The sequence below is a fragment of the Protomyctophum bolini genome (assembly GCF_963924005.1).
Source record: "Protomyctophum bolini genome assembly, chromosome: 22".
In the NCBI taxonomy this organism is placed as follows: domain Eukaryota; kingdom Metazoa; phylum Chordata; class Actinopteri; order Myctophiformes; family Myctophidae; genus Protomyctophum; species Protomyctophum bolini.
Genome location: NC_137883.1, coordinates 12,608,122 through 12,728,121, shown reverse-complemented (window position 1 = coordinate 12,728,121; position 120,000 = coordinate 12,608,122). Strand labels below are relative to the sequence as shown.

General features: G+C 44.0%; 2 protein-coding genes and 1 long non-coding RNA gene across 7 annotated transcripts; 1 reads left to right on the top strand and 2 right to left on the bottom strand.

The window, feature by feature from the left end:
- The first annotated feature begins 13,077 nt into the window (after window positions 1–13,077).
- Window positions 13,078–18,896, top strand: LOC308310134. The gene is made up of 2 exons (XR_013963463.1): window positions 13,078–18,026; window positions 18,060–18,896. It is a non-coding gene; the product is annotated as an uncharacterized lncRNA (long non-coding RNA).
- ctif (CBP80/20-dependent translation initiation factor) lies at window positions 16,607–78,321 on the bottom strand. Of its 5 annotated transcripts, none has more exons than XM_080756262.1 (15): window positions 78,178–78,321; window positions 63,278–63,465; window positions 60,368–60,439; window positions 59,834–59,962; window positions 59,489–59,571; window positions 57,684–57,788; window positions 56,446–56,524; window positions 40,079–40,155; window positions 35,229–35,309; window positions 31,788–32,361; window positions 30,424–30,588; window positions 30,054–30,188; window positions 27,785–27,940; window positions 21,671–21,724; window positions 16,607–20,249 (listed from the first exon to the last, which is right to left on the bottom strand). In XM_080756262.1, exons 2-15 carry the CDS (start codon window positions 63,452–63,454, stop codon window positions 20,025–20,027), a joined length of 2,112 nt encoding a protein of 703 aa, XP_080612388.1. In that variant the 5' UTR covers window positions 63,455–63,465; window positions 78,178–78,321; the 3' UTR covers window positions 16,607–20,024. The 5 variants fall into 5 exon arrangements, with proteins under 5 accessions (XP_080612388.1, XP_080612390.1, XP_080612389.1 ...); XM_080756264.1 differs by having other exon boundaries at window positions 30,424–30,585; XM_080756263.1 differs by having other exon boundaries at window positions 31,788–32,358.
- A 4,884-nt stretch (window positions 78,322–83,205) lies between these two features.
- LOC308309626 (actin-histidine N-methyltransferase-like) lies at window positions 83,206–85,074 on the bottom strand (the record flags this gene model as incomplete). Its single annotated transcript, XM_080755536.1, has 1 exon — window positions 83,206–85,074. The coding sequence occupies one exon, from the start codon at window positions 85,072–85,074 to the stop codon at window positions 83,206–83,208; it is 1,869 nt and encodes a 622-aa protein (XP_080611662.1).
- Between the last annotated feature and the right edge of the window lie 34,926 nt (window positions 85,075–120,000).

The following is a 120,000-nucleotide window of genomic DNA, read 5'->3' as shown; positions in this document are numbered from 1 at the left end:
GAGAAGGCTGCCCGTGGCTACAGTAGAATCAGTGAGCTGAGACACGGACGCTCACATCACAGCAGGAAAAGGCCCACTGGGTGGCGTCCACGGCAGTGGCTCATGGGGTAGAGTGGCCGGTGGCACGGTCGGATGGGAAAACCGTGTGGTTGTCAGTTCGATCCCGGGCTATCCCGCCGTGGATAAAAGCACTTTATAAATATGTGGCAATATGCGGCCCACATCAGTGACGTGGAACATGCAGTAACTGCGACTATTACTGGTAAAATGTTTAAAAGTGTTTCAATTAGTCAGCCAAATGGGCTATCGGCATATATAGGTATTACACTAATCGTATGTGTTCTTGAGGCATTTATTTATCCCCATAAATCGTCAGTTTGTCCAAAAATGTAGTTACTGCACTTTTTTTTGCGAGGAAGTACAGAGACCTATACTGTACTGCAGTTCACGGACAAGGTCAGAGAGAGAAGGATGCGTCAGACACCCAGAACTGACGTGAGCGAACGCAAGGCACGGCTATGAGGGGAGAGAGGGGTGGCACCTATACATACGCACAGCGTTAATAACACCGCAGAGCTCCGGGACCTAATGCTGGATAGGAGGGAGTTGGAGAGCCAGCGATACAGGAGTCCAGAGTTGGGACTCTGGTTGTCTTCCTGATCTCTATAACTGAATGTAGAAACCTTTGCTTTTTGTCGTCTGTGCTTTCTCTCCCTCTCTCGGTTCTTGTGTCTCCACTTCACCTAACATAGCATCTTTCACTCAGCTCTAAATCCAGTCTTCACCACCCCCACCCCCCCCTCTCCTATTCGCCTTTGTTTTCCCCACTAACCTCATAACTGCGTGAAACCCGACCTCTGCCAAGAAGCATCTCTAAACTCATCAGCAACTTTCTAACACGAGCAAAATACTCCCAAAGCTGTCCGAGTATCATTCTCCTAAATTCTCCTATGATGGCGCCGGCACCAATTAAGACAGGATTACGCACCACCCGGGCGCCTGTTATTACATTGGGTTCGCATCTGATACAGCAATCAGAAGGTTAACATTATTCTGAGAAACATTTCTATCGTTGGCAAAACCCTAAATCAGTCTAGCATGTTTTTTGTTTTTTTGTCTTTTTTCTTCATTAGGATGTACGATTCAATTCGAGGTGGCAGTGCTGCAGAGATCTCAGATTTGATTATCCGATTTTAAACTAAAGTGTTGGATAAGATGTGACGCTATTGCATCCTAGACGTGCTATTATTTTCTAACAAGCACTATAGGCTAGTCATTGGCGTCATGCATATTAGACCTGAAGCTTTAAAACACAAAGGAGACTCTTTGTGTCTCCTATAGAGAGAGATATGGGCAAGGTAGGGCGGAGCATGGCTAAGAAAGACTTGTTCAGGGCGCCATGTTGTTTAAGACAGTAGAGTAAAAGTACAGTACAGTTAGCCGTCTGATCATTGAATTTACACTTGTGTGTGCCGTCATACTCATGTGAGCACAGGACAGGTAAAGAGCCTAGCCTACATGTGTTTGGGGATGTTGTTAAGTTATTTCGTCAGCTGACACCCAAGCCATACAGCGTGTATTTGATATCTCCGACACACAGACGCACTGCCCTCTCGGCACAACAGCTATAACAACAAACTAGAAAGATGCACAGATCTGCATCAAAGAGGTCAAAGATAGTAGAGATGGAAGATCGTGTTACACAGTCCGAGTTAGTTGCTTGATTGACATGAAGCATTGGACTAAACAACATGACACCGAACGTGGGCTCTACGACTACATCACTATGTCTCGTTCTCTATACCGGACACACAGCAGGTCATCAAATGATTGGCTTAGGAATCTGCCTCCATGAATTCAAGTCTTCATAGGTTGTGTTAATTGATGGAAAATAAAGTCATTTTTTGGGCGGGCTATTCCATTAATGCTCTGTCATGTGACAAATAACCGTTCTACATGCAAGCTTGTAGATCGGTTATTTTTGGCACGGGACACGTCCTATGACAGAATGTAAATCAAAGGTGATCTGTCAGTCAGTTTACTAACAGTCTGAATGAGTGAACATGTTGCCTTGCAGCAGGTACATTACAGTAGTGTATACTGTATGTGGTCGCTGTTGGGTGGAAAACCTTGTATGTCCAGACACCTTAACTTACTGTGTTCCAAATCCATCAGATACAGTTATTAACCTATTACGTCTACAAATGCCTTCTAAACCGGTAGTTCTTTGAAGCTTTTTCAAAAATGTTCAAAAATGGCAGAAGTACAAGCTTGGTAGCACGTAACTTCACCGACGTTCTACATCTGCTACTTTTGAAAATTGTTCACGTTTTATTTTTATTCATTTTTCAAAAATGTTCAGAAATAGAAGTTTGTGGCCCACTGTCGAGCTTACATGTGCAAAAATCTCAAATAACAGATGCTTTCTCGGTTTTAATTAGTCACAATTAATTAGTCACAACAAGCTCTGTGAATACTTTCATTGGTATTCATTCATCAAAGCCAAAGACACACTTAACCACTTCCCGCTAAACAAAACGAAACAACAAAAAAGCTATGTTTCCTACTGTTGCACGACGCCATGTTACGGGCATTACTTTACAAAATAAAAACATAAAAAGTAGACATTCCGAGATACGAGTTTTCTGCCCGACAACAACAGCGACGATGCTGGCATGGATGTGTCGGCTGATCCCCTGGCCCTGCTGTAACAACACAGGCACTAGCGGGCAGGTTCTGACACCTGCATGTTAATTCTAACACCTTGCTGTTTCCTTTGGCTTTGAGTCGGGGTGCTAAGACAAACTGTAGAGGTATTAAGCCTGGCAATCACTCCTCACACCCTCACCTTATGCTCTGAGTGAGCTCACACTAGCGCAGGTCGCTAAAGCAAAAGGCTATACGAGTTGGTTTCCAGTGGAAGTCAGTCAGCCGCGACGTGAAGCTACAAAAGTGCTGACACACCTGTCGCCACACATGGGCGACTGTAAAGTAACTAAGTAAATGTACTCAATACATTTGCTTGCAGATCTACTATTTTAACTACTTTTGCATGATACTGGTGTAACAAAGTGTAAACTAACGCTTCACTGTATGTGGTTAATCAATTTACTGATACATGAAAAGATCATTTGAAAAAATACTGTACATGCTTCTCGATTATTCAATGGAATAATCCCAAAGCACACAATAATCTAAACTCCCCATCTCAATGGATCCATTGTCACCTCTCCTCACCTCTGACTCTCCTGTATCAGCCTCCTCTCCTCCTGTATCAGCCTCCTCTCCTCCTGTATCAGCCTCCTCTCCTCCTGTATCAGCCTCCTCTCCTCCTGACTCTCCTGTATCAGCCTCCTCTCCTCCTGTATCAGCCTCCTCTCCTCCTGACTCTCCTGTATCAGCCTCTTCTCCTCCTGTATCAGCCTCCTCTCCTCCTGTATCAGCCTCCTCTCCTCCTGTATCAGCCTCCTCTCCTCCTGTATCAGCCTCCTCTCCTCCTGTATCAGCCTCCTCTCCTCCTGTATCAGCCTCCTCTCCTCCTGACTCTCTAGTATCCTCTCGCACTCATCACGACCCCCCCCCCCACAAACACACACACACACACACACACACACACACACACACACACACACACACACACACTTTCATATATCTGCCTGTATATCTCACATCCAGAATACCCTCGCTAGATCAATCAATAGCATAAAAGCATTAGAAGCAGGCAGAATGCATGACAGAGGAGATGGGAGCCATCATGGTCATGTTCCACATGCAATCAATCAATAACTCTAATCAATTTGTCTGGGATGATGATGAGGATTCTAGTCTGATCCCTTGTTGACACAACTATAGCACAGCATAAATGTCAATAATGCACACATCAATTCAGAATTCCGGCACGCAATCAATTATGATATTCCTTATGTTGATTTGTTTGTCGATTGGTTTCCCAGTCCTATATTGACAAAAGGTGATGGACAACGTATATCTACTCAAGTCAGTACTCAAGTATTCAAAAGTACAAATTACGATGGTATATTTTCAGGAGGCGCCATGTTATATTCAGTTCCACTTTCTATATAGCCGATCTACAAGATCACAACGCGCCGGGGGTCATTGAGGTTGGATAGGCCCAGGACACAATATTATACTGCAGCTCTCCTCACAAGCACCACATAATCATAATGTCACCATTGTGACGTGTGCTGTTGTTTGTCCCCAGTGTCTCTGAAGGAGAGAGAGAGAGAGAGAGAGACGAGCAGACAGAGACAGACGGAGAGAGACAGACGGAGAGAAAGGCCTTCTGAATGAATGCTTCTTTGTCCACATGCCTCGTGTCTGAAGTGCAGCCATAGAGCCACTCACACTCCTCCAACACACACACACACACACACACACACACACACACACACACACACACACACACACACACACACACACACACACACACACACACACACGATGCTGTCGGTGCATGGAAACCTTGTATGTCCAAAACCGTTACTTTATTATTATTCTTTTAAAAAACTATAAGCTATAAGCTTATAGATCTGCTATTTTTTCCACTACTCTTGTATGATGAAGAAGTAGGGCATTAAAGACATAAAACGGTGAAATAGGGACATACAAGGTTTCTGCGTGACACAGCAACGATGCATACTTTCCAAAACAAGGTCAAAGATTTTGTCTGTCTTGTTGCAAAAGCGTTGGAGAAGAAAATGAAATTTGGGGGTTTGTTAGCTTGCTTTGTGCTATTGAATGGCTATGAACACACAAACGCACAGAAATAAATAATCCCACTATGTCTGCTAGCCATATTTGCTAGAGAGAGAGACCTGGAAGGATTTCATGAATGTGAATATTAAGGAATTTAAGATAGGATGTATGCATGCTTCTGAATGGATGGATATACTCTTGGCCTTGCAGGTCGGTAATTGTTTTATTCAGTACGGCATCAACAATAGAGCCTTCAGCTTAGGAATGCAAACATCTGGGAAATGACGCCAAGAGCAACATCCCGTCACCCGTGGACAGACAGACAGACGGGGGGGGGGGGACTTACACCAACTTCACCAAGTGACTGCAAAAGCCTGACAATAATTGCCTCTATTTATTTAAAAGGGCTTTCTACAAAGCTACCCGCCCTATAAGCTTGCTTGCATTGTGTATACAGTATATGTAACTATTCACTAACAGCCCATTTCTGTGGTTTCGTAAGCCAATTATTTCAAGTTGCAATGTGACATAGCTCTGTTCACAGGGCTGATTCAAGCCATATTTTGCTGATTTCTCCTGGTAAAATCCACTCCAATTCCACTCCCAGGGGCAAAAACATCATCTCCCTGTCCCCCACAGCTAGATACGAAAAGAGAAGGAAATGTACTGTACCAGAAAGACCAAGTACAGACAGAGAGGGACAGATGGAAAATGTACACAGCCACTAGTATGAGGGACAGACAGTAAAGGCCTACACCACTGAGAGAGAGAGAGAGAGAGAGAGAGAGAGAGAGGAGGGGGTTACATGTCATATTGAAGGGAAAGAAAAACTTCCCACACATCTCTGCTTTCCTCTGTGTGAGAGTGTTTGTCAGATTTCACTTTCTTCCCATAAAAGACAAAAGCGTTCAGAGCAATTAAAGGTGTCAGAATTCTGCACAGAAACACACTTCACCATCATTCACACACACACACACACACACACAGAGACAGACAGACAGACAGACAGACAGACAGACAGACAGACAGACAGACAGACAGACAGACAGACAGACAGACAGACAGACAGACAGACAGACAGACAGACAGACAGACAGACAGACAGACAGACAGACAGACAGACAGACAGACAGACAGACAGACAGACAGACAGACAGACAGACAGACAGACAGACAGACAGACAGACAGACAGACAGACAGACAGACAGACAGACAGACAGACAGACAGACAGACAGACAGACAGACAGACAGACAGACAGACAGACAGACAGACAGACAGACAGACAGACAGACAGACAGACAGACAGACAGACAGACAGACAGACAGACAGACAGACAGACAGACAGACAGACAGACAGACAGACAGACAGACAGACAGACAGACAGACAGACAGACAGACAGACAGACAGACAGACAGACAGACAGACAGACAGACAGACAGACAGACAGACAGACAGACAGACAGACAGACAGACAGACAGACAGACAGACAGACAGACAGACAGACAGACAGACAGACAGACAGACAGACAGACAGACAGACAGACAGACAGACAGACAGACAGACAGACAGACAGACAGACAGACAGACAGACAGACAGACAGACAGACAGACAGACAGACAGACAGACAGACAGACAGACAGACAGACAGACAGACAGACAGACAGACAGACAGACAGACAGACAGACAGACAGACAGACAGACAGACAGACAGACAGACAGACAGACAGACAGACAGACAGACAGACAGACAGACAGACAGACAGACAGACAGACAGACAGACAGACAGACAGACAGACAGACAGACAGACAGACAGACAGACAGACAGACAGACAGACAGACAGACAGACAGACAGACAGACAGACAGACAGACAGACAGACAGACAGACAGACAGACAGACAGACAGACAGACAGACAGACAGACAGACAGAGCAATGTTGGCTCCTTTAATTTGGCTCTCTATCTTTGTTTGGGAAGAAGGAGACACTTGAAACTCCAGGTCAAAACCAAGACCCGGTGAGAAACAACCAAAACATGTTTTCTTTCCCATGTTTGTTATGACACGGCTCTGAGTGTGGCCACAACAAATAGGTGACACTCCAGGGTGCTGGAAGAATAATAACAAAGGGTTTAACTTTTAACATCATACAAGAGTGTTGCACAAAAGGTCATGAAAAAAGCAGATCACAACGCATCACATTATGCTGCGAGTGTGTAGATCAGCTATTTTCACTATTTTATAAACAGAAAACAATTTTCGTGGCATTCCTAAGACAATAGTGATGTGGCCGTCGCCGGTCATTAAACTATTTGCTTGGGAATGAGACAAAAAACGAAACATCTCCATGAATTCAAGACGTCATGGGTTGTGTTGATAGAAAATAAGTAATTTTTTGGGTGAACTATTCCTATAAGTGTTGGTCAACATGCTTCTTGACTTCACCAAGCAGTGTGTCCGCGTGTGAGTGTCGAGTGAGAAAAATGTGAAGGAGAATATCGTCCAAAACTTACTGCCCGCCAACAATGATGAATTAGAGAGAGAAAGGGTGCAGGGGAAACTGTGAAACAACAAAAACATGACTGATTGACGCTTCACTGCGTCATTGGAGGGCTGGAAAAAAAAGTTGAAGGCAGCTCGACTACTTTCTTTTTGTTGCTATTATTTGCTTCTACAGTATAGGCTACATAGATACAGTGCGTATGTAAGAGACTGTACATCCCTTTTCATCCTTTAAAAAAAGGGATGATTTGGTTAAAAGGATGATTTGGTATAAAGGATGATTTGGTATAAGGATGATTTGGAATAAGGATGATTTGGTAAAAAGGATGAAAAAAGGATGATTTGGTAAAAAGGATGATTTGGTATAAAGGATGATTTGGTAAAGGATGATTTGATAAAAAGGATGATTTGGTAAAAAGGATGATTTGGTAAAAAGGATGAAGAAATGATGATTTTGTATAAACTTAAGGGATAATGGTGGTACCCGGAGAGCCAGATATTTTCTGAGGTGGTACTTTGTGAAAAAAGGTTGAAAACACACACACACACACACACACACACACCAGACAATTGGACTCGAGTCATAGTGACTCGCATATTTGACGACTTGCGACTCGACTCGGACTTTGAATGTAAAGACTTGCGACTCGACTCGGACTTGGAAGGTAAAAGACCAACGAGACTTGACTCGAGACAAGATGACTTGTGACTTGTTTTGTTTCCGAGCATAGGCTACGGTATTTGAATACAGCGTCGGTGTGCAGCGCAACTCCACTCGCACACTAAGGCAAAACCTTTATTTTCACCACACGTGCTGCAGTAGATTGAAAAGTTGCTTCCTACCTTTGAGTTAGTGTTGCTGAAAGACACCCAGATCCAATTGTATATTCCATATTTCCATATGTACTAACTAAGTGTGAAGTTGTGTCTGTAAACTAGTGTCAACATGGAGGCACCCAGTGACAGTTGTGAGCATGCGCAGATTGCACTACCTCTGCTCCAGCTTACAGGGACAAAACGGCCATTAGGGGGAGCCATAGTACAGTGAAATACAGTGGGGAATATCTATTGATTCATTGATTGAATACTTTATTGGCAGAAATGTAATCGGTATAGGGTACAGTCAAACACTGATCAAAAAGGGATCACTGAAAAAAGTCCTTTCTGTCTTGTTTCCATTCGGTCCTGGGTAATCAATTCATAATCATGACAAGTCACATAACAAAATTCAAATTCTAGACTTGACACAATCTTGTGACTCGACTTGTGACTCGGCTTGACTTGCCCACAACAGAAAGACTTGGGACTCGACTTGGGACTCGACTTGGACTTGGGACCAAACGACTTGGGACTCGACTTGGACTCGGACCGGAGCGACTTGAACAATTGTCTGACACACACACACACACACACACAGTAACTTTCCAAAATAGAGGATTTCTAGGGAAAGTCAGACCCTGAGCTGCAGTCCGGGAGGAAACTAGAAAGTCCTATTCCTGCTTCCTGGACTGGCAGCGCAGGAAATGATGTCACGACCTGCTGACTTCCTGAATTAACTGTTTCACTGGTTGCTTTCTCCAGGTGCATGGTGGGTGTGGGGGGGGGGGGGTCGGGGGACGACGACGACGAGCTGAGTCAGGCCGCTCTACTACTGTAGAACGGTGAATTAACTGTAAATTAACTCAAGGATACATGTGACAAAACGACGGCAGAACAGAATTAATACTTGTATTAATTATTAAATTCAGTGAATAGCCCCGACTCACCAGCTAGCTCCCTTAGAGGATTGGTTCTCAAAGTGTGAAGGGGTTGTTTTTTAGGTGTGGGTGTGTGTGTGTGTGTGTGTGGGGGGGGGTGCTCCTGGGGTTTCATTATATTACTTCTCTTCTGGGGGTCCCCTGGCACATGACATATTCAGATGGCAGGCTGCGTCAAATACCATTTTGGGGGTCCTTGGTTTGTGAACTACAACTGATTTAAAAGGTCCAGATAGAACATGGGTGGGTAAACTGCAGGAACACACAGAGCTGTTGCAGTGCAGTATAGGGCCTGGCTGGCTGAGCAGCAGTGTGTGTGTGTGTGTGTGTGTGTGTGTGTGTGTGTGTGTGTGTGTGTGTGTGTGCGCACGCTCGCTGCAGTGTTCTCACCCCGTCAGTGCCAGCAGAAACACTCCCGCTGCCAACCACAACACACACACACACACACACGAAGAAAGGAGAGGAAAGGGCAGGTAGAGGAAAAACACAGACAGCGAGAGAGAGAGAGACTTGAGTGTTTGTGTTAGCATACAGAGTTGAATTGAAGCAAGAATCCGAATTTATTCCTGTGTAAAAAGACATTGTAGACGACATGTGTCACCTTGTGTACAGTATCTCCATACTTTTTCATGTCGTCGTCCCCAGTAAATTAATGGCCTACTTTGCTACAATCTCAGTGTGTCACATTGATACATTTCGACAAATCTTATCTTCTCCTATATAGAGGTCCCTGTCACAGAATCAAATTCAAATGCCGACCCGCAGCCAAATACAATCAATTTGGGAGTTCCTTGACATTAAAAGGTTTGAGAGCCACTGCCCTCTAGCTAGCCAACAGTTGTACCAACAGGAACCTCTCTGAGCAGCTCATCTTATCTCTAGACTGTGACGCAGGAGGATGAAACCAGACCAGCCAGCAGTGTGTCTGTCATTCACTGTAGTTGAAACACATGTACACAATCACACGCGCACGCAGCACGCACGCACTCACAACCATGCAACTGGTCGAGGATTTATTAAATATATTTTGATTACCATTTACAGTATAATATCTTAAACAATTTTAGTAATGAGGACAAATTACCATGTATGGCGCAGAGATTTGAGGAGAGAAAATGATCATGCATGGTGCCGAAATTGGCCGGCGCTGCGATTGGCTGCGCATCGCTGTGACGCCACAGGGTCACAGACGGGTATGGATCCTATCCCCAGACGGGTATGGATCATATCCCCAGACGGGTATGGATCATATCCCCAGACGGGTATGGATCATATCCCCAGACGGGTATGGATCATATCCCCAGACGGGTATGGATCATATCCCCAGACGGGTATGGATCATATCCCCAGACGGGTATGGATCATATCCCCAGACGGGTATGGATCATATCCCCAGACGGGTATGGATCATATCCCCAGACGGGTATGGATCATATCCCCAGACGGGTATGGATCATATCCCCAGACGGGTATGGATCATATCCCCAGACGGGTATGGATCATATCCCCAGACGGGTATGGATCATATCCCCAGACGGGTATGGATCATATCCCCAGACGGGTATGGATCATATCCCCAGACGGGTATGGACTACAGCAGATATTCAGCAGTGGCCCTGAAACAATTCCACTTTAATACGTCCAGTTTTCAAAGGATGTTGTGCCTTCAGTGTGACGCAGCAGACATAACATAACATAACACTGACTGCACATACACCCACGTCTGTCTCGTATACAGTATCTGACATGTTCTTCATGACAACTGTTACGTGTAAATGGATGACAAGAAATCACACCCGTGTGAAGTGAGGGGCGCTATTCTCATTACAACATCAAGGAGGGAATTCGGTGTAGCTTGGAGCAGTTATGTTACTTTATTCAATAATTAGGTGATGTAATGATGATGTAAAACAAACGGTGTCAAAATAAACATTAAATTCTCTTTATTGTTAATGGCATTTAATGTTTGTGTTAGGGACAAGATGACGTCAATTTTCCCTTCAGTGTCAATGGCGTTTTTAAAACAAACATTGAACTAAACACAAACATTAAACCTGTATATCAAAAATATGATAGGTCTCCACGACTAGCCGACTACCCTGTGTTAGCAGTAGCACACTAGCCTGGACGAGACAAATCTGCCACAGGAGTCTGGCACTCCTCAGTTTTCACTCACCCCAGAGTTGTGGGTGACCAATCAGAGCCCACTATTCAAAGGGAGACTTTGTTGCTGTGACGTTGGGATCCGTTTAGAACCGCCCGTTGGAAATAAAACTTCCACACCGAAGTTCCAGACTAATGTCTATGCAGTGATAGTAGTCTGGCCATGCCAGGCTAGCAGCACACGCACGCATCCACCGACACATGCACAACGCAGACACAATCGTAATTAAGCCTAATGTTTGCACTACGTCTACCGTTTGCAGTTTTAAGACCAGTGTACAAATGGAACCATTTATACGCTCTCAGACCCCTTTTCCCACCTATATTGAACCATATGGAACCAGTACAGTGTTTCCACTGAAAATTAACTGCAGGTTCTGAACCGTACAACAACTGGAACCAAAAAATGGCCCCCGGTTCTGTGAAAGCACCAAGGTTCCAAGAATCTAGAACGGAACCAGTTGTAGAAGCACACCAGACACCCACCAGTGCACCTGACGTCTTTAGTGTTGCTATAGGGTTGTGTGAGCTTCCACCTAACGGCCCGACCACGGTCGCCCAACGTCTTTAGTGTTGCTATAGGGTTGTGTGAGCTTCCCCTTAACGACCGACCACGGTCGCCTTTAGTGTTGCTATAGGGTTGTGTGAGCTTCCGCCTAACGACCGACCACGGTCGCCTTTAGTGTTGCTATAGGGTTGTGTGAGCTTCCACCTAACGACCGACCACGGTCTTTAGTGTAGCTATAGGGTTGTGTGAGCTTCCACCTAACGACCGACCACGGTCTTTAGTGTAGCTATAGGGTTGTGTGAGCTTCCACCTAACGACCGACCACGGTCTTTAGTGTAGCTATAGGGTTGTGTGAGCTTCCACCTAACGACCGACCACGGTCGTCTTTAGTGTAGCTATAGGGTTGTGTGAGCTTCCACCTAACGACCGACCACGGTCACCCAACGGGGCGAGTGTCACCGTGACGATGAGTGTGGCCCTAGTACTAGTAGTAGTTGCTAGGCAACCTCAACTTCGGTGACAAAATAGTCTGGAAGTTTGCGGAGAGAGGAAGAGATGGGAGAGATGGGAGAGGAGAGAGGGGGGCAGTAGACAAGAATGTGAATCAGTTTCCCCCTTGAGAAGCACCAAAAGAATACAAAATGAATACAAAGCCACACCACTCTCTCTCTCTCCTTCTCTCACTCTGTCCCCTGCTCTCTCTACCCCTCCCTCTCTCTCTCTCTCTACTTTTAACGGAGCGACCGAGCGAGACTCCCACGCGTGCCACGCAGCCTTTGATGTGTGCGGTTGGCGTGCTGCGCGAGGAGGCGCGGTCCCGGTGCGTGTGTAAACACACGGCACATAAAAGAGCTTTGCGGCACACGCACACACGCAGGGCGCGCTGCATGCACGTGCTTCCTGCTACAAGCTAGCCTACTGCCTTGTCTGTGCTCTGCTCCTCTCTACCTTATGTCAGTGGTTTACAAACGTTTCAGCCCATGACCCCAAAAAGAGAAACGCTAAACTAGTGAAAATAGCAGATCTACATCGGGTATTTTCACCACTTCTACTTGTTTTCGGATAAGATTTGTATAGTCGACTAAATCTAAAGTTGATTTTGTCAAAATGTATTTGGGCAGGCCTTGATGGCGTCGTGATGGCTGATTTTACACATGGCCGAGCTACTATTGTAGATCTGCTATTGTCTTCTCTTTTAGTTCTTCTGGATCTCTTCTCCACTAGTACCTCTAGTCTATAACAAATAGTCTAGTTTTTATTCATTAACTAAATTGAAAATATATTTTAGTCTTAGTCATCATAGCTTAGTATTTATTTAGTTTATCATCAGTGAAAAAAAGGTAGTCGGCGAACATTTTTCGTCATACGAAATGAACACTGGTGTGCAAGTGTAATTGTCTTTGTCCCCCACACTACCCCAGTCTGTGGGTTATCATCAAGGCCAGCTGAGCTGCAGTCTGCTTTTGTGTGACGCACACAATGGATAACACTGGCCTGATAGGTCAGGACACACACACACACACGCACACACACACGCACATGCATTTATTTATCACCTTTCAGAACTAGAGCTTTTAATCTTGCTGCACTTTTGTTTTATGCCGTTTCGCTGTAACTTACTTGAGATCAGTGAAAATAAGGGTCTTTCCTTCCCATCGCTGCAGTTGTTGAGGTTAAATAAAGGTTGAATGAATGAATAAATCCTTCTCCCTCTCTCCACGGTCCGTCTCTCTCTGTCTGCTCAAGTAGGCTAATCACACATGGGGGAAGATTGGACATGAAACAAAATCAGTGGTGGAAGAATTACTTACAGGTTTTACTTAAGTAAAGGTATTGACTGCAATGCAGAAGTACTCTGTAGTAAAAGTAGTAAAAGTCCGGAATTCAAAATGTAGCTAAGATTAGTTCTATATGTTCAGAGTAGAGATGGATTGAAGACAGTAGCAACAATGCAGTTTATGTCCTCGTTAATTTTAGTATACATGATATTAAAACCACAATCAACTGTCTGTATGTATTCATGAAAATAAAAACAAATGGAGAACACATCCACACATTTATCCGTCATTTTCTCCAACCCCCCGTTAGGATTATTTATTTTCCAATTGCTTAGAAAAACAAAGCAAAACAAGAGCTCACAGACAACCCACCTGCAAATCTACAGCTTGTCTTTGTGTGGACTGGATCCGCCTGGATTTCATATATTCATGAAAATATGCTAATGAAGGCGTGCCGCATTCAAACTTCGCACTTGACCCGGGCTACGGGGTCAGAGGTCACACTGGATGGGGGTCCAGTGTGGTACGAGTTAAGGGGGGGTCCTACACCCAAAGCAAGCCTCTCTTTGCATAATGGAATTGGCCAATAGATAGGCGTGTCTTTTCTGTGTGAACCAAAACATGGCAATACCCACACTCACAAGTCTACCGGCAAGCTAGGTATCACTAAAGTTTCAGTTGATTTTAAAAGGTGGTTTAAGTGTCATTTTGTTGGGTTAAAACCAAAAGTGCTTTGTTAAAAACACATAGCTCTATATAGTGATAGTAATCATTGCTATTGTGTTCAGCAACAGCTGTCTCTCTCCAGCTCTTTACTAAACATGATAAAATGCATTTTTATCAGGAGATGGTGCCTATTCATCAGCTCCCAAGTTCTACTGTTTCAGTTCCAATGTTGTCTGCTCTTTTCTTCCCATCATCAATTCCAATTTCAGAGCTGGCGACACCCTGCTACTTAAGAAACACCCAAGGATTACTATCAGAATATAGATCTATTAAACACTTATTTTAACCAAAACATATCAGGTACGACACCTTTAAATTGGTGAGTTTATATACTGTATATGCATATATGTCACCATTTGAGCTAAAATTCATAGAAACCTAGAGATAAAAACAAAGCAAAACAAATATTATAATAACACAATGGAATCATAACCTCATTAGGCAGTATGCCATCCCACAAAAAAAAAAAAAAAAAAGAGGTTCAATGTCAACGTTCAAACACAGCCCAATATTCATGTAACTATTCCTTCAGGGCGTGTTCAACTACACAGGATCCTGGATTCTTGATACAAGATAAGAGAAAATTATAATTACAAATAATACATTAAAAACTGCCCAGAGAGAATCAATGGGAAAACTAAATATAATTCATATGCATGTGTCGTGTTTGTGTGTGTCGTGTGTGTGTCAGTGTGATTGGAAAACCAGTCAGATTGAAGAAGGTGCGCTCGTTTTCACCGACGTTTTCACGCGCCGTCTGAAGGCGACTTGAGCCGCGAGAGGCACCGCGCGAGCTCAGGCGAGCGAGTCGCCGTGCCGAGACTCAGCGCCGTCCAAATTATGTACCGACAGGGACAGAATGGGAAGTCATCGACCCCCCCACCCCCATCCCCCTACCCCCTAGTCTCGGTACGTCCAAGACATCATTTCTTTTTTTGGAGCGGGGGAGGTCAACTCGAAGAAAACGTGCACTGCTTCAATCAGACAGGTTTCCCAATCGTACAGTAACATATACAACATGTACACGGCAAAACCCTCAGGATTTCTGAGTGTACAAATGGAACCAAATGGACTGGAGTCGTAAGGTTCCATTTGTACACTCAGAGTTAACGCTGGTGATTTTACTGCGTGAGAATGTGTGGGATGACCCCTCCCTTTACCCTCCCAGCAATTTAAAGGCATTTAGTATGCAACTGTGCCCCGTTTTACAAAACAGTGAAGTTGTAACGTTGTAACGTTCTTACCAATCATTTCCCTCTGGTCTATACCAGCAGTCAGAGTAGTATCAGTGTGGTGGTGATTACTGTATGTACATGCAGGAACACACTGCCCTCTCGCTGTACTTTGGCGCTTGTTTTGGTAGACGGGGACGTTTTTAGGCAACCAAAACAAATCCAAAACACAGCATGTTTCTGCAGGCAAAATACATATATACATACAGTTTTGTTATGTAAACTCAGGGGAAAGTTACATGCTATGCCTTTAACATAAGATAATGCCTGATAGGAGTCCCGGTTCCTTAGCATTAATCTGACCAAAATGGTACAACGGCCACTCTTTCGGAAGTTCATGAAGGCCACCTTTTCCTACAGCCACACAATCCAATATCTAAACTAAACAGCCCTCTGTGTTGCATGAGGCCCTTTCCTACATCCTTTTCTCAATCCTTTTTTTCTTTTCCTTTTTAAACACTCGCAAATATACTGCAACTGCATGATGGATTAGACACAGAACTCATTCACAAACGGTACAGGATTGATCGGCTTGTACATCGGTATCATAGCACACACGCCAAATTAGCAGCTCAGCCAGAATGACGTTTCCGACTTGCGCTCCGCCGCACGGCGGTGGCCCCGGCCCAAAACAACCCATTTACAAAGGTTTACAAATAAACCCTTTTCGGCGAGCATCGCCGTCATGCGGCGAAGTAGAAATCGGGGCTTGAGAATCACACAGGAGTACCGTAATTTCCGGACTATAAGCCGCGACTTTTTACCCATGATTTGTACCCTGCGGCTTATACAACGGTGCGGCTAATCTATGGATTTTTACAGCTAACGCAGAGCCATCTAAGGCTCTGAGCTAACGAAACGGCCACTAGGGGGCCACCTGGGGCTTATAGTCCGGTGCGGCTTTTATACATATTTGGGATTTTCCCTAAATTTGGCTGGTACGGCTTATATTCAGGTGCGCCTTATAGTCCGGAAATTACGGTAGCTAATAATGTTCATAATTATTATAACAAGTCCTCAAATATACACAGGTTAATGCTTTATCCGTTCTCCCCTAAAAACAAAGCAAAAAACAAAAAATGGGTTATACGGTCAAAAAACAAAAAGACTTGCAAAATGTCCACTGCAAGGAATGGCTTGAATAGAGGGAGAACAACTTGGGGAGAAGCGTTTCACTGTGTCTTGTGGGCCATGCTTTTTTTCTTCTTTTTAGCATTTCTTTTTTTTTTGCTGAATTTTTTTGTTTTTTTCCAGTGAGCACAGTGTCAAAGAGTACGTTCTCAGCCAGTCCTCCCCAAAAAAAACAAGGATGCTCGTACAAATATGGGTAGTTTAGACAAGGCCACTAATCTCTCACACGTCCAAAACCTTCGCTACCGCATGTTTCTCACATCCAAGGTTTTTCCTTTTGAAATTCTAACCCACGACCACCGTTTCAACTTTCAATACGATCTTTTCTTTTTGCCTTCTTTTCTTTCTGTGTGTATTTCCAACTTTCAAAAAGCAGAAAGCCCCATAACAGTGCAAAACAAATCCATTCTGTGCAATAAGGCCTACTTCTAGAATATCTCATACGTACTTGTTTTTGTAAATCTTATAAAGATGAGTTTCACACAATCATAGTAACACGTTGACAATAGAAACAATACATGATTTAAAAAATATAATAATAAAATAGATACTGAAGATAAAAGCGTGGACAAAGCACGGAGGAAATTAAATGCCTCCCCAAACCCCACCGTAGCTAATGAACAAAAACAAGGAATCCCCCAGTGAGCTGTGTGTGTACTGTATTTGTTATACTTGTGAGGACCAAATGTCCCCACGAGTATAGTAGAAACAAAGCAGACATTATGAGGGAAATTGTCCTGGTCCATACAAGAGAAAATGGTTTGTTTTCTGGTTTAAAAAAATATTGTATTTTATTAAGATGAACAATTAGGAAAAGATTAAGGCCGGGTTGGGATTTAGGTTATTTATTTTTTCATTTAGGTTAGGTTTAGGGGTCGGGATTAAGAGTTTTCCCTATTTTATATTTAGTTGTGTGGCGATGTCACTGGGGCTATTTTCAGCCATTTTCAATGTTGATGTGATGTCCTCAAAACATGCGAGTGTAGAGTAAAAGGTTGAACAGTTTGTCGGCTAAATGATTGATCTTACCGGCCAGAAACTGTACAAATGGAACCAAATGTTGTACACTCTCAGGAGTTATGGGGGTCTGTGGTCCATTGCATAGCACACTGGGCTCCTTGAAATTAAAAAAGGTTGATAAATCACTGGATTAGATGACGCACTGGGGGGTGGGGCGTTAACAGGAGTGTGTCGTCCCATGGGGGGGCTCCAGTCGCCATCTGTCACCCTTCCCCTGCCAGCCAGAAGCCCTCCAGCCCAGCTCAGCCCAGCCATGGCCGGGCCTACAGGCCCTCCTATACTGTCTCAGTCCCACACAAAGGACTCCATGCTGGGGGGAGGACGACGGGAGGACAAAGGCTGCTCTGGAGCTCAAGGCCCTGGCAAGCGGGGGACCCTTTGACCTGCGCCGTGGCCCTGGGAGTCTGCTCTCTCTTTTATCAGCCACACAGACGGGACCCCCAAGGGCCTGGATGGAGAGAGAGGGGGAGGGAGAGAGACACAGGCTGGAAGAGGGCCTGGATGGAGAGAGACACAGGCTGGAAGAGGGGGGGGTCAGATGAACACAAAGGGACAGACTGACGTGGAACACCCCCATCCCTTCATCTTTGAAGGAAAGATCTCCCTCTCCTCCCTACGGACATGCTGACCTCCGTCCCCTCCCCGTCTCCCACGCATGTCGTGACCTCGCTGTCGTCTGCATAGCACCCCCCCCCCCCTCCCTTTCTGTCCCGTCCCCTCACTAGTCACCGTGTGGTCAAGGGCGCCCCTACTGGCCATGGGTGAAGAGTGTCTGTTCTTTGTAAATGTCTGTGTTTGATGGTTTTAAAAGCCTCTATGCAGACAACCGCTGACATAGCGGTAAATCACACATCCACGTATTGATGATCTTTGTGCATTGATTATTTAAGATGTTGTTTTAGTTTTAAATTCTTATTTATTTTTAAGAAGGCTTATTTCATTAGACCGTGGCAATGAGACGACATCTCATTGTGGGATTTTATTTTATTTTATAAAAGCTATTTAAATAAAATGTTTTACACTATATGTTATATTGTATCTTTTTGTTTAAGCCAAGAACACACCAATTCAAATAAAAGTTTCTTTGAATCTGGAATCTCAGAGCAGTGAACCCATCTACTGTACGTGTAATAAGTGTCACGGTGGCATATCGTGTATATAGTATTGCACTTTTATCTTTAATCTTGTGGATAGGATAAGGTTTCATGTGAGACGAACCAAATGTTTAAAGGTTACTCGCAGCATCTTTACTGATGGGGTGACGGGATGTTTCCTTACCCCGAGGTGTTTATATATCACACTCCATGCGTTACGGGGGTCTGTGTTCAAATGCCTAGCAAACTGGAGGTCCTTGGGGAAAAAAAAAAAAAATCTCGAGAACCACTGCTCTAGGAAGCTCTGTTCCTATGCGGTAGTGGTGGTGGAGGCGGGCTTTCTGTGGTAGTCCTGGCCCCTCTATAGAGGGTCTATGAACAGCAGCCATTTTGGAGAGAAATTGGGCCCCTTCCACACTTCCTTCACAGGTGTTACCGATGATACTAATTAAGGCTCTGTTCCATTCTGGTCTATTATTATTATTGTGCATGTTGGCTCACTGGAAACACTCTGCTACACCAGTGGGCCTCAAAGTGTCCTTGAGTGGGTTCCAAATGGCCCTGTACTCTGAGTCAAAACAATCATACACAATTTTCCGTCACCTGAGACGGCAGATTCAAAGTGGAAAGAGATGCGCATTCTCCAAAAAAACGAATCATCCCTATCTCATCATTACAGGGAACTTTTATCAAACCCAAGGAGTCTTCTAAAACAATTCCAGTATGGACTGGAGTTTTGAAATATTCTCATAAAACAATATCGACTTACCTACTACTATATGGACTTTTTATGGCTGAATTCTATGAAACCTCTTCTATAAAGGAACATTCCTAGAAAATTACACACGGCCTTTGCATGCAGTACTTATCAGCAAGAGTGTACATGTTACCAACAAGATCCTGTATGTACCAAGAGGGTGAGCCAGACAATAGCAGCCAGGAGAATGACACTAGCAGGACAACTGCCACTCAGCAAATTGGTGCTGTGGAAACCAACACATGGGCATCGATCAAGAGGACATCTTACAGTAACATACGTGGATGTACTCAAGAACGATGCAGGAGCGCAAAGCACCAACGAACTGGCCAGATGTATGGAGAACCGAGAGGACGACCTAGAGAGAGCCTTTAACTGAAATGGATCACTCAAGCGTGCTTGGAACCAAATGGTTCCATTTGGACACTTTCATTATGAGTTAGGGGGTCCTTGAAATTAAAAACGTACACTAAATGGAACAGAGACTCTTAATAAGGAAGCAGAGAAGGGCCACCAATTCATTTCCAATGCGGCGGCTGAGTACAGAGCCTATGGTGGGGGTCCATGGGTGGTCCTATGCGGTGACTCTGCTGAGCACAGAGCCTATTGGGTGGGGTGTCCATGGGTGGTCCTATGCGGTGGGTTTGGTGAGCTTCTGTATGGTGCGGTTGTAGTACTGTGTGGTGAGGGCCTCCAGCGGGGTCCAGCGGTGCGCGTGCAGCTCGATGACCTCCATGAGGAGCGAGCGGGTCAGCTGGGACTCGGCGGGACACAGCATCTTGTCGCGGGCCGCCGCCAGCAGCTCCGTCATCATCTCCGGGAGCTGCTCCTCCAGGAGACGCCCCGTGCTCTGCAACTGGAAGGAGAAACAGGATGTATCCCGTTAAGAAGACCCCGAGGTCGATTCCACAAATGCCTTCTAAATGACTAGTTCTCAAACCTTTTCGTAATTCTAAAGTATTCAACATTTTTCAAACACTTTCAAGATTTTTCTAAAAATGTTCAAAAATAGCAGCCGTACAAGCTCGCAGTGCGGACATGAGGATGCATTACGTACTGTAAGCACCGCACCTGCTTGAGTAGCCCTCATTTGTGATTCTTGTCATGTGTGATGTTATTTGTATTGCACTTTATTTAAAATGTAATTGTTTTGTTCTATTATGTTGTGATTATATTATATTCAGGGCATCCTTGAAGGTCTTCCCTGAGTAAATAAAGGTCAATAAAATAAATTTTCTTAAAATGTTCCAAAAAAGGGAAAAAAGGGAAAAGGACCAAAATGAGATTAATTTGAATTAACTTTAAATGTCTCCTATGAGTAAGTACCTATAGTTCTTAACTTATTGTCATTGCTTTTATTGCACTGTATATACCGGTACACAATCTAGTTATTTTAATTGTGTATGCTGTATGAAATGTGCAGCATACAAAGCATGATTGACTTATACATGTAACAGATGTACTGACGAGACGAGTCATCTCAATGACAATCATGTGGACAACGTCAGCATGGCTGACACTCCGTCTGTCACTGTCACATATAGAGACGCGCACCAGGGCTGTCACGATTAGGACATTTCACTTGACGTCTAATTGTCGCTCAAATAACTGCGATGAACGATTTGTGTTTCTGCCGTTGAACATTATTGTAACATTGAAAATAATTGTGATTATGTAATAATTGTGCCTTGGCCATCAGTGTGGTGCGTGCGTGTACACTGCCTGCATGTGCAACCAATATGGCGAGTCAATGGTCGCATACAGTATGTATAGTAAGGGAAGAGGAGCTGTTTGCTGACATCTGCCATGTTTTTCCTCTAATCCGTCGAGGGAGGTGACATTAATGTTTAACGGCAGCACAGATGATGGGTTTGGAAGAGATCCAGACCCATGTGTCTGTCTGGTGTATGTACTGTATGTAATGTATGTGTCGGATCACAATGTTAAACACGTTATTTCGAATTTTAGATAGCATATATATATATATATATATATATATATATATATATATATATATATATATATATATTTAAAGATAGATGCTAGAACTTGGGACTAGGGAATAGTCCCACATTTGGGCACTATAGACAAGACATTTGTATTATTTTCCTTTCAAAAGCAGTGAAAATAGCCAATCTGAAAGCTCACAAGGGTAAATATGTGGCAAACAAAACAAGAAATGTGGAGATACAAGGTTTCTGCCTTTTTGTTAATTAAATTGATGATGACTAATATAAATGATATGAAATCATGATGATGACGTGTGTGAGTCCATACCTCCATGGAACAGCAGATGACCGCGTCTTCCTTCACATCTGTGGACTCCAACAGCTGCAAGTTGACAAGATAGGACACCATTTAAAAAAACCACAGATTACACAAGGCGACAGACGGAACCCAAACCAAACCTTGTATCTCAGTTTTTATCCCGTAAACGAATGCCCTACTTCATCATACGATGAACGTTGGGGGGTTCTAAAACTGTTTTTAAATTGCAAGGTGTCCCCTGAAATCTGACATACAAATGGAACCAAATGGACCTGTTGTCTACCGTCAAGAGTTACACACCTGTAAAGGGTTCATCTGGACCGCACTACAGGAGAGAGAGTCCCTGGAATCCACTTTATCCGATCTAGCTTGTTGATTAGCTATTTTCACTACCTTAAAATATATAATTATTTTACAATAATAAGGAACAGTTTCGGACATGCACGATTTCCATCCGACAGCGACGTCATAAGGTCCTAACACGGCGCGTGAATAAACCTAATACGTTTCGGAAGATGTTTTATTGAAACACATTTGAATGGATGCCACATGAACAGGATTAGACACATGACTAATGCTGCTAATCCTTATGATAAATATTATTTTCCTGCAAGACATCAAACTGGCATGAAGGCAGCAAGCCAGGTGTTCGGCCAGGGGAAAGAGCTAATCAACAAGCATTTAAACCCTTCCTTAATTCTGTATGAGCAGTGTTTACACACACGCGTGCACCCCAAGCCTCTATTCCTAACCTCTAAATGTCTAATGTTAGCCCGAAATCGAACCCAAATCTTTTCATAATTCTATGTATAACTGCCCAAATCTATTTTCCTTGTAGGACCAGGAACATGGTCCTCACAATCTCCATTTCAGAAATTCTACTAGACTTGTTGGGACATTTGGCCCTCAGAAATGCAAGTGAAAGTACACGCACGCACGCACTCACGCACAAGACTCAAACAGCCAAGTTGTTCGTACCTACTCACTTCCCTGGATGCTGGCGTGCCAGATAAACACAGGACTAAATAATACAGGGCTTTGCCAGAAAGGAAAACCCCATTCCCCTGTAGAACAGGTTTAGTCTTCATCATTGTTTCTCAGAGCGCTGCTCTGCCAAACCTAACAAGCATTGGAAAACATGCGGTGGATTCACAGGAAACCCAGGCAAGGAGTTGAGAAAGATCATCTTGTGTTTTCATTTTTTTTTTTGCAACGCTTGCGTGTTGTGATGTGGTTCCAAAAATGCAGAAATGCTCAATGCTCGTCCAAGGCCTGGACATGAATTGACTCTTTTTTTAAACGATGTACCAGATCGGCATGGTACAGCATTGACTCTGTCATCCCCATTTTGGGCAAATTTTTGAAAGAAAATAAAAATGTGCGAAAACATCCAATCTACAAGCTCACAACGCGTCACATAGGCCCACACTTAATTAGAGGCGCACATCACCCATTTTCAACTCATCTTCATATAACTGATCCTCACTATAATGTCTGTTCTACGTACCAGTGACATTCTGTTCTGTGTACCAGTGACATTCTGTTCTGTGTACCAGTGACATTCTGTTCTGCGTACCAGTGACATTCTGTTCTGCGTACCAGTGACATTCTGTTCTGCGTACCAGTGACATTCTGTTCTACGTACCAGTGACATTCTGTTCTGCGTACCAGTGACATTCTGTTCTGCGTACCAGTTACATTCTGTTCTGCGTACCAGTGACATTCTGTTCTGCGTACCAGTGACATTCTGTTCTGCGTACCAGTTACATTCTGTTCTGCGTACCAGTGACATTCTGTTCTGCGTACCAGTGACATTCTGTTCTGCGTACCAGTGACATTCTGTTCTGCGTACCAGTTACATTCTGTTCTGCGTACCAGTGACATTCTGTTCTGCGTACCAGTGACATTCTGTTCTGCGTACCAGTGACATTCTGTTCTGCGTACCAGTGACATTATGTTCTGCGTACCAGTGACATTCTGTTCTGCGTACCAGTGACATTCTGTTCTGCGTACCAGTGACATTCTGTTCTGCGTACCAGTGACATTCTGTTCTGCGTACCAGTGACATTATTTTTTGCCAGGTGCTCGAAAAGCGCCTGGACTACATTTACACCCACCACTACTGACGACGTAAAGCTGACTTTAGTGGCGACTTTAGTGACGACCAATTCCTGATTGGCTGCCTCCAACGGCATAAAAACCCATACTCTGAACACCGCAACGCAGAGTGAGTGACAACAGAAGCTAATGTTATGAGCTAGCTGGAGCTAGAGGACAACCATAACAAAACACAGTGAGTGAAAAACGAATGAAAACGGGCACTACAAGAGCTTGTTGCACGTGGCAGTTACTTATGACTGAGAGTCATTCTTGTTTTACAATAACTTCCGTTTATATGACTAATAAAATCAAATATAAAAAAAGGTTGAAATCTTACCTACCAATGATGTCACTGGTAGGCAGGTTTCTGAACTGTCCACAGCCCTCCGCCGAGACGCAGACAGAAATAGTACTACCATAAGCATTATTGTGGACCAGTATATGAAGATAGGTTGACAATGGGTGAAGTGGCCCTACTGTAAGTGGTTAAAAGCAGACATGCTGTACACCAACTCAAGTATGCTAAAAAAAACGCTTGACATCAAAGCTGATCAAAGATCAAAGATAGATATAACGAAAAAGGTAGAATCTAAAAATGGTGACGTTTCATTTGAAGGGTGACTAATGTCTTCAATGCGATTGACATGGATTTTCTCAATTAAAATCAAGCTCATCTAGAATCTTATCCTAATCTTAATGCAAGCTTAATGTTTTGGACCATGTTGATGTGGAGACACTGTTTTTATCTAGAAGCTAAATGGTAACATTATATGGGCAGTTTCATAGCAACAGAACAGATGTAGTGTTTGTGTTAAGGCTAATGAATATGGGTCCGTGTTAACAACGTAGATGTGTTGGGAGTGTGTGTGTGGGCAGGGAACAACAAATGAGCGGATCGCAGTTATTTTGAGATGGGGATCGGTGGCCAAATACAAAAACTTTGAGCACCACTGATGCATCATTTCTTTTGAGAAAACCGTTACCATTTAGAAGACATTTGGAGAATCGTCTAACCCATGTAGGCCTGACCTCAAAATAAAATAAAACTCTTCTAAATCCTCCAGTTTTCTGAAATAAATATTTTCACCATTTTTCAAAAATAGCAGACCTACAAGCTACGAGCTTGTAGATCTGCTATTTTTCAATAGCTAAATTATAACATAATGTTCAAAACACCAAAAGGGGTTCCCGCCCAAAATGGGCTAAAGAAAGAAAGGTAGGTGTGCTGTCCTAAGTTTAGGCAGTGGGTACTCAGCTATAAATATAACTTCAATCGTAAACCACCAAAGTGGGAAAAAGCGGCACTCCAAAATAAAAGATGCAAGACTGGCTCAGATCCCGTTTCTCATTTCATTGAGAACGCTAAATAATGCGTTTCGGCAATCAGCCTTTCTCAGAGCAAATTAAAAAGAAGAATTTCTAGAATCGTCCTCAGCTCATAATAGGTTAATGACAATCTCCTGGTTAGGCCGCATTTAAAAGATTATATTAAAAAGAAAAAAGAGGAAGGCACTGTACTAATGCTTAGTTAGTATTTGATCGCTATATTAATTAGGATAACTTAATGAAATGCTAATTCACCATTATAATCGAATAAAATTGAGGTAATCGATAGTGGATTGCCTCAATCGTGTGTGTTTGTGCGACTGTGTGAATATTTGTTAAATACAAGTAGTGTGTGTGTGTGTGTGTTTGTGTTTGTGTGGTGTGAGCCAACTTGGCAAAGACATGGCCTCCGGCACAGGGCCTCCGGCATTGACGATTATCATCACCTCTATAAATGATATTTCAACCACGGTCTGATTTTCTCTGCTCACTCACTGTGCCGTCTCTCTGTCTCCTGTCCTGCTCCCGTTTCCTGTGGCTCAGGTAAATACATTACCCACTGTAACTCCACTCTGCTGCGCAGAGAAACCTAACTATTTCATTTAACACCAAAGGACCCGTAATTGGTTCCATTTGAACTCTCTTCGGGGTTAAAATTCTCAGATCTCAGCTTTCAAAGCTCGTCTTCTCTAATAAACTCATCTGTCGGAAACATTGTATATTTTGTGGATATCGTTGCTGTCGGGTAGAAACATTGCATCTCCAATGTTTTAGGTTGGGTTTTTTTCCCTAAATGAATGCCCTACTTCGTCATAAAAGAGTGTCATTTAAACAGTGAAAATGGCAAATAGTAACCTACTGTACACATGCAAACAGAGCTGGTACTTTTAAACTTGTTTTGTATACCATTTAAATCGTTTTGAGAAAAAACGCTGCCATTTTTACCAAAATGACTGCAAAAGCTCGGTGCAGTTTGTTTCAAAAAGCTTTATACCTTCTATATATTGAAGCACTGAGAAAACTGTCCTTCGTCCAAACTTGACTACGGTAGCGGTAAATGTTTCGGTCCTAAGACCTTCGTCAGTGCTATATATAAATATATACAGCTATAGCACTGACGAAGGTCTTAGGACAGAAACGTTTGCTATTTTTTTTGCGGCTTACGCCTTTTATTGGTTTTTTGAAGGGACAGACAGTAGGCTAACAGGAAACGGGAGAGAGATGGGGGAAGACATGCAGTAAAGGCCGTGTCGGGCTCGGGAGTCGAACCCGCGGCACACTGCGACTGGATTACCAGTCGGGTGCCCAGACGGTTACGCCACCGCCTGGGCCAACGTTTGCTTTTTAATTGCACTTTGAGCACAGAGCACTTTATGAGCATGATAAAATAAAAGGATTATTTTTCTTCTTAAGTCTCAGTCTAAGGAATTTTACTTCTATTTTCTATACGGTGAGCGAGTCTTTTTCTGTCAAAGTTTACCTTCTATATATAACATGTGACATAGCTCCTTTGAATTGAAAATAGCAGATCTACAAGCTCGTTTGTAGATCTGCTCTTTTCACTATTTTCAAATGCTTTTAAAGATAATTATAAAAAAGGAACCGTTTTGGACAGTGGACATACAAGGTTTGTACAGATGGGAACTGAACAGAGAGTCCGGAGCTTTACCGTCTGTCTGTCTGGACCACCACCCACTGCGGTATCAAAACGTCTAGACTGGCTTTGACCAAAAAGAAGGAAGCGTGTTTCTTTTAAAAAAGGGAAGTGAGCCGGGTCATTGTGGTTTCAGGTTTCAGGTTCATCTGTCCGACATCTGTACGCGGCGAGTAGAAAGGGAACCGGTTTGTAGGTGGAGAGGATCCCCATACAGAAGGCTTTGAAGATGTTTGATATACTAAAGAGAGGTGAGTATACAGCACTAAACGCCAACTCAAAACCGCAAACCGAACGATGAACTCTGAACTTGGCACGTACTGTAGATGATGGTGTAGATCAGAGGTTTTACTGAGATGAAGCGTTCACACTGGCAGATACAAAGCTACAGTTTCACATCCATTGTCGATGGAAGCTAGCGACATGAAGATACAGTACAAATCCTAATCATCATTACTTTTGATGCAGTAATAGTCTTTACTTTACCTTCGTCCCAAAACCATGTGGGGACCGGGTCCCGACCCACAGATATAGAACCACTGACTAGAGTCTAGTAGGAGGCAAGTGTAGGTGTGTGTGTGTGTGTGTGTGTGACTTTCGGACATTGAGAACACCAACCTCTCGCAGGCAGGTGTAGCTGTGTGTGACTTTGGGACACTGTGACATTGAGAACACCAACCTCTCGCAGGCAGGTGTAGCTGTGTGTGACTTTGGGACACTGTAACATTGTGAACACCAAACTCTCGCAGGCAGGTGTAGCTGTGTGTGACTTTGGGACACTGTGACATTGAGAACACCAACCTCTCATAGGCAGGTGTAGCTGTGTGTGACTTTGGGACACTGTGACATTGAGAACACCAACCTCTCATAGGCAGGTGTAGCTGTGTGTGACTTTGGGACACTGTGACATTGAGAACACCAACCTCTCATAGGCAGGTGTAGCTGTGTGTGACTTTGGGACACTGACATTGAGAACACCAACCTCTCATAGGCAGGTGTAGCTGTGTGTGACTTTGGGACACTGTGACATTGAGAACACCAACCTCTCGCAGGCAGGTGTAGATGGGACAGACCAGCACCCTGAAGGGCTCTCCTGCGATGCTCCTCATGGTCCCAAACACCTCACACAGGAAGGTGATGAAGCCCAGCCACCTCTCCACGTCACGCTGCTGCAGCTGCTCCCGACAAGAGAAGTCCTTCTGTTGGGGGGAAGAAATGCACAGGCTCAGTCTGTGTGTGTGTGTGTGTCTGTCTGTCTGTCTGTCTGTCTGTCTGTCTGTCTGTCTGTCTGTCTGTCTGTCTGTCTGTCTGTGTGTGTGTGTGTGTGTGTGTGTGTGTGTGTCTGTCTGTGTGTGTGTGTGTGTGTGTGTTTGAGAGAGGAGATGCTGTGTACGTGCAAAATCAGTAACAAAGTATGAATTGAATTTGTTTTGGGATAGATGTGATTTACAGAAAACAGCTTTTGTCATAATGTCTTGTACAGTAACACACACACACACACACACACACATACACACCAGGTTATAGAGCCCAGTGAGGTTGTAACACTGGGGTGACAAGCATCACACACACTTCTTACAGGGAAACTTCACAGGCCTCACACACACATTCAAAACAGACAACCGCCGTACTTGACAACCAGATGACAACTGTGCACGCACGCACGCACGCACAGACAGACAGAGGTAATGATCCGTTTAGCGGATCATTACCAGAAGCAAAGACAAAATGGGATTGAAAAATGTGAAGGATATCCCATAGCCTGCAGGAACGTAAGCGTGACAACAGAGCCCTGCAGTAACCACCAAACTCTGCAGAACTCACAAAAACTATATTTAAGTTACATTTGTGAAAGTGGAAAAACATGCTTCGTCACTGTCGTATGGCAATGGTGAATGCCTGTGTGTTAGTTTACATTGGTTGGTGAAACCACTGAGGAGAAAAACGTATTCAGACAGACAGAGATTCCTTCATATGATAGGATAGATAGGATGAGTGTTGAATTGTAAACTCTCTCTTCTGTTAGACCTGCTGTACAGCACCTCCCAAACAATATGCAGGGGGTCAGAGTCTAATCAAGACAGAACAGGTAGAGTGTGGCTAAGCACACTCAAACACAGAACAGGTAGAGTGTGGCTGACCACACTCAAAGACAGAACAGGTAGAGTGTGGCTGAGCACACTCAAAGACAGAACAGGTAGAGTGTGGCTGAGCACACTCAAAGACAGAACAGGTAGAGTGTGGCTGACCACACTCAAAGACAGAACAGGTAGAGTGTGGCTGACCACACTCAAAGACAGAACAGGTAGAGTGTGGCTGACGGCACTCAAAGACAGAACAGGTAGAGTGTGGCTGAGCACACTCAAAGACAGAACAGGTAGAGTGTGGCTGACCACACTCAAATCCATATAGCGGTTAGGACAAAATATCGGCCATAGTATACGGTATAGTATCGGCAACTATGCAATGCAAGCAAATATGAGAATAATGACAGCAGAAAGGGAAGGAGGTGAAAGGGTAAAAGTGTGGCGATGCAGCAGGTGGGTTAACATTTTAAGTCTGCGTGTCATCAGAAGGAAACCAGCGGCAGTGTGTGTGTGTGTGTGTGTGTGTGCGTGGGGCATACTGTAGCTATCTATCTGGCATTTAGAAAAGGAGTGAGGGATGAGGGGATAAAGGAAGGGAGCGACGGAGGCACTGATCCATGCCACTCTGGGTGAGGAGCTGTAAGCAGGATGGGAGCAGGAGGTGGAGGAGAGATGGCAGATTTACAGTCGGACACGCAGTCAGTGTCACGCACCGTCACCCGTCCTGACGGCGCGTGACACTGATAAATATAAATGAGGGCTAAAGGGCAGCTGTGGTGGTGGAGTCCGTGTTTTCATGACCGATTTGTGACTGGAACTTACATACCGGCACCTTAACCCATTAAGACCTGCTGAGGTCGCTTCTACAAATGCCCTTTTCAAACACCTTCAAGATTTTTCAAAAATGTCCAATAGCAGATGCACAAGCTCGCAGCGTGGCACAAAGTGATCTACAAGCTCACAACTAACAAGGCCTCCCGTGGCATTTTCCAAGCCCAGTTTTGAAATAAGTCTAGTCAGTGTCTCTCAAGCCACCGTTCCAGGGCTTCTTCATTAACCCACTGATATTTAAAAAGCAACACACACACACACACACACACGGCCACATGCACGTGTGCGTGCGTTATGGCTTTTTCTGAAGATTTATTGAACATTAACCACTTTTCAACCCGGTGTTGTTGTTTTGTGCCCCCACCACCACCCTGTGTCCCATGATGCATCTCACCTGCAGCATGTTGAGGAGCAGGGACCTGAACTTGGTGCCGTCCACCATGAAGAGCGCCATCTTGTCGCAGAGCCGGGCGGCGGTGGCGGCGAAGCTCCGGTCCGACACAGCTTTGGAGTAGATGGTGCTAACCACCTGCACGGAGAAATGGAGTAGATCAGTAGCAGTATACAAACGGAACCAAACGGACCCCATACATACTGTCGGAGTTACAGACTTCTAAGGGTCAGTTTGGAAGCCCCTCAAGGACACCACTGCCCCTCACACACTGACACCAGGGCTGTAAACATCAATAAGCAATTAACTTAATTAGCCATACAGGCTAGATAAGATGAGATCACATGACGGCTGGGAGGGGGGACGGACGCACCTCGGACAGGGTCTCCTCGGACTGCGCCTCCCCCTGCGCCTCCTCCATGAAGGAGGCCAGCTGGCGCTCCACGCCGCTGCCGTTGCTCCTCATGATGTTCAGCAGCTCCACCAGCCGGTCCATGCGCTGGGGCATGGAGGTGGCCCGCTCCGCACCCACCTCCTCCTGACCCAGAGAGAGAGAGAGAGAGAGAGAGAGAGAGAGAGAGAGTGACAGACAGACAGACAGACAGATCTGTGTCACCTTATAGCTTAACTTAGCTGTTGAAAAATAGATCTACTGTAGCGATCGGCTATCGCACACAGGCACCCACTCACACCACCACAAGTATTCATGTCCACGTACATCCCAGTACTCACACAGACTAACGTCAGCGCATATATATATATATATATATAATATATATATATATATTAGTGTCTGTGAAGTGTGAACGCTACTACTGTGGTACCTGGGAAACTGGACTGGATTTTGGGTGTGGGCTGGAATCATCAATACAAACAAATCAAACTGAGTTCTTCTGTGTCTGTGTGAATTTACTGATTTACTGTTGTATTGAGTGAAGGTTTGCTTTTTGGGTAACCTATCCCTGGCTAATTTCCTTGTAAAACCATTGTAAGGTTGACTTTTCGAACTGGGAACCTTGCGGTTCCCATCCGGTCACTCTACCCCTTATGCATTGCCGCTCCCTGGACTTGGGCCTCCCACTTTGGGAACGTTGTTTTGTTCTAGTTTGAGAACCACATGCCCTACTAGGTCAGCAGGGGAGCCAGAATTACCAAAACAAACCTGGTGGTTTAAGGGTTTGCAGTGAGGAAGTGAGGAAGCTAACAGCAGGTGGCTAGCTAACTTAACACACCAAGAGGAAAACATCAAAGACTCTTAGCTAATGCTGCTTCAGCTACTTTAGCTCCTCCGTGGGAACACCTCTACCCTCTTCATGCTAAAATACACAATCTGTGTGTGCGTGCATGCGTGCGTGTGTGTGAATAGTAACACAATGAACAAAGCAAAGATTAATGTTTGATGATCTGAGTCTGCATGTCTGTGGGTGTGACTGAACATAATTCAGTGGAAATGCACATTTTCACGACTAGTAAGACGTGTGTGTTGGTTGTACCCAAAATAGCCGAACTACAAGCAGCGTGTCGCTTTACGAGCTTGTAGATCGGCTGTTTTGGGCGCCCGACTTCGGATAAAAAAAAACTGCATTTATAAAATGCCGTTTTTATGTCCTCACAACTACAGTAATAAAAACATGTGTGTACAGTACTGTACATGTGTGTGTGTGTGTGTGTGCGTGCGCGCGTGCGTGCTGACTGCAGTAATGCAGACTGACACGCAGTAAGCAGCTTTCCTCCTACCTTGTCCTTTAGCCTGCCTCTCAGCCTCTCCTTGGAGGACTGCAGCAGGCTGATTTGGGGCCGGTCCAGCTGGCTCTCGCCCGCCTCCCTGTTCCCCGGCGGGCTGGTGGCGACGCACTCCTTCCACTCCGTCAATGCGGACGTGGGCGACTCGCCGGGACCCCTGACGCCGCCGCCGCCTCTAGGCTCCCGCGGCGGCGATGGGCCGGGCTCCTTGACATTCTCGCCGGTCTCTTTGGTGGTTCTGGGGGTTAGTCCTTTGTCACCAGTGAGGTGCGTCTGTCCGTGGTGACCCTGTCCTTTCTGGCTGTGGTGCCAGGTGCGGCGGTTCTGGCTGTAGCCGTGGTGCGGCGGCGGGCCCCCCTGGCGCCCCCCGCCACCACGAGGGGGCCGTCCGCTGCCGTTGTTCCGGCTGTCTCCTGGTTGCTCCGGTGAGTTCTGCTGCTGTTGTTGTGGGGACAGCTGTTGGTCCCTCTGCTGCTGCAGTGATGGTTGCTGCTGTTGTTGACTCTGGTTCTTGCCTCCATCTCCTCCGCCGCTCTGCGTTCGTTGTTGTTGTTGTTGTTGTTGTCTCCTGGAATGAGATGGGTTTTGTTTAGCCATGCGGTCGAGTGGCACTCCATGGCATGCCCTCTCTCTCTCTCTCCCCCCTAGCACTCTCTGCTCTGGACACTGACATATGGGTTTTGTGCTCCTTCTCTACCCCTCTTCCTGCCCCAGACCACTTCCGAGACAAGCTAGGAATTAGATGTTATTTCACTAACATTCTAATATTAAACATTAACAAATACCAATATCATGGATATTTCCACAGTGGTAGTACTCTGCTATTACACTCCATTACGCTCCAGAAGTACCTTTTGCATCCAGAAAAGGCAATAGACCACGTACACACTACACAGTACTGTATGTGGTACAGCAGCAAGGAAAACCAGTCCAATCTCAAAACCACATCGCACCAACTTTAAGTTAAAGTATTGTTAATTTAAAAAGGAGTGAAAGGTTTAGTCTCATGCCATAGTAAAGTATGGAAATGGAATAACTATTTCTAAAGAAGTTTTCTTAAAGAGTGAAGTCATTTTGATCACACACACACACACACACACACACACACACACACACACACACACTCCTCCACCTCTCCAAAACATACAAAACAAACAAGAGTGTTAGGAGGAGGAGGCCCTCCCTTATTTCCCCTGGTATACCCACATGCACGCCAACGGGCACAATGGGTAGGGTACCATAACAGCGGGTACAAGGAGTTCCCTGATAGAACAGGATACAATGGGCATTGCAACCGGAGGGGCACGTGTTGCCAACAAGCATTCAGTTAGTTTATAATAAAGTTCCAGACAAAGAGAATGTTTTATTATAGCGTTGCCGTCGGGCAGAAACCTCATATTTCACATTCTTGTGTTGTTTTCTTTTCATAAATTATTGCCCTACTTTGTTGAGGCTTTACAGACAAAAAGTTAACTCACAGAGACTGTATAGTGTGTTTACAAAATATTAACTAAAACTAAATAGGTTCCAGATCCGATATTTCTTTTTATAGAACACTTAACCATATAACCATATCACAATAGTACAATATCCACAATCACAGACAATATCCAGTCTAATATCATGCTATGGATATAATTATTGATACTATTCGTCATTTGAAAATGACGTGAACGGCCCGATTTCCGAACCCTAAAAATGAACTCAAATCGTATAGAAAATGTCCCCTACGTGTCTTTACAGCACAAGGCGCTGAGGAGGGTCTTTCGCACTGCTGAGAACATCCCTGGGTGTGAGCTGCCTAGTCTGGAGGACGTCTGCCTCAATAAATCCCTGGGAATCGATAAAGACCCCACAGAAAGGGTATACAAGAGTGAAGGGATACAAGTTCCTCAAAGCGCACACTTTAAGTATTTAAATGTTTTCACAGGACATCGGACAGTGAAAAGTGACTGGGCAATAACTCTGTACTTTGCACTATGCACTATCTTTGACTGATAATCTTGCCCTGTTGTGTTTATTGTTTTAGGGTTTTAGGTAATTTTATCATGAGCGTCCGAGCGCAAGTATATATAATTGATTTTACATGTACCTAAACAGTGCATCTAAGTGACAAGAAAAAAAATCTGAATCATGTGCCAGCTATTGTCAAACAATGTGAAAATAGCATATCTACAAGTTCAAAGGCTTGTGAGATTGTAGATCTGCTCTTTTCGTATTATTCTGAGCTTTTTGAATCTTGCCAGACTACCCCATAACAAACTGAAACTAGGAGAAAAATAAAAAATAAAGAAAGAAACTAGAAAACTCACTTTATAACAAATTAAAATGTAAGTGTGACTGAAGTCAAAAGCACATAAAAACTAATACAAATGGTAACCTTGATTAAAGAAGGTGGAGGCTGAAGTGGAAAGGTGAAAATAAAACCGAAATGGATTGAACACACAAGAGACCACATTGCTCAGAGAAGGAAGGCCAACATTCTGCAATTTGTCACCTTCTGAAAATGTCTTTCTTTGAGTGAAACTTTAAAGAAAAAGTGATGCAAGTCATGCATTTGAATTAGCCTTGTGAAATAACACCGTGTGGCACTACTTTTCTAAAAAGGTAGATTACCGGTAGGATCAAAAACTAAAAATGTAAAATGTTCCTTAGGCCACATAGAGCTGAGGTAATTGTCATATCCAAGATCACAAATCAAAGTTCACTGGTGGGCTTTATATTAGATATTGGGTGTGCATCTGGGGGTTCTGACATGATCTCTCAAGACAAAGGGTTCCAAAACCTTTCAGTCCGTGATCCCCCCCAAAATAATCATACTGTTATTTGAACTGGGGAACACCCCACCCCGGCAAGCACGTGGAATTGTAGGCATTGCATTTAGTTTGACTCGGTTCCACAGATAAAATAGTGAAAATAGCCGAACTACAAGCTCACAACAAAGTCTCCTTTGTGTCTCCAGGGAACCACCGCTGGACATCAAATTATTGGCTTAAGAATGTGACAAGTATCCAGGGTTAAAAAAAACTGTCATTTTGTACTCCTTTAACTTGGTTTAATGGTCCAGTTGGGTGTAACTAGCGTGGCTTTTAGACACTCTTGGTCTTGTTCTTACTCATCTTTTTTGAGGAGTGGCCTGAGGGAGGAATTGTGATAGAATTATACCTTATATTGTTATGTTGTTCACCTTCTTTTACACCATATGATATCATGTATTAAAGCAAAACCACCACCACCACCTTGACAAGAGCAACCAAACGGTTGTACTTCCAATACGTCTGCAGTCGTACTGGACTGTACGTTACTGTTCCCAGGCCTGTTTTCCACTGACCTGGCCATACTGGACTGTACCGTTACTGTTCCCAGGCCTGTTTTCCACTGACCTGGCCGTACTGGACTGTACCGTTACTGTTCCCAGGCCTGTTTTCCACTGACCTGGCTGAGACTCTCCGTTTCCCCCCGGGGCCGGTGGGCAGCACTACGGTCAGATGGTCCCGGCTGAGATGACCACTCGCTCTACAACAAGCAGAAGTAGGAGGGCCATCCCACCGTGCAAGATACAATGGGATGGATGGGAAAAAAGAAACATGGCGAAGCAGGAAAAAACACGACGGAAGCCGAAGGAGGTTGAAAAACAATTACGAGGAGATAAAAAAAGAGAAGACGACAGAAGAAAAAAGAGTACAGGAAGGAGGAACAAGCAAATCAAAAGGAGAGGAGTAGAGAGAAAAAACAAAACATAAAAACTCAATCTAGCAGTTCAGCAGCTACACAATCCATTCTACATGCATGGGTCTACAACAGTGGTTCTCAGACTGGGTCCAGGGACTCTTAACCCAATGGACCCTAGGGGGATGGGACGATAATCGCCAATAGTGACAAAAAAAAGAATTGTATTAAAGAGATTTAAATTTATCGTTAAATAGGATAAATTGGCTTTTGTTGAGCTGCAAATTCAGTACCACTTAAACCCTCTATACTTAGATAAAACAGACCCGTTTTATAAGAGTGCATTTGGTGCACTCTTATTTCAATCTACACAAATTGATTCATCAAAAAGAGCAGATCTACAAGCTCGCAACGCATTGTGAGCTTGTAGATATATATATTTTTGCAAACGTTCCTTCCAGAATAGGTTTGTTCAAGTGGTCAAACAAAAGCTTTAAGAGTATTTTCATTATTGCGATAATATGGTTCATCGCAAATATCTTTGCCACAATAATCGTGACAAACTTTCCATAATATGGTCCCATCCCTAAAGTAACTCTGAGAGTAACGTCTGAGAACCACCGATCTACAAGAGTGAAGAATGCCATGGCAACTAAAACAGTGAAATGGCTGGACGGCTGTAACCATGGGACAGGAGGAAAGGACGGTGGTGATCGCTGTAACCATGGGAGGGGAAAGGAAGGTGGTGATTGGTGGACATATTGTAACCATGGGACGGGAAAGGACAGTGGTGATTGGTGGCTGTCGTGGCTGGATGGGACGGACACCCACCTGAGATTCGTTGTCCCGAGTTGACCATTTTTGGGCCGCAGACACATTTACCCATTGTAGATCTGCTATATATATATATAATCATCAAAAAGTGTGAACTAAACATGTATTGAAGTCATGTCGCCCAGCAATAACATCTGCTATGTGGAGTAGCAATCACAGTACAGTAGGAAGAGACTTTGAAAAAGGGTCAAATGATCAATTCACTCTTTATTTTATCACCAGTTTCTACCATGGCATCAAAGTTAACTTTGAAATGGTTTCTTTATCCTGTACATTTCACTCTCTCTCTCTCACACACACACACACACACACACACACACACACACACACACACACACACACACACACACACACACACACACACACACACACACACACACACACACACACACACACACACACACACACACACACACACACACACACACACACACACACACACACACACTATTTTTGGCCCAAAGTGCCAAGCATCTATAGTATACTGTAGATCTGCTATTTTCCGCATGCAACCAACTGTAATATCTGTCATTAAGACGCCATCAAGGCCCACCAAAATACATTTATGTCGACAAAAACACTGTAGATTAAATCGACTAAAACCACATGATATTTAGTTGACTAAAACTAGACCAAAACAAAAAAATTGACTAAAAGAAAATGACATTTTATTCAAAAGTCTATGACCAAAACTAAACCAAAATGTGCGGTCACAACACAAGACTGTCTCTGGCCCTGATCTCCCTCTCTCTCTCTCTCTCTCTCTCTCTCTCAATGTCTCTGTGCCTTGCGGCATGAAGGACTCGTCAACCTCTGTGCGTGCCTCTCCCTGGAGTACGGACAGAGACAGGAGGTTCTATAGGCTTCCCTGAGACATATTGTTACTGTGGAGAAGCAAACCGCAAGAACACAACTGCAGCAGCAGTCTGTTATAGCCTGGGATGCTCGCTGCATGGGGCTGATGTTTGTACGTTTGTGTTATAGCCTGGTGGGACAACACCATCAAAGCACACACATTGTTCTTTTGGGCTACGGAGGGGAACCCGGAACGGAATCGTTGCACTTAAGAGTCCAAGCCGCTTCTTTTCAGTTTTCACCTGACAGAGGGTGACACGCATGGAAAGAACGTTATTCCTACCAGTTCCTTTCCCCTCCATCAGGCGCCCCTGCTGGCCAGGGAGTATAAAGACTAGGATTATCGTGGCACTCCATCTTAAAAGCGAAACTCCAAATTAGGTTTTGAAAACCAGCTACAGTATATAAAGCTATATATCTCATATGGAAACAAACCCTGAACCTGTATACTTTACGGTTCGCTTGGTTCTTGTAAGTCAAAAGAGAGCCAAAAGGACAGGTTGCACTCAGCCCACTCCTGCAGGGTCAGGAGGACCAGAGGTGGAGGGAACAGGCACACAGTGGCCAGGAGTTTGGAGATGGAAAAGTCCCCGCTGGTTGGCTAAACCTTCAGCGATATTTCACACGTCGTCGCTACTAGTCGGACAGGAAACCTTGCATGTCCAAACGCGTCCTATATGGATCCAATGTGGTTATCATTTAGTCACAAGCTCTTAATACCTCTTATTACACACGTGTGAAGTGAGGGGCGCTATACTGTATATACACATCTTTTATGACGTAATTATCAGACAAAACAAACATTAAACTCGTCATGTCAATGTCATTTTTTTATGTTTGTTTAAGGAAAAACATTAAACTGTATATAGGAGAGGTTAGCGCTCCTCAAAAACACACCTGCTGTCCTGATTTGGGGAATGTCATTATACGTAGCTGAATATTTTCTGAAATGTTGATTAAAAACAATCACACCCGTGTGAAGTGAGGGGCGCTAATATATTAAAGTCTAACTCATGTTGTACTGTATATAGGATGGGCCAGCACCCCTCAAATTATAATACGGCTTTTTAATTTTTTTAAATTTCTATTCCGTGTCACTAGCATTCACTAAGGCATTCATTTACATAAAAGATGAAAATATGAAATATGTCGATACAAGGTTTGTGCCTGGCGGCCACAATTTCACACATGCATGCACACCTCGCAAACATGGACATATAGGCGCAGACGCGCGCACAGAACATACAGTAGGTCAACCCAAGCAGCTGAGAAGTTGCCCTTAACCACTTCAACCCCAACACCCCCTATTCTGGAGGCAACACAAATAGCCTATATCTAAAAGCCGATCTTATAGATTGGCTATTTTTGGGCGCCGGGATTTGGTGTATGTAGAGTGAACCAGTGTACCAAGTATGGTTACAACTCAGATCTGTTTCACTGAGAAGAGGTTTTTGTTAAAGGAATCATTCGATCATCATGCGATTGCGACGCATTGTGAACTTGTAGATCTGCCATTTTCAAAATATTTTTATAGATTTGAAAACTTGAAATGCCACATTCTGCACAACTTTCTTACTTTCTACTTTTGGTACATTTTGATACCAATACCTTTGTACTTTTACTCAAGTAAATTTTGAATAGCAGACATTTACTTGTAACGGAGTACTTCTACATTACAGTATTAATACTTTTACTTAAACAAATTGAGTACTCCCCCCCCCCCATTGTATGTTCAAAACCCTAACGTTTCAGGATGCTTCCAATATACTTACTTACTTACTACAATATACTTATTATTTAATCACAAGCTCTTGTTAATACTTTTCAAGGTTTAAAAAAGGTACAGAAAACAGTAGATATAACAGTAGATCAGAAAATGTCCACACTGTTGTACGGTGAAATAAGGCATTCATTTACAATAAAAAATTAAATAAATGTGGAAATATCGATACAAGGTTTCTGCCCCGACAGCAATGATGTCATTCTTCAACACTCAAGTCACCACCAATTATACAAAACTGAGTCTAGAAGTCTCTCTTATGGCTCAACTTATTTTGCCTTTTCATCCACAAAGACAACCCAAATATTTTTCTTTTGTGTCTGTTACTTAGCAACCGAGGAAATATTTTCCAGTGACGTCGGGAGAAATGGCGAGAGAATGAAAGAGAGAGGTTTTCTCTTAAATATCAGGAATTTAAAATTGGCTTGAATGAAGTCACATTTGGGTTAAAACTGACATCTTTAAAGGCTTTCCAAAAGACATTGGAAGACTTGTAATGGATGACTTAAATGTACAAGCTAGTGCTTTTGGGATTAGTTTCATTTTTACATCATCATTTGATGATCTACAAAATACGAGGAACATTATGAGCAAATAAATGTTAATTCACTAACTAGGGGAAATAATTTCCTTTTGTGGCAACAACATAGTGAGTGCTACAAAACAAATCCTTTTTTTAGTGGAGCAGCCCCGTTAAATATGAAAAACTAGCATTATCTGGTCCGTCTTTTTTTGCCCGTCTATGACGCAGTCTTACATTCCTGTCTTGACGTTGGCTTGGGAGAAGAGTTAAGGCTCTAGGCCTGGCACTGTAGTGTCTGACATCAACATGGAAACAACATACTCTCTCCCCGAGGTGTGTCTTTGTGCGTGCCGTGCGTGCATGCTTGTATTATTATACTTGTGAGGGCCATATCAAGTATAGTATGAGGACAAATTGTACTATTATTTGGGAGTTAAGATTTAAGTTAAGTCTGAAATAGCCGATCTACAAGCTCACAACACATTTTTGTTGATGGTAGTGTGCTTGTAGATCGGCTATGTTTGGCGTCAGGGTTAGATGTATTTTTAAATGGTATTTACCGTAGTTATCACAAGTATATTAATACAAACGTGCACACGTGTGTGTGGGCACGCGCATGCTTACCGTCGGTCATTCCTCCTGCGTCGGAAAAGCTTTTTCGTGTGTGCAATCTCAGCCTCGTTAGGTAACGGTGGAAAGGCCTGTGGAGAGGAAGTAAAGAAACAAGAGCAACACGGTTATTATTTTTTTGTGTAACAATTCAAAAGCGTATGCTGAATTTACACTTCATTGTAACATATTTACAAGTGCACAACCTGTCGAAGCGACGTGTTGTGAGCTTGTAGATCTGCCATTTTCACTAGTTTAGGTCACGTGGAGACATCACATTTTGCAGTCACAGGCTAAAACGTTTGGGAGCCACTGCGTTAGGCGACACTCTAAGTGTCTCGCTCAGGGAACATCTCGACACATTGCCTTGGCCAGGAATCAAAACTCTCTACCCAACCCATTCACCTAACGTCGGCCCATAACATACTGAATAGCTTTGGTTTCCACTGAGCAAAAGTGCAGATATGTGCCAACAGTATGTAAGACTGACACGTGTGACTGGAGTTGTTATTTCGCTAGAAGCACGATTCATCCATTAAACATCAGGTCTGTCAATCAAGCAGTCCACGCCTCCCCGCTCAGCATCCCACTGTTTGTTGTCTCCATGGTTACCGTACAATCGTACATACAGCATAATTTGTGTAGAGGCGTGGATGTGAGAGAGAAATGAGTGTGCGTGTGTGTTTTTAAGCTTCTTTACCAGGCAAAGAAAGATTAAGAACAAAGTTTCACATATTTTATAACTGCAAAGCCTCTTTAGTGAGAGGGGGCTAACAGAAAATCAACATTAAAGGTTAAAGTCCTACTATTTGTGTCACACATTGCTGTATGCGAACGTTGTTCTCCGCATTTGATCCATCTCTTGGAGCGCTAAGCCGCAGCAACTCTCGGGAATCATTTGTAGTTGATCCAACCCCGAATGCAACTATTGATGCCGAGTGCCAAGCAGGGGGGCATTGGGTCCCATTTTAACAGTCTTTGGTATGACCCAGCCTGGGAACCCCGGCCTCCCACTGTCAGGGCGGACACTAACCACAACCACTGAGCTAGTAAGATTCACGTTAAAACAATAAAAACACCACACTATAAAACAATGCAAATGTCATAAATTACACAACACGGTTAAAATACACACAATAAAACGGAGCCGAATAAAAGAGCAGAATGAAACTGGGCTGAGGGACAGACTGTCTTTAAGAATGTCAAGCAGTTAGATAATAGCTGACGTAGAGATGGAAGTGGCCAGCTTCAGAGTTTTTTCATAGGTCCTTCCAGTCTGTGGCTGCAGCGAATTGAAACTACCCGTACAACAAACTTAGAGAGAGAAAAAGGAGCACGTCTTTTTGGCAAACAGAAAGTGGCAGTCAGCTTGATAAAGGGTGTGTGCCACAACGTGTAGGTGTAAAGAAAAAAATGTAATTCTTGCCATGCCTTAGCTACAATAAAGGCTTTTAAAAAAAAACTTTTCAATATTATTTTTTTGCCTCGGTCTTCCTCTTTTATTGCCATTTAAAATATCGAAGGGGTTTGCTTTTGAGACCTTCAACAGAATCAAAAGGGGCAGATAAAGTATATAATAGAGTATTTTAGTAAGTCACAAAAGCTGTAGAAGCAAGACTGTGTGTATGTCTCTGTGTGTGGGTGTGTGGGTCTGTGTGTGGGTGTGTCTGTGTGTGTGCGTGTGGGTGTGTCTGTGTGTGTGCGTGCGTGCGTATGCTGCAGCATTCAGGGAGCGACGGAGGGAGGGGGAGATAGAGTGTCACAAGGTGAAGCAGACAGCCAGCATCCATCCCAAACTGTGACAGCACACTGCAAGCACCTGACTGAAGGCTGAGCTGGAGAAGGTCAGCCGAGCTCTAATCTGTCATGAACAGATTCCGAGCTGCGCTGCTGAATCTGTCGGCAGGGGCATTCAGAACGTGTGTACATTGGGGATTAGTGGGAATGGAAACATTTGGGCCAAAATCCTGTCATCCTCATTCTATACTGGGATGTGCCCCCGGAGGCAAATTCAAGGAAACAAACATTTTTGTTGTTCCAGACAGCATGCGGGACCTAGCACAGTAAACTGCGTTTTGGGATGCAAAATGCACCCCATTTTAATCTCTGCACACAAATGCAGCAGCAAGTTGATCTATGATCACACATACAGTAATAGTTCCTTTTGCATTCAGATTCCTGTTGGTTAAAATTAAACAGAATATGGAAGTGGGAGACAGTCGACGATTCATTGTCACACAAATCATTGCAATTTAATTGTTTTTTGTCATTTAATATTGGAACGTTACAATTTGCATTTTTGTTTGGAAACTGACCATTATGCAAAAGTAATTGTGATTATCAAAAATATTTGCAATTATGTAATACTTGTGACAGGGCTAGGCAGAGGAGAGGGGTGACAGTCAGAGACACAGAAATACAGAGAGAGAAGGGCATACTGTATGTTTTAAGTGGCCAAGCCCTTAGAGACTTTAATCCCTTATTATTGTTTCTTCTCCCTTCTTCTGCCAAAAATAGCAGTTCTGGCAAAACCATTCGGTTTTCGGCTTGGCTTGGCAATATGGTTGAGGGCAAAGGGTGCTCATGAACCGCTTGACCGTCAGCAATAAAACTTCAATAAACATATGCGTCTCCTCATGCCGAAAAACTTTCTGCAGCTACTGTAGCCAGCGGGTGTTGTTGAGCAGCCTGCACCGCTCAGTTGACACGGGTGTGATTTGTCTTATTGCTTGGCCCCGTCTTATCGCTGCTTGCAGCTATATTGTTAGCATTGTTTTCCTGTAGATTATCAGTAGCTGTAATTCTGCCTCAGATGGTTCTCATCAGCAGACAATCTATGACTGCTACTGTGCACGTCTGCACACACAATCTATATTTCTCTCTCAAAATAGCAACCTTTCTGCGAGTCTGCTCCTCGAGAGTCTGATCTGATCAGCACAGCTGATTTTAGGTGTGCCGTCATGCTCTTTTCAAGCATGCTGTGCTGTCATGCTCGTTTGAAGCAAGGGTAGATAGCTATTTCAACCAATCAGACTGCGCCGTTGGAACTACCTGTTGAAGCCCTCACAAACTGCTCGACTGTGCACAGAATGCTATAATGCCAAGTTCTGCTAATCCCAAAGCTATAGTGTTAGATTCACTGTATAACGTTTGGTGTTGGTGCCGTCTGCTCCTCTGATGCACAGCAGTGCTTGTACTGCATCGTCTGTACATGGTCTAGATGCAGCTATACGCTGATCAGTTGGACACCCTCTACTGCATCGTCTGTACATGGTCTAGATGCAGCTATACGCTGATCAGTTGGACACCCTCTACTGTCTGTACATTGTCTAGATGCAGCTATACGCTGATCAGTTGGACACCCTCTACTGTCTGTACATTGTCTAGATGCAGCTATACGCTGATCAGTTGGACACCCTCTACTGTCTGTACATGGTCTAGATGCAGCTATACGCTGATCAGTTGGACACCCTCTACTGTCTGTACATGGTCTAGATGCAGCTATACGCTGATCAGTTGGACACCCTCTACTGCCTGTACATGGTCTAGATGCAGCTGTACGCTGATCAGTTGGACACCCTCTACTGTCTGTACATGGTCTAGATGCAGCTATACGCTGATCAGTTGGACACCCTCTACTGTCTGTACATGGTCTAGATGCAGCTGTACGCTGATCAGTTGGACACCCTCTACTGTCTGTACATGGTCTAGATGCAGCTATACGCTGATCAGTTGGACACCCTCTACTGTCTGTACATGGTCTAGATGCAGCTATACGCTGATCAGTTGGACACCCTCTACTGTCTGTACATGGTCTAGATGCAGCTATACGCTGATCAGTTGGACACCCTCTACTGTCTGTACATGGTCTAGATGCAGCTATACGCTGATCAGTTGGACACCCTCTACTGTCTGTACATGGTCTAGATGCAGCTATACGCTGATCAGTTGGACACCCTCTACTGTCTGTACATGGTCTAGATGCAGCTATACGCTGATCAGTTGGACACCCTCTACTGTCTGTACATGGTCTAGATGCAGCTATACGCTGATCAGTTGGACACCCTCTACTGTCTGTACATGGTCTAGATGCAGCTATACGCTGATCAGTTGGACACCCTCTACTGCATCGTCTGTACATGGTCTAGATGCAGCTATACGCTGATCAGTTGGACACCCTCTACTGTCTGTACATGGTCTAGATGCAGCTATACGCTGATCAGTTGGACACCCTCTACTGTCTGTACATGGTCTAGATGCAGCTATACGCTGATCAGTTGGACACCCTCTACTGTCTGTACATGGTCTAGATGCAGCTATACGCTGATCAGTTGGACACCCTCTACTGTCTGTACATGGTCTAGATGCAGCTATACGCTGATCAGTTGGACACCCTCTACTGTCTGTACATGGTCTAGATGCAGCTATACGCTGATCAGTTGGACACCCTCTACTGTCTGTACATGGTCTAGATGCAGCTATACGCTGATCAGTTGGACACCCTCTACTGTCTGTACATGGTCTAGATGCAGCTATACGCTGATCAGTTGGACACCCTCTACTGCCCAAAAAACTAAACCGCAATCCAAAGAGAAAAACATAGTTTTGTTGTTCAGCGTTTTCCTCTCTACAGAAGCACATTAGGGCATTTAGACCTGAAGCGTTTTCCTCTCTACAGAAGCACATTAGGGCATTTAGACCTGAAGCGCGTTCTAAATCCTATGTTTTCAGAAAAACTTTATTTACTGGTCTTGGTCTGGGTTTTTTATCCCACAATTTTGTAACCCATTTTCCCCAGTTTTTCACCCGGTGCCAACGCCTAAACTGTAATCATGCGCACTACTCTCCCGCTGCCAACCTGGGGAGATGAATGAGTATGAATGTTAGTTTTTCCATAACATACAGTTCCTCAGTAATGTCCATCCAATGTTCTTTCGTCGGTGGGTCCTGTTGGTACCAGCGTCGTGTGATCGCTTTCTTACTTGTTGCTAAGAGGAAGCAGGCCGCTTCTTATCACCTGACAGGGGGAGTTTCCCCAGTAGGACATAGCAGTGGAAGGAACATGTTATTCCAACCAGTTCCTTTTCCCTCCATCAGGCACCACGGCTGACCAGGTACTATAGAGTATACAGTATAGTATAGAGACCAGGATACTGCAGGGTACCTCCCCTAGTAGCCAATCCCAGCCTTAAGGGCCTTTCAAAGGGGAAGCGAGGAACGCACACATTGTTGCCTGGATCAATGAGAGGTCTGCTACAGGTCTTCTCAAGAGGGGCTCGACAACACAAGCGTAAAAAAAATCACACCTGTGTGAACAGAGTGGTGCAATTTCCCCCCCCCCCCACCCCGACCTCTCTCTCTCTCTCTCATTAGCAGGCAACAGAGCAGGCTGCAGCACTATCTCTCTCTCTGTTTCTGGCGCCCCCTACTGGTGCTCATTAACGTCACATAGGTGAACCAATACATAGGTGAACACGGACATTGCTGTTCCTTGGAGTGGTTGCACCACTCAAAAAGCTAAACAGAATCGAGGTCTGGTGAGTCGCGGGCGTGTGCACGAAACGAGCACGCATGCAACAAATTCACGGGACCGCGCTCACGTAAATACGCTTGCGTTGTCACACCGCGACTGCTCCGCCCAAAAACACAGGTCTCATTGGAAATAAACTATATAGGCGCGTTAAATCGCTTCACATTTGAAAGGCCCTTTACTCATCTGCGAAGAGAAAAGCCTGGTCACGACCGAAGGCAGAGAGTCGGGCCTTCCGTAAGATGCATTTCCCCTGGTTTACGATATGTTTCGACCAATCACAACACTTTTGTGATTTACAAACAGATGTGTAAAGCATCAACGCTCGATTTCCTTGAGCGATACTTCCGGTAAAATCCAGCACTTCCGTTTATGCACTCAACAGTGTAGGCCAAGCCTTGCCTTGCCCAGCCTTACCTAGGGTATGGACGCTAGCTGATTTCCCGGAGGGAATCAACCCTGGTACCTTCTAGCTGTGAGGCGACAGCGCTGCCGACTCCACCACCATGCTCCCCTCTTTCCCGGTCTTAACACATTCAGGTTTGTTACCGGCACAGAGTGCCGTGCTAAGAGCTTGTAGATCTGTTATTTCTTTTTTAATCAAGAAAATGTGGCACAAATCTTTGAATAGATATTCTTTCAGAGCGAACGTTTTTAACATGATTTCAGATGGGGGTCCGCAGCCAAATACAGATAATTCTGGGGGTCCTTGACATGAAAAAGGTTGAGAACCACTGTATTATAGAAACACAGGATTTCTTGTCAGGATTTAGAAGACATTTTTTAGATTCGGCCTCGGGTCTAAATGGGTTAATGGGTTAGAAGTTAACAGCTTATAGTGTACTAAACAGAAGAACCCACATTTTTCCATGTCAAGGACACCCCTGATAGATCAATGAGGAGATTGTGTGCACATCTTTGGTACCCGTTAGGTAGGCAATGTGCTTGATAACCAGGCAGAGATCATAGAGAAGTTAAACTATCTGGATTGTAAGTTTAATGAAAAGGTTTCTGGCACAATCCTCTTCAACAGACTAAAAAACAAACAATATAAATGTAAAAAATCGTGACGTCCACAACCACATACATATAAATCCCACACTTTCATCGTTCTTGTTTTTGTTGATTTAGTTTTTCAAAAAGAAGCTAAAAGTAAGTTTAAGCTAAAAGTAAAAGCAAAAAAGTAATAGGCTAAAAGTAAGCTCCCAAACAAATTCATTCAAAGTCAAAGTTGTGACCTTACTGTAGCTGTAGATCATTTAACTTCTCAAGGACCCCTGAACGGCCATAGCCTCCGGCTGAGGCTCCCCTATTGCTGATGTTGTTTAACCACCTGAACACCAGCCTCCCTATTCTGTGGGGGAAACATTCGCAAGGTGGATCGTCTATTTTTGACGCTCAGCGAGAGCGAAAGCATAAATCAGCCGCTAACGTGCCTAGTGATGATGTGTGGTCCTACAGGCATGCAATGCGTGTCTCATTTTGACGCGCAGAGATCAAAAGGCCAGCGCCACAGCGGAGTATCAAAGCCCTCGTACAGAGATGTCTATACCTATAGGAGACAGTGCCGTGGTAGGATCAAAGAGCCAGAGAGAGAGAGAGAGAAAGAGAGAGAGAGAGAGAGAGAGAGAGAGAGAGAGAGAGAGAGAGAGATGTCTATACCTATAGGAGACAGTGCCGTGGTAGGATCAAAGAGAGAGAGAGAGAGAGAGAGAGAGAGAGAGAGAGAGAGAGAGAGAGATGTCTATACCTATAGGAGACAGTGCCGTGGTAGGATCAAAGAGAGAGAGAGAGAGAGAGAGAGAGAGAGAGAGAGAGAGAGAGAGAGAGAGAGAGAGGGGCTCCGGTAGTCTGCCGTCGCTGTCGTGGCAGAAACCTCGTATCTCCACATTTCAACGTTTTATGTTTTTGTTTTGTGAATTAATGCCCTATACTTCCTCATAGTACAGTGTCTCATAAAAGTAGCCAAAATAGCCAATCTACATGTAGATTGTTTTTTTTGTTTGTTTGTTTTTTAGATTGTTTTTATTTTGTTTAAAAAAAAGTCAGTCTGTGGGTTTTATTATAATATTGAACAAATTTGGACATTGAACAAGGTTTCCACACGACTGCAACGCAGTGGCAACATGATCACAGGGCCGTTTCTGGAGCAATAGGTTGCAGATGAGTAGTGTGCGTGCCAAGCCCCCAGTAAGGCTATCCAACGTTGAAGATGCCACTACCTACTGGTGAAATGAGGAATTGCAGCACGGTGGACGGACGTTCATGAAGTCACGTGCGTAAGCCCGGATCTCAAAATTGAGGTCCGGGGCTAGGCTAGACTAAACTTCCGCTTGCTCGAGCTACACTGACAGTCTGCTCATCTGCTCTATAGGAGAAAGTCTGTTATGCATGTACTGTATGCACTTCAGTTAGGTAGCATACATTACACTTTACAGACCAGCAGTGGTTCTCGTTCTCGACCCCCAAAGGAGTCCCACACGCTTGTGAGCTTGTAGATCAAAGGATCCTTAAGCTGAGATAGAGATGAAGCAGGGACCCCTACATTTTGTATTCAATTATGTTGCGGATTAAACTTTTTCATAGATGTCATAGATAGCTTCATATCAATAATAATAATGTCTCTCTTTCGCCGCCTCTCTCTCGCACTAAGTAAACAACTTAAACTTGGGAAGAAAAGAAAAGCGGTTGCCTAGTAACAGCAGTACAATTATAGTCTTCTCTCCCAGTGGTATGTGACGCAGTGTGAAGCACAGTGCAACAGTTTGGAGGATGATTGGAACTACTTCTGATAGTTTGGCTATTCTTAGCACTGCTATTTACTTACTGTACTTCAGTAACATTGAGGTACTTTTACTTTACTGCAGTATTTCCAATACTTTTACTCCACTACATCTCGGATCGTATTGGGTGCAGGGTTCATCGCCCGGGGAGATTGAAGGTGCACTAGCAGCAGTGGTGGAAAAGGCACTTTAAATAAAAGTATAAATACTGGAATGCAGAAAAACTCAATTCAAATGTACTTGAGTGAAAGTACAAAAGTCTTGGCATCAAAATGTACAAAAAGTCCCAAAAGTGAAAAGTCATTATGCAAAATGTCCCGTTTCAAGTTTTCAAATCGCAATCTGGGAAAATAATCTGAGTTAAATGCATTTTTTATCTATCTATTTACATTGAGACAGAGGCAGACTTTTCACGTCCAGATCATTTCTGGTTTTATCACACTCTTTGCAACCCAGAGCCATTCATATATTGGCAAAGTAGCGCAATATAACGTAATCAATGAAAACCCTGACATGAGTATACTCATGTCAATGGCAGTGAACCGTTCAAATGACGAGTACACTCTTCAATGGCAATCAATGTGTTTTAAGGAAGTATTTAGACAGGTACATGGGTATCTTGGTGGTGTATCGAATCTTGTGGACCAGACCCATTGCAAGATGCTGTACTCTGTCGTCGACCCTAAGCCATCCCATCCTGTCAAAGTGGGCAGGGGTGAGGTGGGTTCGGGGGGTGAGGCCAAGTAGGAGCCTGACCAGTTTGTTTTGGTGCGAGGTAGGTTGTCGGTCTAATGACAGTCGGACCAATAGGGTGTGAGGTAGGTTGTCGGTCTAATGACAGTCGGACCAATAGGGTGTGAGGTAGGTTGTCGGTCTAATGACAGTCGGACCAATAGGGTGTGAGGTAGGTTGTCGGTCTAATGACAGTCGGACCAATAGGGTGTGAGGTAGGTTGTCGGTCTAATGACAGTCGGACCAATAGGGTGTGAGGTAGGTTGTCGGTCTAATGACAGTCGGACCAATAGGGTGTGAGGTAGGTTGTCGGTCTAATGACAGTCGGACCAATAGTATGTCTAAACTAAAGCCTGTACCCGCAGCCGGGACTTTTACTTGTAACAAGAGTTATTTCCACATTGAGGTATCGATACTTTTACTTGAAGTACTTCTTCCACCACTTGCCAGAGAGCAGAATCCTAAGGAGTCGTAGGGCTCAGAAACAATAGCAGGAAGGAAGTAGCTACAGGTCACCTCGACCCCGCTGGACATTGTCCCGCTGCCCCCCCCGGCCCCCCCTGTGACGCGACAGGGAGAGATGGATGGATGACGGGAGAAGAGGTGGGTGGGCGGTGGGAGAGAGAGAGAGAGAGAGAGAGAGAGAGAGAGAAAGGGACGGATGAAATATAGCGCCTGGAAGCGGACATGAGGTAGTTAAGTACAACATAATATAATACAACGGGAAATAAATCTCAATCGTGATGGATCTCCTGTGACGTGCACGTGGGAATGGGCGTGTGTGTGTGTGTGTGTGTGTGTGTGGGGGGGGGTCAGTCACGAGTAATTTTTTCTTCTTCGTTTTCCTACATTTAAAATATAGGCCTACTTATATATAATTTAAAAAGATTTAGATTAAAAAATGTTGAAAATAGCACATCTACAAGTTAACAACACGGTAGATCTGCGCTTGTGAGTAGTGCTATTTCACTAGTTTGGGTCCTGGGCAAATATCTAGTTTCTCTTTTGGGTCTTGAGCTAAAAGGTTTGGGACACATAATATGACATATCTACGACATATAATGACATAATGACTCCAAATTTGGGAAAGGCTTCAGCCCAATCAAAGCCAAAAGTTAAATATAAAAATAAATAAAAAAGAAAAGAAAACTTATTTGGACACACACACACACACACACACACTTATGTCCACACAAAGGAAAATGACCAAGGTCTCTGTATATGGTGGCATAGACAGTACAACAGGGTCAGTTAAAACACCTCGCAAGTCCTTCTGCCTCATCCTCTGGACACTCCAAGGTGTAGAGAGTTTGAAACCCTACCAACAACTGTCTGTGGACATGTCCCAGGCTGGACCATCAGAGAAAACAGAGCCAGCAGTCTCACACCACCGCCCGGTGACAAAGCGTGCTAACTGTACCTACTGCCTACTGACAATGTGCACAACAACTTTGCAGCTGATCGGTCCAGTGAGATTAGCTCTGTACAAACAGACAAACAGACCCAATTACAGACTGCTAGCTCCCTGCAGAGCCAGGCCGTCAAAAAAGACGGTGAGAAAAGTGGTGGAAAATAAAATGAAATTAGTGCACTGGTCCCAAACTGTGGGTCGGGCAGGACCCATTTGTGGGTCAGGCAGGACACATTTGGGTCCGCGGTTGGGTCCCTTTATTTTTTATTTCTTACATTTCGTTTTTAATTATTTCAACAAACAAAATACAGAAAAGAACTGTTTCATTTCATGAATTACAAACAAACTCAATGCTATTTTTCAGTAATTTCATGGAGAAATAAAAGAAAATTCCATAAATTAGAAAACAATTTTTTGTAAAAAATAGCCGATCGTGACGCATTGTGAGCTTGTAGATTGGGTCCCGGGGAGACATCATATTTCTCTTCTGGGTCACAGGCTAAAACGTTTGGGAACCTGTGGATTAGCGCACAGATCGGAGGGAGGAAGCAGGTCTGGAGTGTGGGACACGGACACAGCATGAACCCTATTAGTTAGGGGGCAGTTCTCAAGAGGGAAACCCCAAAAAGCCTTGGGCTCCGCCCAGCCCCCTCCTCCAGCAGAGTGCTGCTGTGGAGCACGTAGGCTTGGAGACAAAGGGGCCGAGCCGTCTGAACCGTCTGGCCTCCAGACTCCAGCGTTCTTCCTCTTTCGGTTTGATTTAACCACTGATCACAAGATGGGATGTTCATTCTCTCTCCCCCTCGTGTTCATTGTTCAACCCCCACTTCCCTCCCCTCAACAGCACCGTGAATGGTAAATGCGGTATATAGCGCCGGTCTCTAAAGTGACACACACACACACACACACACACACACACACACACACAGTGGAGGAAACCAAGCAAGGCACCAACGTGCTCTCCCGCAGCAGTTAGGGGTTCAGTGTCTTGCTCAAGGACACTTCGATACTAACCCGGGGGGAGCCAGCGAACTGGGAACCCTCCGATGGATCACCAAATAAAAAGCCACAAATAAAACCTAATGAAGAGATCCAGTAGAACTAACAGAAATGTCATGTTATGTTTGGTTGCGCTCTGAAAATAGCTGATCAACAAGCTCACAGCGTTGTGAGCTTGTAGATCGGCTATTTTCAGCATGCAACAAAGTGTCAAATGAGTCAATACGACACCGTCTAGGCCTGCCAAAATAGAATATAGCCTAAACTGTAGATTTAGTCGGCTAAAACTAGACTCAGAAGTGGAGCAACATTCTTCTACCGTATATTTCCCTTTCTAGTTGAATATGCATTTTGCAGCCATTATCATAATTATATGGGAGCGCAACAGGCATGCTGGCTCTGTTGCAGAAGAAAAATAAAGTGAGGAAAAAAAGGGAAAAAATGGCCTGCTGATCCCTGGGGGAAACGTTGAACGTGATCAAATGCAAGCAGGAACCTACTGAACTGAACTGGCTCCAAAATGACTTCCGCACATAGCAGCCAAGTTGCATAAATAAAGTTACTGGCTGCTGTTGCTCAGGATGTCAGCCATACAGACGTCTCGGCCTCTCTCTCTCTCTCTATGTCTCTTAGTCTCGCTCTCTCCAACACACAGAGTGGTTGCCATAATACATAACGTTCATAGTCATACTGATATGATATTAGGCTGATGAGCTTAGTGGGTCAAAACATTGATCGACTGACGAAGGGAACAAGTGTGCTGTAGACATGAGTCATTACTATTGTGTTACAGTATTATATAGTGTATTTTACAGTGCTTTATACATGTCCGATTATTATGGTTAGTATAATTATTATTGGAAATTATACATGTGATTATTGTTATTATTAGTACATGTATGATTAAGCAATATTACATGAGAGGGGGTGGTTTAACTTCTGCGTTGCTTTCAGGAACTCTCCTTGCGGGCTAGTTCCTGCAGCATCGCAGGCGTGCATTAATGACGTTAAACCGCCCCCTCGAGTGTAATATTGCAATTATACAACAGTTATCCTTAAAACTAAGAAAATCGCTGAAAAAACTTTTTTAACCCATTTTGGGCGGGAACCCCTTTTGGTGTTAGCATTATGTTATGCTTTAGCTATTGAAAAATAGCAGATCTACAAGCTCATAGCGCGCCACCGAGTGGCACGCTACGAGCTTGTAGGTCTGCTATTTTTTTAAACTGTCAGGATTTAGAATCTGAAAATTGCTTCCTCGAAACGACCCGTTGTATAATTATTATTAATATTTCATTGTTGTCATGATTCATTACTAGTGAGCTTTTAGTGACGAAGGCAAGGCCGGTCCAAGTATGGATCCATGCACACATACAGTATATGTACTGTATGCATCTGTCAGTGTATGGATTTAGTACAAATCAATGATTAGGTTTCTGGCCTGCTTTCCTTACAATAGGACACAGGGTGGAGGGTTCAGTGGAAACGGTGTGCACAAGTATTCCACAGAGGCCATTAAAGAAGCCGTTTGCACAGGTCAATCTTTCTAGCGTCTTCCTACAACCTCCCAAAGTCTCAACCTCACTCACCGAGAGGAAAAGGAAACCCAGTTTCCCCTCAAAGCAGCGAGCTTTCCCAGGCAGCGCACCGGAATAGAGCAGAATTATGCATGCACGCGCACACACACACACACACACACACACACACACACACACACACACACACACACACACACACACACACACAACAGTACCTTCGGCTTTTTTAATATCTATTCCTCATTTTGTAAAGAAGACGTACACAAGACGTGTGCACGAGGGAGGGTGAGTCGGTCACCAGCTGAATTAGCTACTTGAAATATAGCATTACAACCACATAATGCATTAGACCATATTTGAATAAGCTACTATTCAAAGAAGTTAGAACACTGGTGAATCGACTTGACAAGAACCACTTTGAGAACCACTGACCAACAGTATTTGAGTCTTTGAGTCACTGAAACGTGTTAATTGGTCGTTGAATCACATGACCAGGGCAGATGTAAAGTGTTGTGGAGCACTTTGATGAATAGCAGGCAAATGCTCTAGTACTTACGGACTCATAGAATTATGCAATGCCTATAGGTTCCGACAATGCCTTCTCACTGCAAGTACATTGCGAACCACAACAACATTTACAACATTACAGTCTGGGAACTAAAATAGCTCCTGGAGGTAAGAAAATGTGCTCCTTCAATGGCAGCAGGCAGGGTATGCTACCAAGCGCTGGCTATCATTCTCTCCATCATAGATTCTTTGGAGCCGTGAACCCAGAGAGATTGTCGTATTGTTTATGTCTGACTGAAGTTGTGCTCACATTCCTTCTAGTTTAGTAGGTTGGCAAACCGGTGACCTTCCGACCTCTCAGACGTCATCTCTGCCCTCTCAGTGGGCCAAGAGATGATGATGATGATGATGCCAGTGCATGCGGAAAAACAGGAGATCTTAAAACATGTATGCTTTTGTTGTACGACAGCGCCGCCAGTAGAAAATAGCGCAAGTATAAGCATGTCGATCGGCTATTTCCAGTGAGCGACACTTTGTATAAAGGACTATAAACACAGTTTCATATTGTACAAAAGTCAGACAGGGTGATTTATTTGTATGAGAAAACACAGAGAGAGAGAGAGAGAGAGAGAGAGAGAGAGAGAGAGAGAGAATGACTGCGAGCGAGCACATCCATGGGCTTTGGCATTCCCAGCGTTGTGTTTGTGACCTCCGCTGGATCCCAGTACCAGCCCACATCCTATCCAAAGCATTCCCAGCGTTGTGTTTGTGACCTCCGCTGGATCCCAGTACCAGCCCACATCCTATCCAAAGCATTCCCAGCGTTGTGTTTGTGACCTCCGCTGGATCCCAGTACCAGCCCACATCCTATCCAAAGCATTCCCAGCGTTGTGTTTGTGAGCTCCGCTGGATCCCAGTACCAGCCCACATCCTATCCAAAGCATTCCCAGCGTTGTGTTTGTGACCTCCGCTGGATCCCAGTACCAGCCCACATCCTATCCAAAGCATTCCCAGCGTTGTGTTTGTGACCTCCGCTGGATCCCAGTACCAGCCCACATCCTATCCAAAGCACAGACCAGACGGACCCGGCTGACCCCCATCTTCTATCTGAATGAAAGGAAACAGCTCCGTTGGCTGCCAGACCATTAAAAAGGAGGAAGCCATCTTGAGTAGCTAAGGGGCCTGCTTGGCCGAGAGATGAGGAGAGGTAAAAGAATTAACAACAGCAGCAGGCAGCGCGTCTCTGAAGCCAAGAGGGGAAGGAAGGCAGACAACGTCGCTGGACCCAGAAGCTTTGGAAGGAAGAGGACAGAACACCTACGCCATCCAGGTAACCTCCAACAACCCTGACCGAGTTGCGTAACAACCAGGACAAACACAACGCTTGAGTGACAACCACAACTGACATTTGACTATCTGCTACAAACTTAACTATAGAGCTACTGCGTAATGACAGATTATTTTCAGAGGATTTTGCACCATTAATTCTTAAACTTGTTTTAATATCAAGGACACAGACCCCCATTTGATATGTTTGTTTATCTCTGGGAGCCCCAATCTACCCTGAAAGATCATTTACTCTGAGAGGTATACAAACTGAACCAAATTGACCCTTACGGGTTCCATTTGTCTCAGAGTTACAGACAAACCAGCAAGGTTTAATTTGGTTCCCAATAGGAACCAAATTAAACCTTGCTGGTTTGATTGATAGTTGGGCATATAGGAACTTCTATATGCCCAACTATCAATCAATTTAGCTGGGGACCACCTGGAACACCCCGAAGGACCCCTGGGGGGTCCCCGGAACCCACGTTGAGAACCGCGGTTCTACAGAAGTCATGGACGTGGAAATACTACGACAATGAGCTCTCAGTCCAGCCTGGTCACAAAGACACGCTATTAAAACTCATTATTTTATGTGCTATACATGCATCATCGATACACCAGAGAAATATGCCAACACCACGTTCACCTGCGACTGCTGAGCTGTACTTCAATTCCCTCTCCACAGACCGTGCCTTTGCAGTAGTTGCACCTACTTTATGGAATGCCCTGCCTTGCACTTTGAAAAATGCTGAGTCTGTGGATATTTTTAAAAGTTTGCTGAAAACCTTTTTATTTCGGGAACATTTTTCTGATTTTATTTGATTTGATTATGTTGTTCTTATTTGCTTGTTCTACTGTCCTGTTTTAATTATGACTGATTTTATTGTGTCACTGTACAGCACTTTGTAACATTGTTAAGAAAGGTGCTTTATAAATAAAATTTACTTACTTACTTACTTACATAGGGAGGGGGCAGTATACTGTATACTTAATAGGGAGGGGGCAGTATACTGTACTGTAGCAACTTGTCAATGCCCTTTCTGGCCATTCAGCATGGAACTGCAACACCTCCGTCTTACCACTAGGTGTCACCAGTGTAACACGGATTGTATGTGAAGCCACCAGCATAGACCCTCATAACTGTTCTACACATTGGTGAGACCTTACTACACTTACACTACCCTACCAGTACACACTTCATGCCTATTTTCTTGCATAATGACATTGTGTTGGGCATTGTATTAGAATATAATTATTGAAATATATATATTCGAAGATAACACACACAAGAAATGCCACATCAAAAGAATCACTTATAACTTTTTTGTGCCTGTATTGTTTTCCTTGTGCCACAAGAGAGCGCTCTCTGAAAACAAACTTGCTGATTGTGTTGATAGTTGTTCATCTAAGAACACTGTGCTGCCTGTCATTCCAGTCCAGATTCATGAGACATTTTTTATACAATTACAAACGGAATAGATTACAGAATAGACTCAAATAGATTGGAGAGTATAGGTTGCGTAAGGGTAATGTTTAGTGTTTAGATTGTGACTTACCGAGTGTAGATGGGGGAGAAATCTCTCTATGTCGTTCATGTCTATGCCATCGTCGTCATCAACTTTACCTTTAATCATCCTGAGACAGACAGACAGACAGACAGAATTAATAGGAACATTCACTATCGACAAACACAGACAGACGAGATCAATCAATGTCAAATAGAAAAACAAAAGACTACAGGCTGCAATCAATTGCAATGCATTAGGGGAAAGTAGAGAATGGATACTGATAAAGAAACATGGCTGATGAAGCTAAATGTAACATTTAAAAACAATGAATAACAGGACCAGAGAATAGATGCTTGCTGCAGTCTGGAAACCAATACTGGTAGAAATACTGATCAATATGTCACATGCAATCGAGCATTATGCATGCATAAATATTGACTATAGTCTGCAATTAGTTCTAGAATTGAACTGTGTTAAATCCATATGCTGCTACTCAGAACTGTGTCATATGTAGCAACAACAAAGAGTTGGTTGACTAAAGTAACAGCACGTTAGCAAACACATTATGAACTAGTTTGCACTGAGAAAGAATATGTTTTACCATTGTTTACCGTTGTCTGGAAGAAGAGCTTATGGAACTTTTGAATTGGCTATTTACAGCCTATTTACCGATTTATTTCAATACTTCAATTTAATGTGGCCTAGTCGCTTCTTTTGGGCTCGTTTTCATAGACCTGGTTGCTGGTCTCGCAGGACACGTTATTCTTCACTTCCGGTCGTCTGTTTTCGAACAGCTTTCAAAATGATACCGTCTACCGTACACTTTACATTGCTGGCATGTGCGGGAACGTTTCCAGCCACTAGATGGCACTCGGTGAGTGAGTTTAGTAAAAAATGTGACTCCTTTTTCCACCACTGCTGAAAACGCCCTCGGAGACCACCCGCTTGGAACGTTATCACCCCATAATCAAGAGAATGTTCGTGACCAGCAGCTTAGCATACAGACAGATTGCGTCCCGATAGGCAGAGAATAGTAAATATTAGTACGCCCTATATTAGTACGCCCTAGTTTCCATGCCCCGACCATAGAGTTAGCCCCGACACGTCCAGCAGGGGGAGTCGTTTACCAGGCTATGTCTGCACCAAGCTGTATGCATGCAGGCCGGGTGAACACAGCCAAACACCACAACGTCTAGTATGCCAGTATGGCCATATTCCAATGTCCTGATAATGGTTGATTTTGTGTATTTAATGCAGTGATAACATATGAATCCGTAAGGCCTTACCCCTCCTGGTGGATGTGTGGCAGGTGTTTGGCCGTGGCTTTGTAGTGCCTCCTGTGGAACTGGCTGAAGTCCAGCTTCTCTGGCTGCACGTCCCATCCTGCACCGCTAAACACAAGGCCACACACACACACACACACTATTACAATTTAGGCATTATTTAGCCGACGCTCCAGAGCAGTAGTTCCAAAACGTTTAGCCCGTGACCCAAAAGAGAAATGTGCCGTCTCCCCGGGACGCAAACTAGTGAAAATAGACGATCTTGAAGCTTTTTCCTATACGTTTTTAGACATTGGATTTAAGCGTGCAAGGTTAGGGCAAGTGCTACGGCAAGTGCTAAGGTGGAGTCTGCAGATTACGGAGGAAGATTGGGAGTGAGTCTGCAGTTCTAACTGCAATAGTTTGGGAGGGCAGAAGGGAGGAGAGTCTTGGACGTGTTTTAGCAAAGGTACCGGTTCTGTTAGCTGATCTGAGCGAGTGGGAGGGGTTGTAGGGTTGGATGAGGCTTTGAGGATAAGGGGGTGCCATACCTGATTTGTAGGTCAACATCAGTGTTTTGTACTCTGTGCGGGCAGTAACACACGGAGACACTGGCTTAGAGAACAGCTGATAATAACGCAAAGCCAACATGGTCTCACACACACACACACACACACACACACACACACACACACAAACACACACGGCTAGACCAACTGGCCGAGCAATGGTGTAACTCAGTGGTTCTCAAAGTGCAAGGCACCAACCTGCTCATCGGGAGCAATTAGGGGTTCAGTGTCTTGCTCAAGGACACTTCGACACTAACTCTGGGGGAGCCCGGAATCGAACTGGGAACCTTTTGGTTCCCAAGCGGCCACTCTACCCCTGAGCTAATGCCAAATGGTCTGTAACTCTGTTCTGTGTTGGCGCTTGCATCATCCAGCCATGAACAGCCCCAGCATCATGCGTCTGAGCGCTCATCTGCCACCGTGGCCGGAACTACAGCACGGGAGAGGCGGTGTTGCCTTGCAGCAGTTACCATGGCAACCGGTCTCAGCCTCCAGTCACTGACTCACTATTCTACAATGCCATTTTAAAAGAAACCCATTGAGTTATACTAGAGCCACGCGTTCGTCAAGAGAGAATGTAAGTCAATACAGTGTTCCATTCAATGAAACGTGTAGTACTAGGTCTACTACTAATAACAATAACAATATCCAGATGAATACGTATCCACATCCTAGCAACATGGCATGTTGTACATCGTCTACTGTCTTTGTCCCGGGATGTCACATCACATCCTCCAAAATATCCATCGTGCACTTTCACCACCTCTACAATACTACGTGCTTTCAAGAGTCGGCATGTATTTATTAAAAAATCCTGGTGCAAACTGCAAACATTGCCAATCATCAGCACTATGCTCTGCCAAAGTCTGACTCACGACAGCTTGTACTGAGTTGAATGGGCTTGGACCAAAATGAAAAGGCAGAATTATAATACCATGCTGGTATGCCAGCATTGACAAGAAATTTGACAATGATTGGTTTAATAGTTGCCTGCAGCAATTTTCTGAGATGGGGGCGTGGCCAAAGTGGGACTCTTTGGCGATTGGTTGCTGGATTATCGCGATCAGGCCGGGCCACCAGTTAGATTATCAACCGAGAAAACCCTGGCTTCTACAGTGTCACCAGAACCTGAATGACAGTCTAGCGATTCAGGGGCTGGACCCAGGCTATTTAATAGTAAAATAGATTAGCAGCGGACAGACAAACACACACACACAAACACACACACACACACACACACACACACACTTGGGTACCTACCCGTGTGAGTCCATGGTGTTAGCAGCCCAGATGTCTGTCCCAAGGATGTCCAGTGAGCCCTCTCGATTCCGTTCCGTTCCGTTCTAGAAAACAGACAGGAGTATTATGATTAGATAAGTACATAACGGCTTCCGCCGCAATCAGTGTATGAATGTGTGTGTGTGAATGGGTGAATGTAATGCACAATCTATGTAAAGCGCCTTGGATAAAGGCGCTATATAAATGCACCATTTACCATCCTATCAATAAAGGCGTAAAAGCCCCTCAAATATATATATATACGGTATATAGCCACCTTCTCTGTACACCGTGAATAAAGATGCGTGTAAACAATATGTACAGTACCTGTACTTTGGTAGGGCCCTTGAACTGGTTGTTTCGGCCCCTGCTACCAGAGCGCGATCCAGAGCCTGGTCTAGAACCTGAGCTGGGTCTGGAGCCTGTACTTTCATTACTGCTGTGCTCCCATTCATCCTAAAGAGAGAGAAGGATAAAGAATGGCAAGGAGTAAAACAACTTTACGGCGCTCACATTCACCCTAGACTGAGGAGAAAGACAGTGAGTAGGCCTGTCATGATCATAACAATTAAATACATTGTTAATAATGACTTACCGGTAATTGTGTTTTGGGATTCAACATTGCTAACTGTGTAATGTTTATAACATGCAGGTATAGTCAAGTCTAGTCAAGTTGATTTATATAGCACATTTCATAATAACAAGCATCCCTATCTATGTGCTTCAAGATAAAAATAAAATAAACGGCAAATGACACAAATAACACATTATGCCGGTAAGACCACCGAAATATAGCTTACAAATTTAGACATAAAAATATAGCCCCCCCCCCCCCCCACACACACACACACAGTTACGTACCGGTTTGGATGAGCCACGTCCCCATGAAGATGACCAACTTCCATCTTTTCTGTCATTGCACTCGTCTGTCCACTGAGAGGGAGGAGAGAGAGAGAGAGAGAGAGAGAGAGAGAGAGAGAGAGAGAGAGAGAGAGAGAGAGAGAGAGAGAGAGAGAGAGAGAGAGAGAGAGAGAGAGAGAGAGAGAGAGAGAGAGAGAGAGAGAGAGAGAGAGAGAGAGAGAGAGAGAGAGAGAGAGAGAGAGAGAGAGAGAGAGAGAGAGAGAGAAATATCGCTAGTGAATGTAGGTGGAGGGTATAAATGGTCTGGGGATCCCCAAGGATCCATTGGACGGTCCCAGGGGCCCATCTACAACACACCATATCAGCACCATGGATCCATTGGACGGTCCCAGGGGCCCATCTACAACACACCATATCATTGGACGGTCCATGGGGCCCATCTACAACACACCATATCAGCACCATTTCCGGAAATATAATAAGACCTGCTGAGGCCGATTCTACAAAAGCCTTCTAAATCTAAATCAGTAGTTATCAAACTACTTTGTGATTCAAGATTTGTTTTGTTTATTTTTTTAAATAGCCGATATACAAGCTCATTGTGAGCTTGTATATCCAATTCCACACACACACAGTCCTTTTTTTAAGCAATTTAAAAGCAGATGTTAAAACAAATCTTGCCCCCTAGAGAGACCTCTCATCTCTGACTACAGCTTCTCCTTTCGGCTGTCCCCTTCAGGGGTCGCCACAGCGAATCATCTGCCTCCATCTCACCCTGTCCTCAGCTTCTCTCATACCAACTAACTTCATGTTCTCTTTCACCCCATCCATACATCTCCTCTGGTAGTTCCAACCTCAGCATCCTTCTACCAATATCCCTTCTCTGAGTCTGTACATGTCCAAAGTTCCAAACCATCTCAGTCTGGCCTCTCTGACTACAGCAGCATTGTGTTTCCTCTCTGAGCTATTTAGTGAACGCACAGCTGGCACTGTAACCCCAGGGGGGTAAACTAACCCACTTACAGTTGCCCTGTGTGCATATACATAACCTTTGATTTTAAAAGGTAGAGCACCGGGAAAGGGACGAGTGTAGGAAGTAGCATTGTGTACATACTGTACATACTGTAATGACTGTTCTTTGTACAATACTGTAGCTCTAGTCTATTTGCGATGTCTAAAAGCTATTGAATAATTTTGAATTATGAAAGTGTGAGTGAGAAGTGTGAGAACTATTAGAAGGAATTTGTAGAATCGGCCTCTGGACTTAATGGGTTAAATATTAAATTAAAATAAAGTTTTGTGAGCCATGGTCGCATGAAGAAGCTTGTAGCTGACGGTTTCCAAAAGGGTATAGCTTCACGTATTTCACACATCACAACTTGAGACCAAATTCTTGAAGACATTGCAAGTGGGCGTGGGCACCCAAATATTTGGCAAATCAGTACGACTTTTTGCAGCGCGACGCGTTGTGGGTTTGTATTTTGGCCATTTTCAGCATGCATCCAATTTAAAAAAAAATCAGGCATCACCACGCCATCAAGGCCTGACTAAATGCAATTTTGTGGACTAAAACTAGACTAACTACAGTATAATACTGCGTACCGTTCCCGGGAGCAGATCACCCAACGGTACCCGGGACTACATGGAAGTAGTCTTGGGACCGATTGAAGTGTACTCGGATATGGATCGCTGCCATGTGAAAGCATTGCATACAGTTGAATGAAGTGTACTCGGATATGGATCACTGCAATGTGAAAGCATTGCATACAGTTGAATGAAGTGTACTCGGATATGGATCACTGCAATGTGAAAGCATTGCATACAGTTGAATGAAGTGTACTCGGATATGGATCGCTGCCATGTGAAAGCATTGCATACAGTTGAATGAAGTGTACTCGGATATGGATCACTGCAATGTGAAAGCATTGCATACAGTTGAATGAAGTGTACTCGGATATGGATCGCTGCAATGTGAAAGCATTGCATACAGTTGAATGAAGTGTACTCGGATATGGATCGCTGCCATGTGAAAGCATTGCATACAGTTGAATGAAGTGTACTCGGATATGGATCGCTGCCATGTGAAAGCATTGCATACAGTTGAATGAAGTGTACTCGGATATGGATCGCTGCAATGTGAAAGCATTGCATACAGTTGAATGAAGTGTACTCGGATATGGATCGCTGCCATGTGAAAGCATTGCATACAGTTGAATGAAGTGTACTCGGATATGGATCGCTGCCATGTGAAAGCATTGCATACAGTTGAATGAAGTGTACTCGGATATGGATCACTGCAATGTGAAAGCATTGCATACAGTTGAATGAAGTGTACTCGGATATGGATCGCTGCCATGTGAAAGCATTGCATACAGTTGAATGAAGTGTACTCGGATATGGATCGCTGCCATGTGAAAGCATTGCATACAGTTGAATGAAGTGTACTCGGGTGCGGAAAAATCAAGGCCAATGTGAATCATGGCCAGCAACCGTATTCGGGTTCGGGTTCGAATCAAACGGACTGAGTCCGTCTCAGTGTGAATTCCCTATAAATGACTATATTTTCTGTCAATACAGACGGGATGGGACTTTACAACAGTAAAGCTTGTTGATGATTCATTGTCACACAAATAATTGCGATTAAAGATTTTTTTTTTGCATTGAACATTGGAACGTTACAATTTGTATTTCCGTTTGCCTTTTAGGCTTCGCAATCACAAATTGCACAGTGCAGATTATGACAAATAACTCAAAGAAAGAAAAAGACATTTTTTCTTTCCAAAACATTCCGCTATTTTTGAAAAAAAAAAATCAACATGGAAACAATGCTCATGCAAAAAATAATTGCGATCATCTGAAACGTTTGCGATCAGGCGATGATGTAATACTTGTGAGTGGCGTGCAGTGTACCTGTGGCATCTTGCTGCCGCTGTCCTCGTCCGGCTCGCCATCGGCCTTGTCTCCCAGCAGGCCTTGCACCTGGTACTCCAGGACGTAGCTGTCGATGAAGCGCTCCAGCTCCTCGATCTCCTGGGAGCGCGAGCTGCCTGCCTCGGACGACGCAGACGCCACTGATGAGTTCTCCATGGCAACCAGCCCTGTGTGTGGTGATGATGGGGGAGAAAATACCTTAGTGAGTATGACAAAGAATTGAATAAAAACACCCTTAAAGCTGCTATAAGCAATAATTTTTAATGACTTTTTTTGGATTCAGACAGCCAGCAATGGCTCTGTGACACATCTATCTTCCAAAATCTGCATTTTGGGAGCGTTCTACCCATTGTTGGCTGTATGAATTGAATACCACAAAAAAAAGAAAAAAGGTCATTAACACGTTTTGGGCGGGAACCCCTTTTGGTGTTTTAAATATTGTGTTATAATTTAGCTATTGAAAAATAGCAGATCTACAAGCTCATCACACACAGCGGGTTCGATTCCCGCTGGGAGCAGCTGGTGTCACGTCAGTGCTCATACACTAGGTGGGGTTGGCGGAACAGCCTTTCTGAATGGAGTTTGCCCCCTAGGGCAGGTAGGTACCCTCACAAAAAACATGCAGTTATCCTGGTCTCTAAACTGCCACCCCCAGGTCAGCATGAAGGGTGCCTGATGGAGGGAAAGGAACTAGTTGGAATAACGTGTTTCTTCCACGTCCAACCGGGGAAACTCTCCCCGGGTCAGGTGATAAGAAGTGACCTGCTCATGCATTGAAGGAAGCATGCGCTCAGTTTGGGGGTCTCCCCAGGTTGGCAGAGTAACACCCAGGATTACATTTTAGGCAATTGACACCGGGTGAAAAATGGATTACGGAATCATGGGATTAGAAAGAAGTTAGAAAAAGATAGTTAATCCTTGGCTTTGATCATGGACCATATTAAACTACAGTATGTCAATTTTGAAATTACTCCATTCAAAATTAATTCTATAGATTACAGCACATGCTTAAAGGGGGGGTGAAATTGATACTTTGCTGTTAAAACAAGTGTTAAATAGCTCTGTTAACCAAACGCCTGGGGTTACTGAATCCATTAAATCAGAGTGCCCAGCGATTTATAGCAGCGGAGCACATTTAGTGACGGACCAGGCGCTATCCCGGAAGTAGCTTGATGTAGCCAAAACACTCCCGAGGCGATCGACAACGGGAGGTATGATTCATTCTAACGCGACTAGCGACGGGACCGCGATGGGCCGTCTAACACATCATCTTTGCTTAGAATTGGACGGAATGATTTAGATCAAGAGATATTCACGTTTTAAGATTTTCGGTTTCATCGGCTAAAATGACAAACAAAAATTAACAAACCTTTTAAACATATCACTTAATGTATGTTTTATAATGATAATACAAGTCTACAAAGTAACAACCAGTAACTAAAGTGTACAAATAAATGTAGCAGAGTAAAAGTACACATTTTTGACCTGAAATGTAGTGAAGTAGAAGTAAACATATTGGAAATTGCAAATACTCAAGTATTGGACTCAAGTCCAAATACCTCAAAATTGTACTTAAGTACAGTACTTAAGTAAATGTACTTAGTATTCCACCACTGCATGTGACCCAATCACTGCCTGTTGCTGCTATAAGCTCCTTTACATCAATGCTTGATCACCAGCCATGCAAAGAGGATTTACCCCTGGAGAGCAGTAGTAGGATGGTACCTGCAGATTGCTGCCTGGGAACTCACTGGGGAGTCCTGGGATTTTATATCCTACTATACCACTGAGATAATGCTTTGTGGGTCGGGATGGAATTGCAAGTGGGGCCCTCTGCCAACCTGGGGAGAGCAACGGACTGACCACACGCTTCCTTCAAAGCATGAGGAGTCCAAGCCGCTTCTTTTCACCTGGGGGGAGGGGGGGGGGGGGGAACAATCGATTAACTGGTGATGCGTCTCTGAAAAGCATTGTGAGCTTGTAGTTCGGCTGATGTTGGCGCACAACGATCAAAGTATAAATCAGACTTGGTCTTGCTTTAGGCCACTGGCCCATTCTGAGGTCATGACAAGGTGCTGTATCACAATAAGTACTTTGATTATGCCCGCTTAAAAAACATAGTGTACTAATTATGTTAAGTTATTTATTGGCACACATTAGTGTTGGGTTTCCCTGCCTCTGCCTCTCTGTCTATCAATTATGATATTTTCCCATGCATCCCATCATTCATCCAGTCATTTGCTACTTCCACTCATGCAGTAAGTCTTGTCCCTACACAGTTTCTTGTTTTGGCCAACGGCCAATCTGCTGACTCCATCAACCTCTGTAGAAATCACCAGCAAAGCTAGGTTGTTCTCTCCATCTTTACGCTTGTTTGTTTGTCTCGTACAATTGTATTTATAGTAACAACACATTTACTAAAAGGAACATACACACAGATATAATATCCAACTAATAATTTTAGTAATTGTGTCCTCAATTTGAGGACGGAATTGGCGCCCTTTTATGCCCACAAGAAGATGGAAGGGGGAGAGAGAGAGAGAGTAGGGGGGAGAGAGGGGGAGCCGGGAGAGAGGTAGGGATTGGGTATGTCATATTCCTGAACGGTAATTGGCCAGTCAATCTAAGATTTGTTCCAAAAGAGATTGCAATAGTAATCATTCAAGGTTTTTTATGATCCTTAGGGTTATCAAAAATTGTGAATTATATAAAGTTTGGATCATGGTAAATTCAGGGTTTGAACGTTGGGTACCATTAACATCCTATATAAAAGGCAACAATGTATTTTAATTATGATTTAAGTTGCATGTAATGTGCCAAACTAGGGGTCATTCATGATTCAGCATCCATTGCAAGCATTAGTTTTGCATGAAAAACACTCCTTGGGCTAAAAACGGCCATAGCCGTCATCATAAATGTGATGAGGTCAGCACATTTCGGCACATTGGGCACATTAAGTTTCATTGACAATGAATTGACAATAAAGTGTTTGCGTAAACACAAACATTGCGTAACACAAACATTGAAGACGAAGGCGAGGTCACAAATTCTGATTGGCCGGAATGAGATGATGTATTTCTGATGATGTACGATGATACGATCCGACCCTCACTTCACACGGGTGTGATTTTTCGTTTGTTATAGTTAGTGATTAGAAGTGACCTTTAAAAGCCTGCAGACAAAATGATTGATGCCGTTTGGACCACACAATACTATTACTTATCATTAACACACATCATTATCACATTGCAAATGCAGTCAGTCTTTGTGCACATTCAGGGCACACACACACCACTCTCTATAGCTGGCCATTTGGTTTTAATCTGATCTCACATGAATAGTTTGACTCACTCACAGAGATACTGTTGTTCATGTTCGAACTAATCAATTTAATTGATTAAAAAAAATGTATGTTTAGAATAGAATAATTGCTAAGAAAAGTATTGAGAGTTGCAGCCCTAATATCAGGAAGTCTGCCTGCTATCCAGCTGAAACTCAGGCCAGGTTTCAGGTTAGACAAAAACCAGAACAAACTTATTTTCCAGCAAGGCTCAAAACAGCTACAGTCCCTCTCACTTATCTGCCATAGCAGATACAATAAAATTATTTTTAAAAGAAAAAAAGAAAAGAAAAAGAAAATAACTTAAATCAAATACTTTCAACCATGTTCATAGGGTAGAAGAGATTTTACAGCCATTAGTGACAGTCAAATGCTGATGCAGTATAACAGCACAGGATCTTCAAGAAGCCAGGAGCACAGTGCATGTAGTGTCGTTGTAATTGATGTCAGCGTGGTTGTGATTATCTCCAGCACTCTGGCTAATGTCACAATATCACAACAGTCAGTGGTGACTGGTGATGCAGTAAAACAGCATTTCCGCTCATCATTCATATCCCATTGCTAATAGGCCCATATCACTGCCTTTGCATTGCACATTAACCATACAGAAATGTATTATTAATTCAGCCCTAACTGACAGAGTTTTGAATATGATAATGTAACAAAGAACTAAGTTTGGCCCAGCCAAACACCAAGCAATTACACGGGTATCTAAAGAGCACAGAGCACTTTTTTATTTTATATCCCACGATTTTGCAACCCAATTTTCACCCAGTGTCAATTAACTAATGTAATCCTGGGCGCTACACGCCCTCCGCCAACCTGGGGAGAGCAATGGACTGACCTCATGCTTCTTTCAATGCATGAGGAGTCCAAGCCACTTCCTTTCATCTGACAGGGGGGAGTTTCCCCGGTTGGATGTAGCATGTGGAAGGAACATTCCAACTAGTTTCTTTCACCTCCATCAGGCACCCCGGCTGGCCAGGCAGTATAGAGACCAGGATTACTGCATGTTTTTGTGAGGGGACCTACCCAAGGGGACACGTGGGAGAACATGCAAACTCCACAGAGAAAGGCCCTTTCACCGACCCCACCCTGGGAATGGGCACCGATGTGGGGGAGAGAACCCACATTTAGCTGTGAGACGACAGCTAAACGTCAAAAAGACACTGTGCTCTTTAAATACCTCAGCAAAAGCATAGTCTATAAACGTGCACATCGAAATACAAGAGAACAGAAAACGACATGTGACGAGACTTATTTCCCTGAACCTACCCATCAGCTGACAACGGTTGCAATCATTAAAACATATATTGTTTGTTCATAAGCTGGTCCGGCCGGCTCTCAATGACTTGAATGAAAATGGATTCCATGGATTGGAACCTCTGTCTCGAGTTTGACCCCCCGTGCATCAATGATGGCGCCATGGTGTCGATAATTTCCCTTCCCTCCTTACATAAGCCTTGCTGAGCACTGAATAAGTAGCAACTCTCTAGGGGTGGGTTCAATTTATCGATACAGCAATAATCGTATTGTATTCCTTCCCACAGAGCCTAGGCCCTCCACATGCCAGAATTGTGCCTCCCAGTCCCGGCAGAGGGACTGGGAGGTACAGTGGGTCTGATCGAGGGTAGCTACTGGGACGTAAGTTGGGACTTGATCACACCGGCTGGGTCAAACGAGTGAGGGGTATGATGTTCGCGAGACACGAAACCCCGATGACCTTGGGATACATCACTGAGGATACGTCCCAGGTGCATCCATGCAATGTATTTTCGTTCTGATATATATGATAAAATCTTTTGCATTTATCTTTTCAAAAGTAACATATACATACAAGGGTATGGCCAAGTGGTCCAGGCGCATGCTACATATAGGCTTTGGCCTGACAGCGCGTCGCATGTTTGAGTCCCGCTCATAACAACCTTTGCTGCATGTCTCTCCCCTTCTCCCTCTCTCCTGTCTCTCTTCACTTGATACTATCAATGAAGGCAGAAAAGCCAAAAACATATACATATGTGTCAAAAGATTCGGCGGGCTAGAACTCAAAACTAAATTTAGTAGGTCACACGGTCATTATTCTAAAACCACACGTATCGCGATACATATCGTATCGTGGCCTCTGTATCGTGATACGTATCGATCGTGAGTTTGTAGGCAATACCAAGCCCGTTGTCAAGCGCACAACATTATTATTACCAAATCAATATTCTCAAAAAACAATAGACAGGTTTTCAGTAATCCAACAAATGCAAGATTAGCCAAATTAAACAATAATGCAGCACCATGTGAGTGATTCCGATGTCCTATAAGTGACCTTTAGTAGACATTGAAATAATGTCCGATGCCATTAGTAGACTATTTTTGCCGGAGGGAAACTGCTGCCAATAACTATTGACCATTTCACAAATACAACCTGTGTGTGTGCGCGTGCATGTGTGCGCGTGTCGTGCATGTAACGTTTCAACTCAGTGTGTGTATTGGTCAACTCACTGAGCTGGACAAACCAGTAAATCCCAAGGTTTGGTCATATAAGGTCAACCTAAATGACATGATTAACAAGTGCCAATACACACAGCCTCAGTTGCAAGTACAGGCATGACCCGTTATGTTGGAGATGGGACTAAAATGCCCTACTATGTTAGTATGTTTTCAACTTAGCTTCACAAATAATAAAAAGCGCTTCACAGAGCACCAAGGATAGAAACTAAAGAAAGATTGTGTGAAAAACAATATGAGGTAATATGCCAGAAACAATCAAAGCGCCTACAAAGATAAGGATAGAAACACAAGATAGTAATCAGGTAGTAAAAGCACGTCTATAAAGTATCCCTCCTTGTAGCTACTGTATAAACAACCACAACAGAAGGCTACATTCATAACTTCCTCTACAACTCATCTCCAGACGAGTTGTAGAGCTCAACAGCTCTATTGTCACATCATATATCACAGGTTTATTGGTGTAAAAAAGAAAGTGGGTGAAATTAGTTTTCGTGCAAACGCCATCGTTTTTGTCATTCCCAGAAAAGGAGGACAAAAGGGGTGGTGACAGGGGGGGGGGGGGGAGAAAAAGACGATAACTGCTTGAGCTATGCAGTTTAGTATATCTGCTGGCTCATTACAAATGGTCATACTATAGAGGGTATGCACATGCATAAAGTGAATGGCAAATCGAGTGGCAAAGTGAGTGCAATCATATTGGACATTTCTGTTTGGATGTATGGGCCGTCAAGACCAGAAAGTAGTTTTTTGGCACTCAGTAGGCGTTCCCGCATAACTTCCTGGTTTGATGATGGTGTCACGCGCATACCCTCCATTACTGTAGGCCAGGGATTCCCAAACTGTGGTGCGTGCACCCTTTGTGGTGCCCTCTAGTAGGTGCGTGACATTAAAAGGGTAATGGTGGTTTTATGGTGTTATTTAGCACGAACTGCAAAATCCAGTAAACCCAGTTGTAAGGAGATGTATAGAGCAGCTGTGGGAGTATACAGCAGTTGCATGTCTCTCAGTGCAGTGACACTGAGAGATGCTTGTGTAGCATGACTGTAGTAGCCATGTGGCCGACCAGAACATATTAGTGTGCGTGCGTAGCAAGTCAAGCCCTCCTTTTTGCAGCATCCAGTCCCTCCCTCCCTCCACATCCCTGCACTCCTCCCTCTTCCTGTTTCCTTGTAAGTCCCGACTCAGGGAGGGTGCGGAAAAGAAGGGGAGACAGAAGCACATGTTCTACTACAGTACACCATGGCATGCACCACAGAGCAGTGGTTCTTAAACATTTTCATGTCAAGGACCCCCAAATTGAATGAAGTTTGGTGGGATGCATTGAATGAAGTCAGTGATCTGTTCATGAAAATAAAAGTAGACATACTGTATCAAACACTGTTTTCTGATCTTTTGCTTTTTTGATGCGCACGTTATATCATTTTATTGAGGTATCTAAATAGCACGTACTGTATGTAAGTACTGAGATTACGTTTGTCATCCGTCGCCTTCTTTTATTTTCCTGAACCGATGATTTAACGAAGGTCGCAATGCATTCAAAGATAGTGCTGTCCAACCCAACCGGCTTTCATTGACTTCAATGCATTACATCAAACATCCTGCTTTGCCTCCCGGCGCCTAGACGCACCGCCTGGAAACCTGACCGATCTTCCAGCTGGAAGTCCAATAAAGTGCCCTGTACTGTATGTCCTTTCACTCTTTACATAGCTCCCTTCTCCCAGCTGTTCTGCTACACCATGATTTCCCACACATTCTGATATGAACAGTAAGTCCGTCACACGGCTGGCACTTTCAATATCAAATGACACCGATCATCCCTGGTATCGCTTTTTCAACATCATGCCACCAGGACAAAGATACAGAACCTTGACATGGAAAAAGGTCAGTTTTAGTAGGAGTTTTGTCCCCTCGGCCATCACGGCATTAAACAAACTGCCCCGCCGATAGCATGGTTCTGTATACAGTGGGGACATCATCATGTTTTTGTATTGTCTTGGTGTAATGTTTTCTGTACTATGTGTTGATTTGTTGTGTTCTTCCTGTTCTGACATTCAGTATATTGATCTGACCTCATCAAACCCTGTGCACTCAAGACACACAATATATGGCCAGTACATAATTCCTTCCATATGTTGATCTGACCCCCATGCCAAAGCTCCAGTGCTAGCCAATCAGGCTGCCGTCACCCAGGCTTTTCGCCCTCGGGGCATCATACTGGTTATTATTATTGTTATTATTATGCCCTGGGCTTGCTACTGTTTTACTACTAGTATGGTAGGTTACACTACAGGATGATACACACCATTACTACAAATAACACAAGCAGCAACAGTCAGAATTTGACTGGATATTTGCAGCAATTGCCAATTTTGTTAATTTACTTTTCCACTTTGGGGCCAAAATCTAATGTGTTTTCTGCAATTAGTCAAAGTCTCTCATTTGGAACTAGGGTATGTGTAGGCCTACAGCAAGTCCAAATTAATTTGTGTACATAAGTGATCCGGCCAGTCAGGACTCAGGAGTTTATTTGTGCATTTATTTATTGCATTTAAAGTAGCTTGTATTTTGTCATTTACATTTTTTGCTGTTGTACGACTGCTGTTGAATTATTTTTAAATTATATAAATTATATAAATACATTTTAAATTATATTAAGTGGTTAATCACTATAATAATCAGTGTCGGTTACATTATTAAAAAAACGTACTTAGGCGAGTGTGAGGAGGGATTTCAAACAAGATGCTGAATTAGCTGATCTCAGTGTAAATGGTGTTGACATGACCAGTAGGTAAAGAAACTGATAAACTAGTCCAGTCCACCACCCATAACACAGCAGTGTCAGTAAACAAGAGGAGAGTGTGTGACGTGAATCTAGGTCGGAGTCAGAGAACATACCAATAGAAGACACTCGCACTTTTACTGTTGTGTACACTGTACAGTATGTGTGTCTCACAAGCACTGTTGCATTTTGTTCAGAGGAACGTACAAAACCAAACTATAATATTGATTGACAATGTAATTGCAGAATTTGACGTTCACGATAAGGAAAAACATCACTGCCGTTAATCACATGACACAATTATGTCATTTCAATGTTTTCAGAAAATGAGCCTTATTCGATTTGGCAAAAGCCTCGTTGATTTCCTCTACTAGTAGGCCTACACTTTAGCCTCCAACGTTAAATCTTATAAATTGCATTGTGGTCGAAAAAACCTTTTCTAATTACCTGGCTGAGTACTTCTGGAGTCTAGCACAGGGGTTCTCAACCTGTGGGTCGCGACCCCTCAGGGGTACATACTACATAGTACACATTGTGCATACATAAACTTTATATCTGGTTTCAGTATGTATTTATGTTGCATTTTCTCTATTATTAAGGTTACTATAGAGCTCAATTTCATTTGTATTGGGGATGGGGAGGGGGGCGCGAGACATGGCCAAAGCATTTCCGGGGTCCCCAGCCAAACACGTTGAGAACCCCTGGTCTAGCACTAATGATGATAGTATTATTTTATAAAATCCCAGATGACGACTGCTCATTTATGAGCAATGTCACTTGGTGTTAATGACCTGTGGAGAGAGAGGAATGCCAGGTATGCTCCCCAGACATAGCAGACACAGTAAACTCTGTCCCTGTAGAAGTGATGCCAGGTTGGGGGGGGTGTGTGTGGAGAGGAAACACTGAGGGATGAAAGCACACAGGGAAGCAAGCAGACGGGAAATAAGACACACGCTGTTGTGGAAGGGTCATATGACACAGCTGGGCAGAGGAAATTGGATCTAGCTCTACAGTAGAAAAGCAGCAATCTCAGCAGCAGCAGATAGAAAGTCAGGATTTACCCATATACTGTAGAAGCAGGTCATCTACTGCAGTGCTTCTCAAAGTGGGGTCCGGGGACCCCACTTTGAGGTTTGGGTGCTGCGCATCAGCACCTTTAGTTAAACATGCAGAGTGATGCATTACTTTACCTGGGTTACATCATCCTGCTCTGATACTTCAATATGTTTTGACATGAAATAATAAGTGTAGTGTTTTGTTTCATTAGTGCGAGTGTGACAAAATAGGCTGCAGGTTGATATTGTTCCGCTGCTGCTCTGTCTGAACACACGGTAACGTTAAAGATACCAAGGATTCGAAAGTGATGTCACCGTTATGCTACGCAACACGGACTCGAAGCAGTTTATAAACCAGTCAGTGGTGACGAATCCTTAGTATTTTCATTCCGTAACCGGACAGAGTCAACTTTTCACCGCTGTTTGGAAAATCCTGGTGAGGGTCGGGAAAACTTGGGATTCCCTTCTCTCGTACCAGTGGGACATGTCCCGCGGACCGACCGGTGGTTTCCAACCTCCATGCCCTAGGGTAGGTATCTCACAAAAAACATGCAGTAATCCTAGTCTCAATACAGCCGCCCCATGATGGAGGACGGGGAAAGGAACAGGTTGGAAGGTTCCAGTGTTGGGTGTAACAGTGTTAAAATAAACAGCGTTATGTAACGAGAATACTTTTTCTGTAATGGAGTAAACAAATACATTATATTTGATATTAGAGTAATCTGTTAACTACTAATCCCGTTACTAGTATGTCAGTTTGCCCCGTTTCACTCTGTGATTATGCAGTGCACTACTAAAGAATAAAAAAAAACTTCCAATAAGTTTTCATTGACTGTAACATGATGCTACTGTATGCTGGTCATTTATTTGGAAGCCGGGGAAAAGACTCATTTTATGTTATGTCTATTGTAGGTTAACCTCAATATCAAACTAAAACGAAAGGAACTGCCAAACTAGTCCGACAAACCTTCTACGACACCCCCCCAGTGTCAGCAAACAACTGGGAGCTCAATCTATGAGAATGTATCAATAGACTCACACAGTACAATTATGCTCGATTTATACTTGGTTACACGGAGTTGTCTTGCACTGAAAAGTGCCGATCTACCGCTGTAGGAGCTTGTAGATCAGCCGTTTCCGGTGCGAGACACGGCATGCAACCAAGTATAAATCAAGCTTTAGTAGTGAGGGCTTGTGGTGGATGTGGGAGAGAGCACAAGGTTGTGTGTGCGTGCGCGCATGCGTGTGTGTGTGACCATGTAAATAATAGTCCCATTGTCCCCCCCACCCCCTGTCCTACTAGTGACGTGATGGAGAACAGCATAGAACATGTCTGTAGTCCAACAACTCCATTCTGTCCGTCCACACACACACACACACACACACACGCACACACACAGCAGGTTGACAAAGGCCCAGGCGACACAGCTCACAGGCTTTGGAACATGTATGGACCATATAGGTGCGGTGGTCATTCTGAGGGTCAACTAAAGAGAGGCCTGCTGAGTGACAACAAAGGATTTGGTCACAGCACAGCTGAAGCCTGCATCCCAGCCTGCTAGAATGGAGAGCTATAGCCCCAACTGTTGACCTAAAGCCAGTAAATGAATACATTTAAAAGCATAAGCATAATAGTATGCAACTTACCCCTGTGTTTGCAAATTAAAACAATACATTTTTTTTTACCAATATTTTTCCTTTATACCAGCAGTTATCAGCCACTAACTAGCGTGGGGCTGTTGTTTTGATAGACAGCAGCGTTTTGGGGCAACCAAAAAACAAATGGTGAAAAAAAGTGAAAACACCAAAATGCAGGGAGGGCAGTGTTTCTGCAGATGAACACAACCACACTACTTCAGTGGCTGATACCCGCTAATATAGTGCGAATTTATGGGTAAGAAAAAAAGATCTCACACACACACACACACACACACACACACACACACACACACTACTAAATAAGGACAAGTTTAATACATAAAATGCCTTTAAGCACTTTGCAATACTTAAGTCAACAAAAATGACAATGCCACCCCACACATGGCCAAGGTACTATAAGCTATCTTACGTTCACACAATAGGACGTGTGATTGTGTGTTAACTTGTATTTCATTCTTATTATCTCTCTGTCTCCGAGCTCACGCATACACTTCTTGACAATCTAATCATAATGAATAGCATGTCCCACTGTAATACAGACTTACATTCTGCTATACAGCCTGTGTCATGCTGTGTTATGTTTATCAGTGTTTACAATACACCCCATACTGTAAATTATGTCATGTGAAGCTGGCCACTACTGTACATATCATTTTGTTTTGGTTACTTACTGTAGGCTTGATTTTTCTTGACTGACAATGTTCAAAATGTAATTTAGATAGCATGCTATTTAGACTATGCTAGCCTAGGTTAACTGTTTACCTGCTATCCTATACCTTCAATGAATGTAGGCCTACAGATTATTTTTGATAGTGTATTGTTTAACTAAGCCGAAACAACACCAATGATTCACCATGATGCAACTGACTGATGCTATTTGGTTCTTGGTTCACCTGTCATCCTAGGATACTGAGGCACTATGTCTCTCTGCATTTGAGGTTGTGTGTACCTGCTTGCTTATTTTTAAGTTGCTCTGGAGTGTCTGCTAAATGATGCCTAAATTGTAATTAAATGAAATATATGAATAAATAATGTTGGGGGTCCTACCGTCCTGAGTCAAGGTTCGAGAACCACTGATATAGCAACATAAGAAAACTGATTTACAAGACATTAGAATCGGCCTCAGGTCTTAATGGAGGTCATAATGACACAGTGGTTTTACAGTGAGGAAGGAGGAGACTAGGCCTGGTCTAATGACCTGCAGTGTTTGTCATTTATATATATTATTGATCTCCTCAGTCTCGGTCATCTCTCAGAAGACTTACCAGGGCAAAGGTGGAAGCTAAAGATTATGTTGAATGTTGAGAACTCTCGTGAGATAACAGTCTAAAAAAGTACTAGAGTATTTCATAACAGTGCCATTGTCCCGTAATAGGCCAATACCCCAAGAATGTGACCGCCAGTAAACGGTCATGCAACATACCGTACTACAGTCAGTAGTAGTGTCCGTCTCAATACTAATTGTGCATCAATTAACAAAAATATAGGTCACACAAATATTGGCGGTAAAATCTCTGAGCTAATCAAAGAAAATAATCCTCAATAGGCCTCCAAAGTGGAGTCTTGGTTGGGACTGGTTCATTGGGAAGCTAAATTCAAAGAATAATTTATGTTAGAGGGTTTTCTTCAATTAAAATATTGTAATAGTTCACACCGAAAACAGCAGACCTACAGTACAAGCTCGATGCGACACATGGTGAGCTTGTAGATCTGTTTTTGTTGAACTACACTGTCACAAAATTAAGCATCGGACGGTCTATATGATTTTATATTCAAGATATGCAGGCTCAGCAAAAAACTCAGACAAGCTTGCATGCAGACACACATATTTTCTTCTACATTCTAACCTAATAATTAGCCATGTCGTGTTTTCTATATCTAAACCTGAGAAACCTGGCCTCAACCAAGCCAGGAGCGGTCTCAATCGTGAGAAGAAAATAAATTCATTGGTGACTTGTAGTGGCAAGCAGACATTCCTCGACTTCACTGCCGTCACTCTGATCTCATCTATATTTGAACACCAAGAATCCTGAGCATGTCATGGGTAACTTTGGACTGTTACTGTCTTTATAGGGAACAGTCAGACCATACAACACCACCTTTGTGCCTCTGAATGGAATGGTGCAAAGAGCCTACAGGTTTGGCAACTCATTTAGCCTTAAAAAAAAGCTTGTTCTGGTGATTTCCTGCAAATACACCCCACCTGACGCACAAGTCCCAAAGAAGCTGCACTATGAGAGGATGGCTTGGTTGGATGGCATGGATAGAATCTGCATTGGTTACACTATACCTGTAGACCTGAACCGTTGTCAACTTGTCATAGCACCCGTTTTAACTATCCGTCTGTATCCCATTTGTGCCCATACTGTATGGAGACCTCTGTAGTATCAATACCCGTTGTCATAGCACCCATTTTAACTGTCTGTGTCCCACATGGAGATCTCTGTATTTGCATTAAAACCGTACACACACACACACACACACACACACACACACACACACGCAGACAGAGATGTGGCACATTTATAGTTAGATTTACCCACTCAGTTATTCAGGTTTTTCCCCTTTAATGTATCACCTATCTGCACTGTAGTTAAGCAAGTAGCCTCATGCGGCCCATAGGTGGAGCCTACTAGAAAATATAAGTCAGTCTAAAATGTAATGAATCGTCAGTGTTTTCATTCTGTCATGTGTATGCATAGACTAGAGATTCTGTGATTAAGCAGCCATACAGTAGGTGACTGGTCAGAGCAGAACTAAGGCTGTTGGTTTGCAGTAAAGATGATGAGCTGCCTTGTCTTGCTGTCATCTAAATGTTTTTAGCCACACATCATAAACCAGAGCGGTTTGCAAAGTGCAAACTGACCACGAAAACCAAACGATAGTGGTTCTTCAACCAAGAAGTTACAGTATAATAGAACTTTTCACGCCTCTAGCACTGAACTGTGTACCACCACGCCCAAGATGCCTGGGATGTTGTACAGATTCTCATAAACATTCAGCCTAATATCAAACACGTCCATCGCAGCAGGGTTTGTTGTTATGCTCGTGTCGTGTCCACACACACACACACACACACACACACACACACACACACACACACCAGTGTGTCCGCTGGGCTGGTGCCTCTCCTCCACGCCCTACTCTGGATCTCCTCTCTCTCCCTCGGTCTCTCTCACTCTCCCCGCCGTTAACAAAGGTGACGCAAGCTGCACTGCTAAACTTAGCTGGAGCTAGCGTTAGCTTGCTTGGGGAATAAAAAGTCGAATAGTTGCACCGCAGACAGAAAAGCCTACAACGAGCAGAGTCATTGTCCACTGATGGTGGCGAAATATAAATGACAACAGGTTTATCTCAGACAGTCAGACACGCACACGCAGCGCCCGGTTGGCCGGGGTCATCACGCACCTCATCATCCACACAACTTGCACACAACATCCAGCTCATTGTATGGATCCTGTTACCCTGCGGCTCCCTGGCGGCACACAGACACACACAGCTGACCAACAACAGCTTCATAAAGCTTTAATTCATGCATCCTCACCCTTTGTGTGAGACCTGGACTCCCGGTGAGCCTGGGATCAGCTCCTGGTATCAGATCCGCCGTGTCATGGGCTCTATTTTATCCAGAAATGATGAGAGAAGGGAGCTGCTATGTGTTGTGAAGAGAGAGAGAAGATTAGCTGCTTGTTACGTCGTCCCAGACTCAGACAACAGGCGGAATGCAGGAATGTGACGTCCGCACTGACACGTGTGTGGACGACGGACTGAGGCATTGTGGGACTTGGCGTTCGTTCTCCAGCGAGAGAGAGAGAGCAACGGATGTCCAAAGAAAAGAAAATCCGTCAAGTGATTCACTCATTTCAATAATTTCCAAAGTTCCAAACTCTGGTTTAGTTGTGTGAATCGTGTGATGACATTAAATTGTATATTGCACATTGTAATAATGTAAATAAACACAGTAGAAACAAATGTAATTTACAATTGATTATTAAGGTGAAAATAGCCGATCTACAAGCAGAAGCTTGTAGATCGGTCTGTGGGAGCCCAGCCCCACAAGCTTCTGCTAAATTTTCACAATATCTGTGTGTGGAACAGAGTCAAACTAAATTGAATGCCTCATTGCCTCAACTCCAAGTAGGCTACAATTGTTGTGGGGTGTCCCCAGTTCAAATATGATTATTTTAGGAATTTAGGGGGTCACGGTCACGCTGCTAAATTCCTTGGAATGGAACTGTTAAGAAAGAAAGAAAGAAAGATTCTACAGGGGCCAGTTTCGAATTGCAGGCGTCCGTAGGTCAGGTGCCCTTTGAGAGCGGTTTTGAAGGAGTCTTTACTTTACTGTCTTTGACTCTTTACTTTGCTCAGTCTACTCTGGAGTCTGGAGGACCCACCTTTGTAATATCTCTTACCACCCCTTTGGGGAACTTCCTTCTATTATGCACTATGCACACATATACAGTAGCATATAGTATACCGGTAATCATTTGTGAGGTTGGTCTGGTGTCGTGGACGGTGCTGAATGAAAGGGGACATCATGGCATTTTCTTTTTCCATCATGGTATAATAAACTCAACTGTCAGCACCACCGCTAGGGGGAGCTATAAGTTTGGTGTATGTGGCCATAGACATGGCTCCACCTTGTGTCTTCAAAGTGGCCACAAAACATTTGAAATCACCCTCCACAACTGATGGTTAGATATTCACTTTTCTTAGACTGAAACACATACATTACATACAAGATATAAATATAACCTAACACTCATTATTGATTTTGAATATAATTAGTTTTTTATAATAGAATGTAGAAACACATACAGTAACATTGCACCCTCAATACAATATCAACGTCAATGTGTCTTATTGTTACAACCTGTTTACATAAGAGTCCATTTATTTTTGTTCTGGTTCCTCATACATTGTAGCACTAGCAGCAACAATAAAACAAATAGTATATAATACATAAACAACAAAAAGGCTTGCATACTGAAAGATGAACATTTAGGCTCTTTGCACAAGTAAAGTGCTAAAAATGACATGGTGAAATAAAGTGATATAAAGAGTGAACGTTTCCATATTCCATGTCACTGAATTAACAATCTGGTCATTTATGGACTTTCATGCTGGCCACCGTGCATGCGTTTACAGATGTGACTCCACCACAATTGCTTAGTTGACAGCTTTAGTGACTACCGGTAGTTACTTTGAAGATTTACATCATTAATACATTAACTGATGAATGATATCATATATCAAACTGTAGGTTAATAATAATCTAGCCAGCAGCACATTCAGTCATTCAAATCAGCCTCAGCTTTACCAGCTGTGACATTCAAGTGATGAAAACAGCTTGAGCTTCTACAACTTGGACATTCCGGGCAATGTAGGGTGACTCCTGGCCAAGACTGCTCGTTGTTAAGCCTGACACAATTATGACATAATGCAATTATTTGAGATAATTGCGACAATTTTGCATAATCACCAGAATCGTTTCTATTCACCCGTATAAAGCAATCTGGTGGAAAAATTACAAAAGTTTTTGTGCATCTCATCGTAGCTGGTCCAAATGCATGGGTCCTTCATGCCTGAATATTCCCCCCGGCCCCCTCTCCCCTGTGGGTATGTTTCCTTGGGACGTTTCATAGCTCAGTTGCATTGTCCCTCACAGAAGATACAAGTTGGGTTGCTGGCCTTTCCTTCCCCAGCTGCTGTCTTTCAGGGCTGCCATGCTGTCTTTCCAGCCACCGAGCGAGCCACACCATTTGTGGTGGACATCCAGCCATTTTGAGCGTTAGATACACTTTGTGATGCATTTGTTTAAGTTACATCTTCATTCTTCAGTGATAGTACCCTATTATGGGGGTCATCTGGTCTTTTGGAACATTCAACTTCAGACTCCCTCGCCCAGGCGACCAGACTGTGAGTGATCAGTTCCCAGCCGTGTGTCCAAGTAGCTTTCAGCCATGGCTTGTCCCTTATGATCCACATCCATCTTGAGGCTCTCAGCTGCCTCTGAAGCTCTGCTGAGTGCTGATAGCTTTTCTCCTATTATGTATTCAAGTCCGATGTCATTTTGTAGTCCTACGTTACGTCCAGGTCCGAGTGGCACCAGCTCCCGCCCGCGTCTCATTGTAAATAGAATATCTAAATACGTGAATCTTTTCACAATGACGTTATTTTTCAGAAAGGAAGCCATTGAGGGTTAAAATGCGTCTTAATGCTTCCAACTCGAGTAGAATTATTAATGTTCTGTACAAGTGTCCATGACAAAGAAAATATATGATGTGGAGACAATAAAGACTATTATTATCATTATTGAAAGTGGTAACAGTCCATTTGCTCAGTACAATACTTCGGGGGCATATTTACAATGTGTGCAGGGTTGAGTATGTTGAATCTAGTTTGCATTAATGAGGATTTAGTTGACACAATGACATAAAATGGCGATAGTATTCAGTGTGGGGCAGACGGCCTGTCACAGCCGAGACCAGTAGCTTTGTTGTTGCAAGGAAAGCGGTAAAATGAGACTTTCGTGGTTGTTTTCGTCTCAGATTTAGTCAGACGGAGGGACACAGTATAACTCTATGGGGACACAAAAGTGGGACCCGGAAGTATCTCTGGAGGGGGCGCTCACGTCACGCCTAAAATACTGAATATGCCTGCTGCAGGCAGCCAACCTGTCTGGCCGGCTAGCCAGACAGAAAGACTACATTACACAGAGACAAACAGATAACACACTGTTTAAGCAGACAGACAGACCACAAAGACCGACTGATAAGACCGACTGATAGACGACCAAAGTTCAGATCTCCTGCATGGGGTGTCCTCCTCACATCTCCAGATGGCCACATACCCGCTAGCTGTCACAGTCAGAGGCTAATTAACTGACATAGTGTGATACACGCCTCATCTCCTCCTTAGTGTCTCCCCGCCTCATTTACCTTTTGAGGATTTTGGAGGGCATGTTGATGTTTTCATCCCACTGACGGAAATAAAACGTATCACAAGATATCAGCAAGATGACATGATCATACATCATCATTTACTACCCTAAAAAAAATGAACGTCCATAGACTTTCCTGGGAAAGAATTACATCATAACTACCCTAAACAAACATTAAAATCCATAAAACATTAAAGTCCATAGACATGGCTGCCACACGTAATCTCCGAACAGCCATGCATTGAATTAGAAATATGCCACCCAAAAATGAGCACCCTATTGTTTTTGCCTGGCCGCGGAGTTGAAAAATGTTAAACTTTGAGTAAAATACTTCGCTTTGTTCTGACCTACTATGAGAATGTCACAGCATTGTTGTATCAAACATTTCTATAGTTTTATAATGAATGAAAATAGTGTCCTCATATCACATTTTAAAGGAGGGGAACTATCCCCTCCAAAGTCTGGCTTTTGAAATTATGTCATATGGGAGCCAAGTCTATGGACTTTTTGTTAAAGATTTACTTTTTTGGCTTTTGTGCCTATATTGATATAGTTAAAGTGAAGACAAACAGGATAGAGGGAGAAAGAGAAGGGAAGAGACGCGCAACAAAGGTCATCTTGAACAGGACTCGAACACGCTGTCAGGCAAGAGCCTATATATGTGGCATGCGCCTGGACCACTAGGCCAGCGGGCACCCCCAGTCTATGGACTTTTAATGTTTGTTTAAGGCAGTAGACCTAAACGTCATGTGAGATCATGTGGCACAATATACCAGAGCCATAGAGTAAGACAGAGTTACGACAACTCCGTTCATTTCATGGGGATAGACTTCTATTGGCGAATAGGGACACCGGAAGTTTACGGAATGCATTGGAGTCTATAGGGCTCACACGAGTACATGAACCACGTGACCGTGCTGTTTTATGCCCCCTCAATGTCGCAACTCTGTCTACTCTATGGCTCTGCAATATACCAATGGAGTGAGGCGCCCCTCATGTCACTTCACACAAGTGTGATTTCTCAATGTTGTGTGTGTGTGTGTGTGTGTGTGTGTGTGTGTGTGTGTGTGCGTGCGTGTGATAAAATAGTATAAAAAAAGAAGATCTGGCAGAGATGTTGTGGACAGTACATCCGAAATACACGAGGGATAACTCATGTAACACTACTGTCAACTCATGTATGATTGAGTTGATGAACTGCAGCAATAAACTGACTGAATTCAAATAAAGGAGGGATTTTGACTTTCAGCATACAGAACAGTTCAACGTATTCGGTTGTTCACGGTGCCTGCTTCATGCTTGCTTGTGTTTGTCTTCTGTCTTCAGTGCGCGTGTGTGTGTGTGTGTGTGTGTGTGTGTGTGTGTGTGTGTGTGTGTGTGTGTGTGTGTGTGTGTGAAATGTGAAACTAGTGAATAGCATTAAAAACGTCCAAACAAGCGCCAGGAAAAAAAGAAAAAGAGCTCTAGTGCACATCCATGACCACTGCACCAAACACTGGATGTTCTGCTAATTTTATAGGTAACATTTATTTCCATCTTTATATATGTATGAGTCATTTACTGAGACTTGGGCTGTGGCAGTAAAGGTATTGATAAATCTATGATGCATCTCTTTGGTAAGTAAACATTTCAATCTGCACTTAGGGTGACAACTATAGCTTGGACGTTCCGGGTTGCGTGTGAACTTTTAATTGTGTCCAAAGTCAAGTTAAATCCTGGCATTTCCTCCTCCTTGGTCGCCTCTTTATCAACCAACTGCGTGGGGTAAGTGTCATCGTTAACATCTCCATCTGGTGCTGCACTGGTCCCATAGACCGACTTCCCCATGTCAAGGAGCACAGGTGTTTTCTGCAGTTTGTTTTTCTCCTCCTCTTGCGCCTTGCTGAAGCTCACCTCCTGGGAATCCTCTTCCACCTCCTCCAGCTTGTGCGGGATAGCTGGAAGCTTTCGGTACGCCTCCACGCTCTCCCGCACCAAATTGGCACTTTCCTCGTATCGAGGCAACGGGGCGCCCTCTGCCAGCTGCTTCTGAAAATGCAGCCTCTTGGCCCGTGCACTGGCGGATGCCTTCTGCAGAATCAGCTTCTCGGCCAAGCGAAGCTTGATAGCCACATGAGAGTGAGGAGAAAGGTCTGGCTTCTTTAATGTGGCGGGGTCTTCCTCTGTCTTGTAGGTTGTGAGGAGCAGAGTGGCTCGTGTTTCAAGGTAGCTCCACAGCTTGATCTCGTTCTCCCAGCTGACGGGGAACGCGCTGTTCCCCAGTGTGAAGATCTTGACGATGGCACGCTCCCCCACCAGGTAGTCCTTCAGCTCTTCCGCCGTCATACAGAAAACGCGGAGAAAGGCAAGCAGCTGGGCCGAAATGGGAGGCTCGTTGCATTGCAAAGTGCAGACGGTAGACGCCGCGATGCCGGCACGCGTCAGCACCTCTGCCTTCATGGTGTAGAGCCGTTCGCTCTTACTGACACCCAGCTTGATCTTCACTCCGTCGTGGCTGTTGTCCTGGAAGAAGAACCCATTGTGCACAACGAACTCGGCGTTGGAGCGCGTGCCGTAACAGATGTAGATCTGCTCGTCCTTGTGGTAGCCCCGCAGGGCAGTGCATTCACAGCGGTGGGCCTCCAGGTTGTAGCTCGTCGTGATGGCCCCCCCGGTGTGGTTACACATGTCCCAGAGAGGGATGAGGGCCAGGGTCAAACCACCGCCATCCTCCGTGGGGATCCGGTTCTGCCGGGTCATCACGGAGGACACGGCCCACCGGTAGTCGTCGTACGTGAAGGCGTCCTTCAGGGGCAGTTTGCTGGCGGCGGGATGAGTGTGCACCTCCCTGTAGATGTAGGCGTACTGCCGCGCCGTGTTCTTGTACTGGCTCAACACGTCCTGCAGCGCCTGCGTGCCCAGCAGGTGGTGCACCTCGCCCTCCTCGTAGTAGAGGGGCGTATCATAGTGCAGCGGAAGGCTCCTGATGTAGGGCGCCCAGCGGGAGGAAGGGATGGCCCGCTCGCACAGCAGGTGCAGCGCCAGCGTCACGTTGCCCATGGCCTGCAGCATCCGGTTCTGGCCATGCAGGGCACAGAGGACAGGAGAGTTCTTGGCCGACTCCACGGTCATGAGCATCTCCCTGGGGACCCAGAGGACCAGCTCCTCTGCCTTGATGGCCCTGGTGGCACGGAGGCCGTAGCCCTCTTCTTCAAAGTTGGCTATGTCGAAGCCCTCTGTGGAAGCGCCACAGTCCTGAGCCCAGGACATCAGCTCCGGGAAGTAGTCCTCCCTGCTGCCGTCAAACAGCACGGAGATGCCCTTCTGTCTTTTGCGTATCTTCTCGACCAGAGCTCGTATCTGGACGTACTCATCCCACTCTTTGCCTGGGGAGGGCGCCGCAGTGCTGCTGCATCTCTGCAGGAGTTGAGAGATGAGGTTCATCATCTCTTTGGGGGAAGCGATGACTGTGGCTCCTGTCCCCAACCTCTGGGTCTTCACTCGGCTCTTCTTTCCCATAGCGAACGGCGGTGCTGACGGATAAAACTTTTCTGTGTGTTTGTTGCAGCTCCTCTGTCACTTTGGTCAATCCACTTGACCCCTCTCTCTCCCTCTCCCTCTCTCTGTCCCACTTCCAGTGCCAAAATGATTGTGTAACTCTGCCTATAGGCCAAGGCCTAGCAGGCCAGGTAGATGCTTTATATTGTGGAAATATATAGGTTTGTAACTTAAATTTTATACTGAAACCTTTCCCAAATATGGCGATGACTGATGTCATAATATAGTAATTGGACTACCGACTTAGTTTAGCCACGTGCAGTCTGAGATCCACATGAATCATGTTTTTGAGGGAAACTGGCCCCTCCTATAAACAGCTTTTGTCCACACACGTCTCAAGATTTGTCATTAACAAATGACAATGAACGGAGAAATGTCTGCTAAATATGACGTAAATTAAACATCAGAACATTAGATGCCATTGACATTGAAGGGAAAATGTACATCATATGTAAACGAGCAAATCAGCTAACCAATCACAGGCAACAGGCATTCTGATTGGCCAATATGAGATGATGCATGAGTCTGAGTCTGTGCATTTTCGGTCTTCCTTTTACTAGATCAAGACTTACTCCATCCCACTCTGTTTGTCTCTCCATCCAGTTCGATGTGAACTCTCTCCCACACTGAGCTGAACTAATAAAGTAAGACCACCACCATGGCAGACCTCATAGACTTCACATATTGACATGTCGTGGACCACCCCGTTATAAAAAATAAAAAGCACATAATAACAGCTCGCTGGCCAGTGTTGTTTACATCACACCGTTGCTCTCAGCAGCCACAGGAGGGGAGAGTCTGGGACTTAACAAGCCATAGGGCCTGTACTGTCTAATTCTATGTTTATGGTTTTGCCTTTTATAACACACACAGACGGAGCTGCCCAGGCCACAAGCACACGGAAATATCATCATGCACCCTCTCCGCTGCTAATTGGTGCCTTAGTACAGCCCCTCTGGTGAGGATTCAGCTGTGTGCAGGCAGCTAGGGCGACCTGCCGTTGAAAGCCTACACTGTGACATTCTGAGTGATATTTTAACTCTGAGGGCGTGCAACCGGTCATGGACCATTTGGTTACATCTGAGTTACAAATGAACTGTGAGGATTTTACTGTGTAACTCAACTCCCCCACCTCTCTCTCCCTCTCTCTCTCTCCCCCACCCTCTCTCTCTCTCTCCCTCTCTCTATCTCCCCCACCCTCCCTCTCTCTCTCTCTCTCTCTCTCTCTCTCTCTCTCTCTCTCTCTCTCTCTCTCTGTAAAACAAACATTTAATTCTCTTTATTGTTAATGGCGTTTTTAAAACAAACATTGAACTAAAAACAAACATTAAACCTGTATATACTGTAGTAGGGGCTCAAAAATATTCAAATTTGATGGTGCTTTAAACTTAAAAGCACATGTCCAAATTTCTTTGGAGAAAAAAGTAATTAATTAATTAATTCACAAATGCTCAATTTGTTGAGGAACAATAACATACATACTGAATAATTATCTTTCTAACCAGCAGGTGGAGGCAGTAGACAAATCCCAGGACCATACAGTTTCAAACAGCTCTACATTAACCCATTCTGACCGGGCACCCATTTTGGTGTTGGCATCATGTTATGCTTTACCTATTGAAAAATAGCAGATCTACAAGCTCATATCGCGCCACCGAGTGGCGCGATACGAGCTTGTAGGTCTGCTATTTTTGAAAAATCGAAGAACGACTGACATTTTTTAGAATCTGATCTCAGGTCAGAATGGGTTCATCAGACCAGTGTGTGTCCAGTGGAAACCTCGTATGAATCTGATCTCAGGTCAGAATGGGTTAACCACTGAAGCCCTATCATATCATATCATAATACCGGTACTCTGTTGGAGGATTCAGACAACACAGTGTAATCCGGACAACACAGCGTATGGGTGTATGCTCCATATATATGGAATGAATGTCAAGAGAAGTTAGATGTTGGAGTTAGATGTCCTTCGTTTGCTATTTTAAAAAGACCTTTAACTGACCTCATACTGGAAGAAGGCTTATGCACCTGCTATTTATTTTTATTTTGGGGGGAGGGGGGGGTGTTTTTGTATTATACCTATATGTACCTTGTTGTCTATGTTCCTTTTTTGTACACAGGGCGCCATTGAAAAAGAAACCTTGGTCTCAATGGATTCCCCTGAAATAAAGGTTTCAATCAGGTTTCAACACTTTACTGAGAAGCTACATGGATGGTTGATGATTCATGTGGTTTCGATGGCTCCGAGACCACTGTAAATGAAAGGAAGCAAATCAAGGCCTAACCTTGCCAATAATGTCATCAGGTGCTGAGGGTCTCTGGAAAAACTGGAAACATGAAAAATATCTGGAACGCTCCCACCGTGTGTGTGTCTGCATGCGTCTGCATGATTGGAGAACACCCGTTGAGTAGGTGGGTCAGCTGGAAGGCAGAAGGGGCAGATGGAACGCAGAGTCAGTGGTGGAAAGTAACTAGATACATTTGGATACTTTAAGTACTGTACATAACTACAATTCTGAGGTATATTTTTTACTTTACTTGAGTATTTCCAATATTCAATACTTTTACTTCTACTCCACTACATCTCGGAGGCAAATGTTGTACTTTTCACTCCACCACGATACTTTGAAAACTTTAGTTACTTTGAAGAACTAAAATGTACATTAACCAGCCATTTACTTTGGATATTTGCAGATCTGCACTATTTTCAAAAGATTGTTATACATGTTGAACTTGGGAAATGTGACATTCTGCATAATGAGTAATTTTACTTTTGGTAGCCTACTTGCATGTCCCATACATACTCAGTTTACACATGCATTTGACTGATAAGTAGTATTAAAAAGTGCTTTGGCGAAAACCTCCCAACTCCACTTGAGCTGGATCTTTTTTTCTTTTTTTTTTAAATTAACATTTTGGAGTTAGGTGGTTTCTTCCAGAAAGCAGAGATATGGCCATCGTGCATTCCCCCAAAAAACCATCATATTCACCGTAAACGAAACATATTCCGGAATTTACAGTATTACTGGATTTCCTACAGCTGGCAGCGTGCACAAGAAATGTGGCACTGATAGTCTAGTGCATGCACGCATGCACGCACGCACTCACACACTCACACGCAGACACACATACCTTACATTATTGGCTCACCTCCTGGAGCCACGGTGCAAATAAGGCAGAGAACAAGTGAGAGTAGAGGGGGAATAAAGGGAGTGCAAGCGAGGCTGACGTGACAATGATGGAAGGACAGACAGACACACATGAGGGAGGTGAGAATGGTGTCGGGTACCACAGGGAATAACTGCAGGAGAGATACAATTCTGAGAGTTCCGTTAAGTCTGAGCAGTGGTGGAAAAAGTACTCGCATGTTTTACTTGAGTACAACACATCGACACTGCAGTATCAATACTATTGATACTATATATATATATATTGGCATCAAAATGTACTTAAAAGTACCAAAAGTAAAAGTAGTCATTATGCAGAATGTCTCATTTCAAGTTTTCAACCGTATCTTTTGAAAATAGCAGATCTACAAGCTCACAATACGTTGCATCGTGACACATTGTGAACTTGTAGATCGTTGTGTGTATGTTTTGTAATATAATTACCCAATGTAATACCAATGCAATATAATAATGCATATAATGCAGGGTAATCAAGGGTAGAGATGGGGGATGGTATTTTGACCTTTAACAATGGTTTTATGGATAATAGTAGTAGTGGCGCTGGTGTGTGTGTGTGTGTGTGTGTGTGTGTGTGTGTGTGTGTGTGTGTGTGTGTGTGTGTGTGTGTGTGTGTGTGTGTGTGTGTGTGTGTGTGTGTGTGTGTGTGTGTGTCCGTACGTCCGTCTGTGGACAGCTAATCGCAGCCATACTCTGCACACACTGCCCCAAGGTTTTCACATTGGCCTCTTATAGTGCCATCAGGAGGCCGCTTTGTGCAAAACAATTTTTTGGACAGTACACCTACAGATTTTGTCCAAACATCACGCAAATTGGTACACAAGCTTTCGAGAGCCATTCAACTAAACGGGTCTTTCAGATTTTTCAGACTCTATCCTGATTGGCTAAGATTGGCTACCAAAGTTCGCAGGAGTGCACGGTTGCAAACAAATCCAAATTTCACGCAAATCGGCACACATGCTCTCCATAGTCATATGATCAAGATAGCGAATCCATCCTGATTAGCTATGATTGGCTTCTAAAGCTGCCATTTGTGGAGAAGCGAAAGATGTTGAGCATTTTATGTAACCACAAGAACCCTATGCATCGACCATGAATGAACCAATATTGTCCATCTATCGTAACGTCAACCTACATCGCGAAGGGAATCTTATCGCTGTTGAAATAATGAAATTGTTCCACCCCTGCTCTTTAGCCTACATAACCACAATACAAACCTCATTGCCCCCATCTGTTCAAATGTATAAAACAGAACAACCTTTCTGTCTAGAACGTTCACCATGACAGATGTTTGTTTACGTCAGTCAATAAAACCGTCACCCCCCCCCCCCCCCCCCCACACACACACACACACGCAGTGGTGGAAAGTAACTAATTACTTAAGTACTGTGCTTATATTTTGAATTTTTGATGTGTTACTGGAGTATTGCCGATTTCCAATACTTTAACTCCTACTCTGCTACATCTCGGATCCAAATATTGTACTTTTTACTTCACAAAACATTTATTTGAAAACGGTTGTTACTATAGTAGTTAATGTGTAGATTTAGATTATTAGTACAAAACATCAGCCCTATAAACATTTCGGCCATTTGAAAATAGCCGATCTACAGCTCACAATACGTCATTGTATCTGCTTGAAATGGGACATTCTGCATGAGTACTTTTTTTGAAGCCAATTAATACTTTTGAATTCTGGAGTTTTCCTTGTAACAGAGTATTTCTACATTGCAATATTGATACTTTTACTTTACTTAAAAAAATAAAATGTCAGTACTTTTACCACCACTGCCGTACGTACAGTCCGTGTCACTGTCTGTGTTAAGTGTTGTCTGGACCGGGCTGCTTTATAGAGTATCTGGTCACACATGCTGTCTGTCTGGACATGACAAACAACACATGAGTCACAGCCAGAGCTGCAGAGTCATTTACTGGTGCTGAATAACTACAGTAAGTGCATTCACTCAGGCACTGTCACTTAACCACTTCAACGCCGTATCTCAAGAGTTAAAGATCTATCAAGGGTCCATTTGGTTATCAATGCTCTGTTATTTTAGGTGGGGACCACCAGGCAGCCAGGAACCCCTCAAGGACCACTGCATGGAGGTTCCCCGGACCACTGGTCGAGAACCACTGCTGTACATGAATTAATAACTTATAAGACTTCTCAGTCAAATGGAACCGAGAATGCAGCTGTACTTGATGGGCCCTTTTTCGATTTGTGGTAACCGCCCCCCCCCCCCCCCCCCCCCCCCCCCCCCCCCCCCCCCAGAATAGGGATGCTGGGGTTCATGTGGTTAAGAGCAGAGAACAATTACTCTCTGCCCACTAACTGGTCTTGTGTGAACCATACAATAACACTCTCACAATGGTAGTGTGGGGATCATAGATGGGGTGTTAAAAATTACCCAAACGTGGGTTGTGTGTGTGTGTGTGTGTGTGTGTGTGTGTGTGTGTGTGTGTGTGTGTGTGTGTGTGTGTGTGTGTGTGTGTGTGTGTGTGTGTGTGGTCGGGGGGGTGGGTGAAATTAAAAGGAGTGTGTCTGGATATGTTTTTGCAGCATGGCTCAAGCCAAGCTGCCAACCCACACAAAGCTGAGACTGTTGGATTTTTCTGGCCCCTTTATTTTAATTAAAAACTCCCCACTTGATGTACTTGCGACTCCCATACATTATTTATTTCTTTAAGTATTGATGCTTTTATACAGGTCTGTGTGTGTGTGTGTGTGTGTGTGTGTGTGTGTGTGTGTGTGTGTGTGTGTGTGTGTGTGTGTGTGTGTGTGAGCGTGCGTGCGTGCGACTGTAGCATCACAATCATCTTAACCACTTTATCCATTTAAGCTATATTGGCTATTAAGAAATAGCATCTACAGTAAATCTAGATCTGCTACCTTTGATTCTTTTGAATTTGAATCCAAACAGTTTTGGACAAATGAGGTTTAAAAGTACAATATCTGGCTCTGAGATTTAGTGGAGTAAAGAGCATAGCAAATTGGAAATACTCCAGGAAAGTAAAAGTACCCCAAAAGTAACTTTTCACCACCACATCAGGTGATTGTCTCCACGAACACTTAAATATTAAAAAGATTCTTAAAAAGTGAGATAATCCTGTACCGGAGACGGTTCTAGCCAACTGGGGACTAAAGAAACTGTTGAAGCGACAGCACCTGTGAGGCGTCGCCCCCGACCCTAACCCCCTAATGATGTGTGCGTGTGTGTGTGTGTGTGTGTGTGTGTGTGTGTGTGTGTGTGTGTGTGTGTGTGTGTGTGCGCGCGTGTGTGTGTGTGTGTGTACACGTATAGTTTGGGTGTAATGACCCATTCCAATGATGACGTTTATCTGTAGGAGGAAGGAGGAGCATCTTCCTGGATCCCTTGATAAAAAGTATATTTAATATTTATGTATGAATGTTTTCATTGATTGCATTTCTTAATTTTATGATGCTGCTGCTGGTGACAAAAAATGGTTCCAGGTGACACAGAGGGGTCAAAGTTGAACAAGTGTCTGCCTGACGACACCTGATTGGCAACAAAATACTTTCTGGCCTTGACCGCCCATACTGTACATCCAAACAGAAAAGTCCTATCTGATTGCATTAAACAACGTTACACAACGTTAAACTCACTTTGTCCCTCTCTTGTATGCACATACCCTTTATCTGGTGGGAGACTGTGGTTTAATCCCCACTATCACTACATGTGCAACTACAGTGTATGTACTATATTATTGGCAAGTATATTTCCAACTAACCCTTTCACTGTTTATGACATAAAAAAATAAACATGTGGCATTTACTGACATCTTTTAACCTTGTTTTATTTCAGGCAACTAAATGCAGACTTTAAGATGAGGGAACAGAAAGTGCCGATACGTTAACTCCTTTGCAGTATTTAGGACTACAAACTTCAGCCATGTTGGGAGTTCTCTCATCATATTTACTGATAGAGCACAGTGCATACATACAGATATTACATAATGAACACAAACGCATGGACATGTTTTACAAATGAATACGCTGCCAAATCTTTGCTGTGCCTTTAATTAGTACTGCCAAAATCCTTAGCTCCTAATGTGTGCACTGCAGTGTGTGCGTGTGCATGTGTAGGCGTAATTCTGACTCATGTTGGCACATGCCAGTGTTAACGTTAGAGATATGGCTTTGTAGTCAGTCACGTTCTATTTGCTGGCCCTTCCATCATTGTCTTTGTCACAAACGCACGCACGTGCACACACACACACACACACACACACACACACCCCCATGTGGTTTAAATAAGGTCACACCTATGATAACAATTTACTCACCTGTATAGTTAAACACTTTTCTTCAGGCGTTCTTTTACCTGTGCCATGCAAAAACTACAAATAAGGACTCAAAGAGGACCTTGCGGCTTGTGAACCGGAAGTGTTAGGCAATCGTGTTTCCTTTGCTAGTATTAACAACGCTAATATGCTAACCGGAGTGCTGGGTTTTATAGACCTCGAAATGTGTTAATGTGGACATGCTGTGTATTGAATAAAATCTTAACGGTTAACACACTTAAACCCAATATATCCACGCCCACAATGCAAATACCGTAAGCACAATGCTAATTATAACCCAGTTTTGTGCGCAGTTCTAGTGGCCAAGTCATAGACCGTGATGCAATAGGCTATACCAACACAGTCTCACCCAACGTGGTGAAATAACACGGATTGGCAATTCCGTACATACACTACTAGAAAACCCCAAAATCTGTACAGAAGACAGTGTCTTCCAACCATGTGACTCCCATTGGAAATGCATTGAGGCGGCCATGACACACAGGACACATTACAAGTGTGTCTTAGGTGTGAGTGAGGCCTTAGTACACTACTGGCCAATCACAGCGGGGCTCCCTCTCCCTGTGTACTTCCCCTACCTCTCTCTATCCTTGCTCTACTTCACCTCTCTCTCTCTCTCTCTCTCTCTCATATTCACAGAGGAAAAAACAACAACACGGTCAGTGGCCAAAGACACATCACTGTCTGGCTTCATACTAAATGTACGCTGTGTGTGTGTGTGTGTGTGTGTGTGTGTGTGTGTGTGTGTGGACACACGATATTCGCGGAGAAACAACAATAACACGGAGTGCGTGGCATTAGATGAGATTCTAGTACAGTTCACTCTACGACACGCACAGACAGACAAACTCACACACGCATGCAGGCAGGCAGGCGTGCAAACACACACACAAGCACGCACATGCACGCACGCATTCACGTATGCACGCATGCACGCACGCACGCACGCACGCACTTGCTGAATTTATTCTCAGAGTGTCCCTCCCTGATGACCGGGTAGGTTGTCGGCAGAGCGGACCAGTCCAAGACATTCTACAGTTGATTTACTGTCCTACCACTACTGTGTACTGTAATTACACACACACACACACACACACACACACACACACACACACACACACACACACACGATATATGTACTCAGCTGAAGTAAAAACATATACTGTACTTAATGTAACAATAACACGATCATATTGATTGTGTGTTATGAGCACTGTGTTGGATTTCACTCATCACAAAATATAAGCGCTTCAACAAGCTATACAGCAATTACTACACTTTTACAACACTTTTACTAATTACTACAACTAATTACTTCACTATTACTAATTAGTAGGCCTAACGGTAATTCACAACGTGTTACTGAAAGCGCACAGTGGTTACATCTGTGTACACTGTCAGTTAAACTGAGGCTGTGAGTGAGGATGTGTGTGTGTGTGTGTGTGTGTGTGTGTGTGTGTGTGTGTGTGTGCCTGTGCCTGACTGACTGCTCCGGTCCGATTGGTCCCGTCTCAAAACCTGCAATTGTATTCAAGGCCAAATATAGGGGTGGGAATGCTAGGGTGGGCTGTCTCTGTGTCACACAACAAAGCTACACACAAGGGTGTAGCCCTCTCCCTAGCATCCTCCCACCTAACCGCCCGGCACTGCTGAAAACACTGCTGTGTGTGTGTGTGTGTGTGTGTGTGTGTGTGTGTGTGTGTGTGCGTGCGTGCGTGCGTGCGTGCGTGCGTGCGTGCGTGCGTGCGTGCGTGCGTGCGTGCGTGCGTGCGTGCGTGCGTGCGTGCGTTGAGGTGAAAGTTCTCCCCACCCTCCCTCTCCTTGGGGTGAAGTTACAGATGACTCCCTCTCCTCTCTCGCAGACTGTACAGACTCGCTGTTTTGAGCGTTTTCTCAGAATCTCTCCCCTGCTCTTCCTCCTCCTCCTCCTCGTCTGTGTCTCTGACCTTCAGCGTCTCTACTTTTATCTGCCCGTCTATCCCTCTCTTTTTGTTCCTTATCGTCGCCGCCGCCGGGGAGAAAGCTCCGATGTGCAAAAAAATGGCCGATCTGCAAGCTCGCAACGCGTTGTGAGGTTGTAGATCGGCTGTTTTTAGCTTTGGTTTGTTTTGAAACTGCAAGGTAAATTCTGTCCGTGGGTTTCAGAATTATTGAACTGATGATTTCAAATGTGTAGATGTTTTGCATATAGTATTGTACACTTTGTCTGTCATTATTGTTCTGATGAATTGAGTACGAAGGACCTCAATGGAAACAAGCCATAGTGCATCCTTGGGTTTGAATTCGTCTTAGCAGACCTTACATGTGTTGAACTGTACTTCCCCGTGTTTTGTTAGTATTTAATCAATCAATCAAAAGTATTAACAAAAGGATGTGACTAAAAAGGTTGGTTCTTTTCTCCCATTTCCTGAAAAGTAGCGTTTATGGACATACAATGTTTCCATGTGACAGCAGAGCGATCTTGTTTATGTGTGTTCATGCCTAAACGCTCTCTCTGTCTGCGTTGTGAATGTTGTTATTATCAATTTCACTTCACATCCCAAACATCTCCTCTAACCATGCTTTAGAATCCTGTTTTTCTTTTTTCTTCTTTTTTTTTTAAACTTTCTAATGTATTCTAATTTCTAGACTATGTAAAGTCACAGAAAAAACTTCTTGGAATTCGAGTTGTGGAAGTATCTTTTTTTAGAAATAGGCTATAAGCTATACGGCGGGGGGAAACGCCAGGCGTTTGATGATGGCCATGTGATTTGTACTGGAGTTACAAGCTGTTCGTGAGGCACAAACTGGAAGTTCCCTATTATTACATGGTACGGAAAAAAAGAAAGAAAAAAAAAAGGCAGAGAGGGCCTTTAATGTTGAGACATGGAAAGGGACATGATTATGGCTCATGTGCTGCAGGGGCATCCCGATGATATGACCACCGAAACCCAACACTGAGTCACGGAGGTCAACATAGGATGTGAATGAAACTGAGATATACACACGCACAACCACTTCAACCCAAATAGCAGCCCTATGTTCTGGAGGGAGAACATTCAGGCAGAAATATTTTATTTGTTGCCAAAGAGATTAGGTGTGTGTGTGTGTGTGTGTGTGTGTGTGTGTGTGTGTGTGACTGTGTTCAAAAATGTTGCCATTGATGAGTGCATTGTTGTTTTTACTTTGAAAGCGAGATTACAGGTTCTACCTTCTAAACTTAATCTCTCCATCTGGTTTCCAGGCAATCATGCTCCTCACTGTATCCATCATGGCCATGAACAAATAGCTGAAACCATGTCCCACATCTTAAATGGTTGCCATGTTTACAGGGGCCTTTACATATGTAGGCATGACAGAATAGTGGATTTGATATCGAAAGACATCTCTTCCATTTTCAGGTCCTCCATTATGCTTTATAAGCATTCTACTGTGAAGCCGAGGATGTTTAACCTGTGTAATGATGATTCTGTGTTCTCTAACATTTCAGCTAACACCCCTGATGTCATTGTTGTAAATGAAAACCATAGAGAGGTGTTCATTCTCGAGGTCGGCTGTACCTTTGACTATAGCCTGGAAGAAGCCTTTCTAACCAAAGTGCTGAAGTATCAGCAGCTAATGCAGACCATCTCACAGCTAGGCTACAGATGTAAACTTTTAGTTTTTATCTTTGGCAGCCTAGGGCATGTGCATAAGTTGGTTGTGAGGGGCTTACAAATGGCCGGCCTTTCCAAAAGGAGAGCCAAGCAGTTAGCGAGGTATTGCTCAGTTTCAGCCATTATAGGAAGCCGCTCAATTTGGAGGAGGCGTTGTTTCCTTTATCCATGATTTATGTCTGCTGCCCTGTGTCCGACATGTCAGCTGTACTGTATGTAACGATGCTTTGCCGTCCATGCACGTTGTAACTGGCTGCTCTCCCACTGTCAAACTGCACTGGCAGTGTTTATGTCCTTTGTACAGTAACAAGGTATTCCTGTACTTCTCATTATGTGGACATAAATAAACATTTCAAATGTGTGTGTGTGACTGTGTGTGTGTGTGTGTGTGTGTGTGTGTGTGTGTGTGTGTGTGTGTGTGTGTGTGTGTGTGTGTGTGTGTGTGTTGGGGGGGGGGGGGAGCAGACCAAGTGCAGAGTCAACTTAGTATTACTTTCCTATATTACTGCCCTACAAAGCCAGAGTGCAGAAACTGCACCCAAGGTGAAACTGAGATACAGTAATTGGCTTTAAACTGGCCAACTGGCTGATTTGACCCTTGACCCCCAAAATGTAGTTACTGCACTCCTCTGCCTTGAGGTTTTGTAGTATACTGCAATTTTACACAAAACAATATTAAACTCTGAAACTTTGTCACGAGGTAAAACAGACACCAACGCAGGACTTTAGCTCATTAGTTGTGACAGAGCATTTCTACATCATGGTATATCTGTGGAAACTGAGTACTTCCATTGCACACAAGCACGCACGCACGCACGCACGCAAATATGGGAAGGTGTATAGGGGGAATAGCGTACGGTTTCTGCTTTAAGCCCCCATCCCCCCCATATCCCAATATTCCTTTTCCCCTCCATCCAGTCTACTCTACACCAAATATCTTTGCCAGGAATAGCAGATCTACAAGCTCACAACGTGTCGCAACGTGAAACGCATGGGAGTGTGTGTACTAGTTAACCCATTTCTACGGACATCCTCTGCAGAAGTTTGCAGTTGTAGTTTGAACTGAAGCTCTCTGCATACACACATACACACATACACACATACACACGCCCACGCACAGTGGTGGAACTACATAGATTTACTGAAGTACCATTTTGAGGTATTTGTACTTTTTTCTACTCCACTACATCTTGGATTATTATTAGAAATCATACATTAACCACTTCAGCCGTATATACCGTACATTTTGGCCATTTGAAAATAGAAGATCTTGTAGATCTGCTATTTTCAAAGGATTTGAATACATTTGAAAACTTGAAATGAGACTTGTTAGTATTTCTTTCGACATTGCATTGTTGGTACTTGTACTTAAGTAAAATAATTTAGTATTTTTCCACCACAGTGTGTGCGTACACACATATACACACACACACACACACACACACACAGACCAACAGGTCTCGTGTCACCGTGCGTGCAGCGTCACACAGCCTCCACTCCCCGCCGAGCACAATGAGGAGACATCAGGCTAATTTGTCTGATGAGCAGGGAGGCACCTGGCACTCCCTCCACCCCGCCATGAGCAGACTCCTGAGATATGCAGCGTGTGTGTGTGTGTGTGTGTGAGAGAGAGAGAGAGAGAGAGAGACAGCAGCTACACCTGTGAGTCACCTGTGTGTGTCCAAGCCCCTGACACGTCCATCATCTGTCACCCCCCCACCCCACCCCACCCCCGCGCACCACACACACACACACACACACACACACACACACACACACACACACACAGCAGTGAGGGTATAAGATGCAGGGTGGGGATGGTGGGTGGGGTGTGGTGGGCGCCAAGGTGCAAGACACCACCTGCCTGCTTTAATTTTCACCTCCCCACCGCGACTCCTGCCACTCGTGACACGCCTGACCTCCCGCTGGGCCCGGGGCTCCTTTTTCCTCTTCTACCCTCCTTCTCCTTTACTTCTTCTGCCGTCTCCCCTCCTTCTGCCGTCTCCTCTCCTTCTGCCCTCTCCTCTCCTTCTGCCCTCTCCTCTCCTTCTGCCGTCTCCTCTCCTTCTGCCCTCTCCTCTCCTTCTGCCCTCTCCTCTCCTTCTGCCCTCTCCTCTCCTTCTGCCCTCTCCTCTCCTTCTGCCCTCTCCTCTCCTTCTGCCCTCTCCTCTCCTTCTGCCCTCTCCTCTCCTTCTGCCCTCTCCTCTCCTTCTGCCCTCTCCTCTCCTTCTGCCCTCCCCTCTCCTTCTGCCCTCCCCCCCCCTCTCCTCACCTCCCCTCTCCTATCTAACTCATTGTGCTCACCCTCCACTCCTTTACTTCATTCATTCCTGTTAAATTCCTTCCCTTTACTTCCATGTGCCTACTGTATTCTTTCCTTTCCTTTCCTTTAGTATGCTTTTACAGTATGTTCCTTTCCCTTATATTATAATTTCCTTTCATTTCCTTTCACTTTTCCTCCCCATTCGCTCCTCCTTCTATACCATGTTGTATTTAATGTCCTCAGTATGAAAAATGCTCGGTTCTCATTCTCAGACATATTCACGTCACAAAGTCGTGTCGGCAACCGGGTGATGGACGGATTTGACCATACTGTATATTAAACGTTTGCAAAGTGAGTAGCAAAGTGAGTTTAAAGTTGTTTGACATTGTTTAATGCAATCAGATTGGACATTTCAGCTTGGATGTATGGGCTATTGCACTGCTCGTGTGCTAGCAGAAAGCATGCATGGGGGAACAAAGTGATGTCCAGTCCACACACACTATAAGAGTGCCAGGGACTCGGAGAGAGATGTGTCCAGCATTTTTCGAAAACACCCCCCAGAAAACCCACAAGGGATTGAAATGGTTAAACCGTTCCTCATTTTGCTGGGGACCCCCTGGTGCCCCCTGAAGGCCCCCTGGGGGCGCCCCCAGACCCCCCTTTGAGAACCAGCGCTATATAAACTAATGCATTGCAAACAACCAGAGGGGGCGTCATAATGGTGCAGAACTGGCCTGCATCCAGTCCACAGACTGCAGTGGTGTCAAATAAGTACATTAATTTAGTACTGCACTTAACTACAATTGGGGAATTTGTACTTTACTTGAGTATTTCCAATTTCCAATACTTTTAACTTCTACTACATCTAGGATCAAAATATTGTACTTTTGCTCCATTACATTTATTTGAAAACATTAGTTTCTAGTTAGAAAGCATACATTTAACCAGTTCAGCCCTATACATTTCGGCCATTTGAAAATAGCCGATCTACAAGCTTTTCATTGGTTATTTATGAATGGGGCGACAGTGGCTCGGGAGATAGAGCTGCGTCTTGGAAGGTTCGATTTCCGTCGCCCCTCCTTGAACAAAACACTGGACCCCTAGCCTGTGAGGCATTCCATTTCGCGTTTATGATCCGGTCGGAAGCGGATGATAACTTAACGTCATATTGCAGTCTGGTTTGTGGTCATCAGGACGGAACCCCCAAATCGGAATCAGAATTACCCAAAATAATTCCCTGCATCACAATGTTAGGGCCTACCCAATAGAAGCCTTGATGTGGCATAATATGAATCCAACAAGTTTCTAAAAGTACTTCTTGGAATAGTTATACCGTATTATCCATCTTTTATTCCAACTCGTAGCGACTGGCGAGACTAAAAACAAACAGGTGGAAGTGGGACCATAACTCTATTGAGATGCTAAGGATCATCCGGTGTGCAGGTCGGCGCCTTGCATACTTTCCTCCTCCTGTGCTGTGAACATGTGAATGTGAAGTATAATTGTAATGTAAAGCGCTTTGGAGTCCATTTACCACTCACCGTTATAAACAGCGTTCACATTATAAAAACTAAAAAACGGCCTGCAGAGCTCGCAAGCTTGTGAGCTTGTAGATATTTTTAGCTATTTTTTTGTAACATTGCATGACGAGAATATATATATTTTTTAAAGTTGAAATATGGACATACTGTACAAGGTTTCTGCCCTATTCTCCTTAGTCCTACTGTACTTACTGTACTTCTCCCTCCATGCCTATCCTTTGTACTGTATTCCTTACTTTTCCATTCCCCCTCGCCTCGTCTCCTCTCCTTCTTGCCTCTTTAGTGTAAAAAGTTGCTGCTGCACAATGCACGCCGTTTAGGATGGCCTCGTAACATCTATTGGGGCTGCGTCTGTGGCCATGTGTGTTTCCTTGAGTGCATTATTATTGAGTCCTGTGTGTGTGTGTGTGTGTGTGAGTGTGAGTGTGTGTGTGAGTGTGAGTGAGAGAGAGAGAGAGAGAGAGAGAGAGAGAGAGAGTGACCACACATGCACATGCTTGCCTGCAGATAGACGTGTCCGTGAAACACCTATATGTGCACGCGTGTTCATATACTGTGGCACTGGTGTGTTTACGTGCGTCTGTGTGTCCAATGTTGTCATGCGATGATCCCCTTCAGTGGTGCGCACGCACGCGTGTGTGAGTGGGTGCGTGTATAGTGTGTGTGTGTGTGTGTGTGTGTGTGTGTGTGTGTGAGAGAGAGTCTCATCAGTTGATGAGGTGTTTACTAGGTTCTGTCTCTAGCCTGGAGGGAGCCCCAGCTCTCTCCCAGCCACCAGTCACCACACACACGAGTAATTGGCCTTTTCACACACACTAGCTAGCTTCATTACCCGTGCACCCTCCATTTGCAATGCAGAACATTAACGCTACCCTGCTTGCCACACACACACACACACACACACACACACACACACACACACACACACACACACACACACACACACACACACACACACACACACACACACAGTATATGGAATGAATGCATAAACAGTTCTTTTGGGTTCAATATTCATATGTTCGTGGAGGAGGAGGAGGGTGGGACGGGGGATTAACCCATTTAGACCTGAGACCAGATTCTACAAAATCATGACAGTTTTCTGAAAAATCTATGTTTCTATACGTACGTCAGTAGTTCTCAAACTATTTCATGTCAAGGAGCCCCAAAATTATATGTAATTTCTTCATATGTAAACCTCCCAGGTATGAGTTAAAAACGTTGGCTGTGACAGAATATATATACGATATATTTGTATTTTGCACAGATTTTCAAGACTTTTCAAAAATAGCAGATCTACAACTTGTAGATCTTCTTCTACAAGTTGCTGCTTTCAACAGCAAAAGCTTAAAATAATGGATAAAGTGGTTAAACAGTAAGATGACACAGATGCGTCCTCAGGTCTAAATATATTAATATTGCATTTTAGTTTTGGGGGGCTCTGGTAACAGCGCTGGAATGTTTCCAACATCCAGCACGGGAGCCATTATGCTATCATATACTATACTGTATGATATGATGATGATGATGATGATATTTTGTAGCATGGTTTAAGAGGCCCATTAGTAAAGTTTGATTGATTACTGTGAATAGCTGGTGAGTCAGACGCTTCTCTCAGGAAGTTATTGTCATCAGTCTTTAGTCATTAGGTTAGTTGGTCAGTCGCAACTTGTACTAGTCTGTCTCTGCCACACATTTTCTCAGATTTCTATTCAAATAACAAATGGGAAGTGATGTTTTCCAAATTGCTACAGTGTATATACGATAAAATGCGAGGGAGCACAGTTCCCCGGTTCGATCCCCATGCAGCTATACTCCAAACTGTCCTTGAGCAATACACTGGACCAGGGACGTGCAGAGGAAGTTAGAGAGGAAGGGGCTGACATTTTGTATAAGGGCACTTTTAATGGATAAAAAAAAAATAGTAAAATTAGAGGATCTATACAGTACAAGCTCACTTGTAGATCAGCTAGTATTTTCTGGGTGCGATCCGCACTCTTTAGCTATGCTGCGGCGTACGACATGGGTTTATACACAGAGGACACTTTATTCAGCGTAAAAGTTCAGCAGAGTTCTCAAAAGGCAACTCTCCTGAATGCTGCCTTCGGGTATGGCATGGGAAGGAAAGGGGGGGGGCATTCTCATTTCCTTCACCATAGTTTAATGCTGCCAGGTTGGTGTCTTGTATGGTTTCCTCTGCCGTCTGTGTATGTGAATGTGTGCATGTTGCACGCATGACGCAAGTTATAATGCAGACATCATAGAAATGTAGCCTAAAGGCTTCCACTTCCAAACCTCCCTCGTCCTAATTAATATTAACTGACACTAACGGAAAATATCAACACCAAGAGAAGCGCTAATAGGCTGATTAGAATGCATCTCCTCCGACCAGCCAGAGAGGAAATTAAGTCCAACTTGAAGCATTCACACCTAATGTCCACTCTTCAGGACACTACTGATGCGTTTGTATGTGCATGTACAGTGTAACATTATCGTTGCTGTCGGGCAGAAACCTCCTATCGTCATAATTCTAACGTTTTGTGTTATATTGGTAAATGAAAGCCCTACTTGATCATACTAACTATACAGCGTCTAACAAAAGCATCAAAAGTAGCAGATCCTGCATCAATAAATTTGCTATCAATAAAGGCATTCAAAATCCTAGCTATTTTCTTTTTTAAGATATTTTTGGGGGCTTTTTTATGCCTTTATTGATAGGTAGCCAGTAGTGTGACAGGAAATGGGGAGAGAGATTGGGGGGGTGACATGCAGCAAAGATCGTCGGGATCGGGACTCGAACCCGCAACACACTAAACGGCTGGATTACCAGGTGCTCGGACCGCTAGGCCGACCTGGGCCATTAGGGCTATTTTCAGCATGCAACCCCAAGTGTAAAATCAGGCATTACGAGTTACGACGCCATCAAGGCCCTCCAACATTTTTGTCGACAAAACAAAATGTAGATTTAATATTATGATATCTAGTCGACTAAAACGTGACTAAACCTAAATGGGATTGTTATTCCAAAGACCACTATGACTAAACCAGATCAACACTGGCACTCCGGCATGTGTGTTTGTCCTACCAAACTTCTCCTATAATAACTCTCTCCTAATTCCAGCATGCAGATTGTGCCTGGGGGTTGCCCCCTCCTTGCTCCAGACAGCATGGTCCCTGTGCAGTGTGCATCTATCTGGCCACCGCATCTCCTTCTGCTCTAATGATCTCTCCGACGTCCCACGGTCCCAAACAGACAAGCTGTAGTACAGCGACCCCACCTCCATCCATCTGTGTGAGCCACTATCAGAACTCAGAGTATATGTGACCCACCGTGAATGGCAGACAGTCATTGGATTATTATTCATTTTCGTTTTTTCATGTCATATGAAGGCAGGGAATCCTAGCTTCAAATTGACACATTGGTTGTTCAGTTTGACCCACCAGTTTTGGAGATATGGCTTATGGAGTAATGTCTTGCAGAGAAACAGCGAGTTGAGAAAACAGGCTTGAAAGGTTCACTTCTGTGGACGCTAACATTTACACCTAGCATTTATTTCATATTTACATGTCGATTCCATCTCTGACATTTATTTCAGACATGCTCTAGTAGGTAAAGAGTCTGCCTGTGCCGTTAACTCATTTTGGATAAAATAAATAAATGCTGTTTTTCTCCTCTGGTAAAAAGCTGGAGGTTGCTCCATGACAACCCCTCAGTCAAATCTGGTCACGTAATTTTATACTCAAATATTATTATAATTATGAAAGCTACAAGGGAAAGTTGTTCTATCAAATTTGTACTTGAGTTAATGTACCAGCGTATTTGAATTAAAAAATACTTACAATATTTTAATTTAATATCAATGCATTGCTGAATAATAGTTTTTACATTTACACATATTTTTTTTTACATTTCAACGCCAAAATTCTCCAGACATTTTCCAAAAGTATCGATTATAGTGAAACTAACAACTAACAAACTGATCTACAAGCTCACAATGTTTCATGAGGCGACAGGTAGTGAGCTTGTAGATGAGTTTTCACCTGATTTAAGTCAAATATGTGTCTTTGAAATGTAGTGAAGTCTCACAAAAAAGATAAGAAAAATACTGTACACCACTGCCCATTACAAAGATACCCTTTTTTCCCTTTTTTACAGTTAAACAAAAATACAAATTCTACACCTATGCCTATACAGATATACATTTCAGTCCAGGAATATAACTGCCGTTTGGCCCGTTCAAAATAAGACATTCCTGTTTAAATTAACACATTCATGGTGAAAGCTATCTGTCCCCTCTGTGGGACACTTGGACCTGGTCGTGGGCAGGTACAATCCTCACATCATTCTCTTCTCACAGTCACATTCTAGCTATCATAATATCATCAATGTCAATGTCGGGCAGATACCTTGCACTGTATCTCTATATTTTGACTTACTTTTTTGTCAAAATGTCACACAAAAGTAGCAAAAATAGCTGATCTAAAAGCTCACAATGTGATGTGATGTGAGCTTGTAGATGAGGTAATTTCATGCGCAAAAACAGTTTTAGACATACAAGGTTTCTGCCCGACAGCATTGTTCGTTATTATGACTTTCAGCTTTCTACTAAATGAAAAGTGTCTCCAGTAGAGGGGTGTTTAAACAACCTTGGACCAAAGGAGTGAAGGCTGACTTCACTCCTTTGTATTTGAGCCAAAGCCCGTTGCACATCGCAGCCGTTATATATATTTCAGTCTTATCTTCTTAGTGAAAAAAGAAGCTGGAGCTAATGGCACAGCCCACACGCCGGCCAGGTCACTGCTTTTAAAACACTTCGTTGGAACATAACGTATCGGGGCGCCCGTGGGTAGCGGCTCACGGGAAGTAACAGGCCAGATAAATTCCGGGGAGTGTCTTTGAAATGTTTGACTCACATAATATGAAATTGACTTATAGTGCCATGCAGTGTATGGTAGCTTATTATACTGTTTTCTCTGCCTTGCTGGCAGAGAATTGACACAATATTTGATACTTAGGGCAGCACATGACTAAGCGGCACACGACTACAATGTGATACAATCTGTGCCAGGAACGTTTGGTTACATTTTAGCAGCACACCCCACCTGTGCCAGAACGTAATATTTGTTATTTTCTTTTAATTGGAAAAAATATATATATATCATTTATTCCGACGTGCACGGCACGCAACGTGCACACGGACACGCCCACGCTTATTTATTGTTTCCCCATATTCTTTGGCACCTGCACAACTTTTTCTGCAGATAAGTTCACTACCCTATAACACTTTGTGAGCTTGTTCTGATATTTCCGCTATTCGCCAATACGAAACAGGCGTTTGGGCGTATGGCGAATACATTGTACAGCATGTATACTACAGTACATGTGGTACAATGTATTCGCCATAGTGGTTAAATTAAATATAAATATCTCAATGGGGGTCCACAGCCAAATGCATATCAGGTATGCATTTGCATATCGGGTCCTTGATGGGAAAATGTTTGAGAAGTTGTCATTCATAAGGTTCCATCAGAGACACACAGGTCATGCCGTGGTGTGGGGATGGGTCGTTTCAGTCTGGGCTGTGAGAGAGCAGGAAACGGAGGACTCTAGGTCAGTGTCTCCTGGGTGTGAGTCTGAGGTCGTCACCAGTGATGTGTGCGTGTGTGTGTGTGTGTGTGTGTGTGTGTGTTTCTCAGGCTGCAGAGAGCTGGAACAGCAGCCGGGGCATGGGAGGGGTGCGAGGATGAGGGCATGGAAATAAAACTCTGCTGCATGGGGAAGAGTATGTGAGGGTGTTGGCCCGGTCGTTCGTACACACACACACACACACACACACACACACACACACACACACACACACGTGTGCGTGTGTGTGCGTGTGTGTGTGTGTGTGTGTGTGTGTGTGTGTGTAAAGTACTCAGTATTGAGTCTCTCTCAGAGTTACAGATAAATGAACACTTAAGATTTTTACATGTGTGTGTGTTTGTGTCTCTGTCACACACACACACACACACACACACACGCACACACACACACACACACACACTTATCAGTTTCCTCTTGTGAAGTCTAGTCCAACAGGAAACAAAGGAGGAAGTGCTCTTGCGTCACCATGACGATAACCTCAACTGGTTCTTGGTTCCATGGCTGCCATGGCAACCACCGAAAGGTCCCACGACCATGCCACACACACGCGCGCACACACACACACACACACACACACACACACACACACACACACACACACACACACACACACACACACACACACACACACACACACACACACACACACACACACACACACACACACACACACAGACCCAGACGTGTTAATACACCGCTGGCCTTGATTAGCGATAAATATAGAAGAACATCTTCGTTCTACTCTCATCTATGGTCATGAAGTGTCATGACTGAAAGAATAAGATCATGGCACCCTACTGTAGGTGCCGTAACGCAAGAATGACGCAGGATACTTCTATACTTATAGTAAGACGGACCACCAAGACCTCCTTACCGAAAACAGACGATGTACTGTACAATCGTATTCTCTAATGGTTTCCTCGTGACACATACTGTATCGTAGGGGGAAAGATTCACATATTTACACACTGCAGTATGACATGAATGTAAGGTTCTATAAAGTGACAGTGTAATTCAGGGGTGCCATGGATGAAAACCATATTCACAGGTGTGACCCGAGACAAAAAGGCTTGAGAAGCACCGCCCTAGGGAGGTCCCCTAGGCACGTCCCACTGAGAGGAGACCCCCTGGACCAGATCGGGGGATCTCCTCGCTGGCCTGGGAATTAAAGCCCCAGCATCCCCCAGGATGACGTGGCGAATGTTGTCTGGGGCTCTCTGCTGGAACTGTTGTTCCTGTGATCTGATTCTGAATCAGCGGTTGAAGATGGACGGATTGTAAAAGAACATTTAATGTAATGTAGACCTTATTAATGTAATGTAGACCTTATTAATGCCACAGGGGAAAATCAGCTATACCCAGCTATTGGCTACTCAGGTGGTCATACATTGAGCGCTCAGGGGGAAGTTACGGTGGTGTCTTGCTCATGGACACCCTACACATACGTAGCTGAATCAAACCTGGCTGGGACCTTCCATTTTCCAAGTTGCCTCTCTCTACCCAATCAGCTATCCCCTATACATTAAATTGTTAAGCACCAAATATGCAATAAGCAGAAGAAAATCATGACACATTATAATGACGCAGATAAACTGTGTGTTACAAGACTAGTAGCATACAAAGAAAAGCATTTTGTAAAGTCATTTCAATGGTGCTCACCAATCCCGTTTCAAATGCCCCTGCATGGACACTAGAGACCAGAATTCGCCCCCACATGTGCACGCACGTGTGTGCACGTGTGTGCGTGCACGCAGGCTGACTGCACACTTTCCTTTATAATCTAAAGGGGCCATCACATTTGTGTCTTACTCAGAAATGAAGATTCACACATGGGTATTTTACACCACCCCCTCCACTACCCCAACATGACATTGGAGGGTTTGCTATGAGAATGTATAGCGTTGCATTCAGTGGTGCATGGAAAGTAAGTACATGTACTCATGTACTGTACTTAAGTACAATTTTGAGGTACTTTTACTTTACTGGAGTATTACAATATACTTTTGCTCCAATATACAATTATTTGAAAGCTTTACTAGTTACTTTGTAGAGTTTGATTATTATTACAAACCACACTATACTTCAGCCCAATATATATTTCAGTAATTTGAAAATAGCAGATCTACAAGCTCATTAATCTATGTCGCATTAATACAATATCTTTTATACATTTTTATCTAGTGAACTGCATGGGGCCTTATGCACAATGAGTATTTTTTTACTTTTGCTATACTTTAAGTACATTGTGATGCCAATACTTTTGCAGTGCAATTTGAATTCCGGACTTTTACTTATTTAGTATTGATACTAAATAAGTTGATTGATAGAAATGTAGTACTTTTTTCCACCACTGGTTGCATTGGGCTGATGTCCTAATTACTCAACCTTTGTGGTGTGCGACTATACATCCACTCTGTTGTAATCTGTAACGTTACCTGTGGTTTGTGCTGATGTGATGTCAGATCTATACTCTGTTGTTCTGCACCAGGCAGGACGACTGCATAAGGTGTATACCACTTGTATTCATATTTCTTTATTGGTGTTTTTAATGTGATGTTACTCTTCTGTACTATACTTTTAGTATCTACATGTAAGCCTGAAGAAGGGCCGGAGGGACCGAAACGTTAGCCTGGCGGGGCTATGAGTCTGGCCCCGCCAGGCTATACCCAAACGTTGCCTTATTCAAAGTAAAAACTGTACCGAGCAGATACGGTACTCAGTGTGCGAGTCTTTCTTCTCATCATTGATGTCCACGGGCCTACGCACCTGTTCATACGTCTTATTTATAGGTGTGCGAAAGCTTTTTTCTACAGTATCCAGGCTACTGTATCTAAATTGTCTCTCGGGACAGACGTTGACTCAAAAGAGGGCGATGTTTTTCCTTTGTTTTGCCAATGGGTTCCCAGATCGATCTTAATGGTAAATAGTGCCTCTATGCAAGGCCCTTCTAACACAAACACACATTCACACACACCAAAGTGGAGGAAACCATGCAAGGCACCAACCAACCTGCTCATCGGGAGCAATTAGGGGTTCAGAGTCTTACTCAAGGACACTTCGACACTAACTCTGGGGAACCTGGCCGGGATCGAACTGGGAACATTCTGGTTCCCAAGCGGGCCATTCTACCTCCTATCTGTATCCACAGTGATTCTCAACTTTTTAATTAAGGACCCTCCTTTTGACATGCATTATGCCACAGAAAGGTGTTAATTTAACTCTCTCTGGAACGGGTCCATTAGGGTCCCTCTGTACAGACCGTACAGACCCCTATGGAACGGGTCCATTAGGGTCCCTCTGTACAGACCGTACAGACCCCTATGGAACGGGTCCATTAGGGTCCCTCTGTACAGACCCCTATGGAACAGGTCCATTAGGGTCCCTCTGTACAGACCGTACAGACCCCTATGGAACGGGTCCATTAGGGTCCCTCTGTACAGACCCCTATGGAACAGGTCCATTAGGGTCCCTCTGTACAGACCCCTATGGAACAGGTCCATTAGGGTCCCTCTGTACAGACCGTACAGACCCCTATGGAACGGGTCCATTAGGGTCCCTCTGTACAGACCGTACAGACCCCTATGGAACGGGTCCATTAGGGTCCCTCTGTACAGACCGTACAGACCCCTATGGAACGGGTCCATTAGGGTCCCTCTGTACAGACCCCTATGGAACGGGTCCATTAGGGTCCCTCTGTACAGACCAGGGGGGCAGTCAGACAGATATTTTGTGAAGCCACTGAGGAAATCGGGATTTCCTGAAAGTTCATATACAGTAATGGCCTGTTGTGGCGCTGTCATTGGGCCCAAAAAAAACCATAGCCCCATAGAAGTCCATGTATTTGGGCCCAACTTCACCACTGTATTACCTTAATAAACATGTTCATGAATACTTTCTGCTTCCAGTCACTAGTTTCAAGTCTCATTTCTAATGTCATAATATTCTTTTTGGAAAATGATGGTCCCATTTATTAAAGAAATTACCATAAAGTCGCGTATGTTCTGAGGGGCGTGGCTACCGTTACAGTCTATGATCGGGATTCCCCACCCACTCGAGTCAAAATAAAAACCAACTAAGAAGAAGGGGGGAAGTCCCGCCTCGTTGTCTGGGCCAGCCAATGGGCCAGCTGGGCCCAAACGGATCTAGAAAGATGGCGACTTACAGTGCAAGGACTGACAGGCTTCATTTTACGTTCATGTTAGACCCGGGGAACGCTTTGTCCATATTTTTTACAGTCTATGGTACAGACCCCTATGGAACGGGTCCATTAGGGTCCCTCTGTACAGACCCCTATGGAACGGGTCCATTAGGGTCCCTCTGTACACTCTCAGAGTTACAGACCCCTAAGGACTCAACACTAGAGATGCTTTTACACATCTTTCCATAAACCACAGATTGTGACATCATTCTGAACTTCGACTGTCAAAGTGATGCCCATCCTAATGCTGGTGAGTGCTGTGTCACAGTTAGGCTTGTCACACTTAGCTAAATGCCTGCCTGCAATTATTTGAATGAATGGCAATTATTTTTGCAAAGTCGTATAAAATCACCTTATGTAAATGAACAGAAATATCATATTTTCATCATTATGGCATTTAGGGAAAATAAATGAGCCTACAGTATATTGGCCCTTGTACATTATTCAGTTTTCATTATTCAATTTGTTGGCACCGGTCATTGTCAGTCGTAGTATGCTTTTAAATGATCTTAAAAATGAAGTTAATGTAAATAAATTACTTTTTTGTTTTTAAGATCTTGAAAAATTCACTGAATAAATAAGAACTTTAGTTCCACTATCCAAGCCGGAAAACAATCGATTGAACAAAATCGATCCTTAAACGTGCTCTGAAAACAGCAGGAAGGCTAAGTGGTCAGATGGGTTTTGGTCAGATGGGTTTTGGTCAGATGGGTTTTGGTCAGATGGGTGGGCCGCAAACGCTTTTGAGATTGACAAGTGGACCCTGATCCAGAACCATCCGCAGTATAGCTCATCAACGCCAGTGAACGGCACTGACAAGCTTGATGTCACTCAGCTGAGTCCTGCTGCTCCATGGGAATGATGGATCTATAAAACTCACATTGAATCCTCCCATTACCGTCTGGTATACAGCAATGAATACCAATAGCAGCTATTCCAGACGATGACACTGTTCCCATGCAGGAACTGGCCTGGCACTATAGGGCTGTCACGACTACACATTTAAGTTGACAATTAATTATCACATAAAGAAATGTGATTAGCGATTTAATTGTGGTATTAGCATTGGAAATTGGAACATTATGAATAGATACAAGTTTGCCTTTCAGATTGGAAAAAAAAGTGCACAGGGCAGCAGAAGCTGATCTACAAGATTATAACGTGTCACGAATTGACGTACGTTGTAAGCTTGACCTTGCTTGACCAGCCGTAGGAACATCCAACCCACAGAAGCCCCCAGAACATCCAACATCCACCCCACAGAAGCCCCCAGAACATCCAACATCCACCCCACAGAAGCCCCCAGAACATCCAACATCCACCCCACAGAAGCCCTCAGAACATCCAACATCCACCCCACAGAAGCCCTCAGAACATCCAACATCCACACAGAAGCCCTCAGAACATCCAACCCACAGAAGCCCTCAGAACATCCAACATCCACCCCACAGAAGCCCTCAGAACATCCAACATCCACACAGAAGCCCTCAGAACATCCAACCCACAGAAGCCCTCAGAACATCCAACATCCACCCCACAGAAGCCCCCAGAACATCCAACATCCACCCCACAGAAGCCCCCAGAACATCCAACATCCACCCCACAGAAGCCCTCAGAACATCCAACATCCACCCCACAGAACATCCAACATCCACCCCACAGAAGCCCTCAGAACCTCTACATAACTCACTACTGTATATCCAGCAAATAAACAATTCATGCCATCACTGATCAGGTGACCACATTCAAATTCAAACAATTGATAAGAAGCTTTCTGTATCACCATGTATGATCTTGTCTCAGAGGAGCAGTAGTTTTCCCTTGACAGATAAGGCTACTGTACTGTGTGCGCGCGCACACACACACACACACACACACACACACACACACACACACACACACACACACACACACACACACACACACACACACACACACACACACACACACACACACACACACACACACACACACACACACACACACACACACACACACACACACCTTCTGCCATATTTGATTGTAATTATTAAGGATCCCCATTAGCGGTTGTCATAGCAACCAGCTAGTCTTCCCGGGGTCCACATAAAAAACATGAAAAAAAACAATAAAATTACAAATGCAAAATGATTAAATGTAATTTACTCAACACACAATACAGATTGGAAAGTAACAAATAGAAATTACTGAAATGACATGTGATAGACTGCAGTGAATATGAACATTTGAACAGACTGCAACTCTGGTGTGAGTATTCAACAGTATGTTTGTGTATGTTCCTTCTACTGTATAACTGTGACCTTGAATTTATGTCTGTGTCTGCCTGTTGTTGTCTGTGTGTGTGCATGCGACTTACAGTAAGTGCTGGGGGGGAGAGAGGAGCACAGCCTGACACCGAGGGAGCCAAGTGATTAGACACACACACACACACACACACACACACACACACAATGCCACAGAGTAACAGCATGGGGTGTACACACACAAAAACTGCATTAATGCAAAGAAATGTTAAATGCATAGATCAATGCTTCTCTAAGTGGGGGTCCCCCCACTTAGAGAAGCCCCCGACACACACACACACACACATGCACACACACGCAGAAATGCTTGCTCACTCACTCATGAAGAACACGATGCTCGGTCACCAACAAGCGACTGTGTGCGTGCGTGCGTGCGTGCGTGCGTGCGTGCGTGCGTGCGTGCGTGCATGGTATCATCTCTGATGTACTCTTCCAATGATTGGATGATTCCATGTTCTGTCAGGAGGAGGACTACTATAGGAATAATAACAAAAGTACATGGCTATAGCTACAGTCAGTGGTGGAAAAAGTACATGTTTTAATTCAGTAAAAGTATCGATACTGCAATATAAAAATACTCTGTTATAAGTAAATGTCTGGACTCTGGAATTCATTATGTACTTGAGTATAACTCATTGTGCAGAATGTCCTATTTCAACTTTTCACATTTTCAACGGAGCCCTGTTGTGAGCCGTAGCCTGCAAGGTCGTCCAGGCTAGGGCAAGTGCTCCGGGCTAAAGTGGTATGGCTAAAGTGGAGTCTGAAGAGGTGAGTTTTCAGACTTCCCCTATGGTTTACAGACAGTTGTAAAAACATGCATGGTTGCACACGCACATGCAGTACGCACACACACTGTCATGTACTGTACACATGCACACGCACATTGTGAAATATAACTGTAAAATAGTTGGGACTTCTTCTCTATAATGTGAAATTGAGGGCAAACGATTACTGGGTGATGTTGTTCATAATGAGGTCTTCAGGCCACCAACCACCCACTACGCAGTTGAACTGCTGCTGACATGGCAGGTAGGCGGTTCTTTTACAGTATGGTTGGTGTGGCTTGGTGTTAAGGCCTCATTAACTGTAAGTTATTGGTTATTTACTGTATTTGTCTTTTTTGTGTTTTAGTTGTTTCTAGATACAAGGCAGCTCCACCTGAATGCTATTCATTGTGTGGCTACTAGAGCGGTGGTTCTCAACCATTCTCATACCAAAACCCCCCTCATTGCTTTGTATTTGGCCGCTGACCCCCGTCTGAATGTTGCGCCACAGTGCCAGGGTCCCACATACAAGATTGTGTTGCCCAATCTAATTTAACATTTGTGGAGTTGGTCACCTGACCAAAAGCGGTTAACAAAACTGGTCGACATGTTCTGTTGCCCCAACAGGGGCAGAAACGGGCAGAAACAAGGCCACAACCACGCTATTTACACACACTACAACTCGCTTACAATTCGCAAACCTGGCAACACTTCTCCGTGTTCTCATAGGCCCTCCAGGCCCGCCCCCACAGCTACTTTTCACTCTCACAATCGGCCATCTTGCTTTTTACTTCGATGCGCGAGTGGACATTTAATGCAAATACATTAATTATAGCTCCAGCAAGCAAACACAAACACCTCAACTCCATCTCATTGTGAATAAGAATTCCGAGGGGAAAAATAATTTTTGGAACGCCACTTTCACCCAGTATGAAGCTAAATGTGGAAGCCGTGTGTGTCACACCAACACTGGTGACCCAGAGAATCCTGTGCCGATTCTCAGGCATCTGGCCTGAGGCACTGCCTGCGAGTTGGCTCTGCGTGCGCTTTTTCCAACTCTCACTGATTTATCCAGCTCACACGTCAATCACAGTCAGCAGCTCTCAGCCTGCACACACACGCACGTCTGTCTTGCGCACACGCGCACACACACACACATACACACACACACACACACACACACACACACACACACAGGAATGGCTATACGGCGGCGAGACAGCGCAGCACGTTATAATTTTCAGTTTCATTAAATAACTGTCTTTCTCAGCGTGCGCACGTGCGCACACAACATTATTCAAGTGAAATGCGTAACGCCAATATTGGGCTCATATAGGCTACCAATACACGACGAAATAACTGACAGGAGTGACGGTGCTGTGAGTAAACTGAGAACGCTTTCTGACAGAGAGAGAGAGAGAGAGAGAGAGACAAAGACAGAAAGACGTGTTAGAGTAACGCGCGCGAGCGAGAGAGAGAGAACGTCAGAGAGAGAGAGAGAGAGAGAGAGAGAGAGGGAGGAGGGGGGGGGGCAACAAGCTAACAGCATACGTTCGTTCTATGGTCCATAAAACGACAGATCTGCCGTTTAAGGGCAGATCTGCGGCCGCGCAATGCTGTGTGTTTTCGTCTTTTTTCCTTTTTCCCTCCTGCTTCCACATGACTGCAGCCTCTGATAGCTACTGTGCTAAAGATGCTAAAGCAACACAAAAAACATCCACACGCAAAACAAACCAGGGACCAGGGTTGCCACATATCGTGGATGTGAGAGTGAAACAAGCAACCAGGTCTATAAAAATGTTAATAGGCCAGTTCAAAGTAGGTAAATCAAACATGGTCCGGAAATTAGTCTTAAAATAATCAATTATAGTGTTGACTGTCAAACTTTGTTGTCTAATGTTGTTTCAGAGCAGTGGAACTCAAACATTTCCATGTCAAGGACTACCAATAGATAAACAAGTCCAAAGTAGCTTATAATGATCAGACTTGGCAACACTGTCTCTAGGTTGAACGTTCCTTTACAAGCTCACACATATGAAATATGTTTTTTTGAATCTTCAAACTGAGACATATTTTATGATAATACTGTTAGCACAGTCATCATACTCCAACAGCATACAAATGGAACCAAATGGACCCTGATTTTCCCAGAGAGCAAATGGTATCAAATGGGGGTCTGTGGCCTAATGCATTTCAAACTGGGGCTTCTTGGTATTATATTCTCTGCATATCTTATCAACTTGGGGTGAATATTTCACCACAATACTTTACTGAATATTTCACAAGAATATAACACAAGAGTCAAATGTACGGTCAAATGTAATCACAATATAGGCTACAGATGTAAATATTTATGACACAGTAAAATGTCAAAAATTAGTGCTATCCCCCCCCCCCCCCCCCCCCCCCACACACACACACACGACAGGCAAGGCTGTTGTTTGCATCGTTAGCAGGCAGCAGCTACCTTGCCACTGCTCTCTGTGACTGTAGTTGTTTCACCATGTTTGCGTATTTATGAGAAATAAAAAACACTTTCTGTTATTATAATAATTTATAACCCATCCGTTACTACATGTGCAGGGCACACTACTGAGTTTAAAAACACAGCTGAAACATGAAGTGGAGTCTGTCAACTCTGTCAACGCAATTTCCTTCTTCCCATATTGCGCTGCAACGACACTAGGATTGAGCCCCCCGAAGGGGGGCGAAATTCTAGTCTTCCCACATTCTTTAAGATGTTTAAAAAAATTGCAGAGCTTGTAGATAAGCCACTTTGTGAAATGGGTTTAAAGTGGTTAAACTGATTCTGATTTGATGTTATATTAAACTAATTTAGCTGTGGATCCACTCAAACGTCCTCCAGTACCCGAGGGGGTCCCCAGACCCCACTTTGAGTACCACTGGGCTGAAGGGTATAGGTTTCAGTGTCAACTGTCAATATTGCCTTTAAGTTTACTTCACATTCCCAACTTGACCAAACCATGTTCGGATTGACCGACACCCTAAATATATCTGTTTAAACTGCCTCGTCATATATTTCCACTCTTCTTCACTTAACGGATACAGTAATAGAGAGATAGCACACACGGAATTATGGCTTTCACTTACATGCTGTATCTGACTAGTCTATTAAAATAAGTGAATTGAATCAGGCCCCTACTACTGTAGCAGACACACACAGTATTCCCACACAGAATAGTGCAGACAGGTGCCCCCAATTATACACCCAATTTACCATGGCCTGTCATTCAAATGAAGAGAGCATTATGGGCTTAGACTGTACAGTGTACATGAACTTGGTGTTCTATGTATAGATACGGACGGCTGGACAAATGGACAGACGGACCGGTGGGTCGCCCGACTTGCCCCTGTCTCTTTGTTTGTCTATTTAAGATTGGATGTCTTCCTGTACATCTTTTTTTTGCTGTTTAATAGTGGTAATCATTAAAGTTTCTCCTAAACTGTAGCGATAAAAATGCATGAAATATTCCAGTTTGAAGCATGCCAGAACATTATACCTCACTGCATACAGTACTGCACGTGTGCGTGTGTGTGTGTGTGTGTGTGTGTGTGTGTGTGTGTGTGTGTGTGTGCGCGTGCACATGCGTGTGTGTGTGTGTGTGCCTGCGTAGTGCGTACGTGCGGGCATATGAGACAGGAAGCATATTCTTAAATCATGAAAACTCATTTAAATTCACTGAACAAAACTGTCATCTACCACCACCACTGTCATTACTCATTCCAAACCCTAAGTGTGCCAATTGTGTTTGGCAGGTGGGCGACGGAAATTTGAGTGACATTTCAATCTGATGGCTGGGGTGGAAGCTTTATCTGCACATCAAGGATGGGAAATCTAGAACTGATGTCTGAGAACAGAGTTGTACTTTCTTGTTAATGGAAGAAACACAGCACTGAGGGACTTCTGCATAACTTATCTACAAGTACATGCGCTCACGTCCACATGCACGTGTGCGTGCACAGTATGCGGGTGCATGCATGCAGACAGACAAAGCACTCCACCACACACACACACACACACACACACACACACACACAAACACAAATGATAGGATACTATAAATTAAGGGAAACCGCTGTCCGTCAGTCAGTCCGTAATCTAACATTAATCAATGAAAAACAAAAAAAAAGTATGTTTCGTCATTGGCAAAGATTGACACCCCTGTCCATGTAGGATTAAGTTGAGACCAAGCCTTCACTCTTCTGCAACCCTCTCATCTTGTGTCATATACGCATCTATTTTCTACAGTGCCTACAGTATACACAACAGTAGAATAGAATCACACACACAGCGGCACCGCCTACATCTACATACAAGTAATTGGTCAAATAGATTCTATCAAGGGACTTAAGTTTTTAAATAGCAAACAGATTGCTGTAAGCTGGCCAACAGCAACCTTATGCACATTTTATACAGACACAAATAGAGATCTCCAACCTCCAACCTCCCCCGCCAAAACAAACTCAGTTTCTTCTATGCAACGGCAGAGTCTGTTCTCCTGTACGGCAGTGAATGCTGGACCCTGACGCCAACGCCAACCCTGCAGAAGTCTCTAGATGGGTGCTACTGTACACCAGAATGCTGCGTGCAGTACTTAACATCAGCAAGAGTACACAAGAACCTGTATGATGGAATGCCAAGGGTGAGCCAGAAAATAGCAGCCAGGAGAATGAGACGAGCAGGACACTGCCAAAGACACCAAGAGCCAGCAAATAGTGCTGTGGGAACTAATGTGGATGTACAGTACTCAAGAAAGACGCAGGAGCGCAAAGCACCAACGAGCTGGCCAGATGTATGGAGAACCGGGATGACTGGAAGCAACGATGGAGGGCTCGTCTGAGGTCGACCTAGAGAGAGAGCCACTATTTATTTATGACACATCGCATGCCGGAAATAGCAGATCTAGAAGCTCACGACGAATGTGATGAGTCGTGAGCTTGTCGACTAATAATCAATATAGACGATGTAGGGCTTTATAGAGGAAGTTAACAACTTGAACCCTCGATCTACGCTTGATGAAACCACGTTACAATACAACAGTACTTGCTCCGCTGTTACGTAGTTCCCTTCTAATCTCTTCAAGCTCACAACGCGTTACAATGCTTTGCGAGCTTGTTACATTGATAACTTTTACCCAGTTTTGGTTGTCCCCTCATGTGAAAATGGGGAGGTGGAGTCGCATTAACCAAATGAGCAGCGTACGTATGTGTGAGAATGGAATAAAAAACTAACAGTTCACATAGACAGAGGATTGTGTGTGCACATCTTTTTGTATCTGTATTTAGGACAGCAAACATCAACACGAAAGAAGGAACATACGCACACTTGTTTTTAGAGCTTCATAGTAGACTGAATTGGAAAGAAATCTGCAAGGTTTCGACCCTTTAGGCCTTCATCAGGCAAATGTTGAACTACAAACTAACCAAACTAACAGCACAGACTGGTATGTCCCATCAGAGGGTTTACAGATTTGAGGGATAAGACCAGTGGCTCACTGAGAGCAGCTGTATGGAGGACACACAGTGGTGGAGTCGTGGGCAGTGGTGGAAAATGTATTCACATTTTTTACTTAAGTAAAATTATCAATATTGCGATGTAGAAATGCTCTGTTACAAGTAAAAGTCTGGAATAAAAAAAATTCTTGAGCACAAAAGTATTGGTATCAAAATGGTATGGTAATGGTAATAATGGCATTTATATAGCACCTTAATTTATCCAAGGCGCTTTACAGAGATTGTGCATTACATTCACTCATTCACATTCATCCATTCACACACCACCGGAGGAAACCATGTGCAAGGCACCAACCTGCACACCGGGAGCAATTGGGTTCAGTGTCTTGCTCAAGGACACTTCGACACTAACTCTGGGGGAGCCCGGGTTCGAACTGGGAACCTAGCGGTTTCCACCTGGTCACTCTACCCCTGAGCCACTGCCGCCCCCAATGTACTTAACGTACCAAAAGGAACAAAAGGAAGTGTGTAGGGAGTAGGGGGTAGGGTGGTGGTGGGTGGGCAGCATGCAGTGAATTGTAGGTTTCCTTCTATGACAAATAATGAGAACAGCAGATCCCTAAGAGAGTGTGTGTGTGTGTGTGTGTGTGTGTGTGTGTGTGCGTGTGTGTGTGTGTGTGTGTGTCTGCACACGCATTTAATTGCATTACTACAGTATACTTGTGAGTACAAGTACTTCTACAAGTATTAATAGAATTTGACAATTAGAGACACACACACACACACACACACACACACACACACACAAGTACGGTTTACAATGAGTAAAAGACTGAGGTTGAGGTTACAGTTACTGTAGGATCATGCATTGGTTTAAGGGAGGGTTGGGTTCATAGTTAGGTGTTGGGGGAGTCGTGCCTGAGTTGCACGAGACTGGCACGCAACTATGTACAAATCAGGCTTTAGGTTAAAATTATTATTATGCGTTCAAAATAAATAAATAAAATAAAATTGCCAAGATTTTGATGTCCTCACAAGTGTAGTACAAGTGTGTGTGTGTGTGTGTGTGTGTGTTGTGTGACTGTGCGCGCCAACGTACAGTACATGTTGATGTGTGTGTCATCCCTGTGGTCCGCTCTTGTGAAGGCCTCGTCCAGCCGTGACTGTTCCAGCGATCCCCTCCCTGCTGCCTCCTCCTCCGTTCTGGTTAGCATGCCGGCTAAATCTGTAGCCGTGCGTCTGTAATTAGGCTCTGCCTGCGCCGGAGTGAGGAGCGCTACGCACTGGCAGCTGGCAGGCCATGGGCAACCAACACTCACTCACTCACGCACGCACGCACCCACGCATGCACGCACGCGCACACACACACGCACGCACAACGCATAAACACACACGGTGGTGTAAAGTAACTATAAGTACTATAGTATTTCCAATTTCCAATACTTTTACTTGTACTCCACTACATCTCAGAGATCCACATGTTGCACTTTTACTCCACTACATATATTTGAAAACTTTAGTTACTTTGTAGATTTTGACTCTTATTACAATAC

Excerpts from the sequence above, each read along its gene's own strand:
- ctif (XM_080756262.1), bottom strand. The coding sequence starts at position 63,454 with ATGGAGAACTCATCAGTGGCGTCTGCGTCGTCCGAGGCAGGCAGCTCG. Across the intron at positions 60,440-63,277 it reads GCGGCAGCAAGATGCCACAG|TGGACAGACGAGTGCAATGA; the intron begins GTACACTGCACG and ends CCTCCCTCTCAG. Across the intron at positions 57,789-59,488 it reads AACACCATGGACTCACACGG|CGGTGCAGGATGGGACGTGC; the intron begins GTAGGTACCCAA and ends CCTTGTGTTTAG.